General features: G+C 38.6%; 3 protein-coding genes across 21 annotated transcripts; 2 read left to right on the forward strand and 1 right to left on the reverse strand.

The window, feature by feature from the left end:
* Positions 1 to 13,515: 13,515 nt before the first annotated feature.
* On the reverse strand, positions 13,516 to 88,148 carry LOC117402545 (pumilio homolog 2-like). 19 transcript variants are annotated; one of them, XM_059023743.1, is made up of 24 exons: positions 88,125 to 88,148; positions 85,040 to 85,427; positions 61,468 to 61,536; positions 58,035 to 58,140; positions 57,478 to 57,665; positions 55,680 to 55,846; positions 53,686 to 53,956; positions 53,274 to 53,367; positions 49,982 to 50,107; positions 45,988 to 46,133; positions 44,712 to 44,844; positions 43,999 to 44,079; positions 37,192 to 37,335; positions 36,351 to 36,650; positions 35,066 to 35,302; positions 28,650 to 28,670; positions 27,692 to 27,959; positions 24,975 to 25,104; positions 23,812 to 23,946; positions 23,041 to 23,178; positions 20,873 to 20,998; positions 18,339 to 18,460; positions 17,793 to 18,000; positions 13,516 to 16,278 (listed from the first exon to the last, which is right to left on the reverse strand). In XM_059023743.1, exons 2-24 carry the CDS (start codon positions 85,412 to 85,414, stop codon positions 16,147 to 16,149), a joined length of 3,717 nt encoding a protein of 1,238 aa, XP_058879726.1. In that variant the 5' UTR covers positions 85,415 to 85,427; positions 88,125 to 88,148; the 3' UTR covers positions 13,516 to 16,146. The 19 variants fall into 19 exon arrangements, with proteins under 19 accessions (XP_058879726.1, XP_058879727.1, XP_058879730.1 ...); XM_059023744.1 differs by lacking the exon at positions 88,125 to 88,148 and adding an exon at positions 87,818 to 87,839; XM_059023747.1 differs by lacking the exon at positions 88,125 to 88,148 and adding an exon at positions 87,419 to 87,794 and having other exon boundaries at positions 49,982 to 50,089.
* An 8,228-nt stretch (positions 88,149 to 96,376) lies between these two features.
* On the forward strand, positions 96,377 to 107,258 carry zmp:0000001267 (b(0,+)-type amino acid transporter 1). The gene is made up of 6 exons (XM_034005200.2): positions 96,377 to 97,204; positions 100,456 to 100,589; positions 101,864 to 101,993; positions 103,622 to 103,746; positions 105,827 to 105,914; positions 106,962 to 107,258. Exons 1-6 carry the CDS (start codon positions 96,458 to 96,460, stop codon positions 107,193 to 107,195), a joined length of 1,458 nt encoding a protein of 485 aa, XP_033861091.2. The 5' UTR covers positions 96,377 to 96,457; the 3' UTR covers positions 107,196 to 107,258.
* Positions 107,259 to 108,686: 1,428 nt separating this feature from the next.
* Positions 108,687 to 110,485, forward strand: LOC117402549 (rho-related GTP-binding protein RhoB). The gene has a single exon (XM_034003809.3). The coding sequence runs from the start codon at positions 108,992 to 108,994 to the stop codon at positions 109,580 to 109,582; it is 591 nt and encodes a 196-aa protein (XP_033859700.1). The 5' UTR covers positions 108,687 to 108,991; the 3' UTR covers positions 109,583 to 110,485.
* The last annotated feature ends 33,694 nt before the right edge of the window (positions 110,486 to 144,179 follow it).

Here is a 144,179-nt window from a genome sequence, read left to right on the forward strand (position 1 = left end):
GTAGATACAGTTTTATTGTAAACCATAAATAAACGTAAAATACCAGTACTAGTAGGGTACAGATGTGTTTAGCTGCTATGAAGCATGCTTGCCATTCAATACATTTCGATTACCGGTCATAAAAGCTGTACATCGTCAGAATGACTTGACACACGTGTAACGTAAGAAAATGGTACGCTGTCAATACTGTGATTGACTAATTCACAAATCATTACGAACAAGGCAAACTAGTTCACCCACAAAATCGTATGTCTTTACAATTTTAGATAACTCGATTTGTTGCTCATCAGTTAAAGTAACATACATTTGCTGAATTGTGAAAATGTTTTTTTTTTTTTTTGTTTTTTTTTATTAAAAAGAACTTTAAGGGCCAAACTTAGTAAATCGTACCTCTTTCAAATGGGAGCTAAAATTTGCGCATGCCCAGGCAACCACAGTACACAGTGTACCACTTTTTAACACATACCACAAAATAACAACACACCGGTATCGCTAAAGTACATTGTTTGTAAATGTCTATACAGTCTTTGTCTTTTTAGTTTTGTTGTTGTTTTAATTGCAATCCAATTCTGCATAATAATGTTAATACTAAAATTATTAATCAATCAATCAAATTATTTTTATATAGCGGCTTTCATAGCAGAGCAATCACAAAACACTTCAAAATCAAATAAGTAAAAAGGCCTATGAAAACAAAACCAAAGAATAAAAGTAAAACAATAATGCAAAACCTTCGACCATCCCAACTTGAATTCAGATCCACTCACAAGGTGGATTAAGGAGCAGTATTTGAGAGTGGTTGTCTGAGATTTTTAAACTAGGAAAGGATTTATTAAGGGTATAAGATGAGCATAGTGGAGCCCTAATGATGACCCTGGTAGCCCTCACCCCACAGTAGCGCTGCTGTAAAGTACATGTGGGGGTGTAACTATCAGTGGCTGCTGTGTGTTTTGTTTCATTACTGATTGGTTATGCAAAAAGCATCTGACAGATATCGACGAATGTATCATGATGTATACTGTGCAAGGGTTTTGGTTTTTGTTTTTTTAAGTTTGGCCCATTATAAACCTTTTCATGTTTTTTTTCTTCAGTTTCAGTGCCTGCTTTGCAAGTGGACCTCCTTCTTTTAAACCACCGATTTTGCTTTTTTTGCTTTTTAGTAATATTTGAAACATTATTGTAAGGCACAGTGAACACACACACATAGTTAATAAATCATTCAAACCATGGGCTAGTTCTTGGGAGCACCAATCACACATGTGAATCTTAAGGACAGAACTACAAACAAAAACAAAATATTGGAAAAAAGGTTCCAGAGGCGCCTATATATTATCTTGAAATTCTGCCTTTAGGTGCTTCACATCATTTTCTAAATCTTTTTTTTTTATTTATTTTTTTGATAACAGAATCTTTTAAATAGCAATAAATGAATGTCAGACCAGCAGCCCCCTTGACAATGGATTTAACTATTTTCACTACTGTAATAGCCAGAGAATATTGGCCTGTTAACTTCATTGTTCTTTTCAGTGTGAAAAAATGTATATGTAAATTAGTTTCACATTGATTTCATGATTTCCATTACACGAGAGTAGATGTTAAAACTTCATGCTGATTTGAACTCAGCTCTCACCAAGATAAGCACCAACTAAGACGCAGCTTTACAGTAAACTAATGTGATCCATATGTGTCTCCATCCATATGCGTTTCCTTCCATATGATAATGTAGATATCCTTCTGTCTGGTGTTGATGACTGAAGTGTAATGCTGGCTCCAGGGATCAGCTTATTGCCTCCCTAGCGCATCAGCACACACAACGGCTGCGATGCTGGCTCCGGGGATCAACCACAGTGTGGTCTCCCCAGCGCATCAGCATGAGAACCGTCTTGATTGAGCTAAGTAGGGTACATCTCTGGGGTCTTCAAGTGGGCACCTTCCATCCTCAGTGTTTCGTCGACTAGCCCACGACACCTCAAGAGGGCTCGACGGTGATTCTGGCGTACCAGAATCACCCCCCTCCGTCCCCCACTCAACTCAGCCTAGATTACTTACCTGTACATCAGCTTTCCTTTCTATTGTGCTTGAGATCACCAGCCAGAATCTTTCCATCTCAACCACAGCCAGTTGCTGCTCCTCTCTGCTGCTTCAGATAAGTTCTTCACTGTGCGACGCAACTCTTGGCCACTGAATCCGACATCTCTGAGAAACCGGGTTGTAGAGTGTGCCACAAATCCTCGACAACCCACCTCCACTGGGTAAACCCGGACTCTTCATCCTCGCTGTTTCACTTCAGTGGCTAGTTGAGCATACCGCAGTTTCTTCCTCTCATACGCCTCATCTACAGCATCCTCCCATGGCACTGTTAACTCTACCAGGTGAACAAGGCGTGCTGATCCAGACCACAAGACAATATCTGGTCGAAGGTTAGTGGTGGCAATCTCAGGTGGAAAAATAAGCCGTTGACCAACATCTGCCAGCATTTTCCAGTCTCTAGCAGCTTCCAGTTGTCCTGGGCGAGGATTGGTTTTAACACCTTTTCTTGGTGGTTGCTCTCCTGGGCGGAAGAATGTTGTCTTTTGTGTCTAATGTTTTGATGGAACTGGTGGCAACTTATTGGTCATGTTACGCTTGTCTTCCAATGCTAAGGCCAAACATCGCAGCACCTGGTCATGGCGCCAAGTAAACCATCCTTGGCTAAGAGCCACTTTACATCCTGTCAAAATGTGCCTTAATGTTGCAGGTGATGAACACAAAGGACATGAGGGATCCTCTCCTACCCAGAGGTTTAGGTTCTGTGGTGATGGGAGAACATCATATGTTGACCTGATGAGGAAACTGATCCTGTTCTGTTCCATTGACCATAGGTCTTGTCAGCTAATCTTGCGTTGTTCCACACTCCCATCTCATCCATTCTCCCTGCTTGGCCTGGGAAATGGCCTTTATACACCTCATCCTCTCCTCCTGCTTTTGCACCTTGTTGACTACCATCTTCCTCCGTTGAGCTGGGGCTGCCTTGTGCCATGTAGGAGCTGAACTGAGACCAAGACCCCCTCTTCCATGCTGAACTTGCCCCATGATATCACCAATTCAAAGGGCAACCTTTGCATCCTCCACAGCTTTCTTTGCCATCTTTTCAGTGTGAAAAAATGTATATGTAAATTAGTTTCACATTGATTTCAGTAACAATCATTTGCAATTTTATTCTGCAGAGCATTTTTTATGTCTTAATGTTACCTGTATTATTGTGCAATGGGATTTCTGCCGTAATCTTTAAGTCAGTCTTTGATCCCAGTCGGTGGGTGGATACTAAACCTTTCAGTACATTTAAAAATGTCTTTAGTAAAGGCTTGACTGCTTGGAGTGTGGAAAGAGTCATGTGATCAAAGACCTGTATCCCGATCTTGGATGATAGTCCGTACACAGAGCTGCACTTACCTTTGTGCACCTGTCAGCTACAGAGGAAAAGCAGCTGGAGTTGGTTTACCTCATGAAGCTACGTCGACTTGTACTGGTTAGACACCAGCTGAAGGCAGGCAGATACCAATGAAGCTGAACTCTCTTGGCAGCATCTACTGCTTTGGTGACAAGAGACTATTGACTATCAAGCTGAGGTCACCTGTTGATATTTGTCCTCTTGAGTTGGTACATGGGTCACAGCGGTGAGGTGACATTCAAATTGGTCACCCAAAATTTTAAATAAATAACTAATAAACAAAATAATAATGTGTAATAACTTTGATCAATAATTATACCAGTAATGTCATTTCTCATTAAAATATGATCTATGTGTGCTGTAAGATTTTTGACAATACAGAGTCCTAATAAGTTTTTTTTTTATATAAATGTAGTCGTTGCCAATTATTTTTATTATTTTCTCTCAATTTGGAATCGCCAATTATTTTATTATGCTCAGCTCACCGCTACCACCCCTGCGCTGACTCGGGAGGGCGAAGACGAACACACGCTGTCCTCCGAAGCGTGTGCTGTCAGCCGACTGCTTTTTTTCACATGCAACCACCCAAGAGCTACAGCGTTGGAGGACAACGCAGCTCTCGGGCAGTTTACAGGCAAGCCCGCAGGCGCCCGGCCAGACTACAGGGGTCGCTAGTGCGCGGTGAGCCGAGGACACCCTGGCCGACCTAACCCTCCCACCCCCCGGGCGGCGCTCGGCCAATTGAGCGCCACCCCCTGGAAGCTCCCGTCCTCGGTCGGCAAAGGAATAGCCTGGACTCGAACTCAAGACGTCCAGACTATAGGGCACATCCTGCACTCCACATGGAGCGCCTTTACTGGATGCGCCACTTTTTTTTACTTTTTTTTAAGAAAAAAAAATATCTTAACTCCACCAAACGTTTTGGCTGATGCACAACAACACTGGCTAAAGACATAAGCCAACATATTTGTTTACTGTTGAAATAATAACTGAATAAATAAATGTAACCTGTTTGATTGGGTTGAATATGCAATACAGTTTTTAGACAACCTTAAATGATCTACTATAGAAACTGTCTGCCTGTAAATTGCAAAAAGCATGCAAGCAGGGTGGAATTAGTCCCTGATTAAGCATTGGCTTAGCCTGTAACATGTTAGCAGAATACCAAACAGGTTCTAAAGCCAGTCAGACCACCATTTCTTGATTGAAAACAATGTTCATCTCCCTTTTTGCAGAAAAGTGCCATAGTCTTTATAGATGTTGGGTGAATTCTACCTCCATGGCACCCTTACTGGAACTGTACAATCAACTGTCAACAGAGACGGAGGAAGTCCAAAACTAGGTAAATAGCCAACAGCCTCACTGTATTCCTATTGTAGTGACAGAAATAGAAAGATTCTTGGTGGTAAATCTCCCTCCTGACCTGTGAGGGTGCTAAATACAGGGACCAGAGTACCCTGGACCAGATGGCCTGACAATTCATTCCCAGGGTTAAAAGGAAGTCGGTCATCTAGAAAGGGGGTGGAGCTCTGGTGCACTAACTTGTCGACCCGGGAAGGAAACGATGTGGCAGCCGCGGATTAGAGGAGCGGTTGCAATCGTTTACCAAGGGGACAGAGCGACATGATCTGTTCCTTTGTTTATGGTTAAGAAACAACCTGGAAGGACCAGTATTGTGTTTATCATACTGTGAGAGTTTTGTTTGTTTGTCTCTAATTGTTACTTTTTGTTATTATTAGTAGACACTAACATGTCCCGGAGTTTTGCCTGGGATTATTATTTATGGTCACCAGACCAGGATTATAAATAAACCTCCTTGCACTTTGAATTCTTGTTGTCTGCCTTTCATTGATCACCACATCACTCCTGCACCTGCACACTGCAAACCACTTTGCCACATGTAGTTTTCACAATATTACATTTTTTATTTAATGTTTTTTATTTCCTTAATTTTGTATGGGCTTGCTTTACAGGCATAAGCAATTATACAGTAATTATATCTATATAATCTACCTTCCAATCTGTTCCAAATGAAATGTCTTCTTATTCATTCTTCTGGAAAAAATCCAAGATGCACTACTGTATTTCCTTGAAAGCTAGAATCTGCCATTGGGAAAACAAATAAAAAAAGAAAAGGGGAAAAGCAGACAACACTCTCCCCAATGAACCTATCTGATTGTTTAAAGGCATGCCAAATAAGTGTAAATCCATTTACACATCATTTATTGATCAACATTTTAGTCTTTATAATGTGAAACCAGAGTTCAAAACTGGTTATCAATTTAATTATATAATTTGATGGTTTGAAAATCTTGAGCTCCAAAAATTATATTTTCAATTAAAACCAGAAAGTCAGGTTGCACTAATTGAAACTTCTGGTGACACTCTTGCCACAACTTGGTTAGGAGTCTGCATTTCAGGCTAAAAACAGCCAATGTTTTTACGGGATTGTTTATTTTCCAATTCTCTTTCTTCACATCTGTTGCTTTAGGTTACCTTATCATTTTGATAATTATCTTGTTTTGCTTTGATCTTACAAATCGTAAAACCTCTTTGTATAAATGAAGGCAGAGTCGACTAAACAGTTCTGCATTGTTTGTGGCCATAGGCTGAATAGTTTCCAATTATTTCAAGTCTAACTGATCTTGACTAAGTGACCAGAGACGCAGCTGGGGCAGTGTAATGAGTAATAGCTCTGAAGTGCCAAATAATATTAAAAACCTCACTCGATCAGATTCTGAGGAAAACTGAAAGTCTCACTGTCAAAGCTTCAAGCTGTTGACAGCACAGAACTTTACAAAAAAACAAAACACTTTCAATTAATGACTTTGTGCAGGTAACAATAGCTTCTGCAACCAGAAAACAGACCATAGTGCACAAGGCTCTTGCAGTTATAATGCCCACTGCATTTGGTGTTATTACTTAACAAGGTTTGTAGCTGGGGCAGGTGTTATCTGCTAGCTGGGCTTGATCTATGTTGACCAAGATATGGTTACTAGGAGTACTTGTAGCAGTGCCATTAGGAACAGTGGCAGAAACATTTAGCCAAGAGAGACCATCTGGAACATCTCTGCACTAGGAATATGTTTTTCTAAATATGTTTGCCTTGTGTGCTGGGGCTGATATACAGTTTCCAGTCATGCACATAGTACTAACCTCCATGTACAACATTTAAGGTCTTAAAGGATCTAAGGCTGGTGGGCTTCAGTTGACCTGGTAGTGCATACCATTTGAAGGAAACCCTAGAGGCAACTAGGGGCAGTTTATCAGAATGAGCCTTAATGGCTGGGGCTTTTATGGTCTTTTGACTGGCAAGGTCTGAATCTTAATGCATAATTGAACAATGTTAGGGGGAGTTCAGAGCTCAGATTTAGGGAGCATTGTCAAGCAGTAGTACACATCTCCTGCTCCTCCAAATATAGCTCTGTTCAGCGTAGGCTGGGAGCTGGACATTCTCTAGAATCAAATATGTAAAATCAACCCCATTTGTGTCTAATACATCAATTCTATAAATGATTGTTGGGGAAAAAAACACGATTCTGGAAACTTTTATTGTACCAATATTTTAAAAACACAAGGGATCCCATTTTGAAGCAAGTGCAAAAATAAAGACTAATTTTCAGAAAATAATAAAATATTATTAAACTTGCTAGAAGCTACTCGGAAACAATAGTTTAACTGTTCCTCAGTTTAACCACAACTAAGTTTCTTGATATTTTGTGCATTAAATGCTGCCATCAGCATGTACTGACAGGATGTACGCATGTTATTTGCAAACAGAAAGAACATCAGCTGACCATGTTTGGACCCTTAGGGTCTCTCCCTGCTGATAGGCAGTTAAGTGGATCTTTTGTTGATAGACATAGCTTTGACAATGATGAATGGAGACGGATGTGATTTACACCCTGATAAAAAGGTATCCACTTAGTCTATAAACTGACTATGTCGAAAACAAATGGAAACTCTGGATTGATAAGAAAGCAGTGTCTTATCAACACCTTTTATATGGAAGTAACTAGTACCAATTCTATCTTAAAATGCATTTGATCCAGAAATAGTTGAAATGATAAAACAGAAAGGGTGTGCTCATAAATTAAGCATAAATTGGTCACCTATATGTTGCCAGATCAGAGGTTTTATGTTTCTGCTCAGGGCAATCTGGAGGTAAGAAATGGGCAATTTTTTTTTCAAAGGTACCTTTGAAAAAACTAAGATGGTGGATGCGCTGTGACATCATGCCTGTTTGGCAGCTGCGACCACTGATTTCTATAGAATTTCTCCAGACTTTAGATTTACTTTGACTGCCACAGCATTATAAAATGACTTAATGTGCAGCAGGTATTAGGGCCCCTAGGCCCACATAGTCTGTTCTGCACAGTGCATTCCAATTAATTGTATACATGATAATTGTTTTTTTGTACAGCATGTCCACTTTTGCTGTGTGGTATCCCAGAAGATGTGAGTAAAAGGCTCATTATTATTATTATTATTACAGTGGCTCTCAAAAGTATTCACCCCCTTGGACTTTTCCACATTTTATTGTGTTACAACATGGAATCAAAATGGATTTAATTAGAAGTTTTTGCCACTGATCAACACAAAAAAAGTCCAAAATTGCAAAGTGAAAAATAAAATCTACAAATTGTTCTAAATTAATTAAAATATAAAACAGAAAATAATTGATTGCATAAGTATTCACACCCTTTGCTATGACACACCTAAATAAGCTCTGGTGCAACCAATTGTCTTTAGACGTCACATAATTAGTTGAATGGAGTCCACCTGTGTGCAATTAAGGTGTTTCACATGATTTCAGGTTAAATACACCTGTCTCTGGGAGGTCCCACAGTTGGTTAGTACTACATGAAGACGAAGGAACATTCAAAGCAAATCCGGAATAAGGTTCTTCAAAAGCACTAATCAGGGGTAGAATATAAGAACATTTCCAAGGCATTGAATATCCCCCGGAGCACAGTAAAGTCCATTATTAAGAAATGGAGAGAATATGGCACAACTGTGAATCTGTCTAGAACAGGCCGTCCTCAAAAACTGAGTATCCGGGCAAGAAGGGCTCTAGTCAGGGAGGCCACCAAGATGCCTATGGCAACTCTAAAGGAGTTACAGTCTTCCACGGCTGAGCTGGGAGACACTGTGCATACGGCAACAATAGCCCGAGTGCTTCACAAAACTGGCCTTTATGGGAGAGTGGCAAAAAGAAAGACATTGTTGAAAAATGGTCTATGGTCTGATGAGACCAAAATAGAGCTTTTTGGCCTCAACGCTAAGCGCTATGTTTGGCACAAGCCTAACACCACACATCATCCTGAGAACACCATCCCTACCGTGAAGCATGGTGGTGGCAGTAACATGCTATGGGGATGCTTCTCTGCATCAGGGCCTGGAAAGCTTGTGAAGATACAGAGCAAAATGGATGCAGCAAAGTACAGAGAAATCCTGGAGGAAAACCTGCTGAAGCCTGCAAGAGACCTGGGACTTGGGAGAAGATTCATCTTCCAGCAGGACAATGACCCCAAACATATAGCCAAAGCCACACTGGAGTGGCTTAAAAACAAAAAGGTCAGTGTCCTGGAGTGGCCCAGTCAAAGCCCGGACCTCAATCCAATTGAGAATATGTGGAAAGAGTTGAAAATTGCTGTTGACCAAAGGTCCCCATCCAACTTGATGGAGCTTGAGCAATTTTGCAAAGAAGAATGGGCAAAAATTGCAGTGTCCAGATGTGCAAACCTGGTAGAGACTTATCCAAATAGATTCATGGCTGTAATTGCTGCCAAAGGTGCCTCTACAATATATTGACTCAAGGGGGTGAATACTTATGCAATCAATTATTTTCTGTTTTGTATTTGTAATTAATTTAGAACAATTTGTAGATTTTATTTTTCACTTTGACATTATGGACTTTTTTTGTGTTGATCAGTGGCAAAAACTCCTAATTCAATCCATATTGATTCCATGTTGTAACACAATAAAATTTGGAAAAGTCCAAGGGGGGTGAATACTTTTGAGAGCCACTGTATTTATTTCTTAGCAGACACCCTTACCCAGGGCGACTTACAGTTGTATACCAAAAATACAGATCAAGAATTATAGTACAAGATACAAAATACAGTGACTTCGGTCCTAATAAGAGCAAATACAAAACCCAGTACGATTTGATATCGGGGCAGTTCAAGAGCAGATAACAGTGTTGATAGTTACATCAGGGTTAGATACGAGTGCAGGTGAAAATCAAGATACTCAGAAGTGCAGGATTAAATACAGTAAAATAGGGAGCAGATAAGGCAAGTTAAAGTGCATTAAAGGCAGAGTGCTATATTGTCCAGAAGGGAAGAGTTGAGTTTTACAGGTGTTCTGAAGAGGTGAGTCTTGAGGAGGCGCTGGAAGATGGTCAGGGACTGGGCAGTCCTGACATCTGTAGGAAGGTCATTCCATCACTGCGGGGTGAAAGTGGAGAAGGAGTGGGCTCTGGAGGCAGGGGAGCGTAGAGGAGGTAGAGCCAGTCTTCTAGTGCAGGAAGAGCAGAGAGGTCGAGTGGTGGTGTAGGGAGAGATGAGAGTCTGGAGGTAACTGGGTGCAGTCTGGTCAAGGCATCTGTAGCTAGTACAAGAGTCTTGAACTGGATGCGAGCGGTGATCGGGAGCCAGTGGAGTGAGCAGAGCAGTGGAGTTGCGTGGGAGAAGCGAGGCAGAGAGAACACCAGGCGAGCAGCGGAGTTCTGGATGAGCTGGAGCGGACGGGTGGCGGACACAGGGAGGCCAGCCAGGAGGGAGTTGCAGTAGTCTAGGCGGAGAGTACCAGGGCCTGGACCAGGAGCTGGGTGGCGTAGTTGGTGAGGAAGGGTCGGATTCTTTGTATGTTGCTCAGGAAGAATCGGCAAGTGTGTGCCAGAGTGGAGATGTGCTGGGAATAAAAGAGGCAGGAGTCCAGGGTGACTTTGAGGTTCTTAGCTGAGGAGGAGGGAGAGAGTGTGATAGATTCCAGAGGAACAGAGATAGAGAGATCAGAGGAGGGAAAGAAAAGGAGGTCAGATTTAGAGAGGTTGAGTTTGAGGTGATGCAAGTGCATCCAGGAGATAGCAGACAGGTAGAGATACGGGAGAGGATGGTGGAGTCAGAGGTGGGGAAGGAAAGGAAAATCTGAGCATCATCAACATAGAAATGGTATGAGAAACCATAGGATGTGATGAGGGGGCCCAGGGAGCGGGTGTAGAGAGAGAACAGGCGAAGACCCAAGACTGATCCTTGGGGGACTCCTGTTAGAGAGGGTGAGGTGTGGAGGTTGAGCCGTGCCAGGTTACCTGGTAGGTGCAGTTGGAGAGGTAGGAGGAGAACCAGGCCAGAGCAGTGCCGGAGATTCTCAGGTCAGTGAGAGAGGATAGGAGAATAGAGTGACCGACAGTGTCAAAGGCAGCAGAGAGTTCGAGGAGAATTAGGACAGCACAGAGAGGCAGCGCTGGCAGACAGGATAGCAGTTTCAGTCGAGTGAGCAGAGCGGAAACCAGACTGGAGAGGGTCGAGCAGAGAGTGGTTAGACAGGAAAGCAGAGAGCTGGCGGTGTACTGCCCACTTGAGACTTTTAGAGAGGAAGGGTTAGAGGGAGACAGGATGGTAGTTCTGGAGGGAGGTGGGGTCGAGGGTAGGTTTTTTGAGGAGGGGTGTAACAGATGCTTGTTTGAAGGCAGAGGGAAGAGGTCAGAGAGGAGAGAGGTGTTGAGAAGGGAGGAGATGAAGGGGAGTAGAGCAGGGAGAATTTATGCCTGCCTATTTTGTCATTGCTAGAAAATAATGGCCAGCCTTTTTTTTCTTATCCTTAATGTTTATATTTTGTATGTTGCTTGTAAAAGTGTATGCTGCATGTTGTGTGAAATCTTATCTCTCAAATGCATATCTTTTCACCAGTAAGTCATGGCATTGCAAAAGAGCCCATATGCTTCTGTTCCAATTATCCAATTCAGAACAGAGAAGTTACTTGATGGATGCTGAAACATAAAAGTCACAGCATGTGGGGTTCTCACAAGTTTGAAGTTGCCTCTACACACACATATATATATATCTATCTCAACCTTGAGATACAATAAACACCAGTTAGGTAAACAGTAACTACACAATTCATTACTATCGAATATCCCAATAGTTACTTTTCTACCTTTTGCAATCATTCTAAGTAGTTCTTGTTGCTATAACTCAATTTTTGTAATAACTTATTTTTGTAATTGTAATTTTAATTGAATATGGTTTCAGTTGGGAGTTCCCAAATTGCAACAAAATGTTGTATAACCGATAAAGAAATGTGTTCACCCTGTCTGATTGCAGTCTCAATATGCACTTCTTGTGGTTTTCCCTAAATAATGCAGTAAGGTCCATGGGCAATACCTTACATTGATAGAGCCTGTTGGTGGTAAAATGTAAGGTTGTGGCCACCATATACCTTCTGTTGAACTCCCTGCACTGTTCAACAGAAGTCCTATTATCAATCCCCTTTCTGTCACAGGGTTCCACTTTTGCGAAATATCCATTACATACACCTTTCTTCACTGCTTTTGTCCTAGGTGTGGCACTTTTGAGCAATTTAAGAAAAAAAAAAAAACATGCCTGTGCTTGCCCTTCGATCAAAAATTTCCATTTCCAAGGCATATTCCTGTGCATCCCATGCACCCACCACACAATTGTAATATGTGAAAGCTAAGTCATTTTATTGCCAATACTACTATTTATTTTAGAAAAGTCCTGTTATTCTTTTCCTCTAGTAACTACATTAAGCCTAGATTATTGAGTATCCATGTCCTTTTAATATTTGTGGAAGCTATAATATAACCCAATTTGCATCTAAATCTAAGGTTTATCTTTAGAGAGTGAGGGGGGACCCCTTGCCAAATGGCATTGCAGTAGCAATACAAATGCAATTACATGATTTAATATACTGTACTTTTCAGAGTACTGTAATCTGCCACTAGTGTTATTCAATCTGTAGTATTTTGCATTTAATCGTATCCTGATGTAACTATCACTGACACTGTTACCTGCTCCGATATTGATTTGTACTTTGTAATATACTTGTACTTACTAGAACTGAAGTCATTGTATTTTATCTTGCTCTTAATTGTATTAATACTTGTACTGTGATTCTTGAAATGTTTTTGTTTATGACAGTAAGTCGCCCTGGGTAAGGGTGTCTGCTAAGAAATAAATAATAATAATAATAATAATAATAATAATAATAATAATAATATGAAACAGGCAAAAAGGTAGCACGAGGGCAGCTGCACTGGTACGTGCCATTAGCAGAACAGTTGTTAAAGTTTCATATTTAGATAAAATGACAGTATAACATTGGTGTTAACTAATAAACGCAGTATACACCAGTATTATAATTGTAACCTAAATGAAAAGGGAAAATGCTTAGTTTTGTTTGCCACATTTTAACTTTAACATGGAACAAGTAATCCAGTATTGTTAAAGCAGCATGAAAAAATGACACACATTTCAGTTCTGTCCAAATAAGTTCTTAAGTTAACCTGATGGTGAGAATTTTGTGAGGCAAGAGATGGTACACGTTTTTTATAGGCTCTAAACAATCTTTTCACCAACAGTGGGCAACAGTGCCCTCTGTTGGTGTTAGAAAATGTCCACTGAATTACAGATAAATGCAACACAGTACCGTACTATAACATTTTGAATCCAAAATTCACAGATTTCTGTATCAGTTGAGTACATTCACTATTAAGTAGATTAACTGTGGTAAAAGTGTCAGTCATCTTCATGGAGAGTATGTTTGGGAGGAAACTGATTGGCTCCTTGATTTGGGATTAATAGTCAAAATAATGAGGGTTTAGTATTTATTGGGAATTTGAACAGTTTGTCTCATCACTCTCCTCCCTGAAATACTGCACAAGTGTTGGACCAGTTGTCACGTGGTGTATACACTAGGATCTATGGGTTACGAGAGCAATCCAACAGTCATCAAATCAATATGGAAACTGTTCTAGATACCCACAGATGTGTGCAGTGTTTTTCTTTTGTGATTAATACTGTGTGTACTTCTAAAACAAAAGCCACAACAGGCATTGGTCCTACACAAAGTTTATTTCATACAATGTTATTCACATATTTCTTTTTTTTGTTTATACAGCATATACAAATATTGAATGACAATACTCCATTAGAACTGCCAAGGAGTCTGGTGGCAGACTTGATCAAACAGAAAAGGCAAATAGTGGTCCATAAACCATCCGTCTCAAAGGAAACATCAGCAGAAAGCTTAGTGGTTTTGTCACAATTTAACATGATTATTATTCCCCCCCACAAAAAAAAAAAATATATATTTCCTGATCAGTACCACCATGACTCCTGTGCTGCAAACTGAAAACCAGAGTGCTTCACTCTCACAAAATGACCCCCTTTAACAGCAAATAGTTGCCATGGAAACTAGGGCTGTGCTGCTTCACAAGTACAAAATAGCCAGGAAATTACAAAAACCTGTATTTACTGCATCTTTTGTTTTAGTAGAAGGGGAATATTAACAAAAAATAAAGTAAAAACTATGAAAACAATATCCTGTTTTCTACAGGAAGCAGCATGATCAGCCACACCTGCACTATATCCAGGACGCAAGGGTTAAAGCTGAATAAGGTTATAAATGATAGGCCTCTAAAATTACATTTAAGGCAGAAGGACTCAATTCTTACTAATTTTCAAAAGCTAATCTTTTTTACATTCATAAACTGAATGAATGTAAATTTTTCTGCACAGCCCTAATAAAAACAACTTTTCACCTTGTCAGTGCCAAGGACATCATATCCAAGGGCTTACACACCAAAAGACTCTGATCACATTCAAAAGGTTTGGAAGTTTGTCATCTATACAAAAAAAAGCTAACTTCTGAAAGTCAGCGAAATACAAAACACACTCCTAAATCTTTCAGAAACTGAATATACAAATACTGTTTTTAAAATATATCCAGAGGCATAGGTTACAAAGGATTGTTTAATTATACATATCTGGTCACAATTCTGCCTGCAAAAAACCAAAACAATGTTGTCTGTAAATGTACATAATGCCGCCTATAAATGTACATCATCTTTGTTAGTGTTACAACCTCATATGTTCATATGAATATAACTGACAATATCATACATACTTTCACTTACAAGTTAGCAGACATTTCCAAAATACAGTTCTCTTCTGTACAAAGATAAAATCCTGTCACACAAGATGGAGAGTATTGGTTTCCATGGTAACTAAACGCCTGTCCAGACCTTTCAATTCTAAGCACAATGTACTGGAAGAAGTGTATACTTCTTGTCAAAATGACCATATTGACAGTATATTCCAACAGCTACAGGTATAAACAAAAACTACTGTTTCTAACAATAGATAAACATTTTTTAAAGCCATATACAGACTGAATTTAAAAAAAAAAAAAAAAAAAAAAATCAATCTTGATCCAAAGAAATAAATGTACATTATACAACACTATATGCCAGGGCAAGGTGTAGGGTTGTGAATATACTAAAATGCAAAGTTTTTCTTTTTTTTCAGAAGGGTAAAAGACATTACATTTACAGCATCAAGGTTTACAAATATACAACTGTACAAGCAAAGTAAGTATTGTGATTAACACTGAAAAAAGATTAATTATTTCAAAATTCAAAACTGTAAACAAACACCTATATATTTAACTAGACTTTTACACTATATATTTATATGAAGAAAAAAAAAAACAATAGGCTATTGGACATTGGTGTCCATTGGTATTTATGCATGCTTTATAATGAGCGATTAAGTTTACCCTTTGATGGCTCCCTGTTAATTCTCTGCCCAAGACTGCAGTTAATGTTTTAAAGCCGAAATAAAACCATCAACATCGTCACAAACTTTCTTACAAATCTATGAAGAAAGAAGAAATCGTCAGCTCTTTTTCAAACTGCTAAACATGCCAAAAAGCTGCTTTAAAAATAAAAATACCCTCCATACTTTTCAGACTCTTACTTTAGGTATGGAAGTACCATCATGACTCCCCCCTCCTTCCACCTTGTGCAAAGGTTAAATATATACAATGCTTCTATACATCACTGGGTTTGTTTTTGAGGAGAAAATGCAGGGCAGTGTTCATCTCAAAACATTAAAGATTGAAATTTCATATGAAGCGACAGAAATTACATTTTAAAAAACTTGCACAAAGTTTTAGTATTTTTGTTGTTGTAAAAAAGTTACAAAATATGAACTACCAAAATACAACTTAACCTTTTCTTCTGTATACACAATTTCCATTTTACCCACCGGTAATCTCTAACGGTATTGGCAATGAGAGAGGAGTATAAATTAAGGTTTTTCTGTTGTGCTGTAATGCCGGCAGACTTATCAAGTCACATGCTGGTGTACTGTAAGAATATTCATTTGTTTTCTCAAAAACTACCCACATTTTTACAGTTAATTTACAAGGTAAAAATGTACAAAATATGTGACAACTAGTTTGATACAATTACAGCATATACACGCATTCTGTGCTCTACCCAGCATAGCAATCTGATAAATCGCTGGCAGTGTGGGGGAAGTGTAGCCATATACCGGAAAATGACAAGTTTATAATCAGAAGTAATCAAAGCATTCTTAGGTTAAGTTGCATTTTTGGTAATTCAACTGAATTGGTTGAAAGCATCAAAACATCTGAAGGGGCTGCATCAATTTCTTGTTCATATCCTAAATCAGTCCATTAGTTGGTCCTCCAATTGGCCCCAAGTCAGTGCTGTTCTTCATGTAATACTTCTCCAGTTTGGCCAAGATGTGTTTTCCATAGGTGTATTTGCGCAATGTTGCAACGTGAGGACGTATCTGAAAATAAGGGGCATGGTTAGTTTGTTCCCCTAAATCAAATATTTTACCACAAATCAAAAGAGCATGAGTATTACTTGGGTACAATGTGCTCTTGAATGAACAAATCAGAACAGGGTTTAAATATATATTTGCTGTGCATTCTATAAAATATAAAAGCAAAATGAACAAAATTACATCGTGCCCTGCTAAACTACAATGTAAACTGTAAAAACTGCTGTGAATATTTCCTCAGCTACAATATAAATTGTCAGTCCTAACAAATTTAAAATCACAAAAAACATGCATAGCAAGAAATCAAGCATGAAAATACTTTCAAAAGATTAATTATGAAAGAAAAGGTTAACTGTTTATTCCCAAAACATACATAAAAACATGATTGGTTAATGGGGTAATTTGGGATGTCTTGTCTAGTGTACTGCAGCATCTAAAACCTTTCCTCATATGTATTGTATTTATTACTTGTTATGAATGACCAATACCCTTAATTTTTTGGTGTAAATACATTTCCCAGTTTTACAAATAAATATTTGGGGTAAAACTAGAGAGTGACAGAAAAACTGCCAACTTGCTTCTAAATTATGCAAACAGACTGTAAAGCTGATAGTTATCTTGACTGTGTGCTACAGTATGTTTGACAGCTTCGTATTGCACTAAAAATATTTTAAGTCAGTATTTTTAGATACTTGAGTGGGTCAAATTGAGTGAAAATTAAAAACAAAAAAAGGAACCTACAGCTTTTTTTTCTTCAGTAAAATCTAAAAATAAAGGACCTTGTTTAAAGGTCTTTTTCAACAGTTTCTGAAATATATGCCAGAGTCTAAAAGTTGTGATAACATATTATACATCAAAAGTAAAAAAACTGAAGGTGCGTCCCATAACAAAATCAAGTTGTTTTAAAATCTGTTCTATTTTTAAATGCATGTTTGTCATGTTTCTACGGCAGCAGTGTGGAGTAGTGATTAGGGCTCTGGACTCTTGACCGGAGGGTTGTGGGTTCAATCCCCAGTGGGGGACACTGCTGTTGTACCCTTGAGCAAGGTACTTTACCTAGATTGCTCCAGTAAAAATCCCAACTGTATAAATGGGTAATTGTATGTAAAATAATGTGATATCTGTATAATGTGAAATAATGTATAATGTGATATCTTGTAACAATTGTAAGTCGCCCTGGATAAGGGCGTCTGCTAATAAATAAATAAATAATAATAATAATAATAATAATAATAATAATAATAATAATAATAATAATAATAATAATAATGTTTCTCATGGTGTTGTTGTATTCAGACAAGACAATAAAACAGAAAACGTGCACTGAAATGGTATTTTAGACAACACCAAGAACATTGCAACATAAAATTTCCCCCCAAAGTATTTCAAAACTCTAATTTAGTTACAATGTTCTTGCTCCCATACAGTGGTTAATGAATGGTCAACCTGGAAATGAATAGTATTATTGCATTATTAAAACTGTAAAAATAATAATAAAGAATAAATAAAAAAGTACATACATAATTAATCCCTACCTTGTGCATGATTATCTTGCGCTGGGCTGGCTCTGCCATGTCAATCATCTTCTGCACTACGTAGTTGGCATATTGGTCCTTCATCATGGTGTACAAGGCACTGTGGGGGCCATCGTTCTGACAGCAAACCTCATCGATTAGCAGAGCCCTCTCTGAGCGGGATGAGTGGGTCACACACTTCTCCACCACATTGCTGACCAAAGAATTACCAACAGTTAGAGCAGTGAAACAAAGAAACTTTAAAATGAATTGCTTTTTTTTATTATTTTAAAAATTTGATTCCGTTTTTGGAATGTCAGTTTGGTGTCTTTAGCATTTTCCAAGCAGCAGGTAGGTGAAAACAATATTTAATTTTTTTGCTAAAATACAAAAGATGGGTTACTATGATTTTTATATTCTAGGTTCATAATTCCCCCAACCCAAAACAAGGTGACATTTACTGCTACGTGATCAATATATCCTGCTAAATGTATTCTAGTTATTAAGTAAGCAAAAAGGAATATGCAATAAACATATTAATTATTTGTTTACCTGGCAAATTTGTGTTGGCTCAAGGCCAACACTTTGCCTCTGATCTCAGCAACCATTTTACTTTTGTCTTCGGGGCGCCCATGCTCTAGAACATGCTGAATGACATAATTGCCATATTGATCCTGTTGAGTACAAGAGCTTTATGAAAATCTACGAGTAACAAAAGGAACATGCTATAACTCAATTGAGACTTTCACACAAAAATGCATGCCTACAAGGTACATAAAACAAACAATCATAAGATTTTAGGCATAAGAAATGTATCATTCAATTACAGTGGGGTCTATTTGATATTAACAGCACCAGATCTATCATTTCAATAAAAAAACGTTGATTGAGATGATACAGGCTGTGTAGTCCAGTGGTTAAAGAAAAGGGCTTGTAACCAGGTGGTCCCCAGTTAAAATCCCACCTCAGCCACTGAGTCATTCTGTGAACCTGAGCAAGTCACTTAACCTCCTTGTGCTCTGTCTTTCAGGTGAGACGTAATTGTAAGTGACTCTGCAGCTGATGCAGAGTTCACACACCCTAGTCTCTGTAAGTTGCCTTGGATAAAGGCGTCTGCTAAATAAACAAATAATAATAATAATAATAATAATAATAATAATAATAATAATATATTACAGATGGAAATAAACTGTGGTGTTTTATTCAGGACATTGGTGCAATTTCACCCCACTGCAGTTTATAATTATTATTTATTTAATGTAGGTGGTTCCTGTAAAATGTTATCAGGATAACATTTTTAACAAAATGTGTGTTGTTTCCTTGGATATAGCTCCCAAAGCAGTAGCATGCCTTATTAGATCAGAATGACACAGCAAGAAGTTTAAGTCCCTATACAGTACATTACACTAGAGTAATGAAAACAAGTACTGCAACACTAAAAATAAACTTATTTTTAAGTGTAAAGACTTGTTGAAATGTTGGTGTAATATTACAACATTTCTTTTAAGCACTATTGTATTCCTTGAGTGTTTCTGTTTTGGGAGTTCTATAAAAGTACAACGCACAAGCAGGCTGAAGTCTAACGTAAACAGATACACGTTTTTGTATAATTTAACAATTGTGGGACACTGCAACTGTACATTAATATTTGTCAATATTTACATAATTCAGCTTTAAAAACAAGGATGTTGCAACAGTATGTGACGCTCTACAGAAAATAGTTAATAGTTAGCAGGTTAATAGTTCTACCTCTCAGGCAAGGATTAGATTAGTTTACAGAAAAGTTGGAGAATGAATCTTCCATATGTTTAGAGAATATACTTGTTCTGACCTCAAAGGGCATCACTTGAGACTATAAAAAGGTTTGGAAGTCATCTCCAATGAATCTCTTTGATATTTCTAGATAAGATAAGGTGTGTTTTTAAAACAAATGTTTTTGCCTCTTCATTAACACACATGAACATTCCTGCATTATTCCGGAATAATCAATATTATATGGACAACAATACCAGTATTTTTTTGGGGTATTTTTTTTTTATAAGTTTAGTTGTTGCCAATTATTTTTATTATTTTCTCCCAATTTAGAATGGCCAATTATTTAAGCTCAGCTCACCGCTACCACCCCTGCGCTGACTTTTACTTTTGGCGAAGCTGAACACACACTGTCCTCCGAAGTGTGTGCCGTCAGCCGACCGCTTTTTTTCACACTGGGGACTCACCATGCAGCCACCCAAGAGCTACCGCGTCGGAGGACAACGCAGCTCTCAGGCAGCTAACAGGCAAACCCGCAGGCGCCCGCCAGACTACAGGGGTCGCTGGTGCGTGGTGAGCCGAGGACACCCTGGCCGACCTAACCCTCCCTCCCCCCGGGCGACGCTCGGCCAATTGTGCGCCGCCCCCCGGGAGCTCCCGTCCACGGTCGGCTGTGGAATAGCCTGGACTCAAACTCGCGACGTCCAGACTATAGAGCGCATCCTGCACTCCACGTGGATCACCTTTACTGGATGCGCCACTCGGGAGCCCCTGTATTAATTTTTTTAAAGAAAATACCACAAGTAACTGTATACTCTGCTTAAATTATACATGCATAGATCAACATCCATGCAAATGACAATGTAAAGAAAATATACATACCTGTACATACATGAAAACAATATTTAAGCTTAACCACAATACATTTTGCAAATGCCTCAGGGAATAAAACCAAATACATTTTACAATACGTTTCCACAAGAGTTAAGCCAGTGAAGCACAAACCTCCCTCAAGATGCTCTAAACAGCTCTTAAAGGAACAAATTCAGCAACTGTGTTGATGTAGGAGAAATCTTTAGTTTGTACACAGGATGCATGATGCTGTGCTAAAGATTATGCCACACCGAACATATTGTAAAATCCTTTTGGTTTTATTATAGTTGATTTAGGACCGTGGAAACGGGTAGCCCATCTGGGAGACATGTGGTAAGTGACCTGAGATGGTTAAAATTGTGGAACATGTTTACCTAATATTTCAGCTATTGCACAAACCGCACTCAGCTATTGTCAGACACATGCATTAGAGGGTTAGTCAGTCAGTGGTTTGGGCTCACCTGCACAAGCTGCTCAGTGTGATGATGGAGCTCCTCCAGGATGGGCATGGTCTGCTCTGGGGTACAGTGTTCCAGGATGCGCTGAATCACTCGGCAGCCATAAGGGTGAGTCGAAAGCACAAACACCTTAAAAGGCAGAGCAAACAAAACATTAAACATTTTGCCCTACAATTCAGTACATAATAAAAGCCTTGGCGGAGAATGGCAATTTTCATGCATAGTGAATTGTAACCTACAATGAATTTTATAACCACTTCTAATCACTAGTTATTACTTTTACATACAATTTCTGAGAGAAGAAACATTGAGGTTATATAAAATTATGCTGCCTACAATATATATATATATATATATATATATATATATATATATATATATATATATATATATATACACACACACACACACACACACACATATACAGTACTGTGCAAAAGTTTTAGGCAGGTGTGAAAAAATGCTGTAAAGTAAGAATGCTTTCAAAAATAGACATGTTAATAGATTATATTTATCAATTAACTAAATGCAAAGTGAGTGAACAGAAGAAAAATCTAAATCAAATCCATATTTGGTGTGACCACCCTTTGCCTTCAAAACAGCATCAATTCTTCTAGGTACACTTGCACAAAGTCAGGGATATAGTCAGGTGTATGATTAAGCAATTATACCAAACAGGTGCTAATGATCATCAATTCAATATGTAGGTTGAAACACAATCATTAACTGAAACAGAAACAGCTGTGTAGGAGGAATAAAACTGTGTGAGGAACAGCCAAACTCAGCTAACAAGGTGAGGTTGCTGAAGACAGTTTACTGTCAAAAGTCATACACCATGGCAAGACTGAGCACAGCAACAAGACACAAGGTAGTTATACTGCATCAGCAAGGTCTCTCCCAGGCAGAAACTTCAAGGCAGACAGGGGTTTCCAGATGTGCTGTCTAAGCTCTTTTGAAGAAGCACAAAGAAACGGGCAACGTTGAGGACCGTAGACGCAGTGGTCGGCCAAGGAAACTTACTGCAGCAGACGAAAGACACATCATGCTTACTTCCCTTCGCAATCGGAAGATGTCCAGCAGTGCCAGCAACTCAGAATTGGCAGAAAACAGTGGGACCCTGGTACACCCATCTACTGTCCGGAGAAGTCTGGTCAGAAGTGGCCTTCATGGAAGACTTGCGGCCAAAAAGCCATACCTCCGACGTGGAAACAAGGCCAAGCGATGGATGAAAACACAGGAACTGGGGTGCAGAAAAATGGCAGCAGGTGCTCTGGACTGATGAGTCAAAATTTGAAATATTTGGCTGTAGCAGAAGGTAGTTTGTTCACCGAAGGGCTGGAGAGCGGTACACGAATGAGTGTCTGCAGGCAACAGTGAAGCATGGTGGAGGTTCCTTGCAAGTTTGGGGCTGCATTTCGGCAAATGGAGTTGGGGATTTGGTCAGAATTAATGGTCTCCTCAATGCTGAGAAGTACAGACAGATACTTATCCATCATGCAATACCATCAGGGAGGCATCTGATTGGCCCCAAATTTATTCTGCAACATGACAACGACCCCAAACATACAGCGAAAGTCATTAAGAACTATCTTCAGCGTAAAGAAGAACAAGGAGTCCTGGAAGTGATGGTATGGCCCCCACAGAGCCCTGATCTCAACACTATCGAGTCTGTCTGGGATTACATGAAGAGAGAGAAGCAACTGAGGCTGCCTAAATCCACAGAAGAACTGTGGTTAGTTCTCCAAGATGTTTGGGCCAACCTACCTGCCGAGTTCCTTCAAAAACTGTGTGCAAGTGTACCTAGAAGAATTGATGCTGTTTTGAAGGCAAAGGGTGGTCACACCAAATATTGATTTGATGTAGATTTTTCTTCTGTTCACTCACTTTGCATTTTGTTAATTGATAAATATAAACTATTAACATGTCTATTTTTGAAAGCATTCTTACTTTACAGCATTTTTTCACACCTGCCTAAAACTTTTGCACAGTACTGTATATATATATATATATATATATATATATATATATATATATATATATATATATATATATATATATATATATATATATATATATTATAGCAATAAATGTGAACTACACACATTAGAAACAAGAACTCTGTCTTAGTACCCTGCCTCCCCAACATGAAAAACATAAATCAGTTACTGTACCTGGCCCTTAAAAGCATCGATGATGAACTGTAGAGCCTGAGGTTGCACACATTCAATACACTTCTGTACTACATGGTTTCCATTCTGGTCTTTTACACACTTTAGGACATGTCCATCCAGCTCTCTGACCATGTCACTCTGGAGAGGAACAAGAAAGCCACAGGGAGTTAGTGACAAGTAGACATTGCACAACAGACATTACAATTTGGAGTAGGATTAAAAATGTCACCATTGTTAAAAACCATTGTTTTGAGGGTTTGTGAAAACCAAGAATATGTTATATTTAAGTATTAATTTGACTTTTCTACAACCAGCAGTAGTTGTGATCAATTCCTTGCTACCTAACTCCACTAAATAACACACAGAAGCCTTCAAAGAGACATGGACTTAGCAGATATATGGACTGATCAGTTTCTCAGACAAACAGTTCCAAGAGAAACACATCTTAAAAGCACCATACAAAGATTATCATTGTTTTGCAATATACAACCAGTTCTTTCCTTTGAAAAAGGGGTGCTTGAAGTAACAAAAAAGTGACATGACACTGGGCAGAAAAAGACTGATTTTAATGGATATACCTTGCATGCAACATGAGTGCAAATCGCAGGTGTATTATACAAATATCATAAATCAGCCCAACAAAAATGTTTAATAATAAAGGACTTTAGATATCCATGGTGGTGCAGATTAGTGATACTCTAAAAGACCAGTCATTGCTATATGAATGGCATGATCAGTAAATTAAAATATAAAAAAGATGCTATAACTTACAATTACCTGATGGTCTGATGAAATGGACTCCAGAGCTTTCTGAATGACGCGGCAGCCATACATCTGCAGGGCCAATGGGAGGACGTGGCCTCTGATTCTGGTAGCCAGGGCTAGCTTCTGATCCATGCTTCCAAACTACAGCAGATAAAATACACACCAGGGAATTAAGCACATAAAAAAAAAACAATGATGAAGGTACAAGTATGTGCAAAGTAACAACTATTGTGCAGTTGTATTGAATTCTTCAATTATACTGGATATCAAAATATTAGCATAGTAAAATTAAAAAATTTTTAACAATGTCTTTCTAAATTCCAAGATTGAAATAAAGGTACACCAGCTCTTTCAGTTTGTCACCCCGAAAGAGAACGCCTCTGATCGGACAGGACAAGATTATACAGCAAGTTGCTGCGCTCAGCATCAGCTGTATTTGTTACTGCATTTATGTATCTGAAAGCTAATGTTTTCAAATTATTACTATTATTATTTATTTCTTAGCAGACGCCTTTATCCAGGGCGACTTACAGTCGTAAAGACTGACTTAGAAAGACTGTCAGCTGTCGATGACCAAAACAAGTCAATTGCAATTTTCCTTGGCGGTGGAGCCAAGGGACATCAAGTGAGGCAAGGCTGGACAGTAAATATGACTATTTTGTTTAAATATAGCTGATACAGCATAAGTAAATAAACAAACAAATAAATAAACAGAAAATGTTTTTGAAGTTCATATCGCATAGTTATCAGGTTTTTCTTTTGGGCGCACAGCTCTCCGTGATGCTTGCCGACTGCATATTCCAGTTTATATCCCAGCGGTGATATTTGTTTACATCATCGAGTCAGAAAACAGTGATGTTTTAAATCACCATTTTAGTGTTTGGAGCATCTTTCTTTTGTATTATGTTTTGGAATTAATTTTCTGCTAAATCACAGAATCGCTATTCAGCCATTTTCTCTTGTTGTGAGAAGTGGAAATGAAAGCCGTTCCTTTGAAAAGGGGCAGGACTGACAGTGATGTGAACCAATCACATGACAGACGGAGACTATTGCCCAGTTGTGTAAGGATGTCAGGGCAATAGTTGAATCTATTTTTCCTCCTACGATGAGGTTTTAACCAATCACAGGCCAGAATTTCCAACCACTGAGATTTTATATATAAAAATTACCTCAAAGAACTTCTGTATTACATAGTTTCCAAATACATCAGTCATCAACTGGTATGCTGCTTGAAGGATTTCACTGAAGACCATCTGACGTTCTGCAGGGGTGGCTCGCTCTAACTTCTGCTGGATAAACCTGTCCGAACAGGAAAGGAGACACGCAGTTAGAAACTACAAGAAGTCACCAAGTTGGTTGTGATAAAAAAAAGCCCTGTTTGTGATGAGAAAGGTATTAAAACACCATCTAATGTAATGCTACTAGTTTAGAAAGTATAATGCTTTCATCAGTCGTACTATACCAGAGGTGGCCAAACCATGACTCTTTTGCAGTTCAAGTGCGGCTCCTGGTGAAATGCTGGGTGACACACACTTTGCGGCTTGAATTAACTGAAGAAAGAATAATAAACAAAAGAGAAACTAAAAATAAATACAAGTTTATTATTTTTGTTCTCTGTATTCATTTGTGTTTATTATTCTTTCTTCTCTCTCTTCTGTTTATCAGCCTGCATGTTCGCTGCACATTTTGTCACTTGATGACCGTCAAAACCGCACACTTGCGCACGTGTACTTCGATCACCTCGAGTGAAAGCCGGATGTGTGGTTGAGTCCATTTGAATTAAGTGCTTGTTCGTTTTGTGGAGACAATGGCATTGAGTAAATAAACCCTCCACGAGTAATACACGAAAGTATGAGGCTTTAAGCCAGAATGGGAGAAAGTTTGCTTTCACCGAAAACAGTGGTAAACATCGGTCTCATCTGCCACAAATAGCTTACACACTAGGCGAACAACCAACGTCTACAGAAACAAAATCATAACAGATTTTCACCTAAATATCCTCCTGGATCAGACTTGAGGAGAAACAAACCAGCCTCTTTAAAAGCATGACTCAGAAGTCAGCAGATGCTCCTTTCTGCATTCAGTAAAGAAGCTTTGTTATGGCATATCTTTGTTATGGAATAACGCCCGTGCCAAATGTCATTATTCACATTAATCGTTTTTATAAAATTGGAGTGGTCGCTAGACTACATAATGCATGTTTAAATGTTGTATTGCAGGTCTAAAATTCATACTATATTTATGTATCTTATGTCTTGTCATGAGCAGGTACTGTAATTCCTTTCAAAATACAGTGCATGTGTCATCCACAAAGCTCTCAATTACAGAGCAGTCATGAAAACTGAGCATGTGGATCTTCAAGGGAAGAGCTTGTCAAAAAGAATCCTCACAAATTGTGTCTCGTGCTGTTTTTGGTGAAATCAGGGCAGTTATTATTTTTTATTATTTGTTTATTTAGCAGACGCCTTTATCCAAGGAAACTTACAGAGACTAGGGTGTGTGAACTATGCATCAGCTGCAGAGTCACTTACAATTACGTCTCACCCGAAAGACGGAGCACAAGGAGGTTAAGTGACTTGCTCAGGGTCACACAATGAGTCAGTGGCGGAGGTGGGATTTGAACCGGGGACCTCCTGGTTACAAGCCCTTTTCTTTAACCACTGCACCACACAGCCTCAGTTGTATTTTGCTTTAATAACTGACTATTTTTATTTAAAGTATGTACAGTATAAACAGAAATACAGTCAGTGCCGCTCTATCGGGACGACTCAGGAGAAGTAAAACTATCCAGAAATAAGCGGCTGTCCCAAAATTAAACGAGTTGTATTTGAGACGACCTTAGTCACACTTATTTTTATTTTATTTTTATTATAAATTCGGAATCACAAATTATTTTTTTCTCATTTTCTCCCCCAATTTGGAAAGCCCAATTATTTTTTTATTTCAACCCCGCTCACCGTTGCCACCCCCGCGCTGACTCGGGAGACACAAAGACGGACACGCGCTTCCTGCAAAATGTGTGCTGTCAGCCGTCCGCTTCTTTTCACTTTGCAGGTCAGCCATGCAGCCACCTCGGAGCTACAGCGTCGAAGGACCACGCAGCTCCGGGCAACTTGCAGGCAGGCCCGCAGGCACCTGGCCAGTCTACAGGGGTCGCTGGTGCACAGTGAACCAAAGACACCCTGGCAGACCTGGGTCCTCCCCACCTGGACGGGGCTCGGCCAATTGTGCGCTGCCCCCTGGGAACTCCCGCCCACGGTCGGCAGTGGAATATCCTGGACTTGAACTGGCGACCTCCAGGCTATAGGGCGCATCCTGCACTGCATGCGGAGTGCCTTTACCGGTTGCGCCACTCGGGAGCCCCCTCCTTAGTCACACTTCTATTCATAATTTACATCGTGTGCAAAAGAGAAGTATTTTTAATTTTCATTTCTAAATGAAAAGAAACTGAATGAAATCACATTATGAATACAAGTTAAAATACATTATTTAATTTTTTTTATTCCTAAACAAAATTAATAGCTGTTTTTTATTTCTAAATAATACAAAATGAAAAATAAGCAAATCACATTTTATCACAAGGCAAGACTCTTTGCCACAGCTGCCTGAAACCACAGGAGACTCCAGCTCCTTCAAGAGTTCAACGTGGCGTACGCAATTTACGTAAGTCACAGCTCTCGGACGTATGAATTTTGGTATGCGGCTCATAGTTGTCAGGAAGTTTGGACAACCCTGCACTATACAAAACATAAATGTTTGGTGTAATAAAATATAAAAAAATAAAACAATAAGCAGCCAGTAACTAAGAATAAATTGATATTGAAATTATCCGTTTTCTCGTTTGTACAAGAACAGATTGCCTGTATAAACTCCAATTACATTGTACCTTGAACCATGCTGGTCTTGAGAAAACTCCACTATATGGCCGATTAGATCTCTCAGCTGAAGGTTCGGGAAGCGATTGTTTCTGAAATCTTCCAAGAGCCTACTGCGACCAGAAGGCATGATGTCAGATCTGCTGTAGCGAAGCCGGGACGGAGGGAAGAGCTGGCTGCTGGAGCTGAACAGACTAGATGTACTGGTGGCACTGCGGTACTTCGCTTCTGCCCCAGGCGCTGCCGAGATGTATCGGCCACTGCCGTTTGTCAGGCCTCCTAAAAAATAAATAAAAAAATAAATAAATTTTAATAATGTACGGTATTTAAACTGCACAAGTAGGGCCAAAGAGATTCTTTAGGATATACAATGTACGGGTCAAGTAGGAATTATAAAGTCAAAAAAATATTAGATTTACATAACTTGTACCAGTAGATTTCAAATATATAACTTTGATTATATTTATATGCATGAGCTGTACTATATGATCTAATAACAGTTATGCTGCTCCTTAAAAGGGTTCAATGAATGCACAATCGGCCAATGTAACACCTAGCTGTGTGGGGCTTTAAGGTGTTGGGAGAACACTTGTTATAGCAATTTGTGTGTAGGAGCCAGAGTTTACGCCAAACAAAGATGCAAACAGACATGGATTAACCCTTAAGTACCAAATAATATTTTCTTAAAAAAAAAAAAAAAAAACACAACAACAGAACACAATCTGATGCATTACATTTAGATTTAACTTTTGCAATTAACAAAATTAGAGTAAGTTATCATATAACTATTAGTTAAGAGAAAATTAAAACAGGTACATTGCCAGGTATTTTATTTGAACAGGTAAAATGCTCAAATAAATTAGCCTGTCCTCAAATGAAGACAATGGCACTTAATGTGTTAAAACTTAAAAAAAAACAAAAACAAAGGATGTTTAGTGAATGGAATGCAACTGTCATTAGACACGTTACCTGAGCTGGAGTTGCTGAAAACTACAGGTTGAGAGTAAACAGAAACCGATTAAAAGATATCTATAAGTAGAGAAACTGTAGCAAAACTGCCCTGTGGATAAAACCTATAAATTAACCTACAAATAACTGACATTGCTATGGTAAAGGTGATGTACAGTGAAACAAAACAAGGCTATAATGTTGCACAGTTAATAAACAAGGAGAGAAGTGTTCACTGGAGAAAAAAAAAAAAAAAAAAAAAAAAAAAAAAAAATTGGACTGAATACACAAGTCGAGTGTGAAAATCAGTTACTTCCCTTTTTATTGGTGTTCTTCAGTGTCCCAGAACAAATGATTAAGATCAAATTATTAAGACCTCGCTCGACGTTACAAACTACCAGCATTATCCTTGAGACATTGGATACAACTGGGCAAAGTTAAAGAGGAAAAGCAACAGTTAAATTCAATGTCATGTTTTACAAGTACAGAATAAGCAATAATAGGCACAAACTGCAATAAGGTTACCAAAAAAAACCAAAAACAAAAAAACACACACACACACACATATACATAAACATATATATAAATACACACACACACACACACACACACAGGCTAACTTAACTATAACGAACCCTTCTAATAACAAACACCCATTTTTAATGATCCCAACAGCAAGAACCAAGGAGCAATCTACGCTGGATAGTTCTTTCAAGAGAAAGGACATGCAATTACTGTATTCAGCATGTAAGTGTACATTCTTTCCTTTTTCATTTCTTTACTGTTTTCTTTTAAATATACCACAGGGGGGAATTAGTGTTGGTGTAATTTATATGTGGAAACAGGTTTGTTTTGTGTGCTTTTTGGAGTTATGTTTGATCAAATGACTGTTTACACACGGGCGCTCGATTGAGACTTGCAGCCTGCATGTCTTGTATGTGTCCTCCTGTGCGTTACCATCGTTGGTAGCGTCACGTGACCTGTTTATTTACTTTCTGTTTTGTGTTTAATAAATTCTGTGTGCCTGTGCCGGCGTTTCAACTCCAACTCTTCTGTCTTGCAATGTGGTTACCAACACATGCGACATGAGTATTGTCACAATACCATTTAATTGTTGATCAATGTGAAGGAATCTTCATAAAAGTACTATATATTGATGTTCAATACAAATTTGCTGTTTTGTCATTATTCTAATACAGAAAAATGCCAAACCCTATTATAGTGAACACCCTGATATAACGAACATTTCTCCAGGTACCAGGTAGGTTCTTTATAGTGGGAATTTGGTCTTTTTAAAACCATTTATTATTATTATTATTATTATTATTATTATTATTATTATTATTATTATTATTATTATTATTATTATTATTATTATTATTATTATTTTAGTAAATATAACAAATGTTACCTTTCCGTCCTATACCCTACTAAAACAGATTTAGGGACCAGATAACGCATTCACACAAGCCCCAAGGGCCAGAGCAGCAGTTACGTGCACTGTTTAACCACGCTGGGGTAACCCCAAAACAGCAAAATTATTAGCAATGCACAAACACGGAAACAAAAAAAATATCTAAAGTTTATAACTAAATCTATAGGTTGGCAATCATTTAAATTCCAGGGAGAGAAAGTGTGCGCTTCAAACCCTAAATAGAAGCATGCATTTCTATCTACCCAGAATGCACGATTACATTGTAAAAAATAATTAATCTGCGATCAAATCTTTAGTTGATTAAATCATTCCGATTAATCAGAACAACCCTAATAATATTTGTATATATACACTGCTGTGCAAGTCTTAGACATGTTGCATTTTTCTACTCTGATGCATTAAGAGCATCAACAATTTACTCAAAGCCTCCACTACTGTTTTCTACTATAACAACCTTGACTTGCATAAAGAAGGAAAAACATTGAGTGAAATAGCTCACATGACTTGATTTTCAAGGTGTGGCATAATCAACAAGTACAGGGAAACATCATCTGTAATTGACAAACCCAGGACTGGAAAACCCAAACAGCTGTCTAACAAGGATGAGCAATACTCAAAGATAACATCCTTAACAAATAGAAAGAAGACAATCGTTGAATTGACAAAAGAACTGGCAGAAGGCACAGGTGGTGTTGTCCATCAAATCAACAGTATGAAGGTCACTATTGAAATCAGGACTTAAAGGATGTGTTGCAGTAAGAATACCTCTGTTAAGAAGAGGGAACAAGACTAAAAGGCTAAAATATGCACAAGAACACAGAAATTGGGCTCGGACTGTTGATGGATGGACATTGACACTTGTGCCTTCTGCCAGTTCTGTTGTCAATTCAACACTTGTCTTCTTTCTATTCCTTAAGAATATTATCTTCAAGTATTGCTCATCCTTATTAGACAGCTTGTTGGATATTCCAGTCCTGGGTTTGTCAATTACAGATGTTTCTCTGTAGTTGATTATGCTTTGGACACCACACCTTGAAAAGTCGTGAGCTATTTCACTCAATGTTTTTCCTTCTTTATGCAAGTCAAGGTTGTTATAAGTAAATTGTTGATGCTCATAATGCATCAGAGTAGAAAATTGCAACATGTCCAAGACTTTTGCACAGCAGTGTGTGTGTATGCATGCATGCTTGCATGCATACATGCATGCATACATACATACAGCACCTATAGAAAGTCTACACCCCCTTTCAAAATTGTCACCTTTTGTTGCCTTATAGCCTGGAATTAAAATATTTTTTTTTTCATTTATCTAGACATCCTACCCCACAACTTCCAAGTGAAAAAAATATTCTAGAAATTTGTAGAAAATGAATTAAAAATAAAAACTGAAATAGCTTGGTTGGATAAGTGTCCACCCCCCTTGTAATAGCAATCCTAAATTAGCTCAGGTGTAACCAATCGCCTTCAAAATCACACACCAAGATAAGTGGCCTCCACCTGTGTTAAATTGTAGTGATTCACATGATTTCAGGATAAATTCAGCAGTTCCTGTAGGTTCCCTCTGCTGGGTAGTGCATTTCAAAGCAAAGACTCAACCATGAGCACCAAGGCGTTTTCAAAACAACTCCCGGATAAAGTTGTTGAAAGGCACAGATCAGGGGATGGGTATAAAAAAATATCAAAAGGCCTTGAATATCCCTTGGAGCATGGTCAAGACAATTATTAAGAAGTGGAAGGTGAATGGCACCACCAAGACCCTGCCTAGAGCAGGCCATCCCTCCAAACTGGATGACCGAGCAAGAAAGGAGACTGATCAGAGAGGCTACCAAAAGGTCAATGGCAAAATGGCAAACAGACTTATTGCCAAGACTGGTCAAAGTGTGCATGTGACAACAATATCCCAAGCACTCCACAAATCTGGCCTGTATTTTGCTCAAGAAAGATCACCTTGAATCACATTTGAAGTATGCAAAAAAAAAAAAAAAACACTCAGGAGATTCTGTAGCCATGTGGCAAAAAGTTTTGTGGTCTGACAAAACTAAAATGGAACTTTTTGGCCTAAATGCAAAGCTGTTATGTTTGGCACAAACCCAACACAGCGTATCACCCAAAGAACACTATCCTTACTGTGAAGCATGGTGGTGGCAGCATCATGTTATGGGGATGTTTCTCATCAGCAGGGACTGGGGCACTTGTCAGGATAGAAGGGAAAATGAATGGAGCAAAGTACAGTGAAGTCCTTGAGGAAAACCTGCTGCCCTCTGCAAGAAAGCTGAAACTGGGATGGAAGTTCACCTTTCAGCATGACAACGACCCAAAGCACACAGCCAAAGCTACACTGGAGTGGCTAAGGAACAAAAAGGTAAATGTCCTTGAGTGGCCCAGTCAGAGCCCCGACCTAAATCCAATCAAAAATTTGTGGCATGACTTAACAGAGCTTGAACAGTTTTGTAAAGAAGAATGGTCAAATATTGCCAAATCTAGGTGTGCAAAGTTGGTAGAGACCTATCCCAACAGACTCACAGCTGCAATTGCTGCCAAAGGTGTTTCCACCAAGTATTAACTCAGGGGGGTGGAGACTTATCCAATTATGATCTTTCAGTTTGGAATTTTTAATGTAACATTTTTTTCTCAATAAAAACGTTTTTCCCCTTAACAGTGTGGAGTATGGTGTGTAGATAAGTGGAAAAAAATCCTTACTTAAATGCATGAAACTCTGAGGCACTGACACAACAAAATGTGAAAAAAGTTCAAGGAAGTGTAGACTTTCTATATATATATATATATATATATATATATACTGTATATACACACACATACATGTGTGTATGTATGTATGTATGTATGTATGTATGTGTGTGTGTGTGTGCATTTATATATATATATATATATATATAGACACACACACACACACTGGGTAATTGGGAAATATGCAAATTACAGCATTTACAAGAGCCAATCAAATTACGTGAAAGTCGCCTAAAGACTTTATTCACAGCGTTTTAAAAATCAAAGCACAGTATCTGCAGACATGTTTTGCCCTGTTTGGGGCTCATCAGTGCAGCGCAACTGTACATTGACTTTCGAAAAGCTCTGGAGAGTAAGTAATTAATATTATATATATATATATATATTATATATATATATATATATTATATATATATATATATATATATATATATATATATATATATATATATATATATATATATATATATATATATATATATATATATAGACGTGCTCAAATTTGTTGATACCCTTACAGCTCATTGAAATAATGCTTTATTCCTCCTGAAAAGTGATGAAATTAAAAGCTATTTTATCATGTATACTTGCATGCCTTTGGTATGTCATAGAATAAAGCAAAGAAGCTGTGAAAAGAGATGAATTATTGCTTATTCTACAAAGATATTCTAAAATGGCCTGGACACATTTGTTGGTACCCCTTAGAAAAGATAATAAATAATTGGATTATAGTGATATTTCAAACTAATTACTTTCTTTAATTAGTATCACACGTCTCCAATCTTGTAATCAGTCATTCAGCCTATTTAAATGGAGAAAAGTAGTCACTGTGCTGTTTGGTATCATTGTGTGCACCACACTGAACATGGACCAGAGAAAGCAAAGGAGAGAGTTGTCTGAGGAGATCAGAAAGAAAATAATAGACAAGCATGGTAAAGGTAAAGGCTACAAGACCATCTCCAAGCAGCTTGATGTTCCTGTGACAACAGTTGCAAATATTATTAAGAAGTTTAAGGTCCATGGAACTGTAGCCAACCTCCCTGGGCGCGGCCGCAAGAGGAAAATCGACCCCAGATTGAACAGAAGGATAGTGTGAATGGTAGAAAAAGAACCAAGGATAACTGCCAAAGAGATACAAGCTGAACTCCGAGGCGAAGGTACGTCAGTTTCTGATCGCACCATTCGTCGCTTTTTGAGCGAAAGTGGGCTCCATGGAAGAAGACCCAGGAGGACTCCACTTTTGAAAGAAAAACATAAAAAAGCCAGACTGGAATTTGCTAAAATGCATACTGACAAGCAACAATCCTTCTGGGAAAATGTCCTTTGGACAGATGAGTCAAAACTGGAGCTTTTTGGCAAGTCACATCAGCTCTATGTTCACAGACGAAAAAATGAAGCTTTCAAAGAAAAGAACACCATACCTACAGTGAAACATGGAGGAGGCTCGGTTATGTTTTGGGGCTGCTTTGCTGCGCCTGGCACAGGGTGCCTTGAATCTGTGCAGGGCACAATGAAATCTCAAGACTATCAAGGCATTCTGGAGCGAAACGTACTGCCCAGTGTCAGAAAGCTCTGTCTCAGTCGCAGGTCATGGGTCCTCCAACAGGATAATGACCCAAAACACACAGCTAAAAGCACCCAAGAATGGATAAGAACAAAACATTGGACTATTCTGAAGTGGCCTTCTATAAGTCCTGATCTGAATCCTATCGAACATCTATGGAAAGAGCTGAAACTTGCAGTCTGGAGAAGGCACCCATCCAACCTGAGACAGCTGGAGCAGTTTGCTCAGGAAGAGTGGGTCAAACTACCTGTTAACAGGTGCAGAAGTCTCATTGAGAGCTACAGAAAACGTTTGATTGCAGTGATTGCCTCTAAAGGTTGTGCAACAAAATATTAGGTTAGGGGTCCCATCATTTTTGTCCATGCCATTTTCATTTGTTTTCTTATTTACAATATTATGTTGAATAAAAAATCAAAAGCAAAGTCTGATTTCTATTAAAATATGGAATAAACAATGGTGGATGCCAATTACTTTTGTCAGTTTCAAGTTATTTCAGAGAAAATTGTGCATTCTTCGTTTTTTGTGGAGGGGTACCAACAAATTTGAGCACGTCTGTATATATACACACACACACACACACACACACACACACATACATACCTACCTTAGTATATAGCTCATGGATGACTAGTTCTATTCGAAAATTGGTCTGGTAGAAACATTTGGCTAAACATCAATAAGAAATCTTACCCAGATGTAAGCTAGACGAAGACCCGTGAGATGAGAGAGATGGTGGTGGTGTCAAGGAGTGTGCTGGAGTCTGACTGGGCAGAGGCATGCCGATCGGACTTGGAGAGGACGAGAATCCCAAGCTGTTGTAAAATGGCTGACCTATTGGAGCTAGACTGCTGTTGGATCTCTTGTACAAATCAGAACTGGTAGACAAGGAATCTCTCCTGGAGGCACTGTTACTGGCAGAACTGCCGACTTTAAAAAAAATTAAATAAAAAAAATAATGTTACAAATAGTATAACTCGAAGCAAGTGGTTTTGAAGAAAAACATGAATGTGTGAAAAATAACTATCACCGATACATGCAGTGGTTAAAACAAAGTGGTGATCAGTGAAACGGTTGATTTTTATTGGACAACGCCTTGAAGAATCATAGAAAACAGATGTATACCAATTACTAAGAGCTTTGTAAAAATTTCTGCTCTGCAGAACCATGAAAGACAATACATCAAAGTGTTAACTGTTTATCACCCTGAACCTAAAAAGTAACATGACCACAACATTGCTATCATATTAGGTCATAGGTGATTGAAGAGATAAGCTGTTGAAATAGTCGTGGCTAGTACAGTCACAGACAAAAGTATTGACACCCTACACTTCATGTAAGATCATTCAAGAAAGCATGTTAAATACAAGCATTTTGTGAACATTAGCCAATAATTAACATTACAAATACCAACACATTCTACAAAGTACAAAAATACCACCTGCTCGTCAGTTGATTGGCAGACAGTTTATCTTCCAACACAACGACGCAAAGCATACGGCTACGTCAACCCTGAAACACTTGAAGAAAATGAAGATAAAACTTCTGGAATTGTCAATAGAAATGCTTTGGACTGATATGAAAAAAGCTGTCTGTGCTGAAGGAAATATGCAAGACAGAATGGGCCCAGATTTCACCAACAAGATGTAACATACTTGTTAGAAGCATCACAAACATCTGAAAACCATAATAAAAGCAAAAGGAGAATACACAAAATACTAAAAGTAGGGGTGCCAATACTTTTGTCATGACCAAATATTTGCTTAAGTGCTTTTGTTTTTTTATAAAGATTGTTTGTTAAACTATAAGAAAAGTAGTATTTTGGTCTTTGTCATATTAATTGGTGGCTGGTGTTCACTAAATGCTTGTATTTAACATCTTATTTTCAGTGTAGGGTACCAATACTTTTGTCTGCGGATATATAGACTCCACTCGCAGGGATGTTTATTAAATCAGCATTGTAGGAATTTTAGCACACCTGCTGATCCAAAGCCACCCAATGCTGAGCCGATAGCTGCTCCAAGAGAATTGCTACTTCCAAAGCCAAGCGATGTATTTCCTGGCTGGCCGGGGCCATGGGAGAACAGGGAGCTGCTCTGGGAGATGTTGGATAGAGAGTTGTTGCCATAGAATGAGTTGGACTGCATGTTACTGTTGGGCTGTTGCTGTTGCTGCTGCTGCTGCTGCTGCTGCTGTTGTTGCTGCTGCTGAGAGCTGATGGGGCGGAAGAGACCATTGGCAGCTCCTCCGAGATTGTTCGCAGTTCCAGGTGCTGAGCCTGCAAGAGGAGAACAAAAATAGGATTAAAGCCTATAGGACATAATCTTAAAACAATTACCCATACATAGTTTCATTAGGAGGCTGTGTGGTCCGGTGTTTAAAGAAAAAGGCTTGTAACTAGGAGGTCCCCGGTTCAAATCCCGGCTCACTCAGTGAGAGTCACTTAACCTCATTGCCTTTGTAGCGTGTAAATTAAGTGTTACCAAAATCCTGTGATGAAACAATGCCTAAAATCCCTCTCGTGACACTTAAATGAAAAGTGTGAGGTGTCAAGTGCTGTAAACATCAAAACACCACTGTCTATACTGGGAAAGGGATCTTAATTGTTCATCCTCCACACACCGTTGTGGTACGAGACCACCAAGGACACCGATACAGGCCATATTGCAAAGGAATGTGTCAATGAGTGCCTGTGTGCACATGCATGATAAAACATCTCAGAACAACCTTTAATTGTTTGAGGCAGCATAGCTTTACTGTAACCTGGACATATTAAACATTTCAAAACTACACATTTCGCCAACGTGTCTGTGACTGACCAGCTTGAGCCGCTGCTGGGCTGATTAATACAGGTGTAGAAGTCATCAGTCTAACAGGTCCATTTAATCCAGGCCGTGCTCCAGGGCCAACCACCAAGGCACCCATCTGATCGTAATAGGCAGCTGGGGCTAACACCTGATAGCCTAAGAAAAATAATATTTAAATAAAAATAGTGCCAGCACAATAGTGTATTAAGGAAGGGTCTTTAAAACTTAAAATGATTAAATAAGAATTGTTGATGTCTTAGAAGTTCCCCTTTTAAAAACAGAAAAGTGCTTCTTTTAAAAAAGCAGATGCAAATGGCAGCTTTTAATATACAGCATTAAGTGACTGAATAGACATTGCATAAATGGTCTAGAAAGATGTTTAATATGTGTTCTTAATTTTTTTTCATTTATTGTAATCTCAATGTTTCATACTTTTGTACTAGATACTACTTCTGAATTGAAAAATATTTAGCCCATGTTTTTTTTAAAAAAAAGGTGATATTTTTGCTGTTTGTCTTTCAAGATAATGCTGCATTTACAAACATTGATGCAAAACTATTATTTACATTTATTGAAACACAAGCTGTAAAAAGTTATTTTTCAAAAATATTTAACTAATTAGCAACTATCACGAAGTGACACCACAGAAATATATTTTTGCACTTAACTGTTGGTATGTATATATATATATATATATATATATATATATATATATAGTGCCTTGCAAAAGTATTCAGACCCCTGACCAATTCTCTCATATTACTGAATTACAAATGGTACAGTGAAATTTAGTTCTGTTTGATATTTTATTTTAAAACACTGAAACTCAAAATCAATTATTGTAAGGTGACATTGGTTTTATGTTGGGAAATATTTTTAAGAAAAATAAAAAAACTGAAATATCTTGCTTGCATAAGTATTCAACCCCTGTGCTGTGGAAGCTCCCAGTTTACACCGATGAAAGAAATTGCCCTAACGAGGACACAATTACCTTACCATTGGCCTCCACCTGTGAACCATTAAAGTTGCTGTCACATTTTCTGGATAAAAACCCCACTGTTGAAGGATCATTGGTCAGGCTGTGAATATGAAGGAAAACGAAGACCTAAGAGCATTCTACAGAAGTTAGAGATAAAGTAATACAAATGCATAGATTAGGGAAAGGGTACAAAATAATATCCAAGTGTCTGGATATCCCAGTGAGCACAGTTGGATCAATAAATCAGAAAGTGGAAGCTGCATCACACCACCCAGGCACTGCCAAGAAAAGGCCATCCCTCAAAACTCAGCGCTCAAACAAGAAGGAGACCTGCGAGAGAAGCCACAGAGAGGCCAACAATCACTTTGAAGGAGCTACAGAGTTCAGTGGCTGGGAGTGGAGTAATGGTGCACCAGTCAACCATATCAAGAACTCTGCATAACACTGGCCTGTATGGGAGGGTGGCAAGAAAGAAGCGGTTACTCAAAAAGTACCATCTGAAAGCACGTCTGGAATTTGCCAGAAAGCATGAGAGTGACCCAGCTGCGATGTGGGAAAAGGTTTTGTGGTCAGATGAGACCAAGATAGAGCTTTTTGGCCAAAACAAAGCGCTATGTGTGGCGCAAACCTAACACTGCTCATGCCTCGAGACACACCATCCCTACAGTGAAGTATGGTGGTGGCAGCATCATGCTGTGGGGCTGCTTCTCATCAGCAGGGACTGGGCATCTTGTTAAAATTGAAGGAAGCATGGATGGAGCAAAATACAGGGAAATACTGCAAGAGAACCTGCTTCAGTCCGCTAAAAAACTGAAGCTTGGGAGGAAATTCACCTTTCAGCAGGACAATGATCCCAAGCACAAGGCCAAAGCAACATTGGAGTGGCTCAAGAACAAAAAGGTGAATGTCCTACAGTGGCCCAGTCAAAGTCCTGATCTCAATCCCATTGAGAGTCTGTGGCACTATTTGGAAATTGCGGTCCACAAGCGTCGTCCAACCAACCTGAACAACCTGGAGCAAATCTGCCAAGAAGAATGGGCCAAAATCACTCCGACACTGTGTGCAAAGCTGGTACATACTTACCCCAAAAGACTTAAAGCTGTTATTGCAGCGAAAGGTGGCTCTACCAAATGTTAATGTGTGGGGGTTGAATACTTATGCAAGCAAGATATTTCAGTTTTTTATTTTTCTTAAAAATATTTCCCAACATAAAACCAATGTCACCTTACAATAATTGATTTTGAGTTTCAGTGTTTTAAAATAAAATATCAAACAGAATGAAATTTCAATGTACCATTTGTAATTCAGTAATATGAGAGAATTGGTCAGGGGTCTGAATACTTTTGCAAGGCACTGTGTGAAAAACAAAAGTTCAGAATTCTTTCAGCCAGACTACCAGTTTAAAACGGCTTACCAAAAAGTTTTCGTAGAGACATTCATGGTCTCACTCTCGTCATTTTTCTTCAAAAGGATTAATTATTTAACTCCTGCTCATTTATTTTCTTAATAAAATGTATCTTTATTAATTTAAAACCATGAGAATCAAGTGGGCACCTTCCATATATATATATATATATATATAAGCAGCAACACTTTGAACAACAAAAAAAGGGTTTTCACAGGGAAGTAAAAATGATACTGTACAGGAATGATAATCACGCACAGCAGTTTCACCCATTGCAGGTTTTACTACGAGCTTGATTATCCCCAGTGTGTAGGTAACAAGTTCAAGTGTGTCTTATTAAACTCATAAGTAGGTGTTCTGTGGTATATCGATACCTACGGTATATCATGATACCAAAATCCTACGATACCCAATATCAGAGTAAAATAAAAATATCTAAGAATCGTGATTTTTTGATACCGTGTTTTTTGTGCGCTTTAAAAACAATATGAACTCAGCTTACTGATTTCCGCTTAGCAGACGAGACCAACCACCCTGCCCGTTCTGGGAAAATTTAATTACTGCAGCATTAATGGAGAATGCCAGGGAAAGACTATTTGGGATTTCAGCCAGATGACAACAGCAGTCTGGTTGAAGGTGGACAGCCAAAATGTTGTATGTGTTTCAAAGAACTGCGAAACCACTAATTTATTGAAACATCTTTCAAATCGCCACTGGAATCTTTTTGCCAAAGTTTACTTTTTCTTTTACTGTAGTTTCTTCAGTTCTTTTAGTTTACGTAAGTGAATCCCCAGTGTGTATTACTTTAAAAAAAAAAAGGCACAGCAAAGATAACAAATAAAACAGGAATCCACTAGAAGCTGATCAAAAGGGAGTTCATTGATGCTTGTTTATTTCATCATTACAGTGCATTTGCTATAAGATGCAAACATACTTTGCAGACATGTGTCATTAAAACTATGGCATGTCAAATGTTAGTAATGTTTTTATATTCTTTGGATTTTGTGTTAACCCGTATTGTATGTGTATGTAATGTGATAGCTGTGAAACTCCTGTATTTTGAATTGTATGCATGAGCGGTGGACAGACCAGGATGAATACAGACTTCATTGCTATCATATCAGTTTCCCTACAGATAACAGGCTCAACGTGATGCTTCAAATGCAGAGGAAAGCAAAGAACCTGTAGAAGCTTCCAAGTCACACTGCAAAAATCTGCCAATGCAGACAGCTGCAGTTTCAGCATGAAAGCAATAAAAAGCACTTGCAGTTTATTATAGTAGCCAGTGGTTGTCTTCTGTCTAATTTACTTTCTGTGCATGATGGGCCGAATGGCCTCCTCTCGCTAGTAAAATGTCTTATGTTCTTATTTAGGGTGTACTGGGTCGTTGTTTTGACGGAGACATTTGGATCGAATACGCTTAAACAGAATTATGTTCTAATACTAGCATGTAAAAGGAAGGCATCTACATTAGTAGCCCGTTTGTTTTAGAAATGTAGCATTAAATATAATGCTTAACTTTGACATTTTTCACTATTAAATAGCATGTTAGCAGAGTTTTACTATCGGAATCAGTTCTTTGCCAGAAATAAGTTTTTATATCTGCTGAACTAATTTTATTAATTATTTGGAAGTGGTGATTTTCAAAATATCTACCACTTTTATTATTATTATTATTATTTGTTTATTTAGCCGACGCCTTTATCCAAGGCGACTTACAAAGACTAGGGTGTGTGAACTATGCATCAGCTGCAGAGTCACTTACAATTACGACTCACCCAAAAGACGGAGCACAAGGAGGTTAAGTGACTTGCTCAGGGTCAAACAGTGAGTCAGTCAGTGGCTGAGGTGGGATTTGAACCGGGGACCTCCTGGTTACAAGCCCTTTTCTTTAACCACTGGACCACACAGCCTCCACTACATCGTGTTTTCATTTAAAAAAAAAATGTTTTACTTTACATTAATCAATAAGGCTAGTCTAGTTCAGCATTTATACTCTGTTTACTTGTTTTACTTTCTAAAAGATTTGAACAGTATAGATTCATGGAGGTATTATGTGACTAAAGAACATAATAAATATTACAAACAAGAGGAGATCCATTTGGCACGTCATGCTCATTTGGTGGTTTACTGATCCAAGCAAAACTTTATCAAGCCATTTCTTGAAGTACCCATGTGAATCAGCTTCCACAACAGTGCTTCATTTTTTCATTCCTTGCTCACATTTACAGAGCACGTCTAAGATGTGTATGTGTGTATGTGAATCATCAAGGAAAGTATTTGTTATTTTGTCATTGTTATTTTGATATAAAAGAATTAAGAGATTCCTTGTAATTGAATTTGAAGCTAGTATTTGAAGCTGCGAAACTCCAGAATTCTCTTGTTATATGCAAGAAATAAAGAAAAGGGTGTCTTTTACACAAAGTGTTGTCCTTTCTTACCGGTTTTATTTGAATTTTATAGTTGGTGGTAATGACCTTTGAATACACTGGAACTGGAAATATTTAAACACCAAGCACTCCATTGTTTTTTTTATTATTATTATTATTATTATTTTTATTTAGTCGTTGCCAATTTTATTTTTTAAAATTATTTTCTCCCAATTTGGAATGGCCAATTATTTTTAGGCTCAGCTCACCGCTACCACCCCTGCGCTGACTCGGGAGGGCGAAGACGAACACATGCTGTCCTCCAAAGTGTGTGCCGTCAGCCGACTGCTTTTTTTCACACGGTGGACTCACCATGCAGCCACCCAAGAGCTACAGCATCGGAGGACAACGTAGCTCTCGGGCAGCTTACAGGCAAGCCCGCAGGCGCCCGGCCAGACTACAGGGGTCGCTGGTGAGCGGTGAGCCGAGGCCACCCTGGCCGACCTAACCCTCCCTGCCCCCGGGCGGTGCTCGGCACATCCTGCACTCCACACGGAGCGCCTTTACTGGATGCGCCACTCGGGAGCCCCGCTGTAGCATTATTAACTGTGCATTAGCCTCTTATACACTTTGCACTTGCAAAAAAAGGAATTTGGAAGCCATTTAACATGTAATGGACATAAGATTCAAAGCATCATGATAGTATTAAATATCATGATACTTTGCATGGTGTGGTATCGATGCTTCCGAAATGAGGCATCACAGAACACTACTCATAAGACCAGGAATAGATCAAACTGCTATGGAATAGGAGTCTTATTGCCATCCCTGCTGTAACAGACACCCATTTGAGAGTGTGCAAGAATGCATCAACCACAGAAACATCTATAATGACCAATTGTCCACTCTAGAACTACTGAAATTAGTTGTAGTATTTTGCTAGTACACACACTATGCCTATATGCGTACGTTTGCTTTCCTAAAATCATTAATACAGAGATTGTACTCTTCTGTTACCGCAGATAGGCTGTATCATGTCTACAAAGCAGGCTTCCCGGACGACGAAAGAAAATGGAGATAACCACACAATGTTTACAGATGCACTGATTATGGTGGCTGTCTATATTGATGCTACTTTTGTTCACAAAATATTTTTTTTTATTTTGTAATGACTTTAAATGTATTAAAGATGTCTGAATTAGGCAGCTTAACTTTATTTCTACGTGTACACTAAGCTTTGAAAAAGGTCAGATCTATCAATGTAAAGCATAAAAAAAACTGAATGGCACAAATCATCCAATTGGCTGAAACAAGGGGCCCACTTAAATGTGTTCTCTTGAAATGGAGTAAGAAGGTTTTCCTACACATTCCACATGAGAAAATAAGTTTTCATTGACATTAGTTTGACAATATATCAACTGGATTAATCCAAGACAGAACCCATTCAATGTGGAATGTTTATGTTCTGCAGGGTCGCGGTGAGCCGGAGCCTAACCCGGCACACACAGGGTGCAAGGCGAGACTACACCCTGGACGGGACGCCAGTCCATCACAGATGAAGCTAATTTCCAGTTCAAAATTAGGTTTTAAAATGGCTTCCATTATTTTTGGGCAGCAGGAACCGGACCAAGCCCACAAATCGAGTAATGATTTTTAGCATGTTCTTGGTCTATGACGTACTATGTAGAATATGTAGATAATGTTAGAGTACATAACAGGAAAATATAACTGAATACTAAGGAAAAAATAAGTCCATGCAAGATATTTGGTGTGAGGCTGTGTGGCTCAGTGGTTAAAGAAAAGGGCTTGCAACGAGGAGGTTCTCGGTTCAAATCCCAGCTCACTCACTGACTCACTGTGTGACCCTGAGCAAGTCACTTAACCTCCTTGTGCTCCGTCTTTCGGGTGACACATTGTTGTAAGTGACTGCAGCTGATGCAGTTCACGCACCCTAGTCTCTGTAAGTCGCCTTGGATAAAGGTGTCTGCTAAATAAACAAATAATAATCTTAGATATTTGGGTTACAAATGGTTCCTAAATTAGTAAATGTCTTAGTTTTTAAATACCTTGTTGTTTTCTTAGATTCCAACCTGCTATTTGATAGCCATATACATTTTGTTGCAACATCTGTGGCATCAAGGCTTGGTCTGTGCCAAAGGAATAGAAAGTCAAAGTGCCTTCATTATACAGGTGGGGAACAAGTGGTTTTACCCTAGGATTTCCCCTAGTGGATTTTAATATTGTTCATACTAGAACTTGCAGGTGAATTTTTTGCGTGCTTGAATTAATCCTTTGCTATGAATGCATCTCTTACCATAAGAACTTGAACGTCGATTATGCACAGTGAAGACAGAAGTGGATCTCTCACCTTTCCAAAGACTAAACATGCCAAGACACTCATTAAATTTATCCTTTTTGTTTGCAAAGTTATTTGAAGTATAATTCACGATTTTACCATAATTACCACAAATTGTAAAACATTTTTTCCCCATACAAGAGTCTTTCACTAATGTGCCGGTCTACAGTGCTGCCACTACAGTTGATATTAGTGCAAGATATGTTTTTGCAATCCATGAATACCAACCTTCTTAAAACAGCTTAGACAGTACATTTTATTTAGATAGTAAATACAATATTTTCATATTGCTGCTGTTAAAATATAAAATAAACAGTAACAAAATATTTTCGGAATAGCTACGCTTTCATCATTCCTGCCAACTCCAACATTCATGAAAAAGCTGATCTCCATCGACTCTCCTTAATGCTTTGGACAACAAACCTGGTATCCCTGTGGCCAGTCCTTGACTAAAAGCTAGCGCTGGGTTTGCTGCTGCTGCCAGGGATTCTGCCTGCTGGTTCTGCGGACCCTGGTTTGGAGTTAGAGGTCGCTGATTGTTTCCTGCGCGCATAATCTTAAAAAAAAATAAAAACAGGGAAAAAGGACTTCACAAGGCAAACTATACAACGTATATCATTCAAGTATTACAGTCATGGTGGTAGTCTTACGAGATTCCCAGTAATACATTTCACTTTGGTCCCAGTAGACAGCTCACAATATAGAGACATTTAAATAATAAATTACATCAATTTACACTACATTTTATGAATAAAGGTATATTGTTTATTATATACTCCCATGCCCACTCCTCCTGTTCCCCAGCCCCTCTGTGGTGGAACAAGCTACTGGAGATCTTCAGGACTCTCACTGCCTTCTGCTCCCCTGTTTAGGACTGCTCTTATAGACCTCTTTTTTTTTTTAAAAAAAAATTTAGTCGTCGCCAATTATTTTTACCCCGGTTTTCACCCCAATTTAGCATGCCCAATTATTATCTGTATCCCCGGCTCACCGATCGCAACCCCCCCGCCGACTTGGGAAACAGAGGCTGTAACACGCGTCCTCCGAAACGTGCTCCTTCCAAGCCGTCATTTTTCGCACTGCGGATCCACAGCAATGCCACCAGACCTATAGTGCCGTAGGACAACACAGATCTGGCGGCTCCGCTGCAGAGCCACAGGCGCCCTATCGGCCACAGGGGTCGCTGATGCGCGGTGAGCCGTGGATTCCCCTGCCGACCTAAGCCCTCCCTACCCGGGCAGCACTCAGCCAATTGTGCGCCGCACCCTAGGAACTCTCGGTCACGGTCAGCTGTGACATAGCCTGGAATTCGAACCTGCGATCTCCAGGCTATAGGGCACATCCTGCGAGGAGCGCCTTTACTGGATGCGCCACTCGGGAGCCCCTTTCTTATAGACCTCTTAATCTACCCCTCCTACTTTGCACTGGACTTCTGTCCTAAGCACTATGTTATTGGACGCTCAGCTGATGCACTATTATGTCACTGTAGATACAAAAATTGTTCCTTCTCATATCATATTCTAGTAGCATTTGCACTTACTGTAAATTACAGTATTTAAGTATTGTTTTTGCACTGTAACTTTGTTTTGTCCTGTAACACCTGTAAGGTCACCTTGGATAAAGGGGTCTGCCAAATAAACCAATAATAGTACTACTGGTTTGTGTGTTAAATATAGATGTTCAACTAGTTTTATTTTACCTGTTGTTGTCCCTGGCCCTGGTTAGCTGTCTGCTGGTTAGCAGAGTTATTAGCAGCTGCAGCTGCTGCTGCTTGCTGTTGGAACAAATTGGCAGGATACACCCCCCATGGAACACCATAATACTGAGGGGGGACAACAGTAGGGCCTGAAATGAACAAGTATTTAGAATAACATTTGGCTTTCAAAACTTTTCCTAAAAGCAGTGTTATTGTCAGCTTTTTAATTTTTATTCCTCCCCCCACCCCACTAGCAACCATTAAGATATACTATCTTATAAACTGATCATATGTAAGTGGTTATCAAATGAAAAATATTAAGTCAATAATATAAGTCCTTTGTATTCATAGAGAATACACAAAGTGGCAAAAGATTGTTCTTGAATTCAATTATATTTAAAAAAAAAAAAAAAAAAAAAACACCTTTCCCAAAGGTACCACTCTGTAAGGCTGCATTCACACTGGGTCTGTTTCAAACAGACTCGGTCTGGTTCGTTTCGTTTATCTGGGTCAGTGTAAATCCTACATGGCCTTCATTTTTTATATTTAAAGTCAAATTTGCCTCTTGCAATGCTGACAACACATTTTGGATTTTCTGGAAATGTTGCTGAACGGTCTTGGAATATATCGTCTATGTACACAAAACAAATCATGACTTTCAGTTTGACCAAAACTCTTTCCATCACTCTGAAAAGTAGCAGCTGCATTGATCAAACTAAATGGCATGACCCTGAAGTAGAACAGATCTAGGGGCGTGGAAAAAGCAGTTATTTCTCTACTATCTGGATCTAACTGAATCTGCCAATAACCACTTTTATGATCAAGTGTGATGAACACAGATGCCCAATTCATCAATTCTAAAATCTCCTGTATGGTGAGCATCGGATATGTATCAAACCTGGACTTTGCATGAAGTTTCCTAAAATCAATGCAAAAGTGAAATCCTTATGTAGTGTTACCAATTAAAAATCCTTTTTAATTGGTAACACTACAGATGACCATGGAGAACAGAAAGATTCTACAAAGCCCTCTGCCAACATTTCCTGAAGCTGACCTGTAATTCTTACTACGTACCGGGCCATCGTCTGTCAAATCAATCCAATGTTTCAAAACATTAGTGCAACCCATTATATCAGTACACAGCTGCTTAGCATTCAACAATAACAGTCTCAGTCGGTGTTGATCTCTCATATCCAATTCAGATTCACTAACAACACTGTCAATCAGGTGAATGTCATTTGTAACATCTAACAGCACTGTGTGACTACGTGTTGTCCGAGGATCAGCAATAAAAATAATGATTTGCACAAATATTTTTTTTTTGTATGAGACTCATTAGAACACCATCATCCCACATCAGCTATACCTCCTGCAAAAGAGAAAGACTGGAATTTACCTTGTTTACGCATGTTAAATCTATTATTTCAGACATCTAACTATATACCAGCAATAGTCAAATGTTCCTTTTTTATACCAGCAATAGCGACAAATGTTCCTTTTTTATAATTACAGTTGGTACAATCCATCGTTCCCCTGTACAACGTAATCTAAATCCACTGTACCTATTGGGTAATTTTCACTACCATCTGCCAACTGTAATGTACCACCCGTCCATACGTTAACATTTTCATCAGGTTTTTTTATTTTCTCCCACACTTCTTCCTGCAAGAGAGTGTAAGTGGATCCACTGTCCCAAAGTGCTCGACCCACCATGTGCTGTATACCAATTACAATAGCCAACTGTTGCACACTGCGCCTAACAGGAACGTTCTGTGTCCTATCCTTAACATTCACTGAATTAACAGTACCACATTGTCCTGGGAAATGATATTTTAAGCATGTATTACATTTCTTTTTTTTCTTTTTCATTTGTGTTCAAACCTTGAAACCCAGAATTTGTCAGACTTGTTCATGCAAGTCTCTGTGTATATTCAGCCTGTGTTGCCCAATCCATTTCAATCTGTTCACCAGCTTCACCAGATCAATAATATTACCAGTTTTATAGCGTACCTGTGAAGCCAAATCTCAGGACTGGTATTCAACTGTACACCCTGTTTCAACCCTTGATTAGTACGTTGTTTCACTTCTTCAATTAACTGTATAATCCTTTCAGACTTTTCATCGCATTTATTTTGACAAAGCATTTTACCATTTCTTTTCCACCTCCATGAACTCTTGATCTTTATTCTCCCTCCAAGCTTGCATTTGAACCTTAAACAGTTTAACTGCTGAATCAATCTCCAATAATTTACTATAATTAGTCTGTTCATTGGACTCCAATGCAACAATTCGTTCAAACATATCTAACAAATTAACTTGATCTTTCCCATCAGCTACATAGGTTTCCCCTGCAAAATCACCTGTTACATTAGCCCCTTTTCCTAACTGAGCAATTTCATACTTACGTTGCAAAAACACAGGTGTCTGAATCAAAGCTATATCAAGTTCAGTATTTTCTTCCTGAAGCATTAATGCTTCTAAAGGACTAGACAAACCACTTTTCCTAGCCTCCATTATAGGAAACTCTGTATTTATAATAGGGATGCACCGAATCCAAGTTTTTGGGATTCGGCCGAACACCGAATCCATCTCAAAAGATTCGGCCGAATACCAAATCTACAAAAACTGTCAAGAAAAGTGAAGGAAAAAGTGGGAGCTACTAACAAGGGATTCATTCTCACTTTACATGTCGAATACACTGCAGTTCAGAGAGTTGAGTTAAAAAAACCTGACCTGCCTTAAAGTGTCCCGAGATTCTGGAGCCTGTTGACAAGCCTATCTGAGAGCTACGAGGAAAAAATTACCGTGATGAGTGACCTGAATCTCCCTGCGAAATAAAACCCACGTTGATTTAAATGCACCGTGTGTGTAACACATATCAAATAGGCTACCAAATAGTTTAAAAATTACTTTAATAAAACACAGCAGTTCCCAAATAGTTCAACTTGTATTGGTACATTACAATAACGTAAAATTGAATTTTCTAAAGCATATTGTTCAACAACGTCTTGCACATCTGACAGTTGTAAAGTTACAAAAAATATATATTTCTGTGCACCGATTTCTTTTTATTTTTATCTCAGTATGACCTCTAGAACACGTTTGACAGACAAAGCAACAAAGCACAAAAGTCTACAACAGTTTGCCATTACTATATATCATACATGCCAACAGTCCCTATTTCTTAGCAAATGTCCCGAGTCTCAATGCACAGGAAGAAAGTCCCAATATTTACCTACAGAAAAAACAAACAAACATTTATTCTGCACAGTAGAGTTACTGAAAACCACATCTCCGGTCCTTCTAGTGTTAAGTGTCTGCCAGCTATGTTGTCAATTCAACTCTCATCTTCTTTCTATTCCTTAAGAATATTATCTTCAAGTATTGCTCGTCCTTGATAGACAGCTTTTTGGGTCTTCCAGTCCTGGGCTTGTCAATTGCAGATGATGTTTCTCTGTACTTTTTTTATCCTGTTTAGTGAAGCAATTCAGACTCGTTTCTGTAACTTGATAGTCCTTCTGTTTGTAATACACTGCTCAGCCAACAAACGAAACAAAACGCTGATAGGTGTGATCCAACTCCAATAGGGTAAATAGAGCTTTCTTGATGAAATCCAAGTTCTCAACCGAGAACTTGAGCTGTTTGCGGCAATTAGATTCCAAACCGTTGATATACTGTGGAACAGCACAAGCACACACCAAGGTAGGCCTGGTAACGTTCTGCTGATTTGCCAAACAGACCGAGACCACTGCTTTAGGCGGTACAGTTCAATTCCCAAGCAGACTTTGCTGTTCACACTTCACACCAAATGTACCAAACCGTACCGAGTGCAGACCAACCCTCTAAACGGATCCAGTGTGAACACAGCCTAAATTACCGTCAAGATGCATGAAAATCACAGCATGAATAGAGGGTAGTTATGCATAGCAAACAAACAAGATTTGTAGTTCCCAGGTTACTTATCTTTGAAAGCTGCAATGCATGAAGTCGAGCATACCTGCTAGTGTGGCGGCTGCTGCAAGTCCTGCTGCGGTGTAGGGGTCAGTGCCTGGAGGAGCCGTGCTGATTATATATGGGTTTGGCATAAAGGCAGCTGGAGCAAGGCCTGCTGAAAATACACCAGCTGTCAACAAAAAGCAAAGGTTTTACAACATTTATAAATCACTGCAGACAATACCAGAATTAATTCGCAGCAGTTGTTAACTAAGTACCACTGAGATGCCATACGTTAGCCACCACAGGCTGCTTCATTATGGCTCAAACGTTTACCATAAGGATTAATGTATTCTCAGGAGTACAACATTTTCTGATCACTTTTCAATAAGGATGTGGCAGGGCGGAAGCCCTGCTGGTGTAAATAGTGTGGGTGGTGTGTTTATTTGTTTGACAGGGATGGGGTTAATTCCATCCCTGCCGAATCCTTGTGCAGGTTCAAATAAGTCCAGCCACATGCTATAAAAGCAGGGACACATCCTTTGTTTGTGGAGTTTGGGAGAATGGTTATATGTGTTTCAGTGAAGGTGGTTGCTCAGCCTGAAACAAGGTGTTTATTTAAAAAGTGTTTTTGCCTTTTATTCTGGCCCTTGTATCTCCGATTACTTTGCTTTGTGCAAAATAAATGTGCGCAACAGCATCTTCAAACTGCAGCTTCCGACTCTGGGTTTGCTTTCCTGTCGCTGACCAGCCTTGACCACAACACTACCCTGCTACAAGGGCGTTTATAAAATAACCTTAATGTAAACTATAAACATCCAAAACCAGAATTGGGAATTCCAGGTCAACATTTAGACTAGTGGATAAAGCTGTACTTTATTCCATGTTCACTAGGACACAGTCATCCTTAAATCTGGTATTATATATTTAATGAAAGGTACACTGCTGTGCAACAATTTACTCAAAGCCTCCACTAGTGTTTTCTACTATTATAACAACCTTGACTAGTACAAAGAAGGAAAAACATTGAGTGAAATAGATCGCATCACTCGATTTCAAGGTGTGATATTAAAAGCATAATCAAGTATAGAGAAACATCATCTGTAATTGACAAACCCAGGACCGGAAGGCACATGTGTCGTTGTCCATCAAATCAACAGTACGAAGGTCACTCTTGAAAATCAGGACTTAAAGGAGGTGTTGCAGTAAGAATATCTCTGGTAACACTAGAAGCCCCGCGGCAGTCATTTTGGCGGTTTTTGGTTTTAAAATGTTTAAAATTTTCTCCACTTGTGTAACATGGGGCTGCGCGTTCATGTACCTTTCTGTCCGCATGTATTAAATATTCTCACAAAGCATGAAACGCGGGAGTGCAGAAATAAAGGAAATATTACATTATACCTAAAAGCCCTGGGAGCAGTCACATTGACAGCCACACAGAAAACAACTGTATTGTGATTATACAGAATGGTATTCTACTTTATTATTTTTATTTACTAGTCTGCAAAGTGCTTAGCTGTAATTAGATTAGTCTCTACTCTCTGCCTGAGTGAATGACTGACAGTCTATTGTTTTTCAATCAGCCTTTTCAAAAGCTGGCGCCTGCTTGCTAGCTGTGCTGTTTAGCATCGGGACTAGTGAAAATAAATACAACTCAAGAAAATAGTTGATGTTTTGGATCAGATGGCACGAAAGTATTCCGTGAAAGCTTTGTCTCGAAGGTGGCCTTGTCAGGTGTTTAATAATGTACTGGACCTAGCAGCCATCAACTTCTGGGTACTTTACAAAGAATGCACAGAGAACAATTTACCAAGGAGAGAATACAATTTACAGTTAGCACAGGAACTTTGCAAGAAGCATTTGGAACAGAGGGAGACTGCCAAGCGTGTACCCACAGCTGAAGCTGGCAACCCCGCTGAGAGCCGCAAGAGATGCCAATGTTGGCAAGTGCAATAAAAATAAAACTTCGGGCAGTGATGCCCTGTGCAGAAAGGCGGCGTGGAGAAGCGCATTATCTGTATTGATTGTGAACAGCCTTAGACTCAAGTAAAGGAATACCATTTTGTCGAAAAAAAAAGTTTTGTCCTGGAAGAAAACTTGCTTCCTTCTGCTCTGACAATGTTCCCCAACTCTGAGGATTGTTTTTTCCAGCAGGACAATGCTCCATGCCACACAGCCAGGTCAATCAAGGTGTGGATGGAGGACCACCAGATCAAGACCCTGTCATGGCCAGCCCAATCTCCAGACCTGAACCCCATTGAAAACCTCTGGAATGTGATCAAGAGGAAGATGGATGGTCACAAGCCATCAAAGAAAGCCGAGCTGCTTGAATTTTTGCGCCAGGACTGGCATAAAGTCACCCAACATCAATGTGAAAGACTGGTGGAGAGCATGCCAAGACGCATGAAAGCTGTCTTGAAAATCAGGGTTATTCCACCAAATATTGATTTCTGAACTCTTCCTAAGTTAAAACATTAGTATTGTGTTGTTTAAAAATGAATATGAACTTATTTTCTTTGTATTATTCAAGGTCTGACAACACTGCATCTTTTTTGTTATTTTGACCAGTTGTCATTTTCTGCAAATAAATGCTCTAAATGACAATATTTCTATTTGGAATTTGGGAAAAATGTTGTCAGTAGTTTATAGAATAAAACAAAAATGTTCATTTTACCCAAACACATACCTATAAATAGTAAAACCAGAGAAACTGATAATTTTGCAGTGGTCTCTTAATTTTTTCCAGAGCTGTATATAAAATATGCTTCGGTTTTTTAGATGTTTATGTAAAAAAATAAAAAATAAATAATAATTTACATCCGACTTTCTCCTTTTGATACTATTTACAATGTTTTGAATACAGCCGTCAGAAAGACTGCTGCAGGGCTTCTAGGTATGAGTACATCTCCGGTCCTTCTAGTGTTAAGTGTCTGCCAGCTATGTTGTCAATTCAACGCTTGTCTTCTTTCTATTCCTTAAGAATATTATCTTCAAGTATTGCTCATCCTTGACAGACAGCTTTTTGGGTCTTCTAGTCCTGGGCTTGTCAATTACAGATGATGTTTCTCTGTACTTTTTTGATTATGCTTCAGATACCACACCTTGAAAATCGAGTGATGCGATTCACTCAATGTTTTTCCTTCTTATGCAAGTCATGGTTATTATAATAGTAGAAAACACGAGTGGAGGCTTTGAGTAAATTGTTGATGCTCATAATGCATCAGAGCAGAAAAATGCAACTTGTATATGTATTTTGTGTTACTGTAAAACTTTACTTTCAGACAAGTACATTTTTACAAGGTAACGATCCAACATAAGAAATCAGCCTCTGCTTCAATTTCACACTAACATCTCACCTAGATGTTGCTGCTGAGCTGCAGCCAGTGCATACTGCTGCTGTTGTGCTGCAGTCAACTGCTGAACCGTCAGTGCATTGGGCCGTTGGAAAAGCTGGAAAATAATAAAACCCACAAACATATTAAACTGTTTTGCTCACAACACATTTTCTTGGCTTTCAGATTAGCTGGCAGGTAATTTAAAATAAAGCTGCAGTGCCGTACAATTACATTCAGTTTTACATAATTTAGTGTCTGTTAACAACCGTCATCCATAGTTTAACATCCTGTGCATTCCATTTAGTAGAAAGCAGACCATGTTGGCCAGTTTGTTCAGTTTGATAAGTTTTATAACCACGTACGGTTATATCCTTAAAAAGATGTAGCGTCAGGCTGCTGCCAACACAACTTTGAAACTATCTGAACAACAAACCTGTTGCTGAGAGTTGTAGTCAAAAAGTCCTACAGGTGCTCCAGATGAGTCAATTTGCACTTGGCTGCCCGTGTAATCAAACTGTAAAGACTCAAGTCCGACTTGTTCCATGGAGTCCATGTTTTGTGTCTCTGTGTTCTGGAACTCCTCCAATGGTGGCTTATTGGATGCAAGGTTGGGATGGTGGCCGATCACTTCACAACTGTTCTGGTTGGGACCCAGGTGCTCTGCAACTTCAGTTGGAGAGGCTTGGCGGCTCCCAGGAGTCCGGCTGGAAGAAAAATATATCTTACTTGCATATCCATAAAGCAGGGTCAGGTTTCTGACATCTTATGTTGCCATTGGTGGCTACAAGGTAAAGGATTAGACAAAATGTGTAAAACAGAGAAGCTTGAATTTCACTGCATGGCTGGTTGCCATCTTTCTTGCTATTGACCATTTTGTGGTTCCCTAGTTCTACATAAAAGGCTATTATGACTTGATTAACTGTATGTGACCTGCGACATGTGATGTGATGGACGTGACCTGCGACAATTAAGCTTTATCGAGAAATGTGTTCATTAACAACCTCATCGACTCAATTACAAAGCATTAACGGATTGATTTAATTAACACATTGCGTTTGAAAATCACCTGCTAATAAAGCTCTCGTTACTATACCATTAGTTTGATACAAAACTGCTTTTTGAAAATCCTGCCAGTCCTGTAAAACTCAAGGCTAAGTTCACTATAACAAACCCTATTTATAACTAACACCCGTTTTTAACGATCCCAACAGCAAAAAACAATTTTTTCAATGCAAATTAGAACGATCACGTACAGGATTGACCCGGATACAACGGGCGTGAGGCGCAATCTACGCTGGATAGTTTTTCAAGAAAAAGGACATGTAATTACTGTATTCAGCATGTAAGTGTACATTCTTTCCTTTTTCATTTCTTTACTGTTATTAAACATAACTGTAGCATGGCAATTAGTGTTGGTGTCATTTATATGTGTAAATGGGTTTGTTTTGTGTGCTTTTTGGAGTTATGTTTGATCAAATGTCTGTTTACAGACGGGTGCTCGATTGAGACTTGCTGCCTGCCTGTCTTCTGTATGTGTCCTCTGTGCGTTACCATCGTTGTTAGCGTCACATGACACGTTTGTTTACTTTCTGTTTTGTGTTTAACAAATCCTGCGCGCCTGTGCCGGCGTTTCAACTCCAACTCCCATGTCTCTCTGTCTTGTAATGCGGTTACCCTCACATGTGGACACAAGTACCTTGTCACAATACTGTTTAAATGTTGATCAATAAGAAGGAATCTTCATAAAAGTATTATATATTGATGTTCAATTCAAATTTGCCGTTTTGTCATTATTCTGATACAGAAAAATGCCAAACCCTATTATAGTGAACACCCTGATATAACAACCATTTTTTCAGGTCCCATGGGGTTTCGTTATAGTGAAGTTAGCCTGTGTGTGTGTGTGTGTGTGTGTGTGTGTGTATGTATACCGTATAATGGGAAATTTTGGCTGGTATTAAATTCAGTGGATTTGCTACCTTGGTCTTGACAGTTTTTGAATTGCCATTTTTCACTTAGCATGTTCACAAAGAAATGCCACTGCTCTGTATTTCTACTTTTAATTTTAAAAACATTGAACACATATTTACTTCATGAAATCTGTCTAAAACAGTATCTCATTTACTCAGTAACTCGTTATAGCATCTACAATGTCACTGCAGCAACATGGATAAAACAAAGAAGGCTTTCTAAAAATGAGTTACAGCATTATTGTTATATAGTCCTTAATTTTAAGATACCGGTAATTGGAAAGGATTAGTAGCTGCAGTATATTAACGATAGGCATTTGCCAAGTCTCACTTTCTCTCTCTCACACACACACACACACCAGTGTTTTCCTTGTGATTACCAAAAACAGGCTCTCCTCACAGGCTCCTTTAAATGAACACAGGCTTTCAAAACAGGGTAGTCACACCCCCTACTTACTTAAATTCTTTACAGTCAGCATCCATTCCATTTGGCAGTCCCCGTCCATTTGCTTTAGGAACATCATCTCCTTGTTTCATCTCTCTGCTTTTGTCCTCCTCATAAAGTGATGAATTGCCTTTTTGATCACCCTTCTCATTGCCCCCTGACTCGGCATCTCCAGCCCCCTGGTAATTATGTGGAATACAAACCCCACTAAGTCAGCCAGTGTTAAATGCAGCCAAAATCCAAAACAAAACAATAGATTGAAAGTTATCACATTACAAAAAAAAAAAAAGCCATGAAAATGTGCTTTCAAATGAATTGGTCTAAACACTAAATTCAAACTTCCCGTGGCCTTTATAGACAATTAACAATGTGTCCTCCAAAAGGATGTACATATTTACAATGACATCACACTGGGGTCTAAATATTATTTCAGTGAAACTGAAAAATCACTTATCTAAAATGTTAAAAACATACTATACATATAATACAGCAAGTTTCTTATATAGAATTATAGAAGACCCAATTTACACATTATCAGAATGACCGGTACAGTAACTAAATGAAATTAACTACAAGCTGTTCAAATTGCCCTAAATTCTGATACGAACAACATTTAGTGAGTACTGACACTGACACATATTGTAAAAAGATCCAATTAAAAAAAAAAAAAAAAAACAAGAACACACACATTTATCTGCCAACTCTTTCAACTCAGTAAGTGCATGGAGGTGCTCTTTATTCAGGTCACGCTGCTCCGATAGCACTTTGATGTATCTTCTGAACAGTGCAGTTATTTAAAAGAAAAAAATAAATGGCACAGAATGTTTTATCGACAGAGTCTGACCAATAGGTGAGGGTTTAACATTATTTAGGACTAGCAAGCAAAATGTCAAAGACAAAATTTTAAATAAATATAAAAGAATATTTATTGTACTCTGTATAACGAGACAAAGCCCTCGCATTATTATAAAAACAAATATCATACTCAATATCACAATGATTATTTTAAAGGAAAATAATTTCATGAAATTAAATAAAGCAGAAGCCTATAACTTGATTAACGGCCAAAAATAAGATTCTTTTTTTTTACTATCAAGTTGATAAATCTGGCATCGTCCTACCAAGCCATCTCATTGAGGTGGCATGGGTAGACATTTAGCCTTCAGTCCGTTTTGTGTACGCTGGAAATACTAGTATAACGTCTAAAAATATTGAAAAAGAAAACAAAATTACAAGAAAAATGTAGTATGTCTGAAACAGTGTTTTTGTTTGATCTCTTTTGTGATATTTATAGATAGCAAAGAAGACCTCTAGAATGAAATCGATCCTCATTTAGGACAAGTAATTACTTACATTATTTATTACATACAATAAGACAGTGATTTCGACTTTCTGTATACTATAATTCAAGGTTATGTTTTATGGGTTGTTTTTTTGTATTTCTAAAGGTTTCAAAGTTAAAACGAGGGCTCATGCATGTGCAGCCCTTTCTCATTGTTTTGTCATGTTTACTACCTTAAACTGAAAAAAAAAAAAAAGTTAGTTGTGGAGTTCAGGCACTACTGGAAAGCAGTATCGTTGCTCAACATCTTTTCTATTCATGGTTTTATGCAGTTTGAATGTTTCTTTAGATATGTGGAGGTAAATGGGATGTGTTCTGCATTGCACTACACATTCAAATTTTTTAAACCAATAGAAAAGGTATTGGCAGTAGCGTTACCATTCTAAATCCAAGTTGTCGGGTTGAATGAGTTAAGTCAAATAAAAAATCTTGCAGTACCAGTACAAAAGCTGTCAGTTGGTGACTTACAAACGGCCCTTTCCTGTAGCGGGGATCCAGTTTGTCCCCTGGTGAGGAGCTAAGGACGTATTCCACCATGCTGACTCCGAGGCCCCCACTTTCAGACCGAGGAGAAAGGACAGAGTTCACTTCACTGTTGACATGGAATCCCTGGCCAGGCCGCCTATGCACCATGATGGGCTGTGATACGGAATGATCTGTTTCCAAGAGACACAAACATCTGCATCAATTCAGTCTGTCAGATTTCTTCAAAACAGATTATGAACACAGGGGTTTTGGCACAGAACATCCTCCTGCAGGCATCCGTATATTTTGTTCACCACCCTTTATTAGTATTGGGCTATTCCATGGAAATTGGAATGTTGGTTACGCTGGATGCGTTATCAATATCACTACTGAGATGCTTCTTTTAAAATCAAACTTGTGTAGTATGAGAGACCCATCACAACAAATGTTAATGAATGATTCATCAGCAATTGCCCAATTGTTAAAAGCAAACCAGATTCATTCAAACAAATAAAAATATAGAAAAAAGAAAACAAACAAGCAAAAAAAAAACCACTTACGTGATGCTCCCCATGCATTTTCTCGCCATTCATCTCCCAAGAACATCCCTTTTTGTCCCTCTTTAGCAGACTCATCTGATTCCCAGAACTTTTTAGCAGGCAAGAGCTAGTGAGAAAAGAACATTCATTCCAATAAATTAAATATAATATATATATATATAAAATTAGGGGTTTTAAATTGATTAAAGATTAATCGATTAATCATGCCTGTGGGTGTTGATCAATTTAAAAAAATCATTATCGATTAATCTAGTCTACCCACGTGCTGGAGCAAAAAGCAGTGCGTGAGAAAGAAATCTAGAAAGATGGCAGAGAATACTTCAAAAGACGGTGGCAAACAGGTTACAGGCAGATATACCCAACATTTTGACACAGCTCAGAACAGTGTTTTTCAGGTTATAGGGGGGCGCCAAGACCTGACTGGAAAATACTTTTTTTTTTTTTCTGGCTTCCTTGCGATTGTAAAAGCTCCACAGTAAATGGCAGACTCTGTGGGTCTCCAGGATGATTGATTCGATCAACTGTCCAGCCAGGCAGGGATCATGTTTAATCTGACCAATCCCCTGTTAAATCTGATCAACCCCATCCACAGGGCTTGTGTCGTTTCAGACCTATTGTAGCTCAGCACCTCTGTCGCCAGCCCACCTTCATTTGAAAGTGTAGCGGCGGCTTGTTTTAATATCAAATACATTTTGTTCACAAATAAAATAAAATACAAATCTAGATTTAGATATAGTTTCAGTTTATAAATAGAGGGGGACTTAGCTTTTAGTTTAAATTAACTGGATTTGCTGCATGCAGAATGTTTAATAAAATTTTAAATAAAGTTATAATAAAAAAATAAGCTGGATAAACATTACAATTACTATTCATAATTGCATTAACATTATTTAAAGACTAGTCACATGTATACTGTAATAACACTGTAATAATAATAATAATAGTAAAATCTGTTTCAATTACGGGGCTTTGCTGTGAAACAATTAAATGGACTTTTAAATCCTCCATGTTCTTACTTTCTCATTTAAAAGTGGAATGAAGAACGAGAAAACGAGAGCGCAGCATTTTAATAATTGACTAGTTTTTTGTAATGGAGTTAATACAATTACGAATAGTGATTGTAACAAGTTTTGCTCTTCGGTGCTTTCCTTTCACGGCAGTACTGTGAGTTTATCTTCTCATCTGTGTCGCAAGTAAGTTGATTTTTCTTTTAAACAATGTATTCTATTAGTTTAAATCTGTACCGTGGTGGTACATTTACATCTATAGCCTAAGCCTTAGTCTTAATTATGACACACTCCGCTAACTAAATTAAACTAAAATAAAGTTTATAAGAAAAACAGGCCTACATATTCAATACAGTATTGGTTGTACGTAGTACCGCTGCTAATTTACAGTAACGCATGGCCAGGACTTAAAGAATGTGTTGCAGTAAGAATACCTCTGTTAAGAAAGGGGAAAAAGGTGCTTTCTGTTGATGGATAGAATAGTACAATTTTTTTAATAGAAAACACTAGTGGAGGTTTTGAGTAAATTGTTGATGCTCATAATGCATCAGAGTAGAAAAATGCAACATGTCTAAGACATGTCTAATACAATTTTCACACAGAAATGCAGCTACTGTGCCGTCTTTGAAACTTTAACGAGTGTGTAAAATACCCTTTCACACAGCATGAAATTACGCAATCTATGCCGGTGTAATACCGTCATAACCCTTTCACACAGCCAAAGAGATTGCGCGAGTACAACTTCCAAACCTGTCAATCAATAGATTGTTCTCATGGCAACAACAGACTTTTCTCGTGCAATCTGAAACACTGACAAGACCTAACACATACAAACAGTGCTTAATTTGTAAAGAAAGAGGTGCCGGGGCGCAAGCAATGACAATAATACCGACTCTAAGAAGCGCACATTCAAAATCATAACGTTTATTTGAAGAATATTGTACGTACTTCTGTTAGATGTTTACAGTTACGTATATTCTACATCATATACAAAGTAGCAGTACATGCAGAGAAATTAATTACAAATAAATAAAGTCTGTATACATGTTTTGTTATGGTTTTGATGTTAAATGGTTTAAAAAACAAACAAATTAAAAGACATTCAGAGGCACTCCAGAAGGACGACATTGATGAAAAAACGCACCCCAACACGAACATTGGTTTGACCCACGGTTAGCCGCTGGTAGATTACAAAAACGATTAATTAAACTTAGGCTAGGTAGTTAAGTTAGTATGTTTTTATTCTCTATTAAATGATATTCATTGAAAAAAGCAAGAGAACCAGATCGTTATTATTTTTATTGTTTTGGTTTAATATAATATAGCAGGCTAATGTTCCTATTGAAGTAGGCTACAATATATTTTCTTTCATTAAAAAGTTGCCGTTATTCTTTGTTGAAATTAATGTTGAGCTTTCATATTTTGTTGTGTACTACTCATTTAATCGAACCAAGTAGTGTAACAAGTTGCTTGTTTCGTTCATGACGTTTTTAAAATCAAGTAAGCTTATTTGTGCATAAAAACGACGATAGAGTTGCAGCCAGTGTCATCTTACTTAAATGCACTCAAGCTGAAATCGTAAAGTAATTTAAAAGTAGACTACAAACGTGGCAGCGGACTCTTTAGCACGCACACAATAACTTGCAGACTTAATGCAACTGTGTTGAGAATTTAAAAGAAAGCATTTTATGAGATGGTTAACTAGAGGTACCGGCGCTATGATTCTGCACGACCAGAGGTTCCAGGGCTGTGCCCCTGCAAGCCCCGGCACAAATTAAGCACTGCATGCACGCCCCTTACCTACTACGTTACAGTGACGTGGCATGTTGACTTTGAAACCACACCCACTATAGCTCTTCAGTGGCAGTACAGCCTTTCACACAGGCAGTTATGACGGTTCAGTGCCGTCTCTGAACCACCTCACGAGGTTATCATTATCATTGCTACCTTCCCTTCAACAAAATAAAGTGGATTAATCAGGATTTGCAGTATATTGCATTCTGATTTGTGTGCACTACTGAGCAGGAGACCAGCATGGTTTCAGTGCTGTGCACATTATCAATGAAGTCTCTTTGATTTTTTAATGTTTTAACCAGTGTTTTCTATCAAAGTGTGATAGAATGTATTTACTACATCCCAGTGAACAAGGAAGTATTAAATTGGATTAATAGTTTTTATCCCCTAGTACTTTTTTCATAGACCTGTCTTTAGCAAGAGCCGACGAGCATGAAATCCAGAACCAACAAGTTCTATAACTTGGTAAATATTTCATTACAAACTCTGTTGCTTTGTAGTGAAGTTAATACTGTGCATTCTTTTGATATCCACTTTTTTGCATATAGTCTACCCAGTACAAGGAGGATAACTACTGATCTTTATTATCTGAAAGAAAGCTAAATGCTAAAAGCAATTATGTGGCAACATACCTCTCCCATTCCTCTAGATTCCAGTGCAAGAGCTTGAAAGTCATGATTCATTTCATCCACAGGTCGCACCTGTACAAAACACAAACCAGTAATTAGAACTCTGATGCATTACAACTCTGAATAGAACAGTCTGTAATTCTGGCTTCTGGCTGGAACCAATCCAAAAGAGATTTACATTATAGAGTTCACATTTCTGTTTTCTGATTTTATCTGCAGCCTCACAAGGGTACTTGAAAGAAATCTCACAAGCAGCAATTGGCTGCTGGCAACAAAATATATGCAGCACAGCACTCTCACTGGAACCTTGATACTATTGTATTTATTATTCCCCATAGACAGAAAGAAAACGTATTTGTTTATGCAATTATATGAATTTATCGATCCCAAAGATTAACCCTCAGATGAAAGTACAGACAAAGACGGGATTCATACCATGCAGTGCAACACGACCAGCTGAATTCTTTGAGCTGTTGTGTTCGTTAGAGCTGCAAGAACACATCTGCAATATGCATTAGAAATGAACGAAAAAATGTACAGAAAAAAATGCTACATCCAAAATGTATGAGAGGCTTTTTTCATGGTGGTCGCAATCCGTGGCTGAAAATGGGGTTAGTGGGGAAGCCAGACATGAAAGAATACTGGAATACGAAAGATATACTGCAAGCAACGCTAGGATTCGCACGACTAATGTCCCGTGACAAGTTTCCATTTTGTCTGGCAAACCTGCACTTGAATTACAACAGAAAGCAAATGAAGAAAGGCAAGCCTCGTTACAACAGTTTATTCAAAGTGCGACCAGTACTTGATAAAGTGGAGTCTTTTCTTACAAAGTACTATGTTCTACGTGATATGTTTCAATCAATTAAAGCCTGGTAGGATTGAAAAACCAAATGTCTCTTATGCAATACCTTCCAAAGAAAAAACATCACGATTTGGAATAAAGCTGTGGGTGCTTGCTGACAGTGCAAACGGGTATGTGTACAAATTTAAAGTGAGCTGCAAACGACAGAGAGAAGAGTGAATTTAGCCAGCCCTATGATGCTGTTATGTATCTCATGGATGGTCTGTTGGATAAGGGACATACTGTACTTTGATTACTGACAACTTCAGCTCTTATCAGCACGACACCCATTTTGTCAGAACACTGCGTGGTAACAGAAAATACTTGCTTTCGTTTCCAAAAGAGTTGGTGAAAAGGTGGTTTACAGGTCTGGGAGATCGTTGTATACTGCTTTCAGACAAGACAAACCACAATAAGCCAGTCTCTTGCTTAGCACCAGAAAAACAGCAATTGTGGTAAAAGTGAGATGTACAGGTAAAGATGTTACCGTACCCGAGTGTGTTGAAATGTACAATCGGAAAATGTGAGGTGTGGATATGGCAGACAGACTTTGATGAAAATGAAAAGAGATTGTACAAGTGGTACTTTAAAATATTATTATTATTATTATTATTAATTTCTTAGCTGACGCCCTTATCCAGGGCAACTTACAATTGTTACAAGATATCACATTATTTTTACATACAATTACCCATTTTACAGTTGGGTTTTTACTGGAGCAATGTAGGTAAAGTACCTTGCTCAAGGGTACAGCAGCAGTGTCCCCACCGGGGATTGAACCCACAACCCTCCGGTCAGGAGTCCAGAGCCCTAACCACTACTCCACACTGCTGCCCAAAATATTTTTCAATGTGATCAACAGGGTGGTGTTGAATAGTTACATCCTGTATCAAGGCACAGTTCAACAACGTCAACAGATAGGCACTGCTGTATACCCTCGGTGCGTTCTGGATGCAAGCTAGAAAAATTGGAAATAACCTAAACATCTTATGGCAAGAAACATCAGCTAGAGAAAGACTGCAGTTTGCAGTGATTGCAAAGTAAAGAAAACAAGAACATATACATATCTCCTGCCTGTAACATCGGTGTATGTCGTGAATATTTACAGAAACACTCAAAAAAATGAACTTACATCGTCTTTACAGGAGATATTTTTTTTACTTTTTTTTTTTTTTTTTTTTTACCAAATCCAAGAACTAGAAATATCAAACAGTAGAAGTGGATTTACAAAGCATTAAAAAGGACTTTATTATTGCACATGAACCGAGAATAAGCTTCCCTGCGCGAATCCCGATTTGTCTCAACAACTCACAGCAAGTTATGTTTATTTATTACTTTGAGTGCAAAATTGCTGCAGGTGTTTATGCCATGCTATATTCTATACAGTTTATGCTGTTTTTTTGCACTTTTTAAAAATATTTTTTAAAATATTTATTCCTGTCGTACTAAAATGTATATAATATTGTGAAAATGAAGCTAATGCCTTATGTTTGTGTTGGTATACATGTTTATGTTGGAATAAATGTTTAACAACTTTTATTAAATAAAAAAAAAGGCTTTTCAGGGCAAGTACGTTTACCTGCGATTCTGGCCTGTTTGTAGATAAATGCGTTGCTTGCAAAATTGTGTATATTTGAGATAAGTTGTTTGCAGACCATTTGTTGTTTTTTGTCTTTTAAAAAGAACATGCTGGGGATTTGTATATAGTATTTATTAAGTGTTTATTTGCATGGTTGATTTTGAGGACAAAAATAAAATTTGTATAACAAGCATTTCTATATTCAGTCCAGATATTACATTAATAAAAGACAGAACAAAAAACTTAAATGTCTTAAGTTTCTTGTGTTATACAGGTTTCAAACAATAATTTTTATTTCAGGTGTAAAATTAAGTCATTTGCTGCTCTATCACAAGCGTGTTCATTTGTGTGTGACACATGTAGTCCTGTAGGGTACAGTGCAGTGGCCGTGCCTTAGTACCCAGAGGGTTAATAGTACTGCGATCCTACAACCCAGCCAATTACCTCTAGACCCTGGAGCTTGAGTAACTGCCTGTTTTTCTTCCCTAACCAGCAGGAGCACCCGAGCCAATGCTATGCTCCCGGAGGAATCCCCGGAGAATACCTGTGCTCCCTTGACTGTATGACTCACTCTGCACAGAACACAGCTATGGCTTTACCAAGTGTGCCATTCCAAGATTAATCGTGGAAATCATTTCCCAGAAATCATACCTCCGCCGCATTTTCATTTTTGGCAAGCCGATGGATGTTTGACACCCACCATCTTTTGAAATGATAGTATAGCAGTGTATCCGATTCAAATCTGTGACACTTTCCTGGATAGCCATTCAAATAAAATTTAACAAAAACACTTTCCTCCCTCATCTCCAAGTACAATTCTAACCCACAGCACACATTTTTACTAAAGCTAGTTAAGTTAGTAGGGTAAACTGTATACGGTATACCGCTCTACTATAGTAGTATAGGAACAATAAGCCCACTCAGAGCAAGCAGACCATTAGCCGAACATAATTTACTAATGTGTATATAGTATCAATGTCCATTTTTATTTATTTACCAGTATTGTATAAGAATTTAAAAAAATGACATAACAAATTTAAAAACAAACAAACAAACAGGAACTTCATGGAAGTTACCAAAGAAAAAAATAAAATTGCCTCTTGATTGGATGGCCTTCAAGTCATTTATATAATGTGCACAGCTGCAGCTGCCAAACTCCTCTGTCTGCTAGTTCAGACGGAGGGGGCTTAGGTGGCATTTTTTTATTTATTTTTTAGTTTTGTTTATAATTTATTTTTTTAATTCCCCTTTTTCCAAACCTGATATCCTGCTGATTCATGCTGGAGGCAATGATTTAAGTAAATTGAAAATTGTGCAATTAAAAATGAAAAAAGATTTAACAAATTTGCATGAGCTATTTCCAAATACAAAAATAATTCTCGTGCATCACCTAGCGACGTCTTTGGAAAGATGCAAAGGCATCTCCAAAAATAAACAAAGCATGTAACTGGGTGAACAATGCAATTTCGGATTTTGTAAGGTGTTTAGGGGGATTCAATTCGGCACCCCGAAATTAAATATTGTGTATACTGTTTTGTTTTAATAAGTGTATTTTTTAAATATCTGTTATTGAGAAATGTATATAGACATAAGTATTACTGTATGGTATGCAATGAATGCTGTACGATATCTTTATATTATATTCATGATATCTTTATATTTGATTAATGAGATCTGGTGTAAAAGATAATAATTAAAACAAATCAGGTAGCGTTAAGAACAAGTTCTCACATGGAGCTTCACAATAAGCTACAAGTAAAAAGTATAAAAGTATAAAAAGTGACATTTTATCTTGAAATATGACTGGTGAGTGGGGATTTTTATTGTAGAAGTGAGGATCAGAGATTTGCACAGGGTTCTACATTGAATTGGAGAGCTATCTGAATTATTAGTGCAGTATTTGGTGCTGTGCGAGTACTTCCACCATGTCAACAAGGATTAACTAGAAATAATTTAACTGCACTTTTGGACAGTATGTATAGGAAGCCAACCGTTTTGTGCGTTTCTCAAATTATATATACACACACCTTAAAACACCATCTTCCACTAAAAACTTGTACGTTTTCTATACTAAAACAGGTTTAGATATCCCATGTGGACTGGATTAAAACATCAAAAACAGTATTCTCTACATGAAAAGTAAAATACAAAAATACAGTGAGCAATTTCCTGAAGATAAAATGTATTGTATAAGATAAATGTCACCTTTTTAAACAAAAAAATACTGTCTGCAATACACTTCGATAAATAAGATGACAACATATTTAAACAAAAATTACTGTCTGCAATGCAATACCAGGAAGCGTTTCTCAAAAAAATACAAATGGCATCCTGTAATTTTGGATAAATCTCCACAGAGAACCTTGCCTTTAAGTTCTAAGATTCGTGCACGCGTAGAAAGGCTCAAAGGCAGAAACTCTGTAATTGTGTGCTTTAAAAACAGTATGAACTAAGCTTACTCATTTCCGCCTATCGGAAGTGACCAACTACCCTGTGCGCTCTGGGAAAATTAAATGACTGCAGCAGTAATGGCGAATGACGGAGAAAGAAGCTTGGTGTGGAACTATTTTGGATTTCAGTCAGATGACAACAGCAATCTGGTTGAAGGCTGACAGATATGTTTTAAAGAACTGAAAAACAAGGGAGGAAACACCACCAATTTATTAAAAACAGCTTTCAGATCGCCACCCCATTCTCTTTGCCGAAGTATACTTTTTTCTTTTACTGTAGTTTCTTCCATTCTTTTAGTTTAAGTGAATCCCAGTGCGTATTACTAATAAAAAAGGCACAGCAAAGATTACAAATAAAACAGGAATGCGCTAGAAGCTGATCAAAAGGGAGTTCACTGATGCTTGTTTACTTTGTCATTACAGTGCATTTGCTATAAACAGCAAAAATATACTTTGCAGACGTGACATTTAAACTCTACCGCATGCCAAATGCTAGCAATGTTTTTATATTCTTTGGATTTTGTGGTAATCCATATTTTGTGTACGTAATGTGATAGCTGTGAAACTCCTGTATTTTGAATTGTATGCATGAGCGGTAGAAAGACCAGGATGAATACAGACTTCATTGCTAACATATTAGTTTCCCTACAGGTAACAGGCTTAAACGTGATGCTTCACCTGCAGAGGAAAGCACAGAACCTGTGGACGCTTCTAAGTCACACTGCAAAAATCCGCCAATGCAGACGACTGCAGGTTCAGCATGACAGCAATAAAAAGCACTTGCAGTTTATTATAGTAGCCAGTGCTTGCCTTTTGTCTAATTTACTTTCTTTGCAAGAATTTTTTAACAAACAAACAAGCATGAAGGGTCGAATGGCCTCCTCTCGCTAGTAAAATGTCTTACGTTCTTATTTAGGGTGCACTGGGTCGTTGTTTTGACGGAGACATTTGGCTTGAATATGCTTAAACAGAATTATGTTCTAATAACATGTAAGAGGAAGGCATCTACATTAGTAGCCCATTTGTTTTAAATTGTGTATGTTAGCAGTGTTTTAGTACTATCAGAAGCAGTTATTTGTCAGAAATATGTTTTTTTATCCGCTGAACTAATTTTATTAATTATTTGGAAGTGGTAATTTTCAAAAATATCTAACACTATAAAACTGTGAAATGAATGCATAGTGTTTAAAATTAAGGAATACAACGTTTGTCTGTATTCCCTTCCCTAATGTGTACCAAAGTCCCGCATAAAAGATTAATTCTCAACCTGAACGCAGTAGGGATTCAAGGAAATGCATGCACATGGATTAGGGAGTGGTTAACATGTAGAAAACAGAAAGTACTGATTAGAGGAGAAACCTCAAAATGGAGCGAGGTAACCAGTGGTGTACCACAGGGATCAGTATTCGGTCCTCTGCTATTCCTAATCTACATTAATGATTTAGAGTCTGGTAGTAAACAAACTTGTTAAATTTGCAGACGACACAAAAATAGGAGTAGTGGCAAACACTGTTACAGCAGCAAAGGTCATTCAAAATGATCTAGACAGCATACAGAACTGGGCAGACACATGGCAAATTGCATTTAATAGAGAAAAGTGTAAGGTACTGCACGCAGGCAATAAAAATGTGCATTATGAATACCATATGGGAGATACTGAAATTGAAGAAGGAATCTATGAAAAAGACCTAGGAGTTTATGTTGACTCAGAAATGTCTTCATCTAGACAATGTGGGGAAGCTATAAAAAAGGCCAACAAGATGCTTGGATATATTGTGAAAAGTGTTGAATTTAAATCAAGGGAAGAAATGTTAAAACTTTAAAATGCATTAGTAATACCTCATCTAGAATACTGTGTTCAGTTCTGGTCACCTTGCTACAAAAACGATATTGCTGGTCTAGAGAGAGTGCAAAGAAGAGCAACCAGAATTATTCCGGGTCTAAAAGGCATGTCATATGCAGACAGGCTTAAAGAACTGAATCTATTCAGTCATAAACAAAGAAGACTACGCAGCGATCTGATTCAAGCATTCAAAATTCTAAAAGGTATTGACAATGTTGACCCAGGGGACTTTTTCAAAAAGGATATTGCTGCTCTAGAAAGAGTGCAAAGAAGAGCAACCAGAATTATCCTGGGTTTAAAAGGCATGTCATATGCAGACAGTCTAAAAGAATTGAATCTATTCAGTCTTGAACAAAGAAGACTACGCGGCGATCTGATTCAAACATTCAAAATCCTAAAAGGTATAGACAATGTCAACCCAGGGGACTTCTTTGACCTGAAAAAAGAAACAAGGACCAGGGGTCACAAGTGGAGATTAGATAAAGGGGCATTCAGAACAGAAAATAGGAAGCACTTTTTTTACACAGAGAATCGTGGGAATCTGGAACCAACTCTCCAGTAATGTTGTTGAAGCTGACACCCTGGGATCCTTCAAGAAGCTGCTTGATGAGATTCTGGGATCAATAAGCTACTAACAACCGAACGAGCAAGATGGGCTGAATGGCCTCCTCTCGCTTGTAAACTTTCTTATGTTCTTATGTACCTGAATCAATCAGGCTAGTCTAGCTTATTATTATTATTATTATTATTATTATTAATAATAATAATAATAATAATAATAATAATATTATTTATTTCTTAGCAGACGCCCTTATCCAGGGCGACTTACAATTGTTACAAGATATCACATTATACATATATCACATTATTTTTACATACAATTACCCATTTATACAGTTGGGTTTTTACTGGAGCAATCTAGGTAAAGTACCTTGCTCAAGGGTACAGCAGCAGTGTCCCCCACTGGGGATTGAACCCACGACCCTCCGGTCAAGAGTCCAGAGCCCTAACCACTACTCCACACTGCTGCTTAAGAAAATAAGAAATGTTACAAACAAGGGGAGGTCCATTTGACACATCTTGCACATCTTATTTATTGATCCAAGAAAGAGCCTCATCAAGCCATTTCTTGAAGTAACCGTGTGAATAAGCTTCCACAACAGTGTTTCATTTTTTTCATTCCTTGCTCACATTTTTAGAGCTCTTCTAAGATACCCCTGTATGAAACATCTGGCCTAGTTATAAAAATGTCTGCTTCAAGGAAAGTATATTATTTGTTACTTTGTATAAAAATTAAGAGATTTGAAGCTGTCCGAAACACCACAGTTCTCTTCAAATATAAAAATAGCTTCTGCCTTCCCCCCACCCCCCTCTTTCTCTATAAGCTGAATCCAACTTCTGATGTACAGATGTTTTAGTTTGTTGCATCACAGATACAAAATCATTGCTAGCTATTACTGCTGCTTTGTGGAATTCTGATTTTCCTTGACGTTCTTTCAGTTTTATAACTGCTGAACCCCAGATTTTTAAAGGACTGGTGTCTAACCTGTCAAGCTTCTCTGCATTTTGTACTGTTTGTCTACCAAAAGCAATACTTACAGTAGGCTCCATCAAATTCTGCAGAGACAAAATGTTTTTTCTTTTGTTTATTACTATTATATCATGTCCCATGATGGCAAACTGGAACGCTGCTGCAGCAGAGTGATCCTGGTTTCATACCCTGATGGCTTTTTTTTTTTTTTGGTTGTGACGGCAACATTCTTTCCCTGCTCTATTCTCACTGAAAAATAAATCATGAATTAATACATAAACACATTGCAATGATATTTATAATCTGTATTTTATTTTAAAATAATAAAATACTGTACAGATAATCTCATCTATAAGCATTTAATTTTCATCATTATAAACATATTTGTCAATCTTAATGTTTTAATAGTTTCACAAATCGATGGATTGTGCATGTCCAATAAACAACTAATATCGCTTCAGTTCAATCTGGTTAAAAAAAAAAAGTTTTTTTTTTTAAAATAGTGTTTAAATCTAAAACAAATATGTAAATATGATAAATAGCAAACTAGGTTACAACACTAAAATTGAAAGAAAAAAAAACTTGTTTTTTTTGCCAGGGAAAGTTGGACTTGAAATGCTTCTAAAAGGTTTTTTTAAGCATCTCAACAAGTACACACTTGACCATGAAGGGTTATAAATTACACAACACGATTTTCTCTAATCCGCTAATACCTTAGCGACTATGGTGTTTTTTTTTTTGTCTGCTTTTTTGTAACGTTACTACATTGCTGTATTTAAATTCAGAGTTCATGTATTAAGAAAGTAGTATCACTTATTTGCTAATTTACAAAAAACATAAATAATACCTTAAGTTTAAAAGATTAGTCTGCCTTGCCAGAGGCTCTCAGGCAGACATTTCTGGCTTTCTTTGTAACCAATTGAAGATCCGCTTCTTCCACAGCTAGCCAATCAGAAGTGATAGAGGTGGGACGTAAACACTTTTTAAAATGTTTGTGTTTCGGTGCTAAACTTCCACAAATTCAGTTTTCAGAAACTTGCGTGGCTCTCTAAAAATATACCCAGTGTCTTTCTAGCAATAAAATGAGCATAGGAAAAATAAATAAATAAATACTTGTCTGACAGGCAAAGTAAAAGGACAAAACTTGTTGCCCCGGACATTGCACATCCCTGCCGAGTCAATGCCCCGGGGGCATAGAGTTGATGTTAAGACAAAAGTGGGGGAGGGCATTGACTCAAGACAGGGGCGAAATAACATGCAATCTTGCTGCAATATTTTTACCATTAGCTAGATTACGTTTAGAATTAGGCATGTTTAAAATTCAAAAGGCACAGCACAGAGTTACGTTAAAGAATGAAGAAATGCAGTTAAAATTTATTAAATGGTGAAATACTGTGAAGGCTGTGCAGATGTTTGATATGATGTTCTTGAATAAAACTTTTGAGTTGTATCTGATAGTTTGTCTTTCATTTTAATATTGATGAGGTTTAAAATGTAACCGTCATGATGGTTGCTGTCGGCAGTTTTAGGTATGAGTATAACCACGACGGTTCTAGTGTTAAATGGTGAAATACAAAGAAAGGGTTTGTCTGAAAAAGGGTGCTGCGTAAGTCCACTGTAATGTCATTTTAAATAGTCATAAAACACACATTAACCTTTAAAGCTGAAGGCTAGTGTTAAAAAAAAAAAAAGTCCCTGACCGATTATCAAAATCCAACTGCTGCTGTAAAAAAACAAAAATTCATACTAATGTATTATACAATTAGACATAAACAGAAAGAATAAAATAATGGATTAAGAGACATTCAACTTTAATTTATTATTTTCCTGGTATCCACCCCATTGTTGCAGCAGCCAGTTATAATTGGCAAAGCAGGTGCAAATCAGGTCTGAGAAGAACTTCAGCTCATGGTTTTCAAAATTGAAATTATTTAAATCAACATGTTGGCTTCAAAGCAACAGAGATTATTAACTAGTGTACTGTCGGTACAGTATATTATAGCCTGTTACTATAATACATACTCTATGGATATGGCCTTTACACTTTAATTCAATGGATATGGAGAATTCAGCCATAAAGTAAAGTAATCAGACAAATAAAACAAATTTCAATGCCTTCACATTAAATAAAGCTATCTTAATAAAAATAAACTGACCTGCTTACAGAAGCATCTAATTGAAAGCATCTTTCAGATATCTGCACTAAGACTCCAAGCGACAGGCCCCTCTGAATCCAGGTGCTTATTTTTCTTATTATGGAACCAGGTAGTAAGCACGGTCCTCCTCAAATTACTATCAAGTTGGTCCATGCCCGCAGTCCCTTTTGCTTGTTTTGCAGCGTCGCCCAGTTTCTGTGTTTTCCAGTTTCACAATGGTTCGAGACCTCAACTAACATTTAGTTGCAGCTTCGCCCAGTTTCTGTGTTTTCCAGTTTCACAATGGTTCGAGACCTCAACTAACATTTGGTTGTTTTAGTTTTTTTAGCATCTACACAGAGTAATTTAACAGTAACGACAACTTTTAAAAAAAATTTAAACTCAACCTTCCAGCTCCAGCTTTTCAATTCTGAGGATGCATTTTTTAAATAAAGTTTAAGTTAGGGTATGCAGGCTGACTGTTTGCATATACCTGCTATCACCAGCACCTTTAAATCGACAAACTGTTTTAGAAAAATAAAAAGAAAACAGCCCAAGACATCTGAACACCCAGACAGTATGAAGTTGTGGTTAAGCCTACTGAGGGCTGAATTAATTAGGTAAGTCTTGTCATAACTAGGGGTCTACTTAAATCGTGGAGAATTTACATATTCTTCCCAGGTAGGTTATGGAATAAAATTAGGATTTCACTGACATTTTGTGGACCTGTTTAAACATTAAATAATGTTGTGGTACTTGCTTCTTTACTAAAACAGAGTGCTGTCATTTGTTAAAGGCAAGCATGCAACATCCCAAGCAGTTGCTGCACACATTCTCTGTCTCTGTGGTGTGAAGACTTGCCCATACATTGAGACTGCACGTTCTGCATCTATTGAACTGGTTGGAAGTGTAAGGCAAAGCTTTGCCAAGTTATACAGATGTGGAAATCTGTTAGAAACAGTGCCAAAACTCGGTTACCCAAGGCCATATATGCAGCACGTTGTCCCATCCAGGAATTTATTTTATTAGTACAGTCGAAAGAAAACATGCCTAATTCGGGTCTAAAATTCTAACTATGTCTAAAAAGTAAGCAAATATACTTTTTTGCTTTGTCGTCCATTTTTGGTATTTTACCTCCAAAGCTGAAAACTAGATTTTAGCAACCTAAATCAAAATAACAATGAAACACTGACTTTGTCCCACCTCCTACTGTACAGCGCAGGTCACAGAAAAGCCAGTACAGACACACTGACAGGCTGATTAAAATATCGCTGTCATGTGAACAGTAAACAGGAAAGTTAACCGCTTTGGAGTATTTTTTTCAATGTTATTTGTCTAAGGAAGTTTTTTTGTCTAAGTGCAATGCACACAAAAAAAGCCTATCTACAGAATTAAGATACGTAGTTTGCATCGCTTGCAGTGTGCAGTAGTTTAAATGAGGTTTCTTTTTTTCTCTCTACTAGTCCAGTATGCATTGGCCTCTAAAGTGGTGAATTTTGTGGTGAACCCTCAATTTCCTGATTCCCGCAAAATCACGAATTAGGTAGACCCTAGTCATAACTTCTGATTTATGTTACTATATTCATTAAGGGATGTTAATATGGACCACCTACCTGGAGAGAAGTGCACGGTGAGCTCCCGAATATCATGCTGGCTTAGTACTGAGAATCATAACGGTTGCATCCCTGGTTTCATTCTATCCGGAGAGCCTTGTAACAACGATTAACAGTATTGCTTGAATTTTTTTATACAGTAAGCAATATCTATCAAAATAGTGCAACACCATTATTATAACTTTGCACTCACCTGCACTCTTTCATTTAACCTTGTGACAGCAGGTAAAGTTTCTATTTGTTTACTATTTCTTGCTTCACGCAGTCCTGCCCAGTCAGAGACTCAGAAAGCCAATCAGCTGCTGTATAGGTCTGACTGATGGAAACGACCCTCGCAGGCATGTGTGTGCTTTTGGTAACAATTAAGTAAAACAATTCAATTAATTTAGCAACAGTTCGTACAATTCACACTCACTTTACTGAATACATTGAAGTTTAGAGAGGTGAGTTACAAACCCTGACCTGCCTTAAAGTGTCCCAAGATTCTGGAGCCTGTTGGCAACCCTACTCTCAGATCAGTTGACACAGGTTGAAACGTCATTAAAGAAAATAGTGGGTTATGGCAAAGATGCAGCTCTCCTTTCTTGTTAAGGTAAAGTAAACCATTCTGTATTTTAGGCCTTCGCTCAGGTGAAAGGCTTGTCTCCACCAGCGTAGAGCTTCCCCGCACAGGCGAGACACGGTCAGCCAACGGTGTCTGTCATGTTTGGGGTGCAGCCGAAAGGCACTGAGCCACACTTGGATCGGGCGCATGTGGAGTAACCCTAGTTGGACGGGTGATGAAGCCGCGGCCATCAGACCCAATAGTTTTTAACACAACACCAATTGTACTGTGAACCCTTGTTGAACAGGGCCAGGCAGTTGCGAATGGCAGCTACTCTGTCGTCCGACAGGTAGGCTTGCATCATAAGGGAATCCAGCCGGAGACTCCAGAACACTGTACTTTAGCCCGGTATTAATTGGCTCTGGTATCGTTGAGGGGGAGACCCAGCCGAATCACAGCACGGAGAACTCAAATACGCTCCCCTGGAAGGCGAAGCGGAGATACTCCCTGTGCGCTGGATGAATACGAACGTGGAATCCGCGTTCTTTCGGTCCAGTGTGATAAACCATTTGCCCAGCCGGACAGCCTAGCGAGTATGGCAGATGCCAGCGTCTCGTTCTCTACCTACCGAGACGCCTTGCGTTCTCGGTGAGAGCGCTGCAGGAATTCCTCAACCGCTGGTCCAAAGGAATGGTCAGCGGAGGTAGGGGCTGCTTCTGAAGGAAGGAGGCACCTTCCCATGAAGCCGCGGTCATCCTCAGCAACGCGGGCAACCGGTTCTGTAACATCTGGGGCAACCACTGGTTCACACACCCTAGTCTCTGTGAGTCGCCTTGGATAAAGGCGTCTGCTAAATAAATAAATAAATAAATAAACAAATAATACACAGGCTCGAGTGGCTGCGGTAGGCAATCAGGAGAGCAGTACAGGTGCAGAGCGTTGATAACCTGGTTCTGGACCGCGTATAGTCACACAACATGGCAGCGCGTATCGTATGCCAGAGTGGAGCACAGGCTCAGGGAGCTGTGGCGTGTTAGGCAGGAATAAAAGTGTACTGCTTTTTTTTTTTTTTTGAACTGCAAAGGCAGTAATAGGAAAACATAGAGGCTTACACACACAGCAATTCAGCTATGGGAGAAACAAATTCACCACGCCAGGCGGGTGACCAAGCGCGCCGAGTAGGCGGGCTGAAACAAGCCGGCAGATGCTAATCAACAGCGGGCACAGCAGAGCTGGGTCCTGGTGGAAGAATCACACTTATTATTTTTTATTATTTATTTATTTCTAACTAAGTCAGTAAAGAAACAAAAACACCCACACACACCACACCAAAGCAAGCTGTGAGGGTAAAAATAACAGTCGCCACAGCAATGCGGGTAACTGATTTTGTTTTGTTTTTACCAGCCCACGGAGTAGGCGGGCTGAAACAAGCCGGCGTATGCAGCTGAACAGCGGGGCGCAGCAGAGCTGGGTCCCTGTGGATATCACACTGCTACTACTTTTTCTTTTTAAACTGCAAGGCAGTAAAGAAAACACACACAACAGCAAAGTTGTGAGGGTAAAATAGCAGTCATCATGGTAGCACGTGTAACTGCCGCCTTTTTTTTTTTTTTTTTAACCAGCGTGCCGAGTAGGCTGGCTGAAACAAGCCAGCGGAAGCCACTCAACAGCGGGATACAGCAGAGCTGGGTCCCAATGGAGGAATCATGCTTGTATTTTTTTTTTTTCAACTGCAAGGCAGTGAAATAAAACCACACATACACGCACACAACAGCAAAGCTGTGAGGGTAATACAACAGACACCACAGCAACGTGGGTGAACTGAAACTTTTAAGCGCACCTAGAGGGTGGGCCGAGACAATCCAGCAGAGTCAACTCCACAGCAGGGCGCAGCAAAGCCGGGGTCCGGTGGAGGATCAAGCATCTTTTTTTTTTTTTTTTTCTTATTTAAATGCAATAGCAGAGGAAAACACAAAACAGCAAGCGCTGTAAGGTTAGAAAGCAGACTGCAATCGCAAAGTGATGTAGTCTATTGAAAAGGAAAAGAGTAAACACAGTGCAGTTGTGCAGCATTTATAGCTGAATTCACAGAAGCAGGGTTTCTGATTCCAGGGAAGTGGCAAGCCAGCTTCCAGCAAAGAAATTGCAGGGGAACCCCAGAAAACTCGAGCGAGAGAGCTGTTTTACACAATCTCGATCACAGCAACTTGACTACGTGTAGTCACATGACCGGGGCAGCGCGTAGCCTACAGCGGAGTGGAGCACCGTCTACAGGCAGAGGGCAACGTGGCACTATGTGCACAAAGTACCGTGCAGCACGGTGCACTCTAGTGCTAGTTCTGTGGCAGTGGCCAAGCACCGCGTGCGCCGTGCGTACTGAGCACCGCGTGCACCGTTTACTGTGCAGTGCTGTGACTGTGCACTGACGCTGTAGCACTGGGCACCGTGTGCCGTATGCACTGAGCACTTGTGCATTGAGATCCCCAAGTACCAAGGGCTATGCGTGCGCCCATACACACCTGGTCAACGTGTAGCATACATCAGGGGGACACAAGGGCTGAAGCCGTAGGGGGAGATTTGAAGCAGACAGCAAAACCCTGGTAGAAAGATAGTATAGGGGCGAGCACACTGTTTGTTTACAAGGCCTGACTCACCGAGGTGGGCGGGCCTACGCAGCCGGCGAGGTCTAGGCTTAGCCCTGTGGAGGAAAGCACGGCTGGAAGAGTCACTCAACAGCGGGGATAAGGCAAGGCCTAGCCCCGTGGAGGAACTGTGTACAATCAGAAAGAAATAGACAACCACTCGCAGGTGACTGCACAGGCTGCCGCACACACACGACAGACAGATAAAAGAGCAGCCTACGACGCAAGCGACGAGGCCGCTGAAAGACAGAAAGGCTGTCTTTTCAAAGTCGTTGATTCTGGGAAAGCGGTGAGCCAGTTTTCAGCATGAATGCAAGAGAATTACAATCAACTCAAGAAGCTCTTTTCTATCAAGATGCTCATCTTGAGAAGGAAAAAGAGAAATGGCTTCCTCAAGATGACAGTTTTATTCCCTCGGTGGGCGGGACCAAGTGCATCATCCTAGCAGGGGCCTATCGGCAGCTGGCATAGAGAGCTCAGCGAAACCTACCCAATGGGCAGGCATATCCCATACGTAATGTCATTGGTGGTCGTCTTCGAATTGAAAGGGAACCAAATTCAGTGGCTTCAAGTGTAAGAATGATGTTTCTACCTCAATTTTTCACCATATAGGCTTTTAACATAACACAGGACTTTCATCTTAAATTGATACTGTAAAGTGTAGGGGTGGCAGGGTTCGACATTAACCATGGCCCGGCCGCCCAGGGCCAGTAGAGATCGCAGTTTGGCCGGTAGTTATGAAGCACCACAGGCACAACTGGGCCGGTAAAATTTTTTTAACTGTATAATGTATACAGTATAGCAGGGTTCTCCCCAGGAATTCTGTATAGTTGGGCGGCAGAACATTATAACCAGGAGCACTTTTAATGGAAAAATAAACTTGCCTTACCTTAAATATAGAATACAACAAAGAATTTGAATAATGCATTGTCTTTTGTTGACTATATCTGGTTGCACTTTTTTATGTTCTAAATTATTTTTCATTACTGTTTTTTATTATGTAAATTACAGTGCTCATTTAGGCACTCTACGATTTGACTGGGGAAAGATAATATAGGTTTACTGGAGTTACAATTGTTATGTACTACATATAACCTTACAGTACAATAATACAACAAAAAATGGACTGAATGATAACACCTGAAAATAATCTTCAGATTTTTTTTAAGAAAGTAGCCTGCTCAAATATAGTATTAGGCGGTGGACTGTGCCGATCGCCGGTTTAATTTGAAAACCCTGCATTCATTGTCATTATTTTTGCTTTGAAAATAATCGGTTATTTTTTAGCAGTCATTTTAACGTTTTAGCTAGCCTCTCAAAGTGCTTAACACAGAAAACCTGCCCCTTCAATTCTGATTGGTTAAATGTTGTGTCAAGACATAACACAGCTGTCATGTGGTTCCAAGATTTTTTTTTACCCAAAAAAATCTAGTCTGCTAGAAGCGCACTCAATCCTTATTGTTGAAGGCGCAGTAGCATCTGCAAGACGGGCGGCTCGGGTTTTGCCTGGGGAGAACCCTAGTATAGTCCACATGGCATCCGTTTTATGAACGCAGGAAAATGGGTCAGTGTGCCAAAAAGCTGAAAAAAACTAATTTACAAACCTATTTTTAAAAACATACCCACCCCCCACCCCCGATAACGGCATAATTGAACTCATCCGAACTTTCCTGCTGCACGTCGTATTTGTTGTACAGTCAGCATCTGAGACTGTATTGAAGTTTTTGGTTTTTTTTACAATTAAGCAACCAACTGCACCAATAAGCCAAAGGTAAAGCAATAATGAAAGAAATTATGAAATAAACTAAATGTTGGAAATTCAACATTTAGTTGCCCTCATATCCAGTCCCACAGTAATAGTTCGCAAGATAGCAGGTGTTTGTCTGCTGCTGTGACTGAAGCGAAAAAAGCACCGATGCATACCCAGATAAACCACATGGAAGCGGGACAACAGGATCGAATTGTCTAACGTTTTGATTTGGTGCACAATGTGTTCAGGTCTGAAATGCCGTTCACAATCTTTACAGGACTCGGTCGTATCAGCAGTAAGATTGGTGCTGACTTGGGAGAGGCTACAAGCGACAACAATCTGAGAACAATATTTTTTATGATTATTGTTTGAATAGTGTTTATTATTAGGATTAGTATAAATCTGTTAACCTTTTAGCATTGCTGTTACCATGATAACAGCTCGGTTGCGGGTTTGCTTGTAAAAGACAAGTATCATCTGTACACACACATTTTCAAATCTTGAATACAGTATTTTCATTTTCTGACAATCACGCCAATGTGTGCATGTTAAATGGCTGAAATAACTACAATAGCACTGTGGCAAAGTGCCCCGCCCCTGTGTGCATTTGTGTGTTCTGTGTATGTATGTATGCGTGCGTGTGTTAATGTCGGTGTATAGATTGGTACACGGGATATAAACGGGTCTGTGTTTCACGTGTATTTAAAAAGTGTATATTTGTATTTAGGCACGGGATTGCACATCACGCACGTGCAGTTAAATGTAATATGTGAGCACGGGGTTGCACAGAATTAATTCACGTGCTGGGATTCAAGTGAATAATTAATTAGTAATTGAATCCCAGCACAATAGTATATATAGACGCACATTTCGTTCAGTCAGGGTTGGGTGTTCGGAAGAGGAGAACGGGTGAGAGAGAAAGGAGTTAAAATAAGTGATAAGAATAATTATAAGTGTTTTGTACTCACCGTGTTTGTTTGTCTCCGTGCACCGTTTGTTAAGTGTTTAGTCGTTTTGTCTGTCTGTTTATTTTGGCGTCAAGTGCCGTGTCCAGTGTTTTTGTCTGTTCCAACCTTTTATTTTCTGTTCTGTTTATTAAATGCTGAACGCGATCACGCGTTCAGCCTCACCAAAACCCCATCTCTCTGTCGTCTGTTTACTCCCTGCTTCTGGTCTGACGCCACCCACTCCGGCCGTCTTTGTGACACGTGGTGTCATCGTGGGATAGCCGCGCCTCCAAGCGTCAGACCAGGAGGGGTCTGGATTTAAAAAAAAAAAAAAAAAAAAAAAAGTAAATGGCAGAAGACGCCATCAAACTGCGGGGCTGGTTCCTGGAAAATGCTGGGCTGGAGGCCCAGTCTCTGCCCATAGTCGTCCGGGTCCTGTGGATGATGGACAGTGAGAGATGGGAGGCATATCAGCAGGAACACACCCCAAACACCTTGGAGGAGGGTGTGGAGTTTGTCCTCAACTACCTGGAGGCAACCATAAATGGAACAGCAGCCCAGGTAGCAGGACCACCAGCAGAGGAGTACCTGCTGTCCCCATCTCCACCAGCAGAGGGTGAGTACCTGCTGTCCCCATCTCCACCAGCAGAGGGTGAGTACCTGCTGTCCCCATCTCCACCAGCAGAGGGTGAATGCCTGCTGGTTTTGCCTCCACAGCCCAAATGGGAGGAGCCCAAGCGGAAGGAGCCCGAACGTCCTACGCCTGAGTGGGAGGAGCCCGAACGTCCTACGCCTGAGTGGGAGGAGCCCGAACGTCCTACGCCTGAGTGGGAGGAGCCCGAACGTCCTACGCCTGAGTGGGAGGAGCCCGAATGTCCTACGCCTGAGTGGGAGGAGTCGGCGCGTCCACAGCCCAACAGGGAGGAGTCGGGGCGTCCACAGCCCAACAGGGAGGAGTCGGGGCGTCCACAGCCCAACAGGGAGGAGTCGGGGCGTCCACAGCCCAACAGGGAGGAGTCGGGGCGTCCACAGCCCAAAAGGGAGGAGTCGGTGCATCCACAGCCCAAAGGGAGGCAAGTCGGGGCTTCCACAGCCCTGGGACCCAAGCCACCAGCAGAGGGAAAATGCCTGCTGGTTCAGCCCCAAGAGCCAGAAGGGGAGGAGTTACAGGCTCAACCCCCTGAAAATTTTTGGGGGGGAGAAGGGCAGGATGCTGGTGTCCCCCAGCAGCCTCTCGCTATGCTGCTGAAGGCAGCACGGCGTGCACATGCCCAGCCGCCACAGCAGAGGGAGCCAGCACCGCCAGGAGCAGAGGAGCTGGAGCTGCCTCTACCTCCACCACCTCCAGGAGCAGAGGAGCAGGAGCTGCCTCTGCCTCCACCACCTCCAGGAGCAGAGGAGCAGGAGCTGCCTCTGCCTCCGCCACCACCACCGCAAGGAGCAGAGGAGCAGGAGCTGCCTCTGCCTCCGCCACCACCACCGCAAGGAGCCGAGGAGCAGGAGCTGCCTCTGCCTCCACCACCTCCAGGAGCAGAGGAGCAGGAGCTGCCTCTGCCTCCGCCACCACCACCGCCAGGAGCAGAGGAGCTGGAGCTGCCTCTGCCTCCACCACCGCCAGGAGCAGAGGAGCTGGAGCTGCCTCTGCCTCCACCACCGCCAGGAGCAGAGGAGCTGGAGCTGCCTCTGCCTCCACCACCGCCCGGAGCAGAGGAGCAGGAGCTGCCTCTGCTGCCCGTACCTCCGCAGGGAGTACGGTGGCCGGAGCCCCAGAAAGGGGAGCTGCCGGCCCCGAAGAAGGGGGAGGAGGTCTGGAGACCACTTTCCCCAGCAGCAGTTTCGCTGCAGGAGTTCTTGTGGCCGGAGCCCCACAGGAGGGAGCTGCCGGCTACGAAGAAGGGGAAGGTCGGGGGACCACCTGCCCCCGCAGCTTTTTCGCTGCAGGACGGGACCAACAGGCTGTCAGCCGTGCCACTACCGGCAGGGGTGCTGACAGCATTGCCAGCCAAGGGCCCACTGAAGCCTCCCTTCCCAGCCCGAGACTTTGTTCTGGACTGCTGGGTTTTTAAGGGGGGAGGTGGCCGTTGAGGCCATGTGTGCTGCGCACAAGGGGGGGTATATGTGGCAAAGTGCCCCGCCCCTGTGTGCATTTGTGTGTTCTGTGTATGTATGTATGCGTGCGTGTGTTAATGTCGGTGTATAGATTGATACACGGGATATAAACGGGTCTGTGTTTCACGTGTATTTAAAAAGTGTATATTTGTATTTAGGCACGGGATTGCACATCACGCACGTGCAGTTAAATGTAATATGTGAGCACGGGGTTGCACAGAATTAATTCACGTGCTGGGATTCAAGTGAATAATTAATTAGTAATTGAATCCCAGCACAATAGTATATATAGACGCACATTTCGTTCAGTCAGGGTTGGGTGTTCGGAAGAGGAGAACGGGTGAGAGAGAAAGGAGTTAAAATAAGTGATAAGAATAATTATAAGTGTTTTGTACTCACCGTGTTTGTTTGTCTCTGTGCACCGTTTGTTAAGTGTTTAGTCGTTTTGTCTGTCTGTTTATTTTGGCGTCAAGTGCCGTGTCCAGTGTTTTTGTCTGTTCCAACCTTTTATTTTCTGTTCTGTTTATTAAATGCTGAACGCGATCACGCGTTCAGCCTCACCAAAACCCCATCTCTCTGTCGTCTGTTTACTCCCTGCTTCTGGTCTGACGCCACCCACTCCGGCCGTCTTTGTGACAAGCACATATTGAAAGACTTTGCTTTGCCACTTTTTTTATTTGAGACGTGGGCTCTCAGGTTACCGTACACATTACTGACGCCATAGCAACTCTGAAGCCAAAAATAACAGTATATAAAATAACACAATAATAGTTTAAAAATGAAACATCGGGTGAATTTATTGCTGATGATAACTAATTATGTTATTTTTATATTGTCATCTAGTCAAAACGTGTTAAATGTACAAAAAGCCAGATTTAAAAAATAGATCAGCTATTACCATTTAAACATATGGTATACATATAATCAGAACGGTTAAACAAATAATCCATAAGATTGTTTATTTTATTTTTCAATGCCGCTTACACAACATAATACATTACTCTGCTATTAACTTGCCGAGCACGGTGATACAGTGTGCGCGTTGTTTCAGCCTATGTACTCACCAAACTGTTGTTAAAGTCATCGATGAGCCACCAAAAAAAAGCAGGTGAGATTCACCATAAACAATGTAGAGACAACAGACGCCTCCATGTCAATGTGGACTGTGGGCGGACTAAATTAAATATATAGGTCGACAAGAATACTGTAAATTGCTTATTAATAAATGTCCTACCAAATCCCATTAATTTAGGAACTTTTCAACCTTTAAATTAAGTATTCAAATTATATTTTTAGTTGATGCTATTTATTTATTATTATTATTGTTATTATTTATTTCTTAGCAGATGCCCTTATCCAGGGCGACTTACAATTGTTACAAGATATCACATTATTTTTACATACAATTACCCATTCATACAGTTGGGTTTTTACTGGAGCAATCTAGGTAAAGTACCTTGCTCAAGGGTACAGCAGCAGTGTCCCCCATCAGGGATTGAACCCACGACCCTCCGGTCAAGAGTCCAAAGTCCTAACCACTACTCCACACTGCTGCTTATTTATTCATTTATTTATTTTTATTTATTTAATAGTCGCCAATTGTTTTTATAATTTTTTCTCCCAGTTTGGAATATCCAATTATTTTTAGGCTCAGCTCACCGCTACCACCCCCGTGCTGACTCGGGAGCAGCGAAGACGAACACACTCTGTCCTCCGAAGCGTGTGCCGTCAGCCGACTGCTTCTTTACACACTGCAGGCCCACCATGCAGCCACCTCAGAGCTATGGCGTCGGAGGACAACACAGCTCTGGGCAGTTTACAGGCAAGCCTGTAGGCGCCAGGCCAGACTACAGGGGTCACTGGTGCTCGGTGAGCTGAGGACACCCTGGCCGACTGTAATTGTATCCAGGCCAGTAAAAACACTACCTCAGTGGCCCAAGCTGAGGATACCCTGGCCGATTGTAATTGTATCTGGGCCAGTAAAAACACTACCTCAGTGGCACCAAGGGGCCAGTAGTAAAAAATCTAAATGTAGAGCCCTGGGTGGATGAGAAGTCCTTCCAGATCAAAACAGAAAAACAAGCTAAAGCAACTCAAGTTCTAAGTCTTTGGCATGCCAACTTATGATACAGATATGCCACTCTTTCTAGTCTGTCAAAGCAATGTCTCAAACAGCAGACAGACATACTTACAAAATGTGGGTACCCTGCACTACAACAGCATAGGTTAACACAATATATTTAAAAGGTGAGCTCTTTACAGCAATAAGTACCTGGCTACAACTGAAACTGCTTCATAATAATATATTTATATAGCGCCATCACTGAGGTAGGCTGTGAACTGTGCATTATATGCAGAGTCACTTACAATAGGACACTGATTTAACATCTCATCCGCAGGATGGAGCTCTTAAGGAGGTGAAGTGACTTGCTCAGGGTCAAACAGTGAGTCAGTCAGTGGCAGAGGTGGGATTTGAACCGGTGACCTTCTGGTTACAAGCCCTGGACATTAACCACTGGACCACACTGCCTCTACAATATTTTAATATTTAAGGGGACAAAAAAAGAAAGTCACTGTAGCTCCTGTGACCAAAATACTGGGAAGCCATTTGTGGTTACTTATCATAAAACAAGTTCCACAGTAGATAAATGAAAAAGAGCTCTGCAATAAACTTGTATGAAGTTTGTAAAAATGAATGTGGGAAAGACAGAGACAAATAACAGTAGTACCAAAAATCCTTTTACAGGTTTGAGCAACTCCCCTTGCACCACTTGAGCTGGAATCACACCAAAAAAAAATGCTGTGTGAGTATGTGAAGACAACACCACAGTATCCTGAAGGAGTAAGAGCATAAGAAGAACATAAAGTTTACAAACGAGAGAAGGCCCTTCAGCCCATCTTGCTCGTTTGGTTGTTAGTAGCTTATTGATCCCAGAATCTTATCAAGCAGCTTCTTGAAAGATCCCAGGGTGTCAGCTTCAACAACATTACTGGGGAGTTGGTTCCAGACCCTCACAATTCTCTGTGTAAAAAAATGCCTCCTATTTTCTGTTCTGAATGCCCCTTTATCTAATCTCCATTTGTGACCCCTGTTCCTTGTTTCTTTTTTCAGGTCAAAGAAGTACCCTGGGTTGACATTGTCTGTACCTTTTAGGATTTTGAATGTTTGAATCAGATCGCCGCGTAGTCTTCTTTGTTCAAGACTGAATAGATTCAATTCTTTTAGACTGTCTGCATATGACATGCCTTTTAAACCCAGGATAATTCTGGTTGCTCTTCTTTGCACTCTTTCTAGAGCAGCAATATCCTTTTTGTAACGAGGTGACCAGAACTGAACACAATATTCTAGGTGAGGTCTTACTAATGCATTGTAGAGTTTTAACATTACTTCCCTTGATTTAAATTCAACACTTCTCACAATATATCCGAGCATCTTGTTAGCCTTTTTTATAGCTTCCCCACATTGTCTAGATGAAGACATTTCTGAGTCAACATAAACTCCTAGGTCTTTTTCATAGTTCCCTTCTTCTTCCCTTCTTCAGTATTACCACAAAACAATGAGACATACACATAAAGTATTCTGCTTACCTGGTCTACGTGGATGCTGTCTCCCGTGGGCCAGCGGTGCTTGCTGGAGTATCCTCCAGGCTGCTCCCCTGCTTGCCGTTGAAAAAAGTAGCCAACTGCAGCATCGTCCTGTGAGCGTCCACTGAGAGGCGGCTGAGCACCAGGTGCACCTGTTACTGCAGTATGAAGGACATGTGGATTGGAGCCACCACCAAGTGCTTGTGGAGGGGGACCCCCCGGACCTGGTCCTCCCCCGGCACCAACAGGAGTCCCCACCATAGGGACCCCCAGTCCTACTACACCAACATCCTGAGCACCATTTGCATGCATCATTGCTCCGCGGGTCTTCTGCCAGGCCACTTCATTCATGCCTAGGATGACACATGGAACGCTCATTCCACGTAAAAACCTGCAGAACAAGATGACAGACATAAAATACAGCTTTAACTTTTTTCAAACATGTGCCACTTATTTAACCCCGAGTTTAAACATTTGATAAAGTAGTTTTAGCTGCAGGAGAAAATTGCTTTATTACTAAACATACTACTTTAAAAACTATGTATCGTTGAACTGGTAAGTTTAAAGTAAAAGATTCCTGGGATAAAAATAATATACCACTATATCAATGCAGCAATAGCACTTAGAACCAGTATAGCATTGAATGCTTGCTCCCCTCAACTTATTTTAGTAGTACCTTTTAACAGAACAGTCGAGAAATAATCATGTTTTCTTATTATAGCCTACATACTTTAGTAGCCCCATTAGGGACTCAACATGCATCGCGATACTGCACATATCCTATTGTGAGCTGCATTTTGTGATACATATTGAATCACAACCTTGGTGGACTTTTTCATTAGATCCCTACAGAGCGGGGTGCCTGCATCCGGAAGATTAAGGACTATGGTTACCCATGTCTTCAAGGAGTGGCAAATCTGAAACTGCCAAGCAACCAGTATGCAGTTTAAAGCAGCTATTAACTGACTTTGGTAAACAAAACATGCAGCAACTTGACAGGTTTCTGACAATATGAATAATTCCACCAATGATAAGAATATACAACCCTTATACAGCAGTACAGTACCAACAGGACTTGGCAGGATGAATAGTCCCAGCCAACCAAGTACTGGGGTTTTGCTTAAGAGCCAGACCACCAGCACCACCATTCAACCTATTACAATTTAAACAGTTAACTTGATAAATAATAATGAAAAATAAAAAAAAATAAAAACGTAAGTGTGACTTATGTACAGAGAGACATACGGACAGGTCCCTCTGTATATAATACAATTCTGAATAGGCAGTACTTATATTCAAAACTCCAAAGGCCAAAGTATGCACCCCTACCTTGTGCAGCTATTTACACAGAGCTATTTACACCCAGCTCTATCCCGATAAACCTCTATCACCCAGCATCACTCAAGAGGGTAAAGTAAATCTTGATCCCATGACCTTTTAATATTTTTATCAACTATTTGTATTATTGTAAAGCAATGCTTAAAAACAGGTGATAAGGCTAGTTGTGTTAAAAAAAAAAAATACATTAAAAAATATACAAAAACTTTAAAACATTTAACATTTACTTAGATGGGGAATTTGGAATTCTCATTAAAAAAAAAAATTGCAATACAATGGCATATATAAAACAATAGTATAGCAATATAGAACTGTTTAATTACTATAAACTACTGACAAATAAGAAATATAAATTAATCTGGCCTAAATTACAGTTGCCACCACACAGATCAGTCACAGAACTACCAGTTCCTTAGTAGCGATTGCTATTTTAACACATACCTACCCAACACAAAATTTGCCAGGACTGTTTGCTAACAAACCTGAAATCCCCGATTATGGAAAAAAAAAATAGGGCCCTGAGTAAAAATTAAATTACAAGGATTACGAAGAGCGTTATATTTTAGCCACACGACACATCAACACTGCTTGGTGGTGTGTTAGTAAACAAGTGTAGTTGTTACAAATCAGCCATAATAAATATAACACCCTAACGGACAGTACTTCACACGAATAGTTTTACTTGTATAACTACACCCCAAAAGAATGGGGGAAAAGCTAACACTACAAACGCTATTAACACAAAACAGAAAATTACGACAATCGCTGGTGGAAAAAAAAAAATGTCTACCGCATAAACTACAGAACTAGTACTGTCGGTAGCCCAGAATGTTTCCAAAAAAAATACCCAATATTAGTATAGTCACTTCAAGTACTTATTTGCCTGTACAGATCATCTTACCTTTCCTAAAACACAACAATCCGTAATAGCAAAAGCTCCTAAACGCAAATAAAAGGCATGCAGCGTAATACATGTATTTGTCACAAGTTCCAAAATAACAAAGAAAAGCAATGAAAACAATATTTACATATCAGGCCTCTTACCTTCAGTTCAATAAATACCGTATCTAAAAACAAAATAAAATGTGATAAAAAGCATCAATAAAACATTTAGAATAAAACGTATATTACTATTGCTTGCTTTATTTTTTATGGAAAAATATAAAATAGACAGATCTTTAGCTTTCAACACAATCCGCTGAGCAGCTCTAACAGAAACACAAACTCATTAAAAGCACCGGGGCCAGCCATTGCTGCTCGGTTACTACACTAACAACATGGCCCCCCTCCTGGTTCTAAACAGAGGGCCTTACCCGCCAAACAAAAGGAAATAAAAATAAAATAATAAAATGCTCTAAACTGTATGGCCCTGGCAATAACACCGGGTTTGAATCCACGAAGGTGTGTATTTTATCAAAGCCGAGGCATGAATGGGATACTCACAGGCCGTGCTGTCAGATGGCGATGGATTACTATATATATATATATATATATATATATATATATATATATATATATATATATATATATATATATATATATATATATATATATAGATATATAGATAGATAGATAGATAGATAGGCACACACACACACAAACAACAACAAAACATTATGTATAATTTTTATATATTATTATTATTATTATTATTATTATTATTATTATTATTATTATTTTAGTTGTTTTGTGGAGGTCAATATTTGGTTTGGATTTGCATGTGGTATGTACAGTACAATTATCACCCTACCTCTCGAAAATGATCTAGAGCAAGAGTCCTAAGAACATGGTGATAGCTGGAGCACTTGCACCTCAGACTGCGACTTTCCCCCTCACACATACATTTGTATTTTCTTGATACTCTCAAAGTTGGCATTTATTACAGATGTAGTGTTAGAAAGTGGTACAACTTCAGAATGGGGTGCGCATAACAACACTTGCCCCGTGTAATGTCAGAAAGTGATACGCTGTCACATTTTGGTACAGGCCCAGGAACAGGTCACAGAAGGTTATATTGTCAGGGGTTAGGTATTGTCAACCCTACCTAAGGTGACCAGATTTTTAAGTCCTTAAACTGGGACAGTATTGAAATATTGTGAATAACTTTCAACTTCAAAGCTACGGGGAAGTTCTAGAGTTTTTATTTTCACTTTGGCAATGTTTGATCTAACAACATATTGAAAGTGAATGCAGAGACATGGTGATATTCAGAGTGAAATCTTTTACTTTCAAAAACTTTTTTTGTGAATAAATGATCTTATTGTCTTTGTAATTTAAGTACAGTTATTACATTACACAGTAGAAATTCAATAATGTCAAATTCCAATATTCTATTTTATTGCTGATTAATGCTGCAAATCTAATCCCTTTTCTGCCTAAGAAACTGCATCTTCTCTGTATTGCAGGTTCTGCTTGGATCATGTGTGCTGTGATTAATATATACAAGGATTTTTTTTTTCCCAGCCACTTTCTACTATTAAACTATTACTATTAAAGGTGATGCAATGTGTTAAATATCCTATCTTTTGACTGTGTGCAATAAATAAAGCCTGCTAATCAGCTTTTCTGAGTTTGGTTTAGAAGCTGCCCTGATTGCAGAAAGAGGAATTTCCTTCTGAAGTAGTTATTAAGTATGGTAAATAGTAATCCACATAGGCAAACCCTTTAAGTTTCTCCGAATAGTTGTATATCCAAATTCCCCCTTTAACATGCTGTAAGCTGACGGGCATCACTTAAAACAGAAAGGAACCTGTTTAAAACATGTTAATTTTGTTAAAGTTACAAACAGTCTTCTTATGGCAGATGACTCAGGTGCGTTATCAATTTGAATTCTTTTGGATCTTAGTCCTGCATTCGACACTGTAAATCATGCTATCCTACTTGATAGGTTAGGTTTGTTCGGCATTTCTGGCATTGAACTAAAATGGTTTCAGTCTTATCTTACTGGGCGTCAACAATTTGTCTCTCTTGGCGGTTTTAGTTCTGAGTGTGGGCTGGTAACGTCTGTTGTCCCACAAGGCTCACTTTTGGGCCCACTACTATTTAGTATTTACATGTTTCCCCTTGGTCATATACTAAGATTACATGGCCTGAATTATCATGTTTATGCAGATGACACCCAAATTTATGTGCATACTAAATCTGCCTCTGTGCTTGCTGATTGCATTTCTGATATTAAGAATTGGATGTCACAAAACTTTCTGCATTTTAACTGTGACAAGACAGAGATTATGTTGCTAGGCACTGCCCACCAGTTACGTAAAACCAATGCTGTAAACTTGTCCTTTGATGGTACTAAGCTTGAGTTTAGATCCAAAATGAGAAATCTGGGAGTTATTTTTTATCCTGGATTAACTTTTGAACCTCACGTGCAGAATACTGTTAAGGCATTATTTTTACACCTTAGAAACATCGCTAGGGTGCGACCTAAGCTTTCTGCTTCTGTAGCTGAAAAGCTGGTTCATGTATTTGTTTTCTCGAGGATTGATTGTTGTAACGCTCTGCTTGTAGGTGTCTCCAAAAGCACACTGTCCAAATTACAACATGTTCAGGACTCAGCAGCTCGTATCCTGACAAGGTCACGTGCAAGGGATCATGTCACTCCTGTTCTGGAGTCCCTACACTGGTTGCCTGTCAGGTTTCGTGCTGATTTAAAAATGTTTCTTCTTTCTTTTAAGGCTTTACATGGTTTGGTTCCACTCCACAGTATTTATCTGATCTCTTATCAGTCACGCAACCTTCACTGAACTGATCTTGGATTGTTTTGCGTTCCCTCTGTTCACCTACGTTCTATGGGTGACAGGGCATTTTGTTGTTATGCCCCAAAACTTTGGAACACCATTCCTAAAGGGATCAGGGACTCTGCCACTCTTAATGCTTTTAAATCTAGCTTAAAGACCTACTTTTATAGAGAGGCATTTTTATGACTGTTTTTATTTTCTGTTTTGTTTGTTTGTAAAGCGTTTTGAGATGTTGCTTTTAAAGGCGCTATATACAATAAAGTTTTTTATTATTATTATCATTTTTCGGTCCCAATCGATGAGCATGAGAAAACATCTTCTGACAATCTGAAGATAACTATGCATTTTACGTAGGCTAATTTCTTTGCTGACCTTGGCTGGAGTTTTTTTTTTTTTTTTTTTTTTTTTTTTTGAGTCAACAGTATAGGCTGAGACATGGATCAAGGTGTAATTAGATTAAATCATATTCCTTTTCTGATCAAATTAAATGTTGTCACGTCTTTACTTACAAAAGGAATACCATACTATTTAATATAAGCATAAGCATTAGCCTGTGTAAAATGTGCAGAGACGTTTTCAGATTGTCAGGAGACGCTTTCACATTATCATTGATTGGTACTGAAATGTATCATCTATTGGTACTGAAAAACTGCATAGACAAGGCAGGAAATGTCATCATACAATTAACAATTTTAAGTGATACCTGTTGGCTTAAAACATGTTAAAAAGGACATTTGGAAATAAAACTATTTGGAGAAACTTAAAGGGATCAACCCCACTCCCATCCTGACATTTGCCTCTTTCGCTGAAGGAAAAACATGTTTTTATCAGTGTTGTTTTTCTTCTATTAAACTAATAGCTGTGATAAAGTAAAATACTTATAAAATCTTTATATAGCTATCACACCAACAGAGAGCATTACTCTTTGTCTATTTTTTTCTTAAACTTTGCAGGATAAAATATACTTCTTCTATAATACATTTAACACAGAAATAAAAAATAAGGGGTCACCAAAGATTTATCCTGCCTCGAGGCAAGTTATTTAGATATTCTTTAAAGAAGAAAGGGCAAATGAAATGAGGGCATGATTCTTTTTTTGTAATGGTTTTAAACTATTTGTATCATACAGTATCAACTTTCGATGTAAATAATGATTTTAAGAAATTAAATGGGCACCTGGAAACCTGAAACTATTGTATTTAATTATTGCTAAAAACAACATAAAATGTATACTTTAAAAAAAAAAAGTTCTGAAACTTTTAAAATATTTTTACATGAATTACAGTGGTGAACTTTAAGTGAATATACTTATTTCAATAGAAAATGTGTTTCCAAATCCTTTTGTCATATTTTACAGTCCCTCCTATTGTGATGGGTGATTCTGATGCACAAACAGCCTGCTTTTCAGAGGGGGCAGTGAAAAACAGGTTGCAAAATACCTTTGCGAAACCAGATAGGTGGCAAACAGTCCTATAAGTCAGTTGTGCAATGGCATTTCAGGGTGTGTGCTTTATGAAAATGCACTTGCATTACAGCTTGTTAAGCAATTGAAGTCTGTAATTAGTTCTATTTTGTAAATAATGTCTTATTTTTAAAAGGTGCAAAACACTGGCATGGTTGGAACCTACCCGGGTCAGGACCCGGTGTTATGTGGGTACGTGATTTCTGACTGCTTTTGATAAAGCAGAGTTGACCTGGGTGACAGATGCAAGTAAACAATACGCGTATCAATGCCCCGGAGGCAGCTTGTTACAGATGCTTCCATCCAAGCTTCTCTGGATTGAACTGTCAGCCCAATTGTTGATTAGCGCAAATGTTTATTCATCCCTGCTGCAGTATGGCTCAAGCAACAAAAATATGGCTAAACAGAATAAACAGAAATGTTCCTTGCGGAAGTGAAACCTTCACGCAGGCGTGGCTGTTTATTATTTCGTCGTCATGCATTTTTCTCGCTCAACTCGAGTCAAAGCATGTCAACCCACATCCTGAGGTGTGTTGCTAGGACCTGGGGTAACTCGGATACAACCCAGGTATGTGGTTTCACACTACGCGGGATTGTGACCCGGGTAGCCAGAACCTGGGTCCGTATCCAGGTAGAAGTGCCAGTGTGAAAGGGGTTTTATTTAAACTGCGACCGCTGAGGGCTACTGAGTTGTAATCGACAAGGAGGATATTTGAAGTGCTTCAAATTCTTCGACTGCAGCATGAAAGGGAACAATGGAGGAAAAGATGACCCTACCCTAAACCCAAAATATTTCGTCCCGGTCAGAGATTTCTAGATCTAACTCTAAAACAAGTTATGCGTAGATACAGATTGGATATAGGCACTACATCATAGCTGTGTGATCTGCTCTGATTTAGAATCATAAACAGTCCGCAGTCAAGCAAAATTTGGGCCCCCCTGGAAAATGGTCCCCCCAGCCTATGAAAAATGGTCCCCCGGTCTATTTTTCATAGATTGAAATGAAATATATAGCTTTACACGATGAATTACATTTAAAAAAAAAAAAAAGTACAACTAAATATTTGGGTTTAAAACGTTAAAAAAAGGACGTGGAACAGAAAGATGGTTTAACGGGTATTGATATATCAATGTAAATGTTATAGGCTATTTGATGCATTTTGTAATACAGGATTATCACAAAATGCAAGAGGCCGACTGTGTGCTTGCATAAGGTTGTTAATGGCTGCTTTTACAACAGAAAAGGTCATACACTCATACCTTTGTCTCATTGCCATATAAGCTATCCTTCAACATAGCTAATTCTCAGAAATTAACATTCCTTTGTGTCCAGTGGTAAAAAATACAACATGCTTGCAAACTGAAGGTTATAGTTTCAAATCTCAATTATGCCAGACCTTTTTTTTAATATTATATAAAAATATATATATTTTGCAGGCAAATGTTCAATTTTAAAACATAATCATTTAATATATAGACATCACAATAAGTGCGTTCCCGAGTAGATTTCCATGTTGACAAAACAAGTTAATTGTCATTAAACTCGGATGTCCTGTAATATACATATGCATGGTGTCTGCAAAACTCTGTTGTTGAATATGGAACCTTTAGATATTTATTTAACTAAACACAAAATGCTGTTTTAAACAAGAACTTATTTTATTGCAGTCGCCGTGAATACACTTAAACAGGAAACTCTCTGTTTCTTATTCTTGCACATGCTCTGTATGCGCAGACATTGATTGCATCAGCTAAATGTAACAGTTAACTCTTAAACTACTGAACAACATTCATAACAAACTGCAAAAAAAAAGGGAGAAAAAGGAGAAAGGCATTGTTACCTTATTTGCGGGCCTATTTCTCTTACTGTATTATAGGTATTGACTTTTTTTTCTACATTTCACCTAAGAGTGTTGAGAACTACAAATTAAAAGTGAAATGGTGCTTTTGGCTTTACTTTTTTACTTTTGCTGCGCCAATACCCTGAAAACACGTAAACTATCCTTGCTGCATAGAGAGTCTCTGGCAGTTCTCGCTGATAACTTGGCGTGAGGAACTACCATTTCAATCCTCTCAATCAATTTAGCAGTGGTGCCAGACCTTTTGCCGAAGAGCAGTTTTATGTGCTAAAATATCATCAACCAAGAGCTCAGCTTGGGTGGCTGAGAATGTAGTTTTCCACATTGCTGTGATGACATGTGCGCTGCCTCATTGCTTTCCAGTTAAATGGAAGTCCAGACTATTGAAATATGACTAATTGGCTTGTTAAGGAACCGGAAAATCAATTGCCATTTCAATTGAATCAGTCATAAGCAGAAGTTGCAAAAGGCTTTGCGAGTAGGAGAAATGAACCAATCCTTCCCCAGGGCTCATGACGGCTCTCGGCGGCCCTGCCGATCACATGATAAGGATGATACATTTTAGTACTAAAACGAAGTTTATTTCATAACAATAACCTAACCCTAAACCTAAGGTTCGTGGGGTATTATGGTCACGTGGTAGGGGGGTTGAGGGTCAATGAAGCACTAAATTATGAGTTGCACACGCAGCACTACCCAGTGTGAGCTATCCTGTGTGAGCTACCCTGTGTGAGCTACGCTGTGGGAGCCTTTGTTCTGTAATTCTACTCTTGCAATTGTCGCCTATAGCTGCACACATGAAGCAAAGTCGTTTGCACGCAGGTATACAAATATCATGGATGAAGAGAATAATTCCAACATAATACAGCGGTACCTGTACTGTTATTGTTAGACTACAGTAGTCTAAACTCTTCAGACAGTGAGAGTGATGATTCAGATGAGGATAGCCATCAGTTTGTTTTATTATTATTATTATTTATTTCTTAGCAGACGCCCTTATCCAGGGCGACTTACAATCGCAAGCAAATACAAATACATTCAAGTGTTACAATATAAGTCATACAATAAGAACAAGAAATACAATAATTCTCAAGTGTGACAAACCACAATTCAATAATACAGCAGATAATAGTGAAAGTTACATCAGGATATGATTAAATAGTGATAGTTACATCAGGATAGCAACAGGTTTTAGCAACAGTCAGTGGGTAAACCCACCTGCAATTCTCTGTGATTGGTTGCAAATATGAATGTTGACTGTTCAGAAGTTCTCCAGATTTGCACAGCGCTGTACAGCCGCTTTGTAATGCTACTGGTCATTCAATCACATCAAGTGTCGCTGTACTGTAATAAGTTAGATATGGTATTAACATAGCAGCCTTCATGAAAATACAATATTATGTTACCGGCACGACAATACTCGGGGGGGGGGGGGGGGGGGAACAGGAGGAAATGAGCATCTCAAGAAAGGTTCAGGGTACACTGTGAGCAGTGTTCCAAAAGTGGGACTGTCCCGACCAAAACGGACATCTGGTCATCTTAGCCCTACCTGTGGTTAAATCAGTCTACAATTTATTAATAATTACTGTAGTACCACCACAATCCTGGCTGTAAAAGGGAAGTCCAAAGAACCTAGTGTCACCATACACTCTTTATACCAATGAATTGGATATGAATTTGTGTTGTACAGTACTATGTTTCACCAGCAATTCCGACCTGCACACTGCAGCTGAAGACACACTCAGACTGTGACTTTCTCCTTTACACAATATATAAATGTAGATTTTATCCTTAATACTCAACTCTGACCCAGTTTAATACGAAAATATATTTTTTTGTAATCTCTCTTTCTCTAGCAGGGTGGAGTACAGGGTGAATCATTGGAGTATAGTCTGCATCCCATTGCCAACAAGTGGTTGTTCTTGGCTGGGGACCCACAGTAAGCAGTGCAATAGGGGGAAACTTCTGTTACTGATGCTTGTGCTCTAATTTGATATTTACAGCTGTGGAGGAAAATGAATCTCACTAACAAACTTGTTTAAACTGGATCAGTGTAGCCTAGTAGTTAGGGCTGACTGGGATTCAAGGTGTAACCACTAGGTGCTACTCTAAGTGGTCTAGACTCTAGTGCACTAGAGTTTTACTTCTGGAGGTCAAATACGTTTTTTCATACGTTTCAGCAGAATTAGCATTTGGCAACTATGCAGATTCAACCTTCTGCCAATACATGTACCTAAACCGAGATGCTGAAAATGCTTGTTTTAATATACCTCTGTACTGCATTTGAATGTATCTTACTGTTGTTCATTGATATGTATTACAAGGCAAAGGTGTCCTGTTGCTAATTTACATTTATTTTAATCTGTATAACAGTTACACTCCATACAGGTTTACTACGCTATTTAAAATTACTTTTACTTGCCTGATCATTCATCCCCTGCTACAGCTGTACATACAAAATTAGAGCTATTAGTAAAATTAAAAAGTAGATATCTGACACACAGGCACAGACAGATGCTTCTTAGATTCTGTGACTCAATATTTAATGTTAAAACATTACAATTAAATTAGGAGTTCTCTAGATACACATGTGAAAACATAAGTGTGATATACAGACAAATTGTCTGCCAAAAAGCCCACATTTACCTCCACATTAGGATAGACTCAAAAACTTGTGGTAAAGAAGGTCCTTAGAATGGTTCATGGCCATTGGATAAACTTTCTAAATACTTTTAACATGTGGTATAGTGTGGATGAAGCATAATTTCCTAATAAAATAAACAATGTTGGTGATTTTAATCATTTTAATAATTTCTTTCTCACAAGGACTGTATACCATAAACCAAAGTGTTTGCCAAAACCAAAGTGCATGGTCTTAACTTTGTCAAGTAATAAATTATTAACAGGGTATATTATAGCATGTTGTGACTTTGTCCTCTTCCGACATCTGGAAGTGTCTGTTTTGTTTGTTAGTTAGCTGAACTAAAACAATTCCTCCCGGACTGATTTTTTTACTTTAAAAATGAGGAAAACAAAATGTAAAGGCTCTGGCTCCTCCACTTGTTCAGAGATGAACGAAAACACGCAGAAACTGAACCTGAAGCGTGAGATTGGCTTGGTCAGTGCCGTGTCCCTGATAGCAGGCACCATGATTGGGTCAGGAATATTCATGTCTCCTCAGTGGGTTCTGTACCACATTGGTAGCCCTGGGGGGAGCCTGGTGATCTGGGCTGCTTGTGGGTTACTGGCTATGCTGGGCTCACTCTCCTACGCAGAACTCGGAACAGTCATCAAGGAATCCGGTGGCGAATATATCTATATTTTGAGAACTTCTGGACCACTTCCAGCCTTCCTCCTAGCCTTCACGTCTATGCTGGTGGTGAGACCGGCTAGCATTGCAGGTATAGCTCTGAGTTTCGCAGAGTATGCAGTGGCCCCTTTTTATCAGGGGTGCCCCCCGCCTGAGCTGGTGGTGAAGTTTGTTGCAGCCGCTTGCATTTTGTTGTTAGCTATTGCCAACTGCCTCAATGTCCGGGGGTCGATGTCCATTCAAGTCTTCTTCATGGCTGCCAAATTAATTTCCCTGGTGGTGATTATCATCGGGGGAGTGGTAATGCTCATCAACGGGCACACTTCCAGCTTTCAGAATGCGTTTCAAGGCACCATAGTTGGGATTAACCCAATTGGAATGGCCTTTTATCAAGGACTGTGGTCCTATGATGGATGGAACAATCTGAATTATGTGACTGAAGAACTGAAACGCCCTGAAGTAAGTCCACTGTGCTTTTATATCTATCAATTTACTACCCCAGAATACATTTCAATGGTGACTGCCAAGAGCCGTACAAGATTCAGTGTGAGACTTATCTTGGCAATCACCAATGCAGGAAGCAATTTTTTCAGTAAAATAATAACAAATCTGCCACTGTGGTATTTTAAAATATTAGAAACCTCAAAGCTTTCCTCCACCATTCCAGGGGACTACCAGATAGTAGATGTCCGAGGAACATGCATATAAAATGCCTATTTCTAAAAAACTAAACAAAACAGTAGGAATGCTAAATATTGAAAAGGTAAATGAATCTGTAATTTAAAGAATTTTAAAACAGCATCAACATGCATCCCTGCCACAGCTGTAAAATCTAAATTAGAGGCATCAGTATGATGAAAAAGCTGATGACCGTGACATACAGTATATCAACAGTATGAAGAGAATACTAAAGAATAAGAATTAGCAATTACATGTTTAATTACAGAAATGTTTGATAAGCGATTCTCTAGATATATACAAACATGTAAGTGTCCCGAATACACCTTGGATGGATAAACGGACAGATTCTGAAATTCTCATTAACGTATGCTACACAATGTAAATGCCAAGTCTCATGAAGATTTGGATAAACAGTTCTCCAGATATATGGAAGCATGTGATTATGGTAAATGCCTTCTACTCAGGGTTCTGTTTCTTACATTTTAAATTTGGGATGCCTTTGCAGCACTTTGCAGATATGGATGAAACATTAAAAGGACAAGTTATGAATCTAGGAATATACAAAGGTACCCTGTTTGCCTCTGTGTCTGTTTATCCATATGTCACACTTAATTATTATTATTTTTTAAAATCAATATCAGAATCTGGAGGTAGATGAAGGCATCTGTACACCCGTAGGTCATGGTGAGCTACTTTTTCAAGTCAATGATAGCTCTAATTCTCAATTTACCACTGTGCCAGGGAATTAATGTTACTGAAATGCTTGTTAAATTGGACTTCATGCTGCGCAGAATCGATTTCAGGTACTCATTTCTAAATGATTTTACAAGAATACATCCTTTTAGAGCTGCCTTTCTATACTGCCCTGTGTATGGAGTAGTGGTGCCACTTTAAAGAAACCATGTGGTGGTAGAACTGACTAATATGTAGCTTCTGAAAATGCTGAAAATGCTCAATCGTATAATCTATGTTACTTTCCTTCAATATATATATCCCCTAATGTTATTCAGCCTCCAACCTGATAAAGAGCAATACAGATTCTAAGTGTTTCGTCCTCCTTCTTTGTTCCCAAGCTAATCATTAGTGCAGTGGCAGAGCAACATGACTGCATGCTGTATTTCTTTGGCTTTAACATCCAGCTGGGTGAGCTCTGACCAAGCAGGAATCAAACCCACACTCACCCAATCCCATTGCCTCTATACAAATCCAGTGCTATGGGCGGGGCAGTCATTGAGCCGTGTTTTTTAGCATATAGATTGTAAAATGGACATGCCTATTGCTCCTGCGTTACGCTGTAGGCTTCATGCAGTTTGCCTCCAGATCTCAACGTGTTCAGCTACTGCTCTTCTCGTTCTGCAATTAAACTAATATCGATTGCCAAGCACAATAAAGCAATAGGCCTGTCTTTAGTGTATATAACCAAGCAGCTGCAACACCAAGGGAAAGCTACTGTAGGGGGGCAGGGTACTGCTTTTTTTATTATTGTTATTATTATTTATTTATTTAGCAGACACCTTTATCCAAGGCGATTTACAGAGACTAGGGTGTGTGAACTATGCATCAGCTGCAGAGTCACTTACAACTACGTCTCACCCGAAAGACGGAGCACAAGGAGGTGAAGTGACTTGCTCAGAGTCAAACAGTGAGTCAGTCAGTGGCTGAGGTGGGATTTGAACCGGGGACCTTCTGGTTACAAGCCCTTTTCTTTAACCACTGGACCACACAACCTCCTTAAGTGGGTTGCACACTGATGTCCTGTGGTGTTTCACAGGAATCCCTGCCACTCAGCCTACCAGGCAGGTGGAGAGAAACATGGAGGACACAGACAAAAATTAAATGTCATCGCTAAAATATACAAGATTCTGTTGTTTTAATTTTCTGTACTTGTTTTCCAAGTAATTAACAAACAAACCAAAAAAAAAAAAAAAGTTAAAATCAAATATTGGAGAGCGCCTTTTTGTCTTTACATTTTGAACTCATTAGCTGAAAGACGACACTTCTAAAGACTTATGACAACTGAAAGGAATAATTAATGTGTACATTGAATTTTAGATATCGTTTTCAAGGTCATCAAAGATAATATATTGACAGTAGAAATTAATGAATAAGGTCAGAGCTTTGTCTTTTACATTCAACCTTTAAACAACGTTGTTTCCTACTGTAAGTATAAGAACCGAATATTCTCTCTATTGTATACATTGATTTGGAATTTCATGGACCACGCTATAGAAGTATGCTGCTGGTATCCAGCTACACTCCTGTGGGGTTTTTTAAATCTAAATTGTGCTTGAAAAACCAGTATATACTGAACAAAAAAACCAAAGAACCAAAATATCTTCATCAAATGACATTCCCTTTAATATAAGATCCAATACGAATACAATTATGAGCTGGGCCCTATTTTCTGCTTTCCAAGAATGATGAGACATGGCCTATTTTATTTAGTAAACTAAAAAAGCATATTTTCTGTAATAACACCTTTTTTGGGTTTTTTTTCCTGTTTAAAATACTGAAAAAAGAGTGTATGTTTTATTGGAAAGGATTTTTTTTTTAAATAAATTAAGCACAACCCTCAATAATTGGTGAAATCTGTTCTACTGTATCTACTTATTTGAACAGTTCTGGTTTAAACTGTTTGCTCACTACATCTATTAATGAAGTCACTGAGTAAGGGTAATTGACAGTCATCTTCACCTACCGGCTACTGGTCACTTTGGACCTCAAATAGGCTGATAGTTCAAACCTGAGACACAATAATCAATGATTTCACACACACACACACACTATTACTAGTGGTGCATTAAGTAACTGAGCGGCTCTGAGCGAGACTTTTTCTGCTCACTTGGATCACCATTGAAATCTGCTCTGCAGCACTTTGAGCTGCTCAGGGGGAGCGGAACTGAACATGCTGTTAAGTGGGTTCTTTCGCTCAGCTGATCTGAACTGCTCACTTACTTTTTATGTGACAGAATGAAAATCTAACCCAGATAACAGACCACTTTTTTTTTTTTTTTAATGTTTTCTTTCAGGTGAACTTGCCCAGAGCTGTCATGATCGCCATCCCACTGGTCACCGTGCTGTATTTGCTGGTAAACATCAGCTACCTGGCAGTCATGACCCCAACAGAACTGATGTCATCAAGTGCTGTGGCTGTGACATGGGGGTAGGACAATTCAATTTAGTGCACATCATTTGCCTAAAGAGGTGATAAAACCAGTGGGGCGTATAATCCTGCCGTCTAGAGTGGTTGCTGTGAATTACTTTTACTTCCTCTTGTTTGAATAGGGGGTGTTAAGTGCAATGCTTAAATATTTTCAATCTTGTGTTACTGGGTGTGGCAATGTGCCCTGCCCCTGTGTGCATTTGTGTGTTTATATGTTGTATGTTGCGTGTGTTAATGTTGGTGTATTGTAGTTGGTACACGGGATATAATGTGGGTAATGAGCACGAGTGTTTAAAATGTATAATTGTATTTAGGCACGGGGATTGCACTTCACATGCATTTAAAGTATTTAATATGTGAGCATGGGGTTGCACAGAATTAGTTCATGTGCTGGGATTCAAGTGAATAATTAATTAGTAATTGAATCCCAGCACAACAGTATTTATAGATGCACAAAGCACTCACTCGAGGTTGTGTGTTCGGTGAGTGGAGAACGGGTGTGGAGAAGGAGAAAAAGTAAACAAAAATAAACAAAAATAATAATTGTTAGTTGTTTAGACTCACCGTGTTTGTCTGTTCGTCCAGTTTGTTTAGTGTTAAGCTGTTTTGTTTGTCTATTTATTTTGGCCTCAAGTGCCGTGTCCTGTTTCCTGTTTAAAGCTTTCATTTTGCAATAAACCTACTGAGCGCAGCCATTGTGGCTCAGTTTCACTCATCACTACTGCCTGTCTGCGTGTTTCTTTCTGGCCTGATGTCATCACTGCAGCTAGCCTGTCACACTGAGCAATAGTTTAATTAATAAACCTTGATTTTAAAATCTATCTTGGATTTGTTAAAACGTAGTCACGTGACAGATTATAATTTGGACTATAGTCCTACACAACGGTTTATAATCATAATGACAATACATTGTGCTGATATAGGGGTGGCTTCACAGTCCCAAATAAGCACTACCTTACCTAAAGTAACATTAGATAGTCCAAGATTAGTGCTAATCGTGGTCCGTAAAACCTTAAAATAGTGTCCGCCATAAAATCCTCAATATAATTCCCTGTCAGATACTATCATCCACTAACCACTATGATGGCTAATTAAAAAGCATGTTGTGCTCTCAGCTGGACATTACAGAACCTACCATTACCAATGCAGCTGAATGATAAAGGACCTGTGTTGAATGAATGTATACAGTATATATTTTTATTCATATGTGGTTGTGATATAGCAGTATTAACATATACAGTTTTATCATATATAATATTATCTTTCCTCAACAGGAACAAAGTCCTTGGTAGTTGGTCGTGGTTGATGTCAGTGGCTGCTGCCCTCTCCTCCTTTGGGTCCCTCAATGGTACTTTCTTTAGTGGTGGTCGTTTGTGCTACGTGGCAGCTCGAGAAGGCCACATGGTAAGAATGGAAACAGGCAGACAATGGCCGTCAGTATGTGTGGTCCTATTTGTCCAACTTGGTTAGTTCCAAAATTACAGTTCAATAGTCAACAAAACTAAACTACAAAATATCACTTAGCGATTTCAAAATGGAATGTTGCTTTTACAAACAGAGACTTTGTGCCTTATGTCCACACAAAAAAAAAAATCTTCTCACTTACAGTATGTGGACCTCTTTAAAAGTTTGTAAATGACATGGAACAGTTGAACTTTCACTCAGAAACAGCATCCCCAGCTCAGGTTTTCCCTATGGACTAAGACAGAGACTTCTGATTGACAAAGTTACTGTAACTATTACGTTTAATTTACCCACCACAAGCCCAAAATATATTCCTTTAGGTCAGGGGGTCTGGACCCTCTGGAGGCTCATGGAATTCAGAGGGGTTGTGAAATGACTACAGACACAGTGCATGGCATCAGGTATTTTACAAAGTGAACATTGCAATTTGAAAGTCTTGTCAGATTAAGAATACTGCAGTATATATTTTTGCTTTGTATTAATATAGCTCCAGTTTACTCAGTGCAAATCTAGATTTAGATATTTATATCACTATTAGAAAAATAAATATTTCAATACAGGGCCTTCACTGGACCAAGTCACCTAGACAAAGTTTGAGAACTTCCAAACTAGGTTAAATCCAAAATGGCTTGGAGCTAGTATAATTGCTATAGTATCTGTTAAATAAATGTAATTAATTACGATTGCAATAGTTCAAAAGTTCCTCTACAATTTGCCTAATACACTTGTACATAAAAAGTCTGGGTGATCTTATATCTTCTCTGTGCCAAGTACCACTGTTTTGTAAGTGTTTCCCATACCTGATTGCCTGTTAATGAGGTGCAAATGCTGGAGTTAACACGCAGGGCTGCCAAGCTAATGGAGGGCTGCCATGGCCTGTTTCTCCTCGAGCAACATTAATGAGATGATCCTCTGCAGTGCCTACTTTATAAGACCTAATGCAAGTTCATATTTCAGTAATAAGACATAGGTCATCATTAATTCTGTTAATCTGTGGTGTGTGTGTGTGTGTGTGTGTGTGTGTGTGTGTGTGTGTGTGTGTGTGTGTGTGTGTGTGTGTATTATTACAATTATATCACATTCTTAGAGCCGAAATTAGCTGACATATAGTTATAGCAGCCCAGTCTCAGAGACAGGCTGCTGGTCTGTTAACAGCAATATAGAGTGCATATTAATGGATCAGGGGGCTCTTGTGGTGCGACACATGAACATGTATTTGATTTCTGCTTTTCTTTTGATGTGATTTTTTATACCTTTGCAGGGCGAATAAGAAAAGGTGTACTTTTCTGTGTTCTCTATGTGGCGCTTTGCTTCTAACTTCTGTCAATGAGGTCTCAGGCAGGTTTAAAGGAATTATGAACCAATTCAGCTTGTGGTAGTTTGCAATGTGCATCTCCCATATACATTCTTCACCCCACAGAGCAAGCCTGAAGCATTTATCTTGCAGCAGTTTCTCTACCAAAATAATGAGCTTGCTCTATCTCAGAGACAATTCTTGTTTTGCATTGCATTAAATGGGGGGGGGGGGGGAGAAAAAGAAAAAATGGAAGAACTTCTTTTTTTTTCAGCCAGATATTCTGTCCATGGCTCATGTTCAACGCCTCACTCCGTCCCCTGCTCTGATATTCTCCACAGCAATATCATTACTGGTCTTAATACCAGGGAACTTCAAGTCCATCGTCAACTTTTTCAGGTACCTATTTAAGAAATTGAAGGGTTAGAAAAAGAATGCATGGTTTTCATAAAAAGCAATATAGTGATTTTGTTGCTGTTTTGTTTATAAAATTTGTGAGACTTGGATATGTTCCTCAAAGACAGTGGGAGTGGTGGACAGATGCATTGCACCAGGAACAGTGATGTCTCTGTGTTCTCTTTTAGAGGCATATATTTAGAATCTGTGATTGTCATTGATCTGTAACCCACCATTTAAACAGAATTAGATCACCGCTTACCAAAAGTGAATTATTTATACACTTGCCATAGAAATATCAATAGTATCATTTAGTATGCAGTGGTTAAGGTTACATTTGATACAATATTGAAAATGTAGTCACTAACAGTTTGTGTGACATTTCAACGGCTTTCAATGGCTCAGAATCCCTTTCTGGCAATCGTTCTCTGTCCCTGTCTCTGCGATCTTTCAATCAGGCCTCAGTGGAAATAAGTACTGATGCATAGGATTCATACCTTACCCATCACCTATACAAAAGAATATACCTTCAAAGCAGATATATCTACACTAGGCTGTTTTGAAACACGAGCAAACACTTAACCACAGCTCTATTGCACAGGCAGTTATTAAGCTTGTAACCTCCTCTCATCTGTTGGTGTCAGAATCTGTAACAGTATTGCATCACATACAGATGTAATTGGGAACTGGTGTCCTAAGAACCCACGTGTGGTTTTTATTTTCAGCTGCTGGCTAGGTCAAACTTAGAATGCAGGAGTAATGTGAGTGTTACTCAGAGACACCATTATGTCTTTTGTACCACTGATGCCTCTGATTGTGCAGTCAGCATTTATATTCTCAGATGATTCAATCCGCTTTCATCTATTACAGCTTTCATTTTATGTTATTAAAAATACTGCACCCAATTGCTGATAGCAAGTAAATAACACATTTTGTGATCTGAAAATGAAAGCAAAAGACTTCTCCTGAGTGACTAGTGTGTCATTGATCAAGAATGATTTCCAGCAAAAATGTTGTTTTATTAAAATACTGACTGTGACTACACAGCCTTTAATGGTATGTGAGAAACAGGATGTGGCTAAGACAACTGGTATGAAGAGAGATTAATATGTCTGAATTAACACGTAGCAGTACTTTGTTATGTGTATAGTTATTTACTATAGAAAATAACACATAATTTGTAATTTTTTTACAGAGATGCTGAACCATGTGCTCTGTCAATTGCTCAGCTCTGCAGTATAACAGGTCTAGACCAGTTTGCTGTTTGTTAGTTGGGTAGAAGAAAATATCTATCAATGTTGGGTGCCCAACCAGTCAGATAATCTGTATTTGCAACTGCAACCAGGAAGCCAAGGATCACTTTGTTGATCATCTTTATGGCAAATGTTCCAGAAGAAACGACTGGAGAAGATTGTGACATAATCTAAACATTGAATGCAACAACAGCATTAATTTTATACACCATAAAGTGGGTGCTGCAATCTCTTCTTATGCTTTTTCTGCACCGTTTTATGCAAGTCATCTGGGCTTGATGTATTGGTTAAAGATTCAGTATCACCACAGAGGGTAGTTATTTTAAGACTAGTTATGGCCACCCCCCCACTCCCCCCCCCCTCCAAAAATACATTTTGAGAAAAAATTAGCTCAAACCCCACATAGCTAAAACATTATATATTTCCTACAAAGTACAATTTCCTACAAAAAATTCAAACTCTTGATTTTCATTGGAACAATGTATACTAAAATCATGATCCCTCTATTTTTCACTGTTTGATAATTCCAAAAAATCAATGCAATGCAGTTAATGCTCACTGATTCCAAAATGCAGTTCATATGTTGTTAGGCCATGTTGACAGCAAATTGTAAAAGTGTTATATTTTCCTGTAAGGTCTCTTCACAAATTCACAGAGGTGACACTGTATTGGTAAAGTAAATTGCTGACACTCCTGTAATTGCATTTAATGATTTTTTTGCTTTGTTGTTTAATATACCATGTTTGCACACCAAAATAGATATGTTGATTTGTGCATGTATTTAATGCCAATGCCTTTGAGTCCTTAAAAACATGTGTTTCCAATTTCAGCTTCACTGCATGGTTCTTTTATGCCATTACATTATCTGGCTTGCTGTATTTGAAGCTTAAGAAACGGCATCTTCCTGAATCCTATGAGGTGAGATACAATGTTGCTTTCAATGTTGAATTCCATGTCACTCATCCTAACATACATATATAAAAGTAATGAAAGCAAGAATTGTTCTTTTATTTTTTTAAACTAAAGACAAACACCCTGTCAATTGTATGGTGGAGGTTTATTTTATCTATTGCAGAAAAACAACTAATGCACTACTGGTTAGGTATTAATTTGATCAGAAAATGTACCACAAAGAGGCCTCCTACACAGTAGTATCCAATAATGTATAATAACAAGATCTCACTTGTAAATGATAGGTAGATGGACAGATAGTTTAATTTGATTACTTTTCCAGAAAACAAAAATCTTCATTTCAAACACCTTAATTTAAGAATACAGTATACAGGGGATTGATTTAAATACAGTCGCTGTTAAAATCCTTAATATTGTTCTTTTATGTACAAATGTGGTAACATTTAAATAATATAAACAGCACCTGTATTTAAATCAACACCTTTTATAACAAAAGAGCAGGCCCAAATCAAAGGGACTTGAATTGTGTCCATTGATATTATACTAAGACAAGGTTTACCAGTGTCAGCTCTGATGGAATCTTTTCAAATGAGTATGAAAGTACCTATAATACAAATTAATAAAGTTTCGGGGGGGGGTCAGTTTTATCCTAAAATTATTATTCTTCAAGTAGAAATTCAAGCCCTAATTATACAGCTAATGGAACACAAGCTCATCTCTCAATAGCTAAGAAGTAGTCAGTAATTACTGGGAAAAGGTTTTCTAGCTCAGCTGTTCTAAACAGTTTCCAAATCAGTAATGACCTTTCTGCCAGTTAATGACACTCGACTTGGTTGCTTGTTCAGGGTTTATAGCCTAATTACTGTTCACATTTGTAGAGAGTCTTCCATGCCAAACAGCAGCTCTGCCTTTGGAGTGAAAATGTCTTGGCTGGCAGAAAAGTCTTTATAAGCATTTTGAGAAAGAGGTGTAGCCTTACAGCCATTGCATGTGGTTAGTGGTCTGAAGCTTTTAAAGAGCATTGGCTTCATTACATTGTTCTTTCGATATCAGGTCCCAGTCGTCATTCCGATCATCGTGATAATCTCTGCAGTGTTCCTGGTGCTGGCCCCCATCATTGACGATCCTGGGATTGAATACTTGTACGTTTCCCTGTTTATTCTGAGTGGAGTCATGTTTTACATTCCCTTTATACACTTTAAGTTGTGCCCAAATTTCTTGACCAAAGCAACTGTGTTTTTGCAGCTTTTTCTGGAAGTTGCTCCAACTGAAAAAAACACAGACTAAAATGAATGTTTGGATTACATGTCCTTGGTGTATTGTTGTATTGAATAAATCTGTGTACAGTAATGTATTCAATTGAGTGGGAATATTGGACAACTGTGCTTTTTTTAAAGGTGCTGTGGAAATTCAGATTCTCTGAAATCAGACTAGTCCTGTTGCTCTGCTATATTGAAAGACCTTCACCTGAACAGCAGCAGTTCATAGTGGCCATATAACTTTACATCTACACAAGCTAATTGAAAAAGATTGTAAAACATCATTGACCTCAAAACAGTTGTTAAAATACCAAACTTATATTATATTATAAGTTAACGTTTTGTGTTTTTTTTTTGTTTTTTTCTAGTGATCTGGTGACAGATCACAGCAGAACCTGCACTGAGCTGGTGACTAAATAATAAGGCTCTACTGTTTGATGCTATACACCCTTTATCACCTGTGTTCATACAAATTGCACGGTTTACTGAAACTGACAAAAACACAGCATATATGAATTTAGGATCTATACATTTTAAAGTTGAAAATATTTGTTTATTTATTGCATTTATTTGGTGCTTTTTATACAAAAGTACTGCAAAGCACTGTACAGTACATAGCAGAATAAAAGAACAAACCACACTACATTTGTATAGCATGTCACACATACGACTGCCACAGACCATTTAAATAAGATAACAAATGCATTCAGAGTACAAAGGGCACATATTTTGTACATGTGTATATGTGCTTCGAGGCCATTCTCTAATTCTCTTGCTATACATTAATGTTAACCTTGTTTAAGTTTAAGTGTGTTTGTGCTTTGAGTTCAGAAACTGCTCTTCAGTAGCATAGGGTAAATCCGCAAAAAAGTGGCTTTTTTTTCTTAGTGATCTGTATTGCCAGCAGTACAAAAGGAAACTTAGTAAACAAATAAAAATACAAATAAATGTAGTTTGATGCAACTTGCTCTAGTGCAATCTGTATTTCTACCACAAGGTGGCACTGTTATCCACGTTAAGGATCAAAAATGCACTAGATAGGCATCAGGTTCTGTAGTAGTAGCTATTTTCTTCAAGCAGTTCTGTATGCAGTCTCCTGCTTTATTATTATTATTATTATTATTATTATTATTAATATACATTACTTCTCTAACAGATTCATGTGATTGATAAAATATTTCTTCACTTGTAAATGTGACAAAATTAGCACTTTAAAACAACAAAACATCGGGACTTTTCGAAAACGAACGAACAGCAACGGCTACAAATTGTATCGGTTGATCAACTACGACTACAATAAAATAAAAAAAAATACCACAATACCGTGTTCTGACTGGTTATAAATGTTTGATTTACTGCCGATTTTACTACATTTCCCAGAATTCCACATAACGCCTGCGCAATCTTAGGTTTTATCTCATCCCTGAAAGTGGGTACATCCTCGTGGTGAGGATGCAATGCAGCACCTCCCTGTCTGTAGCAAGCATATGGAGAACCAATAAGCTGCTCATTGCAAAACAGTGATCTCACCCAGCTCTTTCCGATTGGATGGCTATATTAAGAAAATGATCCGGATCTTTAAAAAGCAGGCGAACATTAGTTTTCCTTCAGAAATAGCGGCCGAAACGGAGAGAAAGGGACAGAGAAAGACAAGGCGTTATATAACTATTCATTGTGGAATTGCTTTGTCTACACACCGCTTTTTAGCTTTGTATTTTAGAGACTACACAATATTAAATTAGCACTAAATCGCGTTTTATTACAAAGGCAAAAGTTCATATTCTTGTGTTTTATTTTTGCACAAATATTCCGCAACAAAATCTAATGGCTGCTATCAGGAAGAAGCTGGTGGTGGTCGGAGATGGTGCTTGTGGTAAAACGTGCCTGCTTATCGTCTTCAGCAAAGACGAGTTCCCCGAGGTGTATGTGCCAACAGTCTTTGAGAACTATGTCGCCGACATCGAGGTGGACGTCAAACAAGTTGAGCTGGCTCTTTGGGATACCGCTGGCCAGGAAGACTACGATCGCCTCCGCCCTCTCTCCTACCCGGACACCGATGTGATCCTGATGTGCTTCTCCGTGGACAGTCCCGACTCGCTGGAAAACATCCCGGAGAAGTGGGTGCCCGAAGTGAAGCACTTCTGCCCAAACGTGCCCATCATTTTAGTAGCCAACAAGAAGGATTTGAGGAACGACGAAAGCGTCCGCAACGAACTGGCGAGGATGAAGCAAGAGCCGGTGAAAACTGAGGACGGCCGGGCCATGGCAGTGCGAATCGGAGCCTACGATTACCTGGAGTGCTCGGCCAAAACCAAAGATGGAGTGCGGGAGGTTTTTGAGACTGCAACGAGAGCTGCACTCCAGAAGAGATCCAGACCGTCGGGTGGTTGTGGGAACTGCTGCAAACTGTTGTGATTTCTAACACAATATAACTGCGACTGATCATGAACCGAAACGCTTACTTCTAAGCAAGTATCACGAGACCCTCTCCGGCAATCGGTGCCAAGATTCAAACTCTCAAAAAATCTGACTTGTGTGCGTTTTCTTTCTTGTGTCGAGAAAATATGGGAGAGATATTTTCACCTGACATAAAATAAGACTATTTGCTGATTGGCCGGGTGGATTCGGGATTCAGAGCTATGGTCAACAGCAAGCCGTGTAAATCTAGGTCTGAAATCTGTAATTCGGGACTGTGAAACGTTTAGCTGCTGTGTTAATTATTAACTATATCGTCCGGCCACCCCGGGGAAGCAGAGGGGATGAGAAGCCACCTGGAAAATGGACAGTTTAAGTTCGTGATTTGAAGTGTGTGGTGTGGTGGGGTGGGGGATATCAATTGAGAAGTGATTAGACCAGCTAGGATGGACTGCTTAATAAAGTTCTTTAAACCAGGGGCATGCAGTGAGCCAAGATTATTTTAAAAAAAAGGCTTTGTCACCACAGATACGATGCCTGCTTTTCAGTCAAGAGTGACTGCTGATGCTGTATTTTATAGTTGATGTATTGAAAACAAAGTGTCAGGTTTATTTTGATTTTTTTTTTTCTTTGATTGGTTGCACAAATGGGTTTTATGCCACAGTGATGCACTTACACCATCAGCATAAAACATTGAAGCATTCTCAACTTTATTTATTTTTTTAACCATCACATCAATGTATCCAGCTCTATTTTGATAAGTTAGGTATTGTGAGTGGTAAAGCCACTGTACTATTTGCCTCGAAACCTTGTGGCATCACAGAATTAGGTGGAACTTGTAACACAGATGGTAATTCTTTTAAATGTGTTATTTAATAAAAAAAAAAAAAAAAAAAAAAAAAATTAATATACGGTGGCAACAATGATCTTTGTGAGGGGAGGGTGTATTAATTGGTATTTCTCTGTCCTGTTTTATTGTATATAATTTAATATTTTTATACGTCTTAGCCAGTGGTACAGATAATATTGTCACTTTGTTTAAAACTGACAAATTCTGAAGTTAGAAGACGTATAATATGATGTTTACAAGGACCGTTAAGTATATAAGCTGTGTAAAGAATGAAAACAGTTTTTATAAAAAAAATAATAATAATAAAAACACAAACAAATACTTGCTTGTTTTTGTGTATAAGTCTAAGCTACTTCCTCCATTAACATCCATTGAAGCGATAGGTGTAAGCATGGGAGTTGCTGCTTTTTAGTTTTTTTTAAACAACATTCCACAAATGATTCATTCTGTTGTTAATTGAACACATTCAGTAGCCTTGGTTAATAGAAGCTAAAGGGATACTGAAAAGCCTTTGTGTAGCGGGGTGGGGTCAATCCTGACCTGCAGCCAGTCTCCTCTGGGTCCTAGTTTCACCTGCATTAATGCTAGTGTGACACATTAAAAAAAAAAAAAAAAAAAAATGAATTTGTCCTCAATTATGTTCTTCAATACAAACTTCTTCTTAATAATAATAATAATAATAATAATAATAATACAAGGTCCAGTCATGTCTGAAGGATTATTTATTTATTTATTTATTTTTTGCCCCCCAGGTTGGCGGTATACTTTATTCTTAGATATAATAAGATTGAGACTTTTCTCAAATGTACCCCCACCAGTTTTTTTTTTAGTTTTTTTATTTGCTGTGGGACTGGAGGTAACCTTGAAGCACTAGTTGATAGGATGTATTTTATACTGTTTATTGACCCATCAGGTGTTTTGACAAAACAAACAAGAGCAATCATTGATACCCTTTCCTAGATAGGAATGCAAAACAGTCTACATTCACAGCCAGACTAAACAGTCAGGCATAATTTGATGAAAGAGTTTATGGCAGTAAACATGCCCTTTATCCTTGAACTCACATGTGCCCTTATTTGCATACTACATGTAACCCATACCTGCCCTATGTCTTTGTGTGTATTTATAAAATCATTTAAAATATATATTTACTTAAAAGCTACAATGGAAATGCACCATACTGTTAATAAAGATGTCCACTACTGTATGGCATGAGTTTATGTCAGTAGCAAAAGCAAATATAAAAAAAGATTATATTCAGTATTCATTTGCTGCTTTACACATCCAAAATAACTCATCTCAATTTAACACTTCATATTTGTAATAGGTCATAAATTCTCATTTCAGGCATGAGATAATAGAACTGTACATGATAGCTCTTAAAAATCCAGCTGCACTGGAGCATGACACCCTGAGACTTTTTTTTTTTTTTTTTGATCTTTTCATTTAGTCACAGTGGACTGCTTTGTGGAAAATACAAATTAACTTTGGAACCATTCCAGTCAAAAGGGGATTAGTTGGAAAAAAAAAAATTCTTTCCCATGAACTTCTCTGTAAATGCCTGCTACAGTTGGAAAATGCATTTGTAAGCATCCTCCATGGAACATTACTGTTTTATTATTTGAGAACTGGTAACTTAAAACTAGTGAGCTCCACTGTGCATTAGGCTTACACTGAGACTCAGCTAGCTGGCATTTTTAAAATTGCTCTTCCGGTGGAGCTACCCAAACGGTCACTGGTCAAGTTTTAAAAAATGCCTGAAGGCCATAGGAAATTCTGCTGAATAAATTTAATTTGCTTACATGATCAAACATCTTGGTGGCACTTTTAAAGATAAAACATATCACTCCCCCCTCCTTGTCACACTTTCAGACTCCCCTATCTGTCACAAACTGGCTACAGACGGTAATTGAATCCAGAGGTGTTAATTGAACAGAGTTGTGTATTTGAATATTTCTTTGTATGCAAGCTGGGAGGCAAATTTTGACTGTCTTAACAAAAGACACATCTGAAAAATGAACTACATACATACATAGTTGTTCCTTAGAATGTCTGCAGACAGGAAATTATGCTGCCTGTTTAAAAAGGCATGGACCTGTTTTCAACCTGCACAGTCCAAATGATGCACCTTCTACTAAGTCATTATTTACAGCTCAGGTGTCAGTCGGTGTGATTCAAAATCAGGATCTACTGCCCCCTAGTGCTTAACGCTACTGTCGATCAGACTGCTGATTTGTGTATTAAACTAAGACTGGTTTAAAGTAATGTAAGAATTATTCTGTTGTACAAATCCCTGTGGTAATACCGTGGGCAAATATAACAGTATACTAAAGCATAGGTAAAACATTGTAAAGCTCATCTAAGCATGGTCAAATCTGAGGAAGTCATGGCAAAGACCAGGGAATGTGCAGTATAAGTGGGAATAGCAGTGTAAACTGCAGTTTACCTCTTACTCCAGTTCAAATTTGAAAATGTTTATTAGGGGAAAACTGTCATTTTTTTTTTGTTTTGGGAAGCAAAAGGCAGTACCCTGCCCCCCTGCAGTAGCTTTCCCTTGGTGTTGCAGCTGCTTGGTTCTATACACTGAAGACAGGCCTATTGCTTTATTGTGCTTGGCAATCGATATTAGTTTAATTGCAGAACGAGAAGAGCAGTGTGCTGAACACGTTGAGATCTGGAGGCAAACTGCATGAAGCCTACAGCATAACGCAGGAGCAACAGGCATGTCCATTTTACAATCTATATGCTAAAAAACACGGCTCAATGACTGCCCCGCCCATAGCACTGGATTTGTATAGAGGCAATGGGATTGGGTGAGTGTGGGTTTGATTCCTGCTTGGTCAGAGCTCACCCAGCTGGATGTTAAAGCCAAAGAAATACAGCATGCAGTCATGTTGCTCTGCCACTGCACTAATGATTAGCTTGGGAACAAAGAAGGAGGATGAAACACTTAGAATCTGTATTGCTCTTTATCAGGTTGGAGGCTGAATAACATTAGGGGATATATATATTGAAGGAAAGTAACATAGATTATACGATTGAGCAGCTAATGAAAAGCAACTGGGAAATTAAACTTCTATGAAGATATTTTCTGCTTTAGTTTTTTGGGGGGCTGGTTTTGCTAATTCAGCGGTTTCTGAGTTGTGGTGTAATTGTTTTTGTATCCCAGTCCTGTTGTGAGAATGTCATTAGTCTCCAGGAATAGGGAGCTCTATTGTAATGCCCCATATCAATTAATTGTGGTCCTAAACAGCATCAAGGGGGTTACCCTATTTTGCTGTTTATTGTTCATGTGGAGCTGCACTGTGCCAGGCAATTTTATCTCCTCTTATCATGCTTACGAATAAGGCACAGATAGGCCAAAACAATTGAATATACATGCATTTCTTCCAACAAAGTTGCTAGGCAACAAAAGAAAATAGCATACTACAGTATCGAAGCTACCTTTTCTCCTGAAACAATAGTAGTACCAGTAATTCAGAGGAGGGGATGAAATATTAGATGTTTTTTCAGGAGGTCAGATAGTCTATGGCTAAAAAGTATGCTGTTACTGCTAATACCTTATATTTAAAATGTAACGGGTATATTCATTTTTAATTATATTAGCCTGCTGGATATGTTAGTTGATGCATATCACAACCCACTTGCTGTTTCACTTGCTGTAATTAAGCATTGCTTAGCAGCTAGTACTGCTGTTGTTGGCATGCAGTCCTATGGTTCACTCCATAACACTTCACACAATTGTGGTTGCATGAACATTACCAATTTCTTACTGTAACACTTTTTTTTTGTAAATTGTGTCAATGCAAAGCCTAATTGGTTGAAAAGCTCAAAATCACTTCTGGTCTTGTTTAGAGTTAGCAGATCAAGAAAAAAGATTATTTTATTTTTGGTCTTGGACTGTTGGTCATTTCAATGAAGATTTTGAACATTTTGGATGTGAAACTTAAATATTAAAACAGTTTAAATCCCTTGACAAAATCCTGTACATTTTAAAATTCAATGTATTGGGTTACTAAAAACAATGAGGCCAAAATATACTGTGTAATCCAGTTCTCAAATAGAGTACATGTTAAAGAGTAAGTAGTGGGGTTCTGAAAATTATAGGGTTACACGTCTCCATGTGTTGCTACAACAGTTTACATAATGTATCTGTCACTATTATTTTCATTGATAACATCCTGATAACTTTAAAGTCTGTTTCAAAGCTCTTTTCAAAATGTCCGCTCTAGTGCACTGATAGTGTAAGGATTATTGCCCACATTGCCAAACAGGTAACACAGCAGTAACAATCCGTGATGTGGTATGGAACAGAAAAACCAGAGCACTTGTTGTTATGTTTTTAAATCCCTCTTCCTGCAGTGATTTAGAGGACAGATCTCAAACCCCAGTGCACTAGGGTGGTCATTTTGAAAAGAGCTTTGAAACAGACTTTAAAGTTATAAATGTAAAAATTTGTCAGGATGTTAACAATGAAAAGAAAAATTACAGGTACATTATTTAAACAGTTGTAGCAACACGTGGGGACGCTATTTTCACAACTCCGCTACTCACTCTTTAAGTGGACATTTTTCTATGCTTAAAATATGCTGTATTAAATCATAAAAAGTATAGCAGTAAAAACACATTCATTAATAAGTAACTAACACCCTTCAATGAGTATAACAACTCTATGCACAAAAGGGTAAAATGTAATTCTGTTCATACTGTGTAATCAAAGACTAAACTCTGTATTCACTGAAGTAATAGGTTAAGTGCATGACACTGCTGGGAATATATGCAGTTTATTTTACAGAACTCCACTGTTTAACACACTGTTTACAGCACATACAGAATTTCAACACAACAAACGGTCGGCTAAATGATAGCTAAGAAAAAGAAAAAAAAACACATTTGAAAAGTGCCTTTGAGATCGGTCTGCTTCCACCTGCTCCTCTCGACCCCTGTCATATCATTATGAGGAAGTTGGCTTCCTCGCTGCAGTTTAAAATGATTATGATATGTAAACTACTTTGATAAATTAGTAATTTACAGAATTTAGCTGAGGGGGGCTGATCCTTATTAAACAACAACAACAACTTTGGTTTATATATAGCGCCTTATCATGTGCAGACCTGCACATCACAAGGCATTTTACACAGTTAAAAAAAAAAAAAATATATATATATATCTATAAATATCTATAAATATCATAAAATCAGGACATAAACACAAAAGACATATCTGGCTATAAAATCTGCTCAAGGGCCTTAACCAAATGCGAGACTGAACAGATACGTCTTAACACCATTTTTAAACCTGTCAACTGACTAGCAGTTCCTGATGTCAACGGGGAGGTCATAAAACTGTCTTCAACCACCAGTGAGTTTCTTTTTGCTTTGAGACTGGATTGAGTTGGGCCCAAAAATCTCAGCTTTTAAAATGAGTGTCTGAGCCCTTTAAACACTGACACCATGAGTATCACCCAGAGCTTTTCTCAACACGTTATTAAGTCGACGGGATGTTGCTGGACAAATATAAATTAAACAAGATAGCTGATCTACTTTTGGTTTCTGACTTCCAATTGTCTTATGTATTATGTATTGTTATCCATGTTATAAACCAAAAGAGTATTCCTATTCAGAGGCAGCTACAAGCTACGGTGTACTAAATTAAAAACACATGCCATTATTGAACTGCAGTTAAAAAAAAAAGAACACACAATATGGGATCTTCTATTCAAGCACAAGCAAAACCAAAGGTACACTTTCTGAGAGGAATCAAACAACTGTGACAGCATAAACAGCAGTAAAGAACCTGCCGAACAGATCAGATGAGTAGTTGTTCTTTGCTATGGTAATACTGTTAAAATGTTAGTTAAAAGACAATGAGGTCTGTTCAGTTGATCTAAAGAGCGGCACATCTAAATGCTATCCCTGTTTAAATATTAACAAAACAAAAATACACTAAAAAGACTGCCATAAAGGAAGTCTGCAGCAAAGGGGGGGGGGGTTTGATCCTGCAGGCAAAGACGGGCGGGGGGTGGGGGGGGGGTCATTGTTTTTTTTTTTTTCAGTCCCGCCACATTTGATTTCGATAAGAAAAATGGAGCAGTGGTTATAATCCGACTTGAAGCCCTGAGAGACAATGTTAGCAACTGTTTGATGATTATTCAAATGAGAAATAAAACAGCCAAACCTATGATTTTTTTGGTAAATTCTCAAATATCATTATCCTATCTATTTATAAGGTGGAAGTTTCTGTCAGCCTTCTCTGTCTAGACATCTATTAATTCCGGAGTTGATAGTCCAGTACAAGGTTGTGCAGTTACAGCTATTTATTATCCATTTAAGAGATACACTGGCTCTCGCTGTGATAGTGCAGGAAGAAATGACAAAGCACTTGCACACACACACAAAACAATTCCAATACCCACACAATGTAAGGGCCTCTTTTGAAGGCATACTGTACATTACTGACAAGGACTCAGGAAGACTATCTACTGTACTTTCAAAAGCAGGAGGCTTTCTTTTGTTATTAGAAATTGTACCATAAAGTTTCAGCTTTTTGCTTTGAAGGGTTTTGGAGAACAATCAATCTTATTGCGTCGTTAGCTGTGACACATGCAATACAGGTAGGCAGGAGTGGTACAATTCAACAAGGAACCTGTCCAATCTAGCCTAATTTTAATAACTGTTACTATCAGATGTGCTGTTTGGGTTTTTTTTTTCACTTTAGGAAGTGAGTGCAATCCTTATTGTTCTCTGCTTCTATCTCGACTGTGCTGGCAGGAGAGGTTTCTCCAGTGTGTCACACCCCCGGTGGCTGCCTGTGTTAGATGTACAGTAGTCTCTGAGGAACAGTGCCACATTCTTCAGTGCTGATTTACTGTAAGGCAATTCTACATTGTGCAGTTACTAACCTCAAAATGCTTTCGTGATGTAGCTGTTGTCACTTTTTTTTAGATCAGTCTTACCCACCTCATACCAAACAGAAGATGACAGATAAAATACTTTGCATCTATAAAGTTAAACCATTCTACCATTAAAAGATCTGCTTCCCCCTGGGCATTAAACTGTCAATTAGCTGAGGTTTGCTTGCTGTTTTATCTTTATGGGACAGAATCCTGTAAATAAGAGAGATAAATTAATATATTGTAATATAATAATTCCCATTATATATATGTAACAAATTAATGCACTTACTCTTCACACGTGATTTCCGACTCTGTCACCAGTTTTCTGATACAAAGTCCATCCCTTCAGTGTTACAATTGATCTGAAGATCCGTCAAAGCCCGTGTTTTTTTTTTTTTTTTTAAATTCTCTAATGCCGAAAATGCAGCCAAAACAAAGCGAACGAGACAAGCTAGGGTCATTTAACTGTTAATCATTGAACAGTTTTAGATACTGTGATGTATTTTATTTTTTATCTGTGATCTTTTGTTGCTTTTGTGCATTTTCATTTGCAAGCGAACTGTGACATTAGGGCCTTATCGAGCTCTATATTCTGCAATTTTGAATACTGACTACATCGCTTTGTGATTGCAGTCTGCTTTTCTAACCTTACAGCACTCACAGTTTTGTGTTTTCCTCTGCTATTGTAGTTTAAAAAAAAAAAAAAAAAAGAAAGAAATTGACGAGTGATCCTCCACCGGACCCGGGCTCTGCCACGCCCCGCTGTGGAGTTGACTCTGCTGGATTGTCTCGGCCCGCTTAAAAATTTCAGTTCACCCTCGTTTCCGTGGTGTCTATTGTATTTACCCTCACAGCTTTGCTGTTGTGTGCACGTATGTGTTGTTTTATTTCACTGCCTTGCAGTTGAAAGAAAATTAAAAATACAAGCGTGATTCCTCCATCAGGACCCAGCTCTGCTGCGCCCCACTGTTGAGTGGCACCTGCCGGCTTGTTTCAGCCCATGTGTTGCTGTGGTGACTGTTATTTTACCCTCACAACTTTGCTGTTGTGTGTGTGTATGTGTTTTTTCTTTACTGCCTTGTAGTTTAAAAAGAAAAAGTAGCCACAGCATGTCAATAACACCTGCACTCAGTGCCCCGATTCTTTGGTGCACCAGTACTGTATTCTACCTCACTCAGTGTCCTCGGTGCTTCTGCACCCTTGGTGCCTGAGTGCTTCAATACACAGGTCTACACCTTCTGGTGTTTAAACAACGCCCTTGGGGCTATGCAGACATCAAGCATTGCTAAAGTCCATGCTTGCACGTCCTGCAGAACGTCCCCTGCTAGCACGGCTGAGCTGTACGCGGGTTGGGAGCCCCTGGCCAGGCACCAGGCTCAGCTCAGCCGATAACACCGTCCCCAGAGCTGACCCCGCCTGCATCGGTGGTCGCCCAGGATATTACAGAACAGGATGTCAGCATTGCTGAGGAGGATCATGATGCAATTTCGATCGCGGACTCATGGGAAGGTAGCTCCTTCCTTCAGAAGCAGCCCCTACCTCCCCTGACCATTCCTTTGGACCAGCGTTTGAGGAATTGCTGCAGCGTTCTTACAGAGAACACAAGGCATCTTGGCAGGTAGCCTCAATGTTCCCCTCCTGTACTGTGGTACGGGAGAGAACGAGACTCTGGCGCTGCCATACTCACCAGGCTGTCCTGCCGGGCGAATGGTATATCACAGTGGACCAAAAGGACGCGTATTCCACGTCCTTATTCGTCCAGCGCACAGCAAGTATCTCCGCTTCGCCTTTCAGGGGAGCGTCTTTGAGTTTTCCGTGCTGCCATTCGGCCTCCCCTTAGCCCCTGCACGTTTTCAAAGTGCATGGATGTCATCTTAGCTCCCTTGCAGCTGCAAGGGATCAGGGTGATGAACTACCTGGATTGATTTGACTGATTGATTTGTCCCAGTCGCAGGAAGCAGCAGTAGCCCACACAGCGATTGTGACGAGCCAGTTAATGCCGGTGCAAAGTACGGTCTACTTGGGTCTCCGGCTAGATTCCCTTACGATGGGAGCCTACCTGTCGGACGACAGTGCGGGCGCTGAGATGTTACGTGGATAGAGCAAGAGCTCTGAGTCATTCTGATCAGCTCTTTGTTTGTCATGGTTTACGGACCCTAGGACAGCCCCTCTCAAAACAAAGACTGTCCCACTGGATTGTGGATACAGTCTCTGCGGTGTATGACAGTGCTGGCTTACCCCCACCTGGGAGAGTAGCTGCACACTCTACTAGAGGGTTGGCTACATCTAGGGCCCTCTTCAGAGGGGCCTCACTGTCCGATATATGTATGGCGGCTAGCTGGGCTACACAGCATACATTCCCCAAGTTCTACTGCTTGAATGTGGTAGATCCTTCTTTGCCTTCAATAGGCACAAGGATCCTTGAGGTTGCACGCTTGCACCGCTAACCTAGGGTTAAGCGGTTCTGATACATCCCTCGTAAGCTGCCGTTCCTTCTTCCTTGCGACGGCTCTGGTATATATTTCCCATACATAATGTTTTGGTGGTTGTGTTTGAATTGAAAGGGAATGTTAGGTTAACCGTAACCCTGGTTCCCTGAAAGAGAAGACTACCACCAACCAGTGAGGTCACATCGGTTGCCCTCACGGCTTCGATGCAAAAAGAGACAGGGCTTCTGTGGAATGACGGTTTTAACCTCTCTGTAGGCGGGACAGAGGGCGTCATCACAGGAAGGGGCCTAACGGTAGCTCTGGTATAGAGAGCTCTGAAAATACCTACCAATAGTCTGGCATATCCCATATGTAATGTTTTGTTGGTCGTCTGCTCTTTCAGGGAACCAGGGTTATGGTAAGTAACCTAACGATTTACTTTTCCTGTTCGGTCGTTAATGGGAAATTTTACATACCGCTACAATAGGTATGGATTTAAAAGTATGTACTGTATTACAGTTAACTTGTCGTCTCTTTAGTTTTGGCAAGTGATATTTTCAGAATCACATCGTTCTGAATTAAAATACTACTTCTGTTGAAAATATAGTACTGTACCAACAATACCAATACAGTACATCTAAATGGAAGCCTACTTATTTTAAAACATAGTCCTTTCAGATATGTATTTTTGATATCGTATCTTTTTTGTGTTCCCTGAAAAATGGACAAGGGTTGGAACAGGCCAAAATGAAATAATCAGATATGTGTCACACGCGTTTAACTGTCACTGAAGTCAAAATTTTATAGGTTCGGATATGTGAGCGCTGACTGTATATATTATGTACTTATTTATTTATTTTAATAGATTACTTTCCATTATGTGTCTGTTAGTTAGTTAAATGTTTCAACTGCCTTTTCATTCCCTTTCAACCTCACTGTCATATTGAGTCTTCTTCAAACAACACATTTCATTAAAAGCGCTGATACCTTAAAGCTTCTGAGATAAAATGACTTAAGTAATTTGTAATGTCCTGTATATAAAGTATAAATAAATATATGCATAAGTGGAATACCAATCAATGGCCATATAAAGGTCTAGATATTGGTAATGTTTTTCAAAAGTCTTCTTGTTTCAGGTCATTTAGATGCAGGAGTGGAGTGGAGTTGTGGTGCAGAGTTTCCACCAAGTCCCTTACTCACATGACTGTGTCACAAAACAACTGCTCACCAGTGCAAGCATTCCCACCACTGCAGTCACATTCTCACCATTATCACAGTGCAATGCCAGCTGACTTGACCCATGATCTCATTCTATGTTTACTGTACTTCATTCCCACAGCGAGCAGCTCTGTTGGAGGCAATGTAAAGGTCCTGCTCAGCATGAGCCAAATGAAAGGTAGCATAAAGACTTGGCACTGAGGGAATTACCAGGGATTACAGTCCAGGGCCTATGTGGATTAGCTGGTCTGTAAATGCTGAAAGAGAATGAGTTATTACTATTACATGTCAGGGAGTGTTCTTGCTTTAGATAACCATGCTTCATATTACATTAATATTCAATTTTTGGAAACTGAAATGTTTGTGGGTTATCACGTTTACCACACTGCTTTTTTTATTTATTTATTTTCCTGTAATATTAACCAAAATGTAATGAATCTGAGATTGGGGGATATCAAGTTTTTCAAGGGAAGTTATAGTGACTAGAACAGCACACATACAGGGAGCTGTGCAGTTCCAGCCAACATTAGCTGAAACCTCTGCCTCACTGGTCATCAGTAAGTGTCTAAACTATCCTTGGTACAAATCGCAAAAGACCCACAAAACTACTCATGGGCCTTTTTGTGTTTAGAAGTAACTGTTGCCCAATACATCATTCACCTCTAAAAGGGGATAATCAATACATGGAACGAACCATACACTGAATGTAAGCCATAACTGGAATCATATCCCATGTAATACAAATATATTATCCTACAGCAGTGGCTAACAATATACAGTACAGAAATACTATTAAAGGCGACAAATGATGCCAACACTGAGATGTATAGATTGGGACTAACATACCATTGTAAACTTGCCACTGAAATCAGACTAGCAGTTGAAGGTAGTTAATTGTTTTACACCACTCAACCCCAGTGTTTACATTTTCTTTCTCATATTCATGTGAAATCTGGAACATTGTAATGTCAGTCTGCAAATCGCAGCCAGTGTAGGACTCAGTTTTGACAAACGGGCTATTGATAAATCATCACAGCTGTCCCAGCCTCATGTGTGATCACAGGCTGCCCCAGCTGCAGGGAGGAAGGGGCTCCTGGTTCTGTTTATGTCATTCAGTAGGCAATGCTCCTTCCAAACATGTAGAAACTGATCTCAAACCAGGTGAAGAAACCTATATTTTCAGGAGTATAATACCCATAATGATGTTATTAACAAAAATGTACGTATTATCTTATTTACTCTGTGTTTACCAAAATATGTTCCAGATGTGGCTTTGCACAATAATGCACATTAGAAAATGACTCAGTACCGTCAGCCAATTAGCTTCCAGTTCTAGCAGGCTCTAATAGACGGTAGATGCCCGCTGGATTATCTCAGCACCAGCTGTGAATCCAATTTAAAATCAATCCGCGCAAGCGCTGGCTTTTTCTTTTTGACTTGCTCTATTTTTAAGCGCAGTTCACTATTGGACAGTAAATACTAAACAAAAACATAATTGGTCCAAATAAATTTTATTATCCACCAAAACCAGCCAATCAATACTTTGCATCGACGAAAGCAACAAAACCGGCACCTGCAACTGCCAACAGCCAATCACAGACTGTCAGCTCGACTGGCGCACAGACACAGCATCTTTCAACAACAAAGCGAGACGTGGACAGTTCAATAATATTGCTCGATTCATATATTCATATACTGGCAGCAGTGTGGAGTAGTGGTTAGGGCTCTGGACTCTTGACCGGAGGCTCGTGGGTTCAATCCCAGGTGGGGGACACTGCTGCTGTACCCTTGAGCAAGGTACTTTACCTAGATTGCTCCAGTAAAAACCCAACTGTATAAATGGGTAATTGTATGTAAAAAAAAACGTGTAAAAAATAATGTAACATCTTGTAACAATTGTAAGTCGCCCTGGATAAGGGTGTCTGCTAAGAAATAAATAAATAATAATATATAGATTCAGGAGAGAAAGGCTTTGGCTGAAGGTAGAAACATAGTGAATTAGGAGGCATTTTAGAGTGGTATTTAATGAGAGATTGTATTGGTAGTTCAGACTCTATCGTACACGGACTGGCCAATAAATGCTCTGTTCATTCCGCAGGCAATGTCCAGATTACCCTAACAAGTTAATAAAAAATAAAAATCGATTTACTAAATAAATACTATATATGTATGTCATCTTTGTTTTTTATTAAAAAAAAAAAAAAAATGTTCGGGACTATTTTCTTAGTACGTCTTTACTCAGTGGAAAGGTCCCTGACGAATCAGTACAAGTTCAAGGTAAATCTAGGTTTTAAGGTGTTTTTTTTTAAAAGAAAACAATGGTAAAATCGTTTTCTAATAGCGATAGTGCCCTGTCGATGATGGCTCTACCGTGTGATTGTTGACCTTGACTTTCACTGGCGCCCTCGCCTTCAGCTCGGGACACATAACTCCTGTCATGGTCAACTATCACATGGTGGAGTCATCATCGACGGTCAAGTTTGGAAAAACAAATGCCACAAAGGCTTCCTTAGATTCACAGCACATCATAGCACAGCCTGCCACATTGATTCGGTTGAAATCAGGAAAAGCTGCACTCAGATTAAATTAAATCCAGGACCTTAAAGAAGGAAATTGGACAGCACTTGTCATGTAAGAGCTATAACTGGAGAACACATGGAGTGCTCTTGGTGACAATCTCCCTCATTACTGTAAAACCCGAGACAGAGTCAAGGAAGACTGTTATCTCCTCGTAAGCTCCCTTTAGTTATCAATTAATTACATGTATACACCAGCCTACAAACCAATACAAAATGCAATATATTCTTGTCATTCAAAATGAAAATACCTAGGGGGTCCCCGAGTGGCTCACCTGGTAAAGACATGACCATGTGGTTTGCATGGTGAGTCATACCATCAGGGAAGCACAGATTCACGTCCTGGAAATGTCAAGTTGCCGATCTTTGATGGGGATTCAACAGGGAATCTTGCACTGGCTTTGATATTCCCGCAGGTTATGGAGGAAAAATCGCCAGGAACGGTTTGTCCTCAATGTGCTCCAGTACAGCAGACCGTACTGGCCGGTAAGCTCAAGTGGACCTCTACACAGCTGGTCTGTCCTCCAGGGGCTGGTACCTCATCAATATCTGCTGTGGAGTTCCTGGATGTTAAGATGCTATTGGCTTGGTCATGGGATTGGAGGACACCCTACTGACCTTAAGTTGTCCTGAGCTGCTGTGGGGAATCGGTGCACTGAGAAAACATTAAATTAATTAGATAAAATTGGGTAAAAAAGGGCTCTGAATTAAAAAGAATAACAATGCATAGGGAAGAGAAAAATGGAAATTATCTTAAATAAATAGAACCCCAGAGAATATTCAGTCCTGAACGAATCCTTGCTTTCCTTGCTGGAGAGAGGCCTGAAGAAGCTGTAGACTCCTTTCTGATCCCAATCACTCATGTCTGTGTTTAATTGACAGTTAACTGTTCGGTAGACAGTGACAATTGCCTGGTACTGTCTCATACGTGTGTCTCTCGAAGACCGCCCTGTCATTTTGTCACTGAACAGAATGCCAGTGACCCCTCCTCTGGTTCACACCACCAGGATTCATCACCTGCTATGGTCTGCCCCCATCCCCCAGTGCCAAGCATGACCACCAGTCATTATGAATCAATAACCTGGGAGTCATTTAAGAGTCATGAGAAAAAGCAGACTGGCTTCACACCACACTCTACATGGAAAAGGGAGTTGTATGTTTGGTAGAACTAATCCTCCTGAACTTCCCCAGGAAGTATTTTTTTTATTGTACAACTGCTTCAGTCGTGCACTGCATACAACAGCACACATAATCCCTCATATAAACCTCTGAGCTTTTGTTCAAAATTGAACACTCAATTTCTAAATCTGTATAAAAACATTCAATCTAACCCAATCTTTTTCTCATACAAAACTATTAAAAACTATACAACACTTAAGAATAAGATGTATAGAATTACTAAAAATGCCTTAATTTGTCATTTATTTGTTTCTGTCTAAATTATTGCTAATCGTGATCTGTGAAATAAAGTAAGAACTTACAATGCCGGGAGATAGATATGAAGTTAAATCATAGCATGGTCCACTAAAGCATGTCAGTAAAGGCTCAAAATGAACCTCAGATCCATAGAGCAGAGTTTCAAAGCTTTTCCCATGTTTAAATAAATAGACCTGGTGGAAAACTTGTTCGTAGACCTGCAGCTATTTATATAATTAAAATAGACCCTGGAGTCTTATTTATGACTCTTGTCAAGTTCCATGAATTTCATCGTTCATTCCTGTTAAAAGAGTGGCCAAAGGTGTTAGATGTACCATCAGATCAAATACCAAGAAAGAACACTTAGCTCCTTTACTGATCCTGTACTTATGATGTGCTAACAATCAGATAACATTGATGTTTAATTCATGGATTAATTCATGGCCTGTTCACTTCAGTGTTTTTCTCCAGCAAAAAAAAAAAAAAAATCTAAGGTTTTTGTGCAAAATAAACACATTTAATAAAACAGAGACAAGCAACTGTTACTCCTATTGAACACAAAATTAAATCTTTTTATTTTAGTTAAAGCCCAGAGAAGCACATGTTAAAGAGGATCACTTAACTGTGCAAACAGATGCAAGTCTACCCATGTTTAATCCACATTTGTGTTGATTTAAGAGATGATTGTGGTCAGATTTCCCCAGAAGTAGAAAATGAATGGGTGGTTCTAATGATAATATAGTTTTCTACAACTATGTGTAATTATTTTTTTGTACATGCCTCCACTGGGAGGTTGTTCAGTGATATTGTGTGACTTTTGTTATGTATACCTATGACACTGTAACGGGGCTGTGGTAACAAAGCCAAACCAGTGAGGGGTGTGCACAGCTACAGCAGGGGCAACTACACTCAGGCCAAGCCACCACCATGCCGTGCAGTAATCCGACTACTCCAACTCTGGAAAGAAAGAGCAACTCAAATGTAATGTTTCCCAATTGTGCCCTAGTTTAACAGCACAGGTTATTTTATTGGGAAGGAGCAATGCATGAACAATAAGGAAAGTAGAGGACAAGCAAAAAATGGAGTTCATTTTATTTTTATTTATAAGATAAAACATGCTTTTCGCATTTACAAAAATAAAATAGATCAAATGGATCCTTTTTTCCAGGGCTTCGTAAAAACAGAGGCATATTAGTTGTCAACAGGGATCCTATGAATCCGTTTGCTGTGAAATAACGCGGAAAAACTCGGATTGTCTATGCTGTCGGAAAATTTTTAGTTTTACGTTTGGAAAAAACATGCAAGGCTTTTTTTGGTGGTTCATATATAATTATAAACACAGGTAATTTTGCTTTAAATTTAGTAAACATACTTGTTCAGTAAAACTGCTTCTGGTGAACGAGACACCTGTGCTGAAAATGATAAAAATCTAAATTGAGTTTGGTGATAGCCATCCAGGTGACAAAGACTAACTCAAGATAAACTAATATAAATACTATTTTTTGGTTTTTATTATTAGTAAACAAATGTATTTGTAATGTTTAAAGTGAAATGGTACGCTTGTTTATATTATTGATTGATGGCACTCTGGTGAACTTGTACCTTCGAATTTGAAAGTGTACCAATAAATATTTCCTGGGGGGGGGGGCACTCAATTTCAGCCTTGTATTTTAATTGCGGAGTAACACAGATTAGACACAGTAGTTAACATGTCAGCATCACAGGTTATAAAGCACTGAAGCGCACCTAAGCAGAATAAAACAAACCAGAGTTAACTGCATTGGTGAATTGGAGATGTGGTTGAGGACTCAGTCAACAAAATGTATTAAAATCAAAATAACTCGGTGCTCCAACTACACAAAACAAAACCTAGCGAGTCCTCAATCTCACCTCCAATGGAGTTCAGATACTGAGCATTGGGCACGTATTCCATTGACTACATAATCCCATTCTCACAGCTATCAAAGAAAAGAAATGGATTTTCATTTTACAAGCTAAATAATCACATAGGAGCCATTCTAGATCTCCCGCTACCCCTCTCACTACAGGCAGAGCCGGTGCTGGTGTTGTAACCAATACTGCCTCTCCGTACGATGATGCCTCCCAGTTCTGACCATGTGCAGTTAGCAAAAAGACACTATCATATGGAGAGGCACTATTGGTTACGACACCTGTCGCCCAGAAGTAGGTCAGTTTAGGGGACGTTGATCCTAAACAGGGTTGAGAGGGTTTGCGTAGTGTAGTTTTCTGGAGCGGGATATTCTTTTGTGGGACTAGAGCTCACCATTTGTTTGGCAAACTTTAATTTTTTTTGCTTTGTTTTGTTTATTAAATGTGACACTAGGGCTACCATTGCTGTACCCTAGTGTCAGATTTTGTGTTAATTAAATCTGCGTGTATGTGTGATGTGTCAACACCCAATGCTCTGCTGCAGTAACGCGCGAATGTGCATGTTTATTTACAGACAAATAACAATAAACAGACACTGGAACAAAACAAAAGGCACGGTGGCCAAAATAAATCAAAGCAAGACAGACGCTTTAAATACAACACAGAACAGATAAGGGCGTCTGCTAAGAAATAAATAAATAACAGATACAAACAAAAAACATTAATAAACAAAAAGGCACAAGGGCCAAAACAAAAGGTCTACAAAACTCAACAATACAGGACGCGACAGCACGGAACAGCAAACACATCCCTTCACCTCTAACACCAACATCAAGCCTAATCCTCATTAACACCCGTGATCACCCTATTTATACACCCCGGCTCCAGCCACATTCCCACGTGTTTTGACAGGGTGCAATTTAACCTCGACTCTGCCAACCCATTATCCCCCACACCAACACATACACACACTGCCACAGTCTGCCTCAGTATTGTTCAGTGACAACCCACAAACGTAACACTTCACCCTGCTATGCCCTGTCTGTTATATTTCATTATAAAAACTACAGTCTAGAAAAGTTTCATGAACACTATTCGTATTATTCTTTTATTGAAAATTCTGCTGGCCAACATCGGCACATCAAATTTGGCATCATCAAAAGTATTTCGCTTACAACTCTCCACGCTTGCACTGATTCATGGAACAAGGCTGTTGTGGTATCGATTAAACATGAATAAATTCCTCTCTATAGAGCAATCTACTGCTGGCTGGTTTCAAAGTGGAGACTTGCAGTGCCATATTTATCATACATGTGTGACAAGTTTACTTGAGCTATCTTTAATCCTGACAGCTGTTCTAATGGACAATCATAATTAAAAAGATAGTTCCTTGAAAATGTTTGCGAATTGCACATTTTGTATTACAGCTGTACACTTTCATATATTTATGACTATTTTTTTTGCAGAATAACACATCTATTAAATGGCATTACATCATTACAAGCCACCTGTTTACAAAGTTTATTTTGTTTAGCACAGCAATATAAACAGCCCTGACGTATTCACTCTAAAATCCAACATTTCATTAAAAAGGCAATTTATTAAGTGTGTCTTAATTGACATCACACAAGCAAACAAAACAAGATACACAAATTACTGGTACTATAATGATCGTCTCTTGCACTGGTAATGGTGAAACTGTCAAAATATTTCACTACATAGTTCTCTTTTCACAGAACTTCCTCTTTATATACTGAACCTGAAACATATTGTATAGGGCTTGTTTACTCAAGCTGTCTCTGCATCCTAATAAAGAGAAAACTACTAATTAAAGACTGGGTTTAAGATATTTTTTTCTTTGCTACAAATCAAGGAGATTGTAAATGATGAATGACTTCAGTGTACATCGTACTGGGTATTTTATGCTGAAAAGAAAATGTCAGGACAAGTCTGTAAACGAGTGAAGATAACAAAAGCACAACGATAAACTAGGCAACTGCAATAATTAAATGTAATTAGGATCAGCAATGAGCAATTAACATAATTTGTCACATCTGTTTGAAAGAAAAATTAAGCGAAAGAGGATTAGGCTCAGTCAAGATATGAAGATAAAAACAAGTGACATTGTTTGGTAAATAACAGCTTTTTCTGAGTTTAATTAGGAAACAGAATCGGCTCCAAAAAAAAAATAAAACCAGAAAGCTTAAAGCCCTGTGTATATCTATTATAAATCATGAAATATGGTTCAGTGAACCGTACTTACAAATCATTTTATCAGTACTGTTCTCCCCATGTCCAGTTCAGTGATATTTTCCAAACATGACACAATCTAAATCAAATTGGGGGGAAAAAAATGGATAGAGGTGAATTTGTATCTTGGTTTGGACTGGAATACATTAATAGAAGGATATTGGAACATTAATGTCCTTTATTGGAGACATCATGATGATGTATTATGTACAGAATGATATAGATGGCAGGCAGTGTATTACAATGTTGTCATTCTTTTAACTAAGGTACCTAATGCAGACATTAATAAACATTAGTCAAGCTTTTTTTTCAAGCATTTTTATATATTTTTTTACAAATCCCCATCAGTCCCCTAGATGGAAATCACTTGTTAAACTTCCTGCTAGAATGAGTTTTCAGTACAGTACAGTACAGTACAGTGTACAGTGATAACACTTCAGTATTTGTAGGATAAATACTGACATCACTTGCATGTTTTTTGTCATTTGACCACCATGTTAAAACTTACTTCATTCAAGGTGTTTTTTTTTATTGTTTGGTAATTAGCAGTCTAAGTTACTGCATTACATTTATGTCAGCCAATCACAGCAATTATAGCAACTCCATGTTTCAGTACGAATGTTTTATTATTAATTTTTAATGTTTGTGATTATTTGTGGCGCTCGTAAAAAGTGCTGGATTTGGCAGTACTGGGGATGTTCCACAAAGCCACACTCCTGCCTCAAGGCTGTCATGGAGGGACCACTCTCTTAGGGGTGAAAAAACACTTCTGTGTCCATGCCCATGCAGTCTTTGTCCTCTTATATTTAGACTGCTACTAAGAATGTTTGATCTGTTTAACAAGGTACAGTACTTACCTTCTCATGGTCATAAACATGCAATGCATTCATGTGACCCGGTGTCCTTTCCCCATACCTATCCCTGTGTCTGGGCACATGATGTACCCCTTGCACTGGAGGAGAAGGGCATAGAGGGCATGTAAAAGTGTAACACAACATCCAAACTATTTTTGTGTACTTTGATATAAATGCATTTAAGAAAGAGCGGACATGGCTGTGCTTGGCTAATTGTACAAATCTCTGCACTTGTGCCAACAAAGGAAAGTTCTGCTCTTTATCAGAGAGGAAGTCTGGATCTGCTAAACAGGAAGGATACAAAAACTAAATTCAATACAAAAGAAATATATATATATATATATATATATATATATATATATATATATATATATATATATATATACAAATTATATACATATAAAAAATACATATATATAAAACTGCAGTGTACAATATTGAAGACATATGGAAGAAAAGGTTTTGAAAAAAATGTACACACATTTTTTTTAAAAAGATTAATCTTTTTATTAATCTTTTTTTAATCTTTAAAAAAAAAATGGTGTCCATTTTTTAAAAAACCTTTTCTTTCTATATATAATTAGCTCAAAGAGTCAGCTGCCCAACGTTTTGATGTGCTGTACATATCTTTCTCAATAATGCATGTGTTTGAATCAAAACATTGGAGGTAAATATAGGTTTTTGACTGCACGACAACTACTTGTTATTGTTTATATTCAAATCCATGATTTATTCTTACATAATGTAATGGTGCTCTACTATATATTGTGACATCATTTTTACTTATATCTTTAAATCTGTATTTTTTTATATATATATATATATATATATATATATATATATATATATATATATATATATATATATATATATACAGATTACTTGCTGGGTAGATATTAATGGCAATGGAATGTTTTGAATAGGACCAGTGACTCTTTGAACACAACACAGGGCAGCAACAATACAATAGAATACAATCCAATTGGTGTTTATATATAGCCTTTCACAACAGAGCTATCATAAAGCGCTGTACAATCAAGAATAAGCAACAATATATATATATATATACACGTGGGGACATTATGTCTGGGTCATCTGCATATACTAGAATAAAGAAATGATAAGTTACCATGGTTGCAATAACTATTAGCCTTTAGGCATGGGTTGATGCTAAACATTTGTGTCACTAGATGGTATGACAGGTGTGCGAGGGAAGAACATTAATGATCAGGACTGTCTCTTCCTGTTTTCTTCTCTTCTTTTGTTACCACTACCCTTGACATTACTGTTTTAGTTAAATAAGGTAAGGGTATAGTTCACTAGCCTTTCATTGATTTGAATCTGAAACGAGTCTCTCCTCTGTACATTATTTCACATCATAACACCAGCAAAGAGGCCCTTATGGATATTTGGTTAGCATGAAATGGGCCCACTTAAATGCGCCTAGGAATAGTGCAAGGGTGAAACTATTGTTCTTTGTTGTTATGATGCAAAACAGGGTTGCTTAGGGAATTGCATTAGTAGGTTCAAATATTGAGCAGAGCATGGCTGTCTATGGTATAATTAGGCTTGTATTCTTTTTTTATTTAATTTTTCGATGCTTTTTTTAGCTGTTTTCTAAATCTTTTTTTTTTTTTTCGGGGCTTTTGCTTTTTATATACTGTATGAAATTATTGTTTTCAGTTACTTTCCAAAATGCTTGGGCAAAGGGGTGGTCAACGTGACTTGAATAACCATTTCCACAGTTTATTCCTGTGTTTATTGGCTATACACCGATTTCATTTTTTTTTTTTGTATTGGGAGTGGTTTGTCATTTTAAAACTGAAAATCAGAAGCCCTAGGTATAATCAAGTAGATGAGGGAAGGGGCTCCCGAGTGGCGCATCCAGTAAAGGCGCTCCGTGCGGATTGCAGGATGTGCCATATAGCCTGGAGATCGCAGGTTCGAATCCAGGCTATGTCACAGCCGACCGTGACCGGGAGTTCCTAGGGGGCGGCACACAATTGGCTGAGCGCTGCCCGGGTAGGAAGGGCTTAGGTCGGCAGGGCAATCCACGGCTCACCGCGCATCAACGACCCATGTGGCCGATAGGGCGCCTGTGGTTCTGCAGTGGAGCCGCCAGATCTGTGTTGTCCTCCGGCACTATAGGTCTGGTGGCATTGCTGTGGATCTGCAGTGCGAAAAATGACAGCTTGGCAGGAGCACGTTTCGGAGGACGCGTGTTCCAGCCTCTGTTTCCCGAGTCGGCGGGGGGTTTGCGAGCAGTGAGCTGAGGATACAGATAATAATTGGGCATGCTAAATTGGGGAGAAAAACCGGGGTAAAAAATTGGCGACGACTAAATTTAAAAAAAAAAAAAAAAAAAGTAGCTGAGGGAATATTTACAATCAGCCCCAGCATTAGTGCTGTGTTTGAACTGAACCATGACACATAATTTATGGGTCATGCCTTATTTTAAAAGCCACATTTTAAGTGTATTATCTGTTATCAACACAGTTTGTAATTATATTTTACATCTTCATAATTTGAGTTTTTAGTTACTGGTTCAAACTTTTATATGCTTCTGTCCACAGAAGGTTTCATTATGGTAATATATACAGTATATATATATAGTCATTTATATTTTGTACTCATTTATAATTCTGTACAAGTTATGGCATGAGGATTTGTTCACTTTGGCATGTGGATAACCAATTAAGATATACAGTATCAGTAAAATATCTGTGAGTGCTCTGCATGGCTGTGTTAATGTGCAAAACAGCTTCACATGAGGCAGACGGAATAATAAATAAATTATGTGAATCAGGCTACGCTCACATGCTGAGGGCCTCCACCTCATGTGAGCTAGTCTAGTTTAGCAGAGTTGGCTGTGTGACTGGAATATTGACACCAATTAAAAAAAAAAAATGCTGACAATTATTAATACCAATCTTAACATTTATGTTCCACTGCATACAGTTTGAATCCAGTTTTTGACAAATTAAAAACTGTTACTGATTGTATCTGTTTTTAAAAGACGTATTGAAGCGCTGCACTGGTGCCTACGGAACTTGGCCCATTGCTTATTCAAAAGTGCTCCTTCTGACTCTATTAATAAATTATACATTCCATATTTATTTATTTAGTTTGTGGTTTCTTTAATCGTTTTAGTTTTTTCCACACCTTCAGTTGGGAAGGCAACACTTCAGCATAGACGCACATATAATTCTACCATGGAAGTAATATTGTAGGGAAAAAGGGAGGCGCATTGGTCCACACAAACAAAATAGAGTGATGCTTAAAAAATAATTTAAATAAAATGTGAAAAAAATATATTATAGTTATATCAAAAAATAATGTTGTGGCAAGTAAGAAACACAAATGAAAATTAGGGGTTCATTATAACCCTTCACAATGCCAAAATATTAAAAGAGGAATATATAGTGAAGGGGACAGTATAACAAATAAAACACCAATAAATAAAAAAAGAAAGAAACATGACATGACTGAAATTGTCATATACCCTGGTGTGTTTAAAAATGCCATTTTGAACTTAAAGCAAAAGGAAAAGCCAATGCTATTGTTCCAATCCTCTCATCTCTGTGCCTCAGGAAGGATCCATAGCGATGTACTGGAGATGACTGCTGTCTCCCACACGAGTTAGCCTGGCAATCAGCACTGTGTTACAGGGGCCATTTCACTTCAAAAGTGCTACGAGAACTAGGTCAGTCAAATCAAACCCAGATAATTGATGGTGGCACCGCCTGCTCAAACCCATCGCTGGTGAATGCTGCACCCTGAAGTGACACTCAACGTCAGACAGCCAGAGAAGCAGCTTCATGAATAATTTGCAGATGGTCCATCAACAGGGGTGTTTTGCCCTCGTTCTCTCTCCTGGCCCTGGGGAACGCATTCATATGTATGTGAGAAGTGTTTTTTTTTGTTGTTTGTTTTTTTTTGGGGGGGGGGGGTAACCTGGATGGAAGATTGTCCTGCTTCTCCAGGATCAATGGGTCTGACAGAAAGGTTTCCTGCTGTGAGAGCCATTTCCCTGCAAATAGCTTGGTAATTGTTTTACAGAGGGAGGGAGATTTGTGTGTGTGTGATTGTGTGTGTGTGTGTGGGGAGAGAATAAGAATCTCTTTAATCCAAGAGGATTGGTCAGGCTGCAATGAAAGCTCACCCAGGCCTCTGAACAATGGAATCCTTCTGCATGGTTGGACTCCGCTGGCTGTTCAATGCAAAGCACCATTTCCATGCCTACATTAGGTGATTGTGGTGCTGTCAGCTGGGCGGAGATACCAAACTAATAGGGCTATCACATCAGGAACACTTAGTCTTTTCACGTTTTACTGCTGATGGTGGTTCATTTGTTAAAAAGACATCAATAAATGACTATTAATGGCAAACAATAGCCTAGGGGGTGTGATCTTAGGTATAAAAAGCTGAATAAAGGGCTCACTGCATTTATTGATATGGATGTATCTGACTGGTTACCCTGTAACAGCTTTGGAAAGAAAGCCACTGTGCTACATTTGTTTTCAACATTATTATCCAGGGGGTTTACTTAGTACTGGGAGTTGTCAATAATACACAAGCCTATACTTCAGATCAGAAGTAAAAATGTATTTGGTGGTTTAAAACAGAAAACAACCCCTCAATTTAAATATGCAGCATGTAGAATGATGAAAGCGATGATTACATTAACACATCTATAGGAGAAAGTCGCACACTAAAAGCCTTTCTGATAAGAATACTTCTAATTGTAAATTCAGCATCCACTGAAACAATGGCGCTTGGTAATGAAAAGCAATGAGAAATAAGTTCAGCTGGAGCAAGAGCCGTGCCAGGGAATGGTTTGTTCCAAGTGAAGTGCTTTACATTTTACAGTTTGTGTCTGTCAACATGTAATGAGTGATTAGTAGACCTCTATACCCAAAACATTTCGCATTGCACTGCGAACCGAGGGTAAAGATGCTTCCATGGAAACCGCAGCAGAATCCGATTTTTGGGAAATTTGGGTAGAAATGGTTACTTTTGACTATATGACTAATATAAGCAGGCCTGAATTGTAATAGAATGTGCAAGAAAACACTTCAACAATTCCACTATGTATTTTAACATGTAATTCAACAATTTTTTATTTAGAAAATTGTTAAAACAAATGGCATGTACCCAGCAGAAAATAGCATTTTGTCATTTGGTAGTTTTCATGTGAATTTTTTAATTTTTATTATTATTATTATTATTATTATTATTATTATTATTATTATTATTATAGGTTGCTATGTTTCAGCTTATTACATCTTGGGTATAAGCCTGATCTGAAAAGTTGCAGTTATTCCTTTTTAGAGTTTTGAAAAAGTAAATGAGAAAAACAAGATATTTTCACCGCAGGACTGCTCCTAGACCCTTCTGCACAAACTACAGTTCAACCTGGTAATTTTCCGTTCTTTTCTACACAAGAGTGGAAAGTGCTAAGGTTTCGATCCACCCTTATGTTTAGTACAGATTGCTTATGTAAACAAAAAAGTCAAAAGTTTTATGGGAGTTTCCTTTAGCTCTGATCTAAAGAACATCGTAAACTGTCCTAATTTGAATTAGCATGAATTACCTGTGCAGTCCCAGATGCTCCACATGCTATATCAAATGCATTAATATGCTCTGGTTTCCAAAGTCCTGCTGCTATAGCTTTTTTCATCTTGGTTATTTTAAAGTGGGGTTATGGGGTCCCAGAAAAATATTTGAAACCCACAGTACATTTCTGAGATGTATAAGTAAAACATGACACTGATTGCTAATTTAGTTGAGCAGCAGTGTGGAGTAGTGGTTAGGGCTCTGGACTCTTGAACGGAGAGTTGTGTGTTCAATCCAAGGTGGGGGACACTGCTGCTGTACCCTTGAGCAAGGTACTTTACCTAGATTGCTCCAGTAAAAACCCAACTGTATAAATGGGTAATTGTATGTAAAAATAATGTGATATCTTGTAACAATTGTAAGTCACCCTGGATAATGGTGTCTGCTAAGAAATAAATAATAATAAAATGTAGTTCAAACATGTTTTATAATAATAATAATAATAATAATAATAATAATAATAATAATAATAATAATAATAATAATAATAATAGTTGAAATCTGATTACTGTCTGGTCTTGGTATTATAGTTGATCCCCATATTGCTGCATATCTTCTTTCAGAGCTAGCTTTCAAACATATAATAAAACTTGCTAATATTTAGTTAAAACACAAATACGTTAAGAAGTAAAATGTAAATCAATGGTATATCCACTGAACTTAAGAAAACAGAGACGCGAAATAGTTAAGGAAAAGGATTTTGGAATGCTTATGAAATATATTCTTAACAATGCTTTTTTTTTCAACTTCAGGCCCAGCAGGCTGAAAATCTCAAATGAAAATGCAAACTAGATTTCTGACTGCCCTGCTGTGCCTTCTGGTTGAAAACCTAGTGAGCTTTTAAAGCTGTCAAATCTACTGCAATCAATGGCTTTCCTCTTGGCTGTCTTATTACTACATACAAAAAATAATACACTGGAAAAGGGTACGTAGTTGTTTTCAAATATGTATTCTTTTTTTGTGCATTTTATATTTATCAGCCTCCTGTTTATAAAGCTTCTGAGACAAGACATCTTCATAGGAGCTTAGTTCCGTCTCCCACACTTGATATATTCCAGACCCGAGCTCATAATGAAATATGTGCAATCTGGGAGTAGACCTGTCAGAACTAATGGGAAATATATAACTCAGGAGCACTTTTTTCACATTTACTCTCTCAACATTTTTCTTCAAGAACTCTCAGTTTTCTGTTCCCCTGGCAAAACACTGCAGAATGTGTCTCTTTTTTTGTATAAGGGGATTTTTGCAGTATTTTTTACAATTTAAAATCTGCATATTATTAAAACCCTCTAATCTTATGAAGACCAATTGCTGCTATGAATAACCTATTAAGAATAAGATCATCTTTGACAGTTGATCTGTTTTACAACCTCCAATCATCCCTGCTCTTGCTATCAGACATTATTCGCAGTGTTTCCTGAACATAGCATATTATTTATTAATGAATTGCACTTTAGTGTATATGTTTGTGAGTGCTAGTAGTGCATTCTTTTATGTTAAAGTTTACACTGTTGGAAACAGACATGGGGGGGGTGTCATTTGGGGGAGCACAAAAACAATGGCTAAAATACAACAACAGTTAAGTAATCGGCAAGGGGTTTTTATACTGATAATCTGTACATGTATACATAGCTTTGACCAGTACTGTTTTTTGAACATGCTTGTGAATTTATTTTTCTTTAAATATATACTTTGCATCATCCAGGTTTGCTTGAAAAGTGACCATATCCCACAATGACACACTCACCACTCACTAGAGTGCATATTACGATTATACAATGGCTATTTGAAATGAAAAACAACTAACTAAAATAGGTTTAAAAAGAACCGTGGTGATCTCCTGACAAATCGCCTTACCTGTGATGCCACACAGACAATTGAAATGAGTAGGAGAACGATCGTTGCCATTGTATAATGTGACTTATGACATTAGTCCTACCCTCCCATACAGTCCTTACACAAACACAGTGAGAACACTGTAATACAATGCAGCCACAAAGACTTTCCAGTAGTTCCCAAATTACTTTGCATTAACTTTCACTCTAATGTAGCTTAACTTTGTTGGTCTACATGATGCTGGTCTACAAGTTCCTGGAACACGCAGCTAAATTGTTCTTGGCTCCTGTGAGGAGATGAACTGCATCTGACCATTGACTACCATGCTGTGTCTTAACTGGTTGAAAAAGCTGTCAAATCTACAGTTACATAGTTATTAAACGCGTAAAACAAGCTGTTTATTTTTCATACTTTTATAAAGGTTTTTTTTATTTTTGTTTTTTTTTTTTGCCGAAAAAAAAAGAAAACTAAAGGGCAATAAAAAAATGAAAATGTGTTAAGAAAATGTTATTATTAAACTGACACGATGGCTACATTTCAAATTGCCCGTAGGCCTATGCAATGGTTAATAACAGTCAGAAAAGATGGACAATTTGCTTTTCATACATATTTTAAATTCTAGGGATTTTGGAGATGTTTGGAAACAATTGTGAACAGTAGTATAAAGAGTTTAAAACAACATAAACATAATATGTAAATGTATCCACTTTACAGCACAGAAGGGAGCCTGTGTTTACCCATAAACCACATTCTGAAAAGGATCAGTCTCAACCAGGTATAAAAATGCAATACAGTATATGAAGATTCTTCCTATGTTTACGTAAACATGAACAACAGCAAATTCATTATTTCTCTTTGCCGTAGTATTGGAAGGCTTACCAGGGTTCACTGAAATGATGGCTGTGGAGCAATTACTCTTGACAGTGCTGGAAATTAGCCCAAGATCCTGTAGAACGAGTGTGAATGATTGTTGCTGAGCCCTGACCAGGGGGTGTTCTTTTAAGCATGGCTACACACAGACCTCACTGAAATTGATTTCCTGTGGAAATGTTCCACCAATCTGTACGTGAAAACGATATGGTCACATCCACGGATGTGTCAGAACTGAGGACAGTAAGGGTCCACAGCTTTAGGTTAATCACTGCTAGACAATATTTATAGAACATTACACAACAAGGTATCCTACTGTGAGACACGTGTGATCTAATTATTGTAAAAAATTGTACTCCACTGAGATGGCCACCAGGAAGGCACTTTTTCTGAACTAAAGTTACAAACAAGTTAAATGCATAGCTCAAAAACAAATGTAAGGCTATTACTTTATTCCATCTCATTCCTGACTGGTTTCGCATTGGAAAGCCCTGCACCCACACTGAGAATGACTTATATTCATGAAGTGATACAGCTGAATACCTTGCATAATTAACAGTCACTTTACAAGTTAATAAAAAAATCTTAGGTGCCTCAAAGGAAATTAATTGCATTTTAAAGGAGAATAGAACTTTTGTTTTTAACTTTAGAAGTACTTGTACTTGTACATTCAGTAGCAGCAAAGTAGTTAATTTGGACAGACTTGATGTAATGAAACCTGTGTGATGGGAGTTTCAAAATGTACAGCATTACCTCTGCTGTCACAAAGCCTATAGAAAAATAGGCATAATATTTTATAAAGATAAATAATTAAATGACCCTAACACATTGACTTCAGGTTATCTTGTAGATTATTATTCTGTTTGATATTTAATATAGACTAAGCAAATGCTTTCAGTAAAGTGCATCCCGCAGACACCTGTTGTAAGTTTACATCCTGATAAGGTGCTGGCAAAGGCAAACAATTTCTTTATTAAAACTACATTTTGCCCTTTCAACCTTCATATTATGTTGCTTGATTTCACAGTTTTTTTATGATCTCATAGAAAAAATAAAATAAGTATGCTGCCAATTACAATTCCCATTAATCTGTGTTCTTTGTCTGTGTGTATCTCAGTAGCAGTGTATCCTGTGCTTCCACCACCACTGCTGGTGATCCCTACAGCTATGATGGTGGTTTCCCATCTCGGCTCAGAAAAATGCTACTTACACACTGAAATCTTGAACTCACAAACCAAAGGCATCTTTTTTTTATCTGTTAAGCCAATCTGATTGGTTGAAAGTTTTTTACAGGGCAAAAGTCTGAGGTAAACCATCTCATCGGAAATCGGAAAGCTGTGCCAAGAAAAATGAGGCCAAACTGGATTAGTCAAGTTCTTCCTTCTGGGATTTTTCATTACAAGCCACAGGAGAGGCATTTTCAAGCTTCTTCTCAGCAGAATGTAAACGATCTGGATGTCAGAAGCCCACTTGACTGGAGGAGTGGAGGCAGGCAGTGGGGATTGCTCTGCGTCTGATTTACAACATTCAGAGCTTAAACTTCTGCAATGTTAATATTTTATAATGAACATTTGCTAAGGTTATGAACTCTGATGCATCGGATTGCAGGCTGCAAGAGATTTAAGTACTCTACTAAGCAATAATATAATAAACGCAAGCCATAAGACTATAAACCTGAAGAAACAAACAGACCTTTCAGAGGTCCTCAGTAAATTATATTATAGAACTACAGATTTTCTCTGGACCAGTTAGAAGCCTAGGCTGAGATTCGGGGGAGGGATTAAGAGTGCTACACCCTCCTTGCATCACTGTCCCCTGTGTTATTTAAACCAGGTAAACTCACCTGGCTGTTGCTGACGTAATCTCCGTTGCAACCCTATCCTCCACCTCCCCAACCTCCACTTTATTGCAGGCAATCCCATTAATGGGGATCAAGTGTGTGGCTTTGTCACGGTCCACCTTGCTGACCTGGCATCGCCAGATCCTTTCCTCTATCAGATGACGATGGCTTCCTTCTCCCCTTGTGTGGCGGCACCAGTGGCCAAATTATCAATAATCACTAACATCACCCATACCCAAAACAAGTAGTCATGACCCCATCATTGAATGACGTAATGTTCCAAAACACTCTCACAACATCTATAAAACAACAGTAATTACTAGTATTGTATTTACAATTTTGTTTTAGTTCACTATGTGTCCAGTATCCCAATGAAATATTTTAAAACGATTTTTCGTACTGATGTCTTATGCAATTTACTATTGTTGACACATGGACTGGGATTAAATATTGATTATATTAAATATCACTCATCTTTTTTTGTGACCATTTTGTTATTTGGTACAATACTTCAAATAATACTTCAAAGCTATTATAAAGATATGTCATCCCAGTTTTGGTCTCTTGAAAAGGAGATTATTTGATCACCTTCCTAAAACCTTATTAACACATGTGATCCCACATCTTTATATTTGTGAGATAAGGTACTGTTCTGCAAAATGCATGTAAATTAACCAATTACAATGTTTTTATCATTATGAAACTGAAAGCTTCAAAGAGATATCACCATTAAAACTTCAACTTGGAGGTGATCAAGTAAAATGGCAATGTCAGTCTCTCTACCACTTTGGCTCAATAGGCTATAGGCCTCTGAACTTATTGCATTTAATCATGCTACCAGATTTGTTTTAATAAGTACTGTTTAAATTCTCAAGTATCATCATATAATCATAATTTATAATCCAAGTAATGTGATTGGTCGAGCAAGGTTCCAGCTGTCCGTATATAGGATGGATATGGACAGTTGGAGCCTTGTCACATATTTGAAATCACTACGCTGCCTCACAGAATTTAAAGTAGCGGTAGCCATGTTGTTTACAGTTACAGTTGTACAATAACTATCAAACTGAGTGATCAATTACCAGCAAAAAAAATTGCGAAAGTAGTAAGTAGACATGCCGATTTCGATGAAGAACAATTAAATGAACTGGAAGATAGCAAAACGGAAAAAAATAAATAAATATTGCTGTCTTTATACTCACTCACCCCGACTTTGTCACTTCAAATAATGTAATTTTAGCGGTTTGTAAACGCTACAGAAAAACACAAAAAGACACTTCTGCACATTATCCACCCCTCTCCGACACAGACCTTGAAAAATTACTGAAATCAGAGACGTCATTATTTTTGTGGTCCCTTTAATGGTGTAAGGATATTTAATAAAAAACTAAATTTTCTGCCCTAAAAATTATTTCAGCTTTTCAAATCTTCAAATCCACTGTTTGACCTGGATTATAAATACAATAAGGCCCTTCAGGGTGTCCGTATATGTTGAATATACACTTCTCGGGGGTTAGAGGCACTCTATTTTGGTTTGTGCCACACAACGCCCCTAGGCGTCTGTATATTCGACATATATACGAACACCCTGCCTTATTGCATACATGTCATTATACTAAAAGAAACCTTGACTTTTTGAATGTCTTCATGCTTTTGTTTTAGTCTATAATAAAAACTGCTTAATCCAATCGAGTGGTAGGTTGTACCATGAGGGAAACTTAAGGGTGATGCCGTAGATATATCATCCATAACCATTAAACACTCAAAATGCTGAGTTTGGTAACTTAAATTCAACAACAAACAACTAAAAGCCTTTTTTTCATTGTCTTCCGATGTCATTGATTTTAAACATCTTTTTTTGTATTTCTAATCTTAATGGTAGTATTTCAAATTAAATCTTTTTCAGAGAGAAAGAGAGAGAGGGAGAAAAAGTAGGAGAATGATTCAATAACATCTGTTGAAACCCCAGATAGCCCTGATTATGTAAGTAAAATTTGAAAGTTTCTGTAATTTCATTAAAAAATCTTACAAAGTAATTTTAAACACACTTTTAAAGCAATGCACGTTTAATAAATAGTACGATTATTTTAATGTGTACGATGCCTTCCACTGGCACAGCATTTTGAAGTTTGTTGAAAGTGATTTTTGATTTTTGCTATCATAACATGCTATTTCTATTTTAGTTTTAACGCAGCCTATGTTTTTCACATTGAGATATGTAAGCAGCAGTCCACTTTATTAAAAAAATCATCATCAGCAAATTATGATTGTTTGATTTACTTGGGTTTGAAAGGTTCTTGATTGTTAGTGCCTGACTAGTCAGAACACATGTACCCCAGACTGCAGAAGGATATCAAGGAATATTGTATCTCATGTTTTTAATGCTTGGCAGTGAAGACACATACTGATTGGTCTTCCTGTTGTTGGTTGCAGATGTTGAATGAAAGGTTAAGAAGGCAGCTATACTTATATATTGAACAGGGAGCACTGGTCCATGTCACAAAACCACAAAACTATAAAAATCACACGCACTCACACACACACACACACGCACACACACACATCATGGCTGTATGTAACACTACAGTGGCATGCACAATAGTTGAGAGTTTTCCAATGCCAATTGCAGTCATTACATCTTGCTGTGTCATGTAGTGGAACTTGCTTGCTTTGTATATGGCTTTGAAATCTTTCAGCACATGAAAAGCAACATAGACAAACAGTAGACAGATAATACTATTTAAAAAAAATTATTTATCCCATAATAAAAACAGTTTATTCTGTTGGTCTTCAGTTTTGCAATCCTGAATGGGCCATGCGTGCGGCTGACAGAGCTAAAATAAAAGTGACATTGAAATGAGCTGGTTTACTTTATATTATACACCCAACAGTTTGCTACAACAGGTGACAAAGACCTGGAAATACTGTGCACCAAACCACAGAGAAAAATCTTCTGCTGTTGCAAAGCATCCCTAAATCACACACTGGCAATCCTCCTGACCCATTTGGAACAGCCCTGCATTCTTCCATTAGTGCTAGATTATACTTTCACAGTTCATGGCTGATTTGCAGTGTGGAGTAGTGGTTAGGGCTCTGCACTCCTGACCAGAGGGTTGTGGGTTCAATCCCCAGTGGGGGACACTGCTGATGTACTCTTGAGCAAGGTACTATTGCTTCAGTAAAAACCCAACTGTATAAATGGATAATTGTATGTAAAAAAATAATGTAATTGTATGTAAAAATAATGTGATGTCTTGTAACAATTGTAAGTCACCCTGGATAAGGGCGTCTGCTAAGAAATAAATAATAATAATAATTTGTGATTAGCCAAGGTAATCTGTATCATACACCACTGTGCTAATCTTTTAAGGATAAAGAAGCTGCAAATGGTGGATAACAGCCAGTTATAGATGATCATATAAACATCGGCAGACATTTTTTAATCCAAACGTGGATTTAATATGAACACTGAAACCAATCTGGCGCTGTTTGTGTGTGTGTGTCTGGTTGTGTGTATGTATGTATGATGTGTTGATGGGGGTTGATTCAGCAGACCACAAAGCCTATATACACTGTGATGCTAAGAAATCTTAAGTATCTAGGCCAGGCTTAATGCGTTTCACTCTGTAAAGGTATGTAATTTGCACTCTTATGTAATGCCCTTGGGAAAGTAGAAAACAGTTCTGTTTACAGACCACAGTTAAAGTGCTGGCAGGTAGTTTTATTATCAGCAGGCATGGTTGACTGGTCTGACACCAGGCAGATAAAAGTGTGCTAGTCCTGTGAGAGAGGTAACACACAATCCTGAACTAACACTCTGACAAGTCTTTAAATAAAGAAACCTGCCGGTAAAAAAAAAAAAAAACTTATTTTCCTTGATGTGCCAAAAGGTTTGTGGTAAGAAATGAAATGCCTTGTCAACTAAGGAGCCACCTATCGGGTAATAACTATAAAATACAGGACTGTGAATTCTTCACTGCTGTTTGCATTAGATAAAGTGCTGATACAGCTATGCACATCCTACATTTGCACAAGAGCACCTTTAGTTTATGCTGTG

This window comes from Acipenser ruthenus, chromosome 5, assembly GCF_902713425.1.
Source record: "Acipenser ruthenus chromosome 5, fAciRut3.2 maternal haplotype, whole genome shotgun sequence".
In the NCBI taxonomy this organism is placed as follows: Eukaryota; Metazoa; Chordata; class Actinopteri; order Acipenseriformes; family Acipenseridae; genus Acipenser; species Acipenser ruthenus.

What these genes read in the sequence shown, in the direction of transcription:
- LOC117402545 (XM_059023743.1), bottom strand. Translation starts at nt 85,414, where the DNA reads ATGAGCGTTCCATGTGTCATCCTAGGCATGAATGAAGTGGCCTGGCAG. An exon ending in AAATGCATGGGGAGCATCAC is followed by an intron (nt 57,666 to 58,034) that starts GTAAGTGGTTTT and finishes TCTTGGAAACAG; the next exon opens with ATCATTCCGTATCACAGCCC. An exon ending in TTTCAGCAACTCCAGCTCAG is followed by an intron (nt 27,960 to 28,649) that starts GTAACGTGTCTA and finishes TTTATTTTTTAG; the next exon opens with GAGGCCTGACAAACGGCAGT.
- zmp:0000001267 (XM_034005200.2), top strand. Translation starts at nt 96,458, where the DNA reads ATGAGGAAAACAAAATGTAAAGGCTCTGGCTCCTCCACTTGTTCAGAG. An exon ending in GCTGTGGCTGTGACATGGGG is followed by an intron (nt 100,590 to 101,863) that starts GTAGGACAATTC and finishes TTTCCTCAACAG; the next exon opens with GAACAAAGTCCTTGGTAGTT. An exon ending in CAGCTCGAGAAGGCCACATG is followed by an intron (nt 101,994 to 103,621) that starts GTAAGAATGGAA and finishes TTTTTTTTTCAG; the next exon opens with CCAGATATTCTGTCCATGGC.
- LOC117402549 (XM_034003809.3), top strand. Translation starts at nt 108,992, where the DNA reads ATGGCTGCTATCAGGAAGAAGCTGGTGGTGGTCGGAGATGGTGCTTGT.